The 142,911-nt window shown below is 45.5% G+C and overlaps 1 protein-coding gene and 4 long non-coding RNA genes across 10 annotated transcripts; 3 read left to right on the top strand and 2 right to left on the bottom strand.

The window, feature by feature from the left end:
- The first annotated feature begins 42,790 nt into the window (after positions 1 to 42,790).
- On the top strand, positions 42,791 to 68,943 carry LOC132655839 (uncharacterized). Of its 3 annotated transcripts, none has more exons than XR_009593723.1 (3): positions 42,791 to 42,917; positions 53,820 to 55,722; positions 67,698 to 68,943. It is a non-coding gene; the product is annotated as an uncharacterized LOC132655839 (long non-coding RNA). The 3 variants fall into 3 exon arrangements; XR_009593722.1 differs by lacking the exon at positions 67,698 to 68,943 and adding an exon at positions 67,181 to 67,293; XR_009593724.1 differs by lacking the exon at positions 67,698 to 68,943 and adding an exon at positions 57,451 to 57,779.
- A 2,917-nt stretch (positions 68,944 to 71,860) lies between these two features.
- Positions 71,861 to 75,068, bottom strand: LOC110564276 (uncharacterized). The gene is made up of 3 exons (XR_009593721.1): positions 74,661 to 75,068; positions 74,325 to 74,426; positions 71,861 to 73,064 (listed from the first exon to the last, which is right to left on the bottom strand). It is a non-coding gene; the product is annotated as an uncharacterized LOC110564276 (long non-coding RNA).
- A 115-nt stretch (positions 75,069 to 75,183) lies between these two features.
- LOC132655838 (uncharacterized) lies at positions 75,184 to 94,170 on the top strand. Its single transcript, XR_009593720.1, has 3 exons — positions 75,184 to 75,536; positions 87,366 to 87,409; positions 94,087 to 94,170. It is a non-coding gene; the product is annotated as an uncharacterized LOC132655838 (long non-coding RNA).
- LOC132655837 (uncharacterized) lies at positions 89,312 to 97,636 on the bottom strand. 3 transcript variants are annotated; one of them, XR_009593719.1, is made up of 5 exons: positions 97,511 to 97,636; positions 96,268 to 96,389; positions 94,376 to 94,401; positions 93,619 to 93,808; positions 89,312 to 93,312 (listed from the first exon to the last, which is right to left on the bottom strand). It is a non-coding gene; the product is annotated as an uncharacterized LOC132655837 (long non-coding RNA). The 3 variants fall into 3 exon arrangements; XR_009593717.1 differs by having other exon boundaries at positions 93,777 to 93,808; XR_009593718.1 differs by lacking the exon at positions 93,619 to 93,808.
- Positions 97,637 to 98,426: 790 nt separating this feature from the next.
- On the top strand, positions 98,427 to 140,393 carry Atp6v1c1 (ATPase H+ transporting V1 subunit C1). Of its 2 annotated transcripts, XM_021661651.2 has the most exons (13): positions 98,427 to 98,621; positions 115,717 to 115,879; positions 116,993 to 117,060; positions 119,836 to 119,921; positions 120,980 to 121,074; positions 121,944 to 122,035; positions 123,759 to 123,857; positions 125,173 to 125,241; positions 133,893 to 133,985; positions 134,097 to 134,190; positions 135,727 to 135,824; positions 137,897 to 138,023; positions 139,524 to 140,393. In XM_021661651.2, exons 2-13 carry the CDS (start codon positions 115,748 to 115,750, stop codon positions 139,617 to 139,619), a joined length of 1,149 nt encoding a protein of 382 aa, XP_021517326.1. In that variant the 5' UTR covers positions 98,427 to 98,621; positions 115,717 to 115,747; the 3' UTR covers positions 139,620 to 140,393. The 2 variants fall into 2 exon arrangements, with proteins under 2 accessions (XP_021517326.1, XP_060245557.1); XM_060389574.1 differs by lacking the exons at positions 98,427 to 98,621; positions 115,717 to 115,879; positions 116,993 to 117,060 and adding an exon at positions 119,221 to 119,244.
- Positions 140,394 to 142,911: the final 2,518 nt, after the last annotated feature.

Genomic DNA, 142,911 nt, shown 5'->3' with positions numbered 1-142,911 from the left:
GTCTATACCTGGTCCTTGGACAGTGCTTCAGTCTCCACAAGCCCCTCTGGGCCATGGTTAGTTGGCTTTATTGATCTTCTTGTGGAAATCCTGGCACTTCCAGATCCTTTTCTATCCTTCCTCCCACTTTTCCACAAGACTCCCTATGTTTTGCTCCATGTTTGGCTGTGAGTTTCTGCTTCTGTTCCCATCCGCTGCTGGGTGGAGCCTCTCAGAAGGCAGCTATGCTAGTCCTGTCTGGAGCACAGCAGCACACTGTTAACAGTGTCAGGGACTGGCTGTCTCCCATGGGGCAGGTCTCAGGTCGGGCCAAGCACTGGTTAGACATTCCCTAATTTCTGTTCTGTCTTTATAATCTCCATTCTATCTATTCCTGCACATCTTGTAGGCAGGGTAAATTATGAGTCTGAAGTTTTTGTGGGTGGGTTGTTGTTCCTCTCCTTCCACTAGGAGTCCTGTCTAGTTAGAGGGTGTCTAATTAGCCTCTTGCTAATTTTTTTGAGGGTGTCAGATTCCCTGGAACTGAAATTTCTGCAGTTGGGAGATAGAAGCTGGTGGTTCAAGAGTTCAAGAGAAGTCAATAGTGAGTTTGAGGGCATCCTGGACTACAAGCTGTCTTAAAACAGACAGGCAAGCCTCCCCCTGGGCACACACCCCAGCAAATATTCCACGTGGCTGGTCTTGAGTGTCCAACTCCTGTAATCGCAGTACTCTGGAGGCTGAGACAAGAGAATCATGAGTTCAAGGGCCTGCACTATCTGATAAGCTCCAGACCAACTAGATGCCTCCATATCAAGACTTAAAAGAGAAAGGGGGATGGGAGGAGAGATTATAGACATGGTGGCACTTAGGAGACAGAGGCGAAAGGACAGGCACAAGTTAAAAAACAGCCTGGTCTTGATAACACGTTCCGGGCCATTTAGGGCTATATAGAAGGACCCTGTCTCAAAAAGCATGTGTGTGCTGGAAAGATGGCTCAGAGGTTAAGAGCACTGGCTGCTCTTTCAAAGGTCCTGAGTTCAATTCCCAGCAACCACATGGTTGCTCACAGCCTTCTATAATGAGATCTGGTGCCCTCTACTGGCATATAGGCATACATACAGGCAGAACACTGTATACATAATAAATAAATAAATTTGAAAGAAAGAAAAGAGATTCTACATGTGCTTCTATTAGGCTTTATTTGCCTGTATTTCTCAGACAATTAGGAATAGTGCCATCTCAAGATCCAGCTATACCACTCCTAGACATATATCCAAAATATGTTCAAGTATACAACATGGACATTTGCTCAACCATGTTTGTAGCAGCTTTATTTGTAATAGCCAGAATCTGGAAACAACCTGGATGTCTCTCAATCGAGAAATGGATACAGAAATTGTGGTACATTTACAAAATGGAATACTACTCAGCAATTAAAAATAAGGACATCATGAAATTTGCAGGCAAATGGTAGGAACTAGAAAAGATCATCCCGAGTGAGGTATCCCAGAAGCAGAAAGACACACATGGTAAATACTCACTTATAAGTTGATATTAGGCATATAATATAGGATAATCATACTAAAATCTGTACAGCTAAAGAAGCTAAGCAAGAAGGAGGACCCTGAGTAAGATGTTCAATTGTCACTCAAAGGCAAACAGGATGGACATCGGAAGAGGGAGAAAACAGGGAACAGGGCAGGATCCTACCACAGAGGGCCTCTGAAAAACTCTACCCAGCAGGTATCAAAGCAGATGCTGAGACTCATAACCAAACTTTGTGCAGAGAGCAGGAAATCTTATGAAAGAAGGGGGAGTTAGAAAGACCTGGAGGGGACAGGAGCTCCACAATGAGAACAACAGAACCAAAAAATCTGGGCAAAAGGATCTTTTCTGAGACCCCAACCAAGGACCATTCATGGAGATAACCTTGAACTCGTGCACAGATGTAGCCCATGGCAGCTCACTCTCCAAATGGGTTCCCTAGTAATGGGAACAGGGACTGTCTCTGACATGAACTCAGTGGCTAGCTCTTTGATCACCTCCCCCTGGGGGAGGGGTGCAGCCTTACCAGGCCACAGAGGAGGACAATGCAGCCAGTCCTGATGAGACCTGATAGACTAGGGTCAGAGGGAAGGGGAGGCGGTTCTCCCCTATCAGTGGACTTGGGAAAGGGCATGGAAAGAGATGAGGGAGTATGGTTGGGATTGGGAGGGCATGAGGGAGGGGGCTACGGTGGGGATACAAAATAAATAAACTAATTAATAAAAAATTAATTAAAAAAAGAAGAGAGAGCACAAACCATGTGAGTAAAAGGAATTTTCATTGTCCTAGTTCAGTTGTCTGGGAGGCTTACTGCCTCCTTCTGCTAAACTAGGCCTAGTCCTGGAATCTTCTAGTTTCCATCTGATCTTATTAAGGCCTAGAGTGTTTTCAGCCTCTCAGACTTACTGCTGAATAAATCTGACTGAGCTTAGGGCTGGCTGGCAACTCTGCTGCTCTGGCTCAACTCCTCTCTCAGCTGACTTTCAGTCTCACTTTCTCTTGGCCTCTGATTGCTCTGCTTGGCCTCAAGCAGACTGCTCCAATCTTCTAGCTCCTTCTCATTCTCTCATTTGGTCTTCACCTGGGCTCTCTCTTTCTGCAACCTGTCTCTGGTGCAGTCCAGATAAAACTGCCTTCTGTGTGTCTGTCTCTCTCCCCTTTCATTGCCTCTTAAGTAGCTTCCCTTTCCTTTCTCTTCTCCTGAGAGTTGAGCATATCCTATTTTGCCAAGTCTTTCTGATTCTTCATGTTTTCTGCCACTCAGTTGAATATCACTTCAAACATGGGTGCTTCCTTCTACAAAATAACTTTACCTTCATTGTTTGGGATTAAAGGCGTGTGCCACCACAGCGGGACCTAAACTTTCTTTACCTGAAACTTGCTCTCTGCCAGGCTGGCCTTGAACTCAGATCTGCTTCTTCTTACTTCTGACACTCAGGTGCTGTAACTTGGTACCTGCCAACTATAATAGAATTTAGTACCTGAACAAAGAAGATTCTGAAAAGCCAGCAAGTAGAAGATGGCTGTACAGAAAACAGACTTAGAACTACAAATTGGTATCACTCCATTTATCGGTGGACATTCACCAGTTTTACTTCCATGGAAATAGCTAACCCTGGGTAATGAGCACTCACTCTGTGCTACAGAACCATCTAGCCATTTATAGTCCTTACCCACAACAGGAAGATGTTATTATCATGCAGCTTTAATTTTCTACATTTCATAATAAAACTGAAACATGTAGAGGTTCAGCACTTGCTTTACTTATTTTTTTATTTTTCTCTATTTTATGTATATGAGTGTTTTGCTTGCATGTAATACTGTCCACCATATTTGTGCCTAGTACCCAGAGACGCTAGACGCGGGCATGGGATCCTTCAGGACTGGAGTTACAGAAGGTTGCGAGCCTCCATTTGAGTGCCAGGATTCAAAGGCAGGCAGGCACACAAGGCAAGTGCTGCACCAGAGTTAGCTCAGATCCATAAGCCTCGTGTGTGCGCTTAGGTGCATACACAGCTTCGTTTATACCTCTTCCAGCGAAGGATTGTTGTTTTGATTTTTGTTTTTGTATTTTTTAAAAGATGTTTGGATTAAATTAAAATTTCATGATTTTGTTATTGTGAGACAAGTTCTCACTGTGAAGCCCAGGCCTAGAACTTACTACGTAGCCCTCAAGTTGGCCTCAAATTTGCAATCTTCCTGCCTTCATGAAAGAAGGGATTGTGCAACTATATCCAGCCTAGCAAAATGATTTGCTATTATTGTCTATCGATGGGAACTGAGTGAAGTTTTTCTTCATCTTTTATGTGTTGCGTTTTGGCTTTTCAGCTCCCAATCTTACTTTATTTTTTTAAATATTGTGTATCCATGCCACATTTGTTTTTAAGATTTATTTTTAATCATGTGAGTGCGTGTGTGCATGTGCATGGTGTGTACAGAAGAGTGTGTGTGTGTGTGTGTGTGTGTGTGTGTACACAGCTGTCTAAGGGGCCAGAGACTGGTTCCCCTGGAGCTGAAGCTCCAGCTCTAAGCCAGTTGATACAGGTGCTGGGAATCCAACCCAGGTTTTTAACAAGAACAAGCACTCTTAAACACTGAACAGTCTTTCCAGTTACACACTTTCTTTTTAATTTCTTTTAAATTTTATTTTATGAATGTATGTCTGTATGTCACATGAATAACTGGTGCCCGTGGAAGCTGTAAGAAGACATCAGATCCCCTAGGACTGAAGTTACAGATAGTTACGAGCTGTGATGTGGGTCCTGAGGATCCAGCAGCCAGTAGTCTTAACCATCCCTCCAGAACTCCCCTTTTGTGAACTGTCAAAATCCGCACACTTTATGACTCTTAATATATATGATGCAATCATTAGTTTAATAATTTTCTCTGGCACCAGAGGCAATTGTAAGGTTAGATCTGTGTTAACTCCCTGCATATGAAAACCCAGTCTTTGATTAGCAAGTGAGGAAGTTAGGATAACCTTTAAGAATACACTGAAAGAAAGTAGCTGGCAGTGGTGGTGCACGCCTCTGATCCCACACTTGGAAGGCAGAGGCAGGAGGATCTTTATGAGTTTGAGGCCACTCTGGTCTACAGAGCAAGTTCCAGGACAGCCAGAGCTCCACAGAGAAACCCTGTCTTGAAAAACCAGAAGAATATGCTGAGAGAGGCAGGCACGATGATGTATGCATGCAATCCTAGTACTTGAGATGCAGAGGCAGGAGAGTCAGAAATTCAAAGTCATCTTAGCTGCACAGAGGGTTTGAAGCTAGCCTGAACTACAGGAAACCCTGTCTCAAAACTCCAGGATCAGCACAATAGGTCAGTGCAGTGGGTAAAACACTTGCCAAGTAAGCCTGCCTATCTGAGTCTATGCCCTGGTGCCCATGGTGGGAGAAGAGAACTGAGTTCTAAAAGCCTGATCTCTACATTTGAACCAAGGCTTATGTGTGCCTGTGTCACACACACACACACACACACACACACACACACACACACACACACGGTTAAAAAACAAGCCAAGCATGATGATGCCTGTCACCCAGCAACCAGGAGGCAGAAGCAGGAGGGTAACAAATTTAAGGCCAGCACAGTCTACATGCAAGTCCAGGCCAGCGCTGGCCATACAGTGAGGCCCTGTCCATACAGTGAGGCCCTGTCTCATCCCCTAGCCCATTCCAAATGGAAGGACTGAAACATTTAAGCTCTGTATACATCAAACATCATGGGGGCTGGAGAGACGGCTCAGTGGTTAAGAGCGTTAGTTCTTGGAGAAACCTGAGTTGGAATCCCAGCACCCACCTGGCAGCTCACAATCATCTATAACTCAGTTCCAGGGGGATTCCAGTGTCGTCTTCTAACCTTCATGGGCGTTAAGCATGGCTGTGCACCCACAGCTACGCCTGCAGGCAAAACACACATAAAATAAAATAAATCCAAATTTTTTCAAAGTTATGGAATAGTCACAGTTTGATGGTTTTCGTTGATTCCATTGATTCTCAAGTGCTCAGTTTTAACGTTGGCTTGACAGGAGAGCATCAGAATGGAGATGGTCCCTCATGGCGCGTGTGTGTGCCATGCCTTTCCCCTCTCATCCTTTGTCGGAGCACCGGAGATGCTTCATCCAGCCAGTTTATATCCTAGCCTTCAGTGGAGCCTTCCTGGCCTGGCACTCTGAGCAGTGCCGCATACCACAGTAATGAGGAAAGTGTTTGGAAGAGGCGGAGCCGCCGGTGCAGGACAGCCACTGGACGGCTTGTAGCTGGGGCTGTTAAAGCTGTATTTTCTGACGGGAATGGCCAGTAAGCCAGTGGGTGTGAGCAGAGAGCACTTATAAGGGAGGCTGCTTTTCGTCGTGTGTACAACAATGCTGAGGGTTTTTAAATAACTCTGCCACTGAATCCGACAATCACCCTATCAGATCAGTACAGATATCCTGGCAGCATAACATCCTACGCGTCACTCTCAGGAGACAAAGGCCTCCTCCCCCTATTTAGAACCTGGGTCCTCCTTGACAAGTACAGAAAGCTGCTAAACCACGTTGTTTTTAGCTAGTCATCACTGAACCCCTCGTGTGGGCTGCTCCCCTCAGACTCCACCGTTTGTTTGCTCCAGGTAGCCAATACTCTTCCAGGAATCGGGGAAGGGGAGACACTGGGTGAGACACTGGGTGTGGCCGTGTGGGTGGGGTGCGGAGAGTAACAGAGATGATCCAGGAAGCCGTCATGGCAGTTAGGGGACCAGCACGGACTACGTGATTTCTCCAGAGAACGGCTGGCTACAAAGCAAGCATTGGACTAGGCCGATGGTGGAGACCGGGGTCTGCCATGTCAGGAGTACTGATTGGACCTGCAACCAGGGAATCTGAAAGAGGTGGGGTGTGAAGTCCATAGTAATCACCATCTCAGCGGGCCGGTGGCACCCTGTAAACCCAGCACCCGGGAGGCAGAGGCATAGCATTCCGCAGCTCTCTACAGTTCCCCCTTTTTGTTTTAGACGCATCAGGCAAGAGTAGAGGTCTGATCTCTGATATTAGAAATAAATTGGGACTTTGTACCGATGTTCATTTAGGTGTCATCCACCCAAAGAGCATCAGACCCGTCTGATACCTTTTTCTCAGAGGCGGGACCTGGGGCATCAACCCGCATGCAATCAGACATGCTCTTCTCTGGGTCGAAAGCGGCTGACCCTGAGTGCAGTGCTTAGCCTCACATCCTGAGCGTATCATTTTAGCTTTTTATGGTATCCAACCATGCTTGGTGAGAATGTCCTGCTTCAATGGCTGTAAAGGCCTGAATGATCATGGCTGCATCACACTGTTGTGAGACTCTAATCTTGCATATATACCACAGGCAAACCAAGGAGACCAACACCAGAAGGCCTGCTAACGCTCCCATGCCCGCCCATTCCTTCAGATGATTCATGGCTGCAGCAATCCATGTTGATACTCTTTTAAAGGACAAGTTTTGGTTGTTGTTGACTTTTTTTTTTTCCAAGACAGGGTTTCTCTGTGTAGCCTTGGCTGTCCTGGACTCACTTTGTAGACCAGACTGGCCTCGATCTCACAGAGTTCCATTTGCCTCTGCCTCCCTCAGCCTCATGTACTCTACACACACACACACACACACACACACACACACACACACACACACAGAGTCTGCCAGGTTCTTCAGTTGTGAGGCTACTTTGAGAGCATCTCTTGGGTAGATTGCTGTTAGCGGAAGAGGATTGTAACATAATGGGGCTAGAAAAGCAGACACTTTAGGAACTGAATCACTAGGACCAATTCAAAGTCATAGGTAACCATGGAAGGGCACGGTTGAACACCCAGGAGAGATCAAAAAGGATACAGGCATAGAATCCAAGCCACGGATCCCAGAGGCTGAGGGACAAACAGAAATGTGCAGGGGGAGTGGTGGCCATGGTGTGAGAGGGAGCCGACAGGCCGAGGTAAGGACGGAGGTGCTGAGGTGTGGTCCTTGCTGAGGTGTGGTCCTTGCGGAGGACCAGGAGGCCTGGCTTTGCACACCCTTGCCAGGTTCTAGTGAGCAGCTGGGAAAGAAAGTGAGGAAGCATGAGCAGCCGAGGAGGAAGTTTGGGGTAAAAGCAAAGAATGCAGGAGCTGCAGGGGAGGAAGGGTGGAGGACCTGGCTTGCTTTAGGCTGGTGTGGCATTATTGTAGTCTGAAGGGAAGGAAGGAGCCAGGCCAGAGGAAACTATCAAAAACAGAGGAGGGAGGAGCTGGTTGGCTGAGCCAGGACTGCCAGGCTGCCTGAATGACACAAGCTTTCTGGGGAGCCCCTCGGGGTGGCTCCTGAGATCCCACAGCAGCTTCCTGGAACTCGGCCTGCTTCTTTCCAAATGAGACAGTGCTGCCACTGCAAGGCTTGGGCTCCCGAGAGGGTGAGAGGTGCTGGGGCAGGACCACCCACCCCAGCTTCCCTGTCCTGAGAGAAAAACCTGGAGTCTTGCTCCACAAGCGGGTGTCTTGGTGCGATGTAAGAACCCCGCTGCAGCTTTGGGCCCCTGGCTTCTTGCGAAGCTCTCCAGTGGCTTGTGTATTTGAATTTTTTATGTTTTAGACAAGGTCTCGTTATGTAGCCCTGGCTGACCTGGACACCATGGAGAGCAGCTGGTTAGAACTCAGGCATGCCCATCTAGTGCTGCCATCCGAGTGCTAAGGTTAGAGGGATGTGCCACCCTCTCACTCGTTAGTTTGGAGACCCATTCTCCTGTAGCTGAGGCTGGCTCTGACGTCCTGACCCTCCTGCTAGAGCCTTAGGTGTGTGCTTTCACGCCCAGCATCCCAGCAGTCTTCTGCCCAGGGCTTTCCATTTGCTAGAGGCCACACAGCCTTCACACACAGCCTTGCTTGTTGCCCCAGATCCCTTGCTGAATTTACATGTGTCCCTTCCCCTACATCACTCACCTCCAGCATGGATATCCTGGCTTCATTCCCCACCCCTGTCCCCTGGTGCACATTCTACCTAGGCTTGCACATCTCGTCACACCATTATTTATGTATTTATTTATTTATTTAATCTATTAATAACACAGGAATGGGTTTCTTTATGACATTTTCATACATGTATATAATGCATTTTGGTTATGTTCACCTCTGCTACCCTCTCTTGTTCCTCCTCCCCCAACTTCCACTGATCCCAGACCCCCTTCCTCTTTCCATTAAGTAAAAGTGCTTAGTCCTGATATGACTTGATGTGCCGGGGATGGTTGATTGGGGTGAGGGGGGAAGGGTTTCTCTTTTTTAGGGAGAAAGGGAAAGGGGAAGGGGAGAGAAGAGGAAAGAGGAGATTAGAAGGAGTCCTTTTACTTTTGTGTGTGTGTTTGTGTGTGTGTGTACTTGTCTGAGAGTATTGTGTATATGAGTGTCTGAGTGTGTGTGAGAGAGAGACTGTGTATGAGTGTGCCTGAAAGTATGTGTGCACGTGAGAGTGTGTCTGAGAATATGTGTACATGTGAGAGCGTGTGTGAGTATGAGAGGAAGTGTGTGTTTGTGAGTGTGTAAGTGTGCCTACCGAGGTTATTTACAGAATGTAGGCGAAGGGCTATTTACAGGAGTGTGGGCAACTTACCAATGGCTACACCACTGAAGAAAATGTCTTTCTCTCTCCAAACAGCCACTAACTAGCTATATATTCTCAGAGAAGAGAAGGCCCTCGTTCTTACCGCCTTCATGACAAGATGTTGACAAACCCAGTCCTGGGCAGTCCTGAGAGTCTGAGTGAGAGAGGCAGAAGGTGTTCTGCAACACTCCTCCCCTTCTGCTCTCTCTCTCAATCTCTGTGTGTGTGTTCCTCCCTCCCTTCCTCTCTCCTTCTCCCCAGTCACCCCACCTTTTCCTTAGACAAAGTCTCCCTGTGTAGAATTCACTATGTGGATCAGGCTGATTTTTAACTCACAGAGATCTACCTGCTTCTGCCTCCTGAGTGCTGGGGTTAAAGGTGTGTGCCACCACCTGGCCCTTCCTCTGCTCCGAGACTTGTCTAGTCCCTCTTCTGCAAGATGCTCCCTGAGTCTTGGAAGGAGAATGTAGATAGTCCTAGAGCTAGAGACAGGGTCTCTGTATGTGGCCAGGCTTGCTTGAGTTAGGGAGCTCCCCCTCAGCACCCAAGTCCTAGGATTATAATGCTGTGCCACCACGCCCTTATCTCACCAGTGACTTCAAGCTCTGATCTTTGTCCTGTTCCAGAGCTCTACAGTAAGACTGTGATTTGGTGTTTATTTGGTCTGGATATCTTGCTGTTTACTCAAAGTTTTGTCCAAATAAAACATATTCTCCTCATCAACTTGTCCTGCCTTCATTTTCCACTCTAAGAAAATCCTTTTTTTTTTTTTTTTCTCTTGTGATTGCTCAACTACTCCACGCTGTCCTGGCTTCTCCTCTCCCATGTGTCCTGCAAATGCAATCCACCAGCAAGTCCATCCTCCTGACTTCCTCCTCGGCCGACTGAAACCTGTCACTACATCTTTCTCATCTCCTGCATACTCCTCAAAGCGGGACTTGAAAGAAAAGCAGTGACACACCCAGAAGCTTGTCAGCAACACCAAATCTGGGGTGGGAAACTGAGCAGGAACGGTTCTGCCGCGCATTCTGACACAGTAGAGTTTGACCAGTGCTGCTATGCCCCAGACCAGCATGGACCCTGATCCAAGCAGCTGCAGCAGCCCCCAGCTGCTCTCCTCCTTTACTCTCTCCTGACACTCTACCCTGTTCTCTCCTAGCAGCCGTAGAAACTCTTTACACCGTTATCAGGAGGGCTAGGGTGTGGCTCAGGCAGAACGCTTGCTTTCGGCCTTGAGTCCTCAGCTCTCCACAAACCTTGCAACTCAGTGAGTTCTAGCTTGGCCGACTGGTGTGAGGGCCCTGGCCCCACCCCCATCTTGAAAAGCCAAGAGAAAACAAAAGTTATTTTTCACCTTCCAAATTGGCAAAGACTAATAGCTGCTGCTATTGTTGGTAGACACAGGAACGCTGGTGGGAGGGAAAGCATTTTGGCAATGGCCAACAAAGCCACAGAGGAACATACCATTAGCTCAGCCAGTTTTTCTAGGAAATTGCGTTACATCGCGCGAGGCATGGCATCTGTGGTATCTTCACTGCTAGGAGTATGGAAATATTGGAGACAACAGAAAAGTCCCTGAAGCTGACCTGGTGGACAGATGGCACATGACAGAGACAGGACATTCGTTAACGACTTAACACACTGCTCAGCTAGATTAACAGGGAAAGGCAGGAGAAGGGCTGTCTGAGCAGAGGACTAAGGCAGAGAAGGTGGTGGGAAAGACCTCTCTGCACAGATAGGCTGATTTTGTTCTTTAAAATTGCTGAAAATACAGGAGATTTTGATATTATATACTTTGAGGGGGGTAGGTTTTTTCAAAAACATTCGTGTGTGTGTGTGTGTGTGTGTGTGTGTGCGTGTGTGTGTGTTGTGTGGTATGCACACATGCTTTGGAGCACGCACATGTGGAAGTCAGAGGACAACTTCCAGAAGGTAGTTTTCTTCTACCATTTGGACCCCAGGCATTGAACTCAGGCTTGGTGGTGAGCACCATTCTGCTAGGCCATCCACCAGCCCCTCCCCCACCCCACCCCACTGCCTTTTACCATGGCCTGTCACGTATCCCAGGCTGGCCTTAAACTCTGTTGCCAAAAATTACCTTCCTGTTTTTACCTCTGGGTTACGTGCTGGGGCTGCATGCATGTATCACTTCATTGAGCTTCATACTATTCTGCTGTTTGTGGTGTGTGGGCATGTTCATGTGTGTGAATGTGTGTGCATGTGGATGGACAGAGGTCAGCATTGATTGTTGTTTCCCAGCAGCTGTCCACATGTTTTCTGAGATAGACCTGGGGCTCACAGGTTTACCTAGGCTGGCTGAGCTCAGGGTGTCGTCTTTATGTCTCTTCTGGGATTATAAAGAAGTGCACCCTGGGATTTTAACATGACTGGTGGTTTGAATGAAAATGCTCTCCCCCCCCACCCCCAAAGTTCGTGTGCTTGAAGACTTGGTCCTCAGTTGGTAGAACTGTTTGGGAAGGATTAGAAGGTGTGGCCTTGGAGGAGGTGGTCAGCAGGCACTCCTGCCATTTCCCAGGTGCTTCTCTCTGTGCCCTGCTCTCTAATCAAGGGTGAGTACCCGCTGTTCCTGTCACCAGGCCTTCGCACTGTTATCCTAGATCTAACCCTCTGAAACTGGAAGCCCAGTTACATGTCATCTTTTATAGGTTGCCTTGACCCTGGTGTCACCTCACAGCAGAGTGAGGCAGGCTGAGGCAGCATGGGTGCTGGTGTTCCAACCTGAGCACGCGTGTTTACACAGCATGCATGTCACCGGCGAGTCATCATCACAGCACCGCATGCTCTCTTCTGCTGTCTCCCTGTGGAGCCCTGGCTGTGCTGGACTCACTTCGTAGGCCTGCCTGACCTCAACCTCACACCACTGCTCCCCATCTTCCTCACAAGGTAAGTTTCTGATCTTTTCTTTTTGAGGCCTGATCCTGCTGTGAGGCCTACCTCACACTCCTCAGTGATGAACTTACAAGCAGGTACCACCATGCTTAGCTTTTCCAGAGTCTTCAAGAAAAGAACTCTGGGGAAGGGGGTGCTGGAGAGAGGACAGAGCAGTTCAGAACGGCTGCTGCTCTTCCCCGGGACCCAAGCTTGGTTCTGAGGACGGATGTCAGGTGGGTCATGGCCACCTGAACCTCCAGCTTCAGGTCTCCACAGGCCCAGACACATGCAATACCTCCTTGCTACACACAACTAAAAATAACAAAACACATCTTTAAGCAAAGTAAGGGAAATGTGGGGTGTCTAGCTCACAGAGTACCCACCTAGCATGAAGAACCCTGGTTCAGTCCCCAACAACAGGTAAAACTGAGTGTGGTCGCTGGTGGGTGTGGTGGTGCACCCCTTTAGTCCCAGCACTTGGGAGGCAGAGGCAGGCGAGTTCTGCGGGTTTGAGATCATACCGGGATGGCAGGGTTGCACAGAGTGACCCTGTTTCAAACAATAACGAAAACAAAACGACAACCACAAAACCCCAACCAAACTGGAAAACCTGAGTGTAGTGGCTCAAGTCTCTAGTCCCATCACCTGGAGGGTGGAGGCAGAGTGATCAAGAGTTCAAGGTTACCCTTGACTGCACAGTGAGTCTGATTCCAACCTGAGATAAAATGAACAACCACAAGAACCCAACAATTTTTTTGTTCTTGTGTTTTTTTTTTAATTTCAAGCATATTACTATTTTTTTGTTTTTAGCATATTAATACAGAGTACTGGTAGATATGTTTAGCACGTATCCGAGAGTTTAATCATAAATACGTAGAAGGCGGTTTGACAGTGTAGCCATAAAAATAGCAGCAGACTCCTTGAGTGCCTGTGACTCCCGCTACGGGATGTCGACCAGGTTTATAGTGCCAAGAATGTGGTAAGAGGTGTAGTGGACATGTTTTTTCAGTCTGGGCTTCCTATTTGTGCAAATTCATGTGTATGCAGGTTTACACGTGTGCACGTGCGCAGGTGAAGAGCATTTACACATGTGCATGCACACGGGGAAGAAGGGCGGCTTTGGTATCGTTACTCAGGTAACATCCACCTGAGTTTTTGAGAGACAGTGTCTCACTTTCATGTGAAATTCACCCGTTTGTCTAGACTGGCCAATAAAGTCAGGGCAGGCCTTGCAAGCGTGCACCACTGCCCGCGCTTCCTTCCACGGGTTCGGAGAGATCAGCTCTTACTGGGGGAGCAGCCTGAATTTTCTTTACATGTCTCCTGTGTCCAGGGGAGCAATCTTGTGAGGAAACGTCAGCAAAACTTTGAGAAAAGTGAATCTGGCCTTTGGACATGTACTGCTTTTCAGCGTGCGCGTGCGCGCGCGCGCGCGCGCGCGCGCGCGCGTGTGTGTGTGTGTGTGTGTGTGTGTGTGTGTGTGTGCATGTGCACACACTCGAGTGTGTGTTGGGGTTTTGAGGATACAGGCATGTACCCATGTAGGTGCACACGTTCATGAATTGCTTTCTGCCTTACCGTCTCTCACAAACTGGAGGATTGAGAGCTTGTCATTTCTGCTGGACTGGCTGGCCAGTGAGCGGCCAGGACCTACCAGTCTTTGTGTCCTGGTGCAGTTGCTCATAGATATGCCTGGCTTCATGTGGGCGCTGGAAACCCTCCTGCCTATTCCCGTGGAGGGCTGGGAGTTACCGTAGCTTACCCCCATGTTTGGCTTCTTCTGGTTTATTTCTAATCCTCTGGTTCCTGGAAGTCTGGTCTCTGGCTTGCATCCTTCTTCCTAAGACCCAGGGGATATAAGTGAGTACTGTCATCACCAACTGATTAGTATCATAAACACATGCTCCTAAATATGAGTCTGGCACTGTTTCAAGAGCTAGAAAGTCAAGGAGGAATAAGAAATGATACCAATCTGAAAGGTCTCTTAGTCATTTCGGGGAGAGAGAATTATAGTCTAAGGCACAATTATAGTACAAGGTACCTCTGGGGAGGCTCAGGCAGTTGGGTCACAAGTTTGGAGCCAGCCTGGAGTCCCAAAATAAAAAGTCAAACACAAGTTGGGGATCAGTAGTAGGGAATTTGTCTAACATGCATGAGACCCTGGGTTTGATTTTCACATACACATGCGCGCGCACACACACATACACACACCAATGTGGGACATAGGTAAGAGTTCATAGAACCAAGAAATGTCCATTAAACAAGTTTCAGAAGAAGGAGGTTATGGAGGGATTCCTGAGAGGAGTCTCACAGCATAAATAGATGTCATCAAGGGAAGGGATTCAGGCTTAGCCTTCTGTGATGACAAAATTCCACAGTCCTGGTGTGAGCTCATCCAGGGGTGAGTGTTCCTGCCTGTGTGAGCATGTGAGTACCCATGTGTGTTCGTGAACTTTGATGCCAGATGTACTCAGCAGCAAGAGGCAGCAGAAGGAAGGAGGAAGCTGGTGACCTAGAATGTCAAGTACTGCAGATGGGCAGAGACCCAGGGCTGGACACATCCACTCACCACTCACAAAGCAGCTTCTCAAAAGTGGCTGGGCCTGAGCCAGGCTCTGATGCACCCAGGAAGGAGAGGGAGGTGGGAATGTGAGCCTAACATTTACTGTCTGTTCTGCATGACAAGGATCTCCGGATTACTCCAAAAGGAGCTGAAGTTATGGTCCCAGCCTTCCACGACAGATAAAATAGGCACAGAAATGTCAAGTCACTTGGCAAATGTCACACAGACCTGAATTGGAAGCAAAAGTTTCCCAAATTCAAACCACTGAGCACTAAGAGAATGAGATTTCAAAAATGTGGCCTTTGCTAGAAAGTGACAGAAAGTCACCGGAGGTTAGGGCACATTTGTAGGCGCCCAGGGGCACAGGGTAATGACAACACCACATTCAGGAGGGTGAGGCTGGGCGCTTTGTCAATAAGACCTGTGAGTCAGGCAGCACCCAGGGAAAGAAGCCAGGTGAAGCAGCCTTAAGAAAAGCCACTATGTGGCAGATAGGTGGCCATGACAGGACAGGAAGTGGACAGCAGACCTCAGAGACAACAAAAACCAGATGTATCATCAGAACCCTCTAGAGAAATGGAACCAAGATGGTGTGTGTGAGAGAGAGAGAAAGAGAGAGAGACCTATTGGTTCTTATAAGGCACAAACTCATGATGATTACAGTCCATGGCTGGTCCAAGATCAGCAGCAGGCATGTAGGACCCAGGAGAGGACAGAGTGTAGTTCAAGTCCAAATACATGCTACACAGGAAGAAGTGCTGTTTCAGTTTGAGTCTAAAGGCAAGAAGAAATCTGAAATCCGACTAAGCAGATGAAGCTGTAGGCTTAGATTTTTCAAACACCTACTTTAAGTTAAGTACTTTAAGGTACTTAAACTCCTCTACCTCTCTTTCAACCCCCCAACTTTAGGTAGGAGATAAATAGGAAAAGGGACTGTAGACCTCTTTTATCTACTTCCTGATGATAAGGGTCAAAGGGTTTTTTTGGGGATTACCAAACTCAGTCGTCAGGATACCAGTAGTCCAGTCAAACAGCAAAGCAACAACCACAACCGCAGCAGCAGCGGCACCACTCAGAAAAGCAGCAAGACTCTGCTCAAATGGCACAAGTCTGCCAAAGCAGCAAAAAAGCATGAAAAGATCTCTGCAGCATTTCTCTCTTTGAAAACCAACAAAGCGTTTTGAACACTTGCAAAGCTTAGAGATGCAGAAAACGTTGTCTCACTGTCTGTGGGCTTGTATTTATCCTTTCTCAGAGTCCACACAAGGATGTTTTCCTTGTCACAAACCACGGTAGAGAGGCAGGGTGAAATGTGACTAGAAATAAAGATATTTGGTAAACAGAAGGCTTGGAGGGCAAGAGAGCTCTGACAATGGATCTAACAAGCAACAAGGCCTTAGACCTACTTCAGCTGACTATCCAAGAGCAGGCGCTGAGCTACAGCCGGCAAATTATTTACAACTTTTATTAGCCAGGAAAGGCGCCTGTTTTCTGACTGACACTGAATGACTCTGAGTCTTGCCAACCGTATCCATCACCATCAGGTACCTGGATACATGTGCTCAGCCCTGCTGAATGCCTGACCCCCGGACCTCCCTCCCCGCAGTGCACCAGTGCGGCTGAGTGACTGTTCTCTGTCTCATCGTGTCAAAGCCAGAATTTTAATTAATTTATTTATTTCCTTACTTGCTTATCTTCAGACAGGGTCTCATTATGTAACCCTGATTAGCTTGACATCTCTATATAGACCAGGCTGAACTTGAACTTGCAGGGATCCTCCTGTCTTTGCCTTCTGGTGTTGGAACTACAAGCGTGTGCCACCACTCTGAGCTAAAGACAGAGTTAGACCCACCCTTTCTCAGAGCCTGAGACCCACAGCTTCCCCTGTGGGAGCACACATGAGGCCAGTGCTTCTGTCACATTTCTTCTCAGAGGGTATTTCAAGAGAAATTTCACACAAAGGCTTGGTGAGACTATAAGAAAATGGACAGGGACTCATGGCTCAGTGGATGAAGGCTATCCAGTCGAACACTGTTCAAGAGTAGAGCTGTGTGAGAGGAATTCTGAGTGCTTGTGATTAAAAACAAGAGTCACGTGACCTCCATTTCTTTAAAACCTTGGAATTGTTCTTGGGATGTGTTTTCATGCCCCTCCAGGTGTAGCGGACAGGAGTGAGTCTGCTTCAGCTGTTGTTATTCCTGAGCTTCTAAGGTAAACATGTTTGCCACTGTGGCTTGTCCTTGTGATTGAACACCTTCCTCAGGTGACTTCTCAACCCTCAGAGTATAAACTGCCTGATGCTCTGCATGAAGCTGGCCATTGTGTGAGACTTTATTCTGCCTTATTTTTAGGCCCCACTCTTTTCGGTTCACACTGCCAATTAGAGGGGTAAACACTACATAAGCATGGAGACCTGAGCTCCATCCAGGAACCCACACTCAGTAACAAACAAATACAGTTTCTTTAAGGGGGGTGATGTAAAGGGGAGGGGACAGGCTCTCACACGGAGTCATGGCTGGACTGGAATTCATTATGTAGACCAGGCTACACTCAAACTCACAGAGGTCCACCTGCCTCTGCCTCTCAAGTGCTGGAATTAAGCTGTGTGCCACTGTCTGGCATAAATCTTTTTTTAAAAGAGCCGTAAAGATGAGTGTGGTGGTGCATACCTATAATTCTAGTATGTAGAAAGACGAGGCAGAAGGATCTCACGCTTAAAGCCAGCCTGGGCTCCACAGTGTCTCAAAAAAAAGGATTGTTTTAAAACTGGTTTTGGTTTAAAATACATATGACATCCACATTTGTTTTAAATAAAAAGAGAAAAAGAACCCCAAAACCCTTTTTCTTTTGTTACTTGTTTCTTTGTTGTTTTGATACAGGGTTTCTCTGTGTAGCCTTGGCTGTCCTGGACTCACTTTGTAGACCAGGCTGGTCTCAAACTCACAAAGATCTGCCTGCCTCTGCCTCCGGAGTCCTGGGATTAAAGGAGTGCGTGCACCACCACCATCTGGCCTGAAAAACTTCTGAAAAGAGAAAGGAAGTACTGCCTGTGTTATTAGCACCCATATTATTTGTTATATTGTTATATTGCTCTGTAGTGATATACAGGCTTTCTGTAAGCATGTTACTGTGGCCTAAAGGAGAGTAACCTCCACAGGCTCATGCATTTGAATACTTGGTCTCCAGGTGGTGGAGCTGTTTGGGAAGGATTAGAAGTACGGCCTAGTTGGAGGAGTCGTGTCACTAGCGGTGGGCTTTGAAGTTTCAAAACACAAGTGCAATTCTGTGTTCTGCTCTCTCTGGTGGTTGTATATCAAGATGTGAGCTCTCGGTTGTTACTTTGTGCCACCATCATGGACTCTGGTCCTCTGAAACATAATCCAAAATAAACGTTTTCCTCGTAAATTACCTTGGTCATGGTGTTTATCACAGCAATGAAAAAGTAAGAGTGGATATGTGTGTGTGCGTGTGCACATTTGTGTAGATATATTTTGTCACATGAAGTGAATTACAGAATACATCTGCCTATACCAAAATAAAATTTCTGGTTCAGCAAGATGGCTCAGTTGGCAGAGGCACTTCCTGCCATGCCTACCACCTGAGTCCCATCCCCAGAACCTACATGGTGGGAGGGGAGAGCTGAGAACTGAGTCCACAAGTTGTCTTGACACCATTGTAGCATGCGCCAATCTCCACACAAGAATACATACAGCTAGCCATACTTTTGGATATGTTATCTGGGTTCCCATATTTACCACCCTTCTCCACCCTAACACCTTCCATCCCCCCAACACTGGGTAGGTGAGAAAGAAAATTAGAGGAGAAAGGGGGCATAGATCTCTTTGGACTACTTCCTGCTGATTAAGGATGTTGAGTTTCTTGGGGCAAGTCCAGTCTTCATCATCAGAATACCAGCAACCAGCAACCAGCAAGCCAGAGATCCAGTGATCCAGCAAACCAGTAAGCCAGCAATCTAGGAGTCTAACAATCCAGCAAGCCAGGATTCCAGCAATCTGGCAATCCAGGAATCCAGGAACCCAGGAATCCAGTAATAGCAAAAGGAAAAGCAGCAGCAGCAGCATGGGCCAGCAGCAACAGGCCCTCTCCCGGCTCTCTCAAGAGTCACCAGAATTCCAGTGTAAACTCTCTGCCTCTGACAAAAATCACACTCCTTCTAGAGCATGGAACAAATCATAGTTAGTGGCTCTGGACAACCTGACACAGCCCCATACCCCACGCCTGAGAGTAAAACAAAAACATTCACATAGCATAATTGTGGTGGGGTTTTTTGTTTGTTTTTTGTTTTTAAAGAAACTAAAAGTCTCACCACACACACAAAATAAATAAATTTTTAAAATAAAATAAATAATAAATAGGACTTCAGTACAATTGGGGTGTGGAGGTACATGTCAACGCTTGGGAAGTGAAGGTTAAAGGTCAGGAGTTCAAGGCTAATGTGACACCATCTCACTGCAAAATAAAGAACGAAACAAATAAAATCCTAGGCTGGGAATGTAGCTCAGTGGAAAAGCACTTGTTTAGCACATGTGAGTCCTTGGGTTTAATCCTTTCCACTGCAAAAATCAAAGAGTAATTAAAACATACCTTATTTCTCCAGCCGGGTTGCGGCTCCATGATTAAAAGCACCTTGCAGAGGACTGAGTTCAGTTTCCAAACCCCGTAAGGTCTGGCAGTTCGCAGCCACCAGCAACTCCCGCTCCAGGGAAGCTAGCCCAAATGGGTGTTTGTGTTCATGTGCACATACCCCCTACACACAGCTGGCTAAACACGTCTTCAAAAATCTAAATAATATAAAGATATTACCTACAATATAGAATATTAATATTACATATATATATATAATTTCAACACCTTTTTTTTTTCCAAGTCAGAGTTTCTTTGTTTTAGCCCTGGAACTCCCTCTGTAGACCAGGCTGGCCTCAAACTCACAGAGATTCACCTGCCTCTGCCTCCCAAGTGCTAGGATAAAAGGCGGTGCCCCCACTGCTCGGCTATTTCAACAACATTTTGGTAAATATCAGAACACAATGTCCTGATGATCAGTGTGTCACTTTGTTGTTGTTGGGCAGAATCTCATGTCGCTTAGGCCGGCCTCAACCTTCGACAGTCCTCCTGTGTTCACCGCTGCAGAGCTGGGATTACTGGCCTGAGCCACCACACGCAGCAGCTGATAACTGCCAGGAAGAAGTCTGCTCCCAGGGCTTTTGGAACGTGACTGGGTTGACTTAACTTCCACATAGATCACAGGCTGGTACAAACAGAATGAGCCTTCAAAAGGCACAGAGCTAGGCTGAAAACCGCCCTGCTTTTATTAGCCCAGTGGCTCTGAGCAGCTTCCTCACCCTCTCTGTATGTTTCTTGAACTAAATAGAGAGAAATAATAATAAGTGGCCGAGGAGGAGCACTTACGACCGTGCTGCTTCTTGGTCCTATTCCGCGTACATGTGTTTCTAGCTCCCGAATCCGTGCTCCAAAAACACCAAGCTGCTGAGTGATGCAAGGTGAGTTTGATTCGGCTCAGACACACAGAACCCAAGCTGGGCTAATTCCGGCAAGGGAAGCCCCGGGTCTGGCTTTTTGAGTTGAAAGGTCAGCACACTCAGGAGCTGCAGCCCTAGAACAATGACACAGGAGGCTGGAAGTTGGAGGAAGAGACCAGGTAGTCAGAACCGTGAGCCTGGCCTCGCTCCCTCTGACAATGACCCTTTGTACCAGCGGAGCTGGGTGAGGTGCACAGCTGGAACTTGGTCAGCAGAGAGCCAGGCTCAGAGGAGGAGAGAAGGGAAGGGCGAGGGGAGCGTGGCAGAGCCTGTGCAGAGACTTGGTCTCCCGCTCTGAGAACGTGGCCTCTAGAGAGGTGAGACAGACGGCTAGTAAACATACCGTGTAGGAATGGGCGAAATGCTGGTTTCAGCGCTCCTGAAACCCAGCAGCTGGATTCAGTGGACTTGTGATCTCAGAGCTCCCAGGATGAGACGGGAGCAGAGACAGAATTTCCAGAGGCTCTTCTTCGCTGCACAACACTGACTCAAACAAGATGGAAGTTGGAGACAGACACCCAGACACCTGCAATTGTTCTCTGATCTCCACGTGCACACCTGATCGAGTGTACACACACACACACACACACACACACACACACACAATTTCTTTAAACAAACAAGTGAAAAGGGAAACATCAGATGTAAACAAATGCTACAAAGTTCTCCCCCCCCCCAGTTGTTTGTACTGACTTGAGGTGAGGAATGTGAAAGGGCCTTGATTCCAGGCTAAGAGAACAATCCTTTGGGACCAAAGTGAATGTGTGTGCATGTCCAAAGTCAGCAAAAATATCAAAGGATGGGAACATGAGCACGGAAGAGTGGCATGGGCTGCCTTCAAAGTTAGGTGGGAGGGGCCACGAGGTGGCTCCGGGTGCAAAGGTGCTGCCACCAAGCCTCATGATCCGAGCTCACTTCCTGATCTACACAACAGAGAGAACTGGCTCCCACAGCTGTCCTCTGAGTTCTACAAACAAGCAAGTAAGTGTGTGTGTGTCTGTGTGTGTGTGAGTGAAGATGCCTCCAGAGTCTAGAACAGTCTGACGGCTCCCCTGGGAAGGAAGTTCCAGTCCTCTGCAAGAACAGAGTACTCAGCCTCTGAGCCAGCTCTCCCGCAAAAGGAAAAGAAAAAGAAAAGGAAGGAAAAACCATGAAGGGAAAAATTCCCCTTTCAGTCCCCATGGTGTGGCTCTGTCTGACCTGGAATTTTGAATCATGAGGGTGTGCCCCAGAGAAGAAGCATCATTTAAAAGTGATTCCTGTGCAGCAGTGGAGTCTGGATTACTGCCAGATGAATGTTTCTAAGCAGCAGAGTCCACATACAGTGACCGACATCTGCTGACACCTGGCTGCCCATGTCTCCTCGGAGATGGTAAAAGGGCAGAATCCACAGCAAGCCATTTTGGAGTTGGCTGCTGAAGCCCCCCACCATTCAGAGAAGTGGAAGCCGGGGCTCCTTAGATGCTGCTCCTTCACCAGCCCAGGCTCTCTCTCCCCTGCTGTTGGCAGAACAGTTTGCTGTGGAGTGAACGTGCTCCCCTCTCCAGGTCCTCTCTCTGGAGATGAAAATGCAGTGGAGCCCCCACAATGAGGTTGGGGTCCTTGTGTGCTTCCAGCCTTCCTTTCCTCCAGCCATGTGAAGACACAGCAAGGAACTGCTATCTGGGCTTAGGGGGGTAGCTCAGTGATAGAATGCTTACCTAACAGCTGTGAGCCTGGGTACCCAGCATGCATGGACACACACATGCTCAAGTGCACACACTCATATGCACACCGAATTTGTAAATGATATATGTCAGTAATCACAGCACATATGAGGTAAAGGTAGGAGGATCAACAGTTCAAGGCTAGTCTCAGCTGCATGGGGCCCTGACTAATAACAATAAATAACAAAAGAAAGAGAAAGTCACCACCTGGAAACCGGAAGGGGGACTGAGCAGGCATAGGATCTGCAGACAGGGGGATCCTGACCACCTAGACTCCAGACCATTAAGAAAGGAATGTCTTGGGCTGGAAAAAAAAATTGGCTCAACAGTTAAAAGCACTTGCTGCTCTTCCAGAGGACTCTAGTACAGTTCCCTGAACCCACGTTTGGCTGCTCAAAACTGCCTGTAACTCTAGCTCTAGGGTATCGGACACCCGTAGGCTCCATAGTCACCTGTACTGATGCGTACACACATCAGCACAATCTGTGCATGACAGGTTGACAGATACACATATACATGATTTAAAAGAAAAAATAAAGCCAAAATAAAAGTTATACTCAAAAAACATAGAAAGAAAAATAGAAGGAAGGATAGAAAGGAAGAAAGAGAGAATAAGAGAGAGGAGAGAGGGAGAGAGGGGGAATGTCTTGATCTAAGGAGGATTGGTTAGTGGTAGAGTGTGGCTTAGCAGACATAGACCACAGATTTGATCCCTAACACACACTCACAGAGGAGGAGGCAGGGGAGGAGAAAAGAGAAGAAAAAGAAAGCCATCTCTTTTGACAGCAACCTGAACAAACTGAGCACAGTGTGAAAGCGGAGACAGCAGCATGCTTGGTAAAGCTCCTGAAATAGAGCACTCAGTTACGAGCTAGCAGGTAGTTAAATGTGTGCATGCCTTGAGAGTATGTATGAGCCACGAACTATGCACAGAAATTTTACAGGTTGTATTTATTCAGAACTTTGTATGTGCAAAGTACTGCGCTGAAATCTATTTTGGATATGTATTGATTCTAAGTATTTTTTTTTTCTTGTTTTACCCTTTGGCTTTTTGGTCTCTTGTAGCCCAGGCTGGACTTGAGCTTGCTATGTAGCCAAGGATGGCCTTGAATTCCTTCCTAATTCTCCTGCCTGCATCTCCCAGGTGCTGGAATAACAAGAGTATTCCACCATGCCTGGCTAATAATTTATATATTCCGGGGTCAGCGAGTCACTGCACTGCTCAAGCTGGCTGCTAACTCATGAGCTTCCTGCTTCAGCCTACTGAACTTCTGGGATTACAGGTAAATTGTTCCTGCCATCACAATGAAATACAATTTCATGAACAGTCTCATAAAAATTTGGATAAAGACTAATTTAATTAAAAGGATATATATATATATATATATATTTTTTTTTTTTACCAATGCTACTTCTTACTGGCTTTTGTTTGATTTTGTTTTGCTTTGAGATAGCACTCTAACTCTTTATGCAGCAGAGGTATGCACCGTTCTTCTCAGTTTATGTGGTGCCGGGGGTTAAGCATGGGGCTTGTGGATGATGGGCAAGACCTCTGCCAAATGAGCTACAGCCTTAGCTCCTACTTTCTTTTCTTTCTTTTTTTTAGATTTATTTATTTATTTTGAGTGCTCTATCTGCGTGTACACCTGCATGATGTCAGAAGAGGGCAGCAGATCATATTGTGAGCCCCCATGTGGATGCTGGGAATTGAACTCAGGACCTCTGGAAGAACAGCCTATGCTCTTAACTGCTGAGCCATCTCTCCAGCCCCGCTCCTACTTTCTTAAGTCTGAGAATGCACCATGATGACTTGGAATCCATGATAACGTTAGGGGAAGCTACATGACCAGGCATGAAGGATCTCTCTCTCTGGTTTTTAGAAACAGGTCCCATGCAGGCCAGCAGAGCCACAAGCTCACTATGTAGCCACTATGTCGCTGAGAATGACAGTCAACTCCTGATTGGCCTGTCTCTGCCTCCCAAGTGCCAGGACCACTGGCTTGCATTACCGCGCTCAGTTTATGAGGGGCTCCCGGTGCTGTCTGCCTTTGCTTCATTTAGCTGTTCTTCTGTGGTGTGCCGTGCCTGGTATGCACCTATGGTTATGCCACTGCACATACGTGAGTGAGGGGTGTCTGCGGAGGCTGACGCTGTGTGGGTGTCTGCGGAGGCTGACGCTGTGTGGGTGTCTGCGGAGGCTGACGCTGTGTGGGTGTCTGCGGAGGCTGACGCTGTGTGGGTGTCTGCGGAGGCTGACGCTGTGTGGGTGTCTGCGGAGGCTGACGCTGTGTGGGTGTCTGCGGAGGCTGATGCTGTGTGAGTGTCTGCGGAGGCTGACGCTGTGTGGGTGTCTGCGGAGGCTGATGCTGTGTGGGGTGTCTGTCTGCGGAGGCTGACGCTGTTTGGGGTGTTTGTGGAGGCTGACGCTGTGTGGGTGTCTGTCTGCTGACGCTGTGTGGGTGACTGTGGAGGCTGACGCTGTGTGGGTGTCTGTCTGCTGACGCTGTGTGGGGTGTCTGTCTGCGGAGGCTGACGCTGTTTGGGGTGTTTGTCTGTGGAGGCTGACGCTGTGTGGGGTGTCTGTCTGCGGAGGCTGACGCTGTGTGGAGTGTCTTTCTGTGGAGGCTGTGTGGGTGTCTGTGGAGGCTGACGCTGTGTGGGGTGTCTGTCTGTGGAGGCTGACCCTGGGTGACTTACTGAACTGCTTTCCATCTTACTGCTTGGTTTTCCTGGTTTGGGTCTCACTGTGTAGTCCTGGCTGGCCTGGAACTTGATATGTAAACCAGACTGACCTGAAACTAATCTGCTCTTGCTTGTGGGGACTAAAGGCGTCCACCACTACACATGGCCTTCCATCTTTGAGACCTTTCAAGAGACAAGGTATCTCACTGATCCTAGGAACAAGCTCCTGCCCCTGCCCGCCCCACCACGGGATCATATGTGCGCCTCTCCCACATTCTTACATAGGTCTGGGTAATAGATTTTGCCCTTATGCTCATGCAGCAAGCACTTTACTGACTGAGCCATTTCATCTGTCATCTCATCCCTGAGAGACAGAGGTAGTAGGATCAAGTTCAAACTTAGCTACACAGTGGATCTGAGGCCGACCTGTCCTGTATGAGACAGTTCAAACAACAACTAAGAAAACAGCAGCAGCAGGAGCAGCAACAACAAGCCAGGACCTTCCTCCTGGGAAGGGTATACAGCTCTGTGCAGAGTGGGCTCTTAATATGCAGGAGGTCCTGGGTTTCTTCCTAACACACACACACACAGAGGCCTAGTGTGACCCTACTGGGAACAGTTGAAATCAGGAACCTTTGATCCTGGGCTACAGTGCCTGGGCTACATTTGGGTACATAACCCAGGCTGGACCAAGCAATTTTCCCCTGGGGGGCTTTCTACCCAAGAAGAGGGTAGGAGACAGGAATCAGCCACAAGTAAAGAGGGCCTTTCAGTCTGCATGAGGAGTTGCTTAGGCTGGGAGCACAGGGGGTTCAAAGGTCGTCTCCCGCAGCAGGGAGGAAGGAACCCATAGGTGATGATGTCAGCACAAGGATGGCAAGGAGTTGGAAGGTCCTGAGGGACTATGGCCAGGAACTAAAGTCTCAGGATTCTTGTCTCTGACTCCCAAGGCTCAGCTGTCAGAGTCATCCCTGACTGTGGGGCCAGTCAAATCTCTCTCTTTTGCCTTTAAACTAGTTTAAGTTGTTTCTATCACTTCCTAGTCAAAGGAACGTCAGGTTACTTTATGGAATTCACTGGATGCAAAGGTTGATCTGATCTCGAACCTTGTGAGTGTGAGGTTTGGAGGAAGACTTCCTCCCCAAAGCAATACAGCACAGGGCTGAAGACGACAAATTCAAGAGCATGGGCTTTGCCATTCTGGGGCCTAGGGGCTGCTTTCTTCCTGGGGGCATCCAGGCACCACTGTACACGGATGCTGGGCTTGAAGGGATGACGCTTAGCTGAGCGGGTGGGTGAGCTGAGTGTTGATTTGGAGGTGAGTGGAGGCAGGCAGCCCTCTCTAAGACTGTTTTCAGGAAAACAGCTCTTCTTCATTTGGGGAGAGAAGGTCTATCTAAACCTCGGGGAAGTGGGTCTATAAACCAGCGTGAACCTACATCATTGGCTGGGGCTGAAGGGCTGGGAATGCTTCCTTTGCATGGAGAGGAATCTCAGGTGCTAGCTGGACATGTCCTGAAACCTGGCTACCAGGTCATGTGACCACCTCAAGTGTGACAGAGGTGGGGGTCCCACAGCGATGTTCCCCAGGGCATGCAGGCCCAGGACCGGGAGGAGCGACCCTTACTCAAGATGAGATTTTTGAGGTTTGGACATGTCTTGACCCCACTCTTGGCTCTGGCCAGTTTTCCCAGTCCCACTGCTCACTGCCCCCACAGGGTTCACATCTGCCTTCAATCATTAACTGACTGAGTGCTCTAGGGAAAGATTTAAACGGTTTGTGCCTTAAATCTTGTCTAAACAATTGGTTAAATATTGAAAGTTCTGTGTGCATTGGATGGGGTTGTATATCTTTCCATTTTTTATGTGTGTACGTGCATGTGTGTGCATGTGCAGATGTGTGCACTTACACGTGGGGACCCGAACCTGACATTGAGAATCACCTTGGGGTTTTCTTCCACTCTACTCACTGAGGCAGTTTCTCAATCAAATCTAGAGCTACCTTCCTAGCCAGCTTGTACTTTCTGAGGCTGGAATTAAGGGTGGGCCTTCCTGCATTTATGGAAGATTCTGGGGGACCAGTCCTCATGTTTGCTGAGCCATCTCCCCAGCTAGGGGAAATACTCTGTTTAAGGTCACAGGACAGCATCTGACAGACAGAACCAGCAGAGTCTTCTCCTGTCACAGATGCTCCCCAACGCATTCTCACCCGGTTCATTCAATCCAAACTTCACATTTCTTTTCTCCTTGTATTTAGATTGCTCAATAAACTTCTTTTTTTTTTTTTTTACATCCCACCTCCTTTCTGTACTTCTTGTCCATAGTTCCATCCTGATTATTGTTCTTTGTGGATTTCTCTTCACAGACTTTCTATTTCCATCACCAATGCTTGCCTCTCTTCCTTATGAAATGCTCTTTATTCTGCCCACACTGAAACTTTCCTACTATACAGAGCAATTTTCTGTGTGTGTGTGTGTGTGTGTGTGTGTGTGTGTGTGTGACTCTTCTCTCCTTCATAGACACAGGTTATTTATCAGCTGAGGACGAAACCCTTCCTGCTTGGGTCAGGGCATGCTGCAAACTGCCTGTAATTGCAAGTCCCTGTAATAATGCTTTTTTTGGCCAAGACACAAACCGCACTCGAGAAGGTCTTCCTGAGTGCTGAAGGTCAGGCAGCCAAACCTTCCTCAAGCTTTTAGAGGAGTGGAATTCTGGGAACAAGATTGCTTCTCCAGGAGCAACTGTCAGCGGTAGGTGAGTATTGGGGGTACCTGGGTGCTAGTCTTGACTCTGGTACCCACAAGTCACCTTACCTCCCCCCACCTCAACTGACTCTTCACCTATAGCATAGGTTTATAGTAGAATTGCCTTGATCTTGTAGGAAATGTTTGTTTTAGTATGTATTTACTTTACCGTGTATTTTTATCTTTATGTGTGTATACTCATGATTGTGTGTGCGTGTGTGCGCGCACATGGGTGTGTAGGTCATAGGACAACTCCAAAGAGTCAGTTCTCTCCATCTCTTCAGGAAAGGACTTCAGGTTTTTGGTTTAACAGCAAGCACCGTTAAGGAGCCATCTCACCATCCTCCACTGTGTGAAAAGTTAAAATAAAACAATTTGCAAACTGGGCATGGTGGCACGTGCCTATGATGCCAGCAATGTGAAGATAGGGATGGGATGATAAGGGATTAAAGTCAGCCTTGGCTACATAAGGAGCTTGAGGCCAGCCTGAACTACATGAGAACTTGTGTCAAAACAGAAACAGACCACAAAACAAACAAGAAACGATTCGGTAGCTTGTAAGTTGTGAAGTGCTGTGTAATGGGAGCTGTTTCTGAGCTAGTTTCTATGGGAACCTGGTGACAGATACAGGACAGGAGAGCATTCTCTCTCATTTGCTTTGCATGTGGCCTGTGCAGTCACTCTAATGTAAGGTACTTTGTAAAGAGATACAGGAACATCTTTTAAAAGGCAGACGAATTTGGGGCAGTGGTGGCACAGTTTTCTAATCCCAGTGGGAGGCAGAGGCAGGCGGATCTTTGTGAGTTCGGGGCCAGCCTGTCTACAGAGTGAGTTCCAGGACAGCCAGGACTACACAGAGAAATCTTGTCTTGAAAACCCAAAAAGAAGAAGGAGAAGAAGAAAGGGGAGGGGAGAAGGTCTGACATATCCTTTTTTAAAGTTCCAAAAAAGGACACATTTAGGACTCTCGCTAGAAGTTTCAGAATTAAGTTAAAATGACCCAGGTGGCCTTGGGCTGGTCCTCCCCTTATTTCACCTGTACTACCATCATTCGTGGATCCTTTGTCCCCAACCAGCCAGGTTTAGCAGGGTCAGAGGGCCTGTCAGCCCTGCACTCTTTTCTGCAGGCCCTTGCCATAGAGGCTACATTTTCCTTGACTGCAGAGCGGGCTAGATAAGTCCATAGCACATGTCTCAACAGAGCCGGAGAGGGATCCAGGGGTGAGTAACACTTCCCCGCCAGCGGAGATGTCACAAGGAAGCTAATTTTAGAGCTGAGTACTGAAGGCAGAGTGATGTTGCCAGAAAGTAATGGGTGCTGAGGAACCCCGCTCTCTGTCCCCCAGACTGGGAACAGCCTGTGCCTTTGACAAAGACATGAATGAGCTTGCTGTGTTCAGCAAAAGGCACAAAGAGATCCTAGCTGGAGCTAGGGCTGCATTGGTGGGAGGGGCCTGGCAGCGCTGGCCCTCAGGGAAAGTGGGAGAAGAGTAGGCTGGGGTTCTGGCCTCGGGGCCTGGTGCTCCCCACAAGCCGCCCACAGCGGTGAAGAAGCATTATTGTTCTATCACAGTGGCGTGAGACTGTTAGATGTTCTGCAGCCCATGTTGTTGGGAGCTGAGTGACTTTCAAGCCACACTTCTTAAAGGCAGACGTGGAAGCTGGTCTCCGGGATACCAGCACTAGGGAGGCTGAAACGGGAAGACCGCGAGCCTGAGGCCAGTGTGGCTTCCAGGCTGCCGTCCTCCGCGTTAGCAGCCCAGTGCGCTTAGAGCCGGCTTAGATCGGGATTTACAGCTGTTTTCAGTTTTCTAGGTGTACTAGTGATAAATCGGCGCCGGCTGCTCAGCGTCCCCAGGCCTCAGTTTTCACACTGGTCAAGGGCCTTCATTGTATAGGCTCCCATGTCTCCAAATCAAGGCTCCTTCCCAGGAAACCTATCTCAGTGGCAAAACAAGAAACTCCTAGCTGCCCCTGCCCAACACGCGGGAGCCCTGTCAGCTCCCAGAATCCACCTTTCTCTCTAACTTCCGCTTTGTCTCTCTCTCCACTGTGGGGCTGCTTAGACGACTCCTGCTGGGCTCCTCCTCTTGTCATACCCTGCGTGAACCCGGCGAGCAAGTGCTTATTAAATCTCACATCCCGCCCCAGCTGAAGACCCGAGGTATTCCAGTCGCTTGCGGTGAGCTCCAAAATCAACCTCAGCCCGCAAGTCTCTGCTTGAGAATTGTCTTTATTTCCAGGCCCCACCAGCACCTGCCGTCCCTCCTCGTGTGTCGATGCCTAGCTCTGCTGTCCCCTTTGCACTCCCTCTGCCTTGGATTTCCCCTCACCTGCCTTTTATGTGCCTGGGACCGTCTTGGCCGAAAGCCTCTCTTTAGGCGGCCTGGCCTGCCCTCCTGCCTGGAGTAGCTTTCTACATTATTCCCTAGGACAATGCCTCTTTCTTCAGGGACTGACCACAGCTCCTCATTGTTTATTTATTTACATGCTGTCTTGGATCAGGCTCTCTAGGCAACGATCCTGAGACGAAGAGACAAGTACACAAAGTATTGAGAAAATGTTCCCAAAGGGCAGCTGGTGGGGAGCAGGCCAGGAATGGGAGAGCAGTGAGGCAGGGTGTCAGTCCAGCCTTTGCTGCAGTCCTCGGAGAAGCCCTGCCTCGGACTTTATTGCCGCTTCAATCCGACTCGCCGACCGAGGAACGGTAGGGTGGGATGACCCCCAAGCATTTCCATCTTCCTCCAGCTGTCTGAGAACAGGCTTCTGGAGAGTTTCTTCTGAGGCAGTGCACCTCCGCAGCACAATGACCACAAATATTAAAGCTGAGATGGCACCAGCAGTCACACTTCTTTATTTTTTCAAAGTTTTGAAATTAAAATATAATTATATCTCCCCTTTCTTTCCTCCTTTCCATCCCTTCCATACCTCCCCTCTCAAATTCATGCCCCCTCTTTTTTTTTGTTATTGCTACACACACACACACACACACACACACACACACACCTTACTCAGTCCATTTAGTATTGCTTGTTTGTATATAATTTCAGGGCTGACCAATCGGTATTGGATAGCCAACTGAGGGCTCATCCTTCTCTTAGAATTTCTTAGTTGACTGTACTTCTTTGTTTAGGGGATGCTGTCCCATGAAATTTCCCCCTTCCACGTTAGCATTGGAGGAGACAGTACTCCCTTTCAGGTTAGGCCCAAATCATACCCAAACACCTGTTTTCACAGGGAAATTATTAGGCAGGGGAAAAAAAGTTAAAGTGGCTGTTTTCTGACTCAGGCAGAAATACAGCAGCAAATGGCCTTGCAGGTGTAATTTTTAAGAAGCGGAAAATGGGCGGGGGAGTGGTGGCACACACCTTTAATCCCAGCACTCAGGAGGCAGAGGCAGGTGTTTGTAGCAGAGGGGGACAAAGGACTTCCTCTGGATGGAGAGGAGACAGATGTGGCACATAGGCAAATGGAGGTTTATAAAGGTACAAGGGGAAACCCCGTGTTAGGATGAGGTGTTTGATTTTAATTGGGCATGTCGATTAGGTGAGCCAAAGGGAGCTTTTATTGCTGGATTTCAATACTTTGACGGCTGGACCTTGGTAGTCAGTCTCGGGAGGAGGAAGTGGCCAAATAAGGGACTAGGCCTTGGGGGTTAGTTTGAGAAAGGCAGTCTAAGGCGGAGGGAGTGGGGAGAAGGGGAAGGCCTGTCAGAGCCAGTTTGCCAGGCACACACTGGCTAGAGCCCCTTCAAGCATGTCTGTTGGTGTTATACTTGTTTTGTCTTGTTCGGGAAGTCCTGTCATTGAGGTATCATGGGGATCTCATAGAAAAAGCTTGGTTATTTTATTTATACATGTGTGTGCCGGTCTGCATATACACACATGCGCAGGTGTGTGCACGTGGGGAGCAGAGGAAGGGCTTCGGTGTCTTCTTCGACCACTTTCTGCCTGTTGCTCTGGCTGGAGGTCTCTCCCAGAACTAGAGCTCCTGTTTGCTGGCTGGGCTGGAAACCAGCAAGCCCACAGTCTTCCTGCCGGCCCCCCTTGGAGCTGGGGTTACAGGCATTCAAGGGATGATTCAACTCCAGTTCTGATTTTGCAGCAAGCACTCTTAACTGCTCAGCCACCTCCAGTCCCACGTGCTTCTCATCTTAAAGCAACAACCACCCTTTGGGTGCTGGTGTGTAGCTCAGCAACACAGTAGGAAGTTCTCTGTTGGTCTCTAGCCCCAAACTAGAAAAGAAGCAGATGTGGTGAGCAGCTCTGCGCACCCCTCCTTGTCCTGTACTCGACCTGTGCCCCTCTTCTAGGGGACAGTTCTTGAGTTACAACCTTTATAATAAGTGAATAAGTGTCAATAAATTGTCTTTCCAAACTTTATGAGGAAAACTTCTCTTTTTTTTGGGGGGGGGAGCTAGGGGCAGTGAGACGGGGTTTCTCTGTGTGGCCCTGGCTGTCCTGGAACTTGCTCTGTAGACCAGGCTAGCCTCAGACTCAGACATCTGCTGGTATTAAAGGCATGTGTCCCCATGCCTGGCCTTCGTCCTTGCTGCTGTTAGACGAAGCCCTGGTTGTGCTAGCTTCTCTAGCTCTGACCTGATTTCCCTGGTGCTGACTTCGGAGGTCCCACAGCTGAGCAGGACACGATCACTTTCCCACTGACTCTGCAGCAGGTGGCTCCTCTGCTTGTGCGGGCTATGAAAACAGCTGCTCTGGTTATTTTACATGCTCTTAGAGACCTCCCTGGCTGCTTTGCAGACTTCCAGTGGGCCAGTGGAAAGGAATGAAATTGCTTGGCATCTCTGCTTCTTCTTAGGCCTATCTCCTTTGTTGCCATAACCTGTGGGGCAGCTCCTACTCAGGTCTGCGTGTAGTCGTGTTAAACATGTCAACAATGTCTCCTCAGAACCACAACAGGGTTAGTTTGACCTAAACTTGCCTGGCTTCACTCCTCCCCTGCCAAGGCTAAAGATATCATCAGCTGGGACTGGAGACATAGCTCAGCACTTAAGATCACTGTCAGTTCCTCCAAAGGACTGGGGTTAAATTTCCAGCACCTACATCCTACCTGCTGGCTCACAATTGTTTGTAACTACTGTCTTTGTATACAGACATACATGCAGAAAAAAACGCCCATACATTTAAATAAATACTTTTTGCTCTTCTTGTTTTGAGACAGGGTTTCTCTGTATAATCTTGGCTGTCCTGGAACTCACTCTGTAGACCAGGCTGTCCTTGAACACAGAGATCTGCCTACCTCTGCCTCCTGAGTGCTGGCACAGCCTTTCACAAGTTAGCTGGGTGGGATCTTTCCCCAAGGGCACCATTCTCTTCATCCCATTCTTCCTATCTCTTTCAGCACAAACCTGGGCTCAAACATCAAATTTCTTATTCTTTTTATCCCCAAACTGTATGTTTTGTGTTTCTTTTTTTCCAGAAAAAAGTTATTCGTTTTTAAAAATTTATTTTGTATTCACTTTACATACTGGTTGTAACCTTATCTCTCTTCCCCTCCCAGCCCCGCCTCTGACCCCTTGCCTATTCCTCAGAAAAGGGGAGCATGGTCCTTGGTTGATGCTTCAGTCTCAGCAAACCCCTCTGGGCCCTGGTTAGTTGGCTCTATTAATCTTCTTATTGAGCTCCTGTTACATCCAGGTCCTTTTCTCTTTCCTCCCACTTTTCTACAAGACTCTCTACCCATCACCCAATGTTTGGCTGTGAGTTTCGGCATCTGTTTTAAGGTGCTCTCAGAGAACAACTCTAACAGGCTTCTGTCTGTAAGCTTGTCAGGGTTGGCACTCTCCCATAGAGCAGTCTTTAGTTGGAGCAGGCATTGGTTGGGCATCTCTATCTGCACTATCTTTAGGCAGGGTAAATTTGCATTTCTCTTTGCCCCATCCTGTAGGCTGAGATTTTCACCAAGCCTGCTTTATTTAGGCTTCTTCAATGCTTCTACCTCTTTTCTACACACTTCTTTGTGCTTTGACACTTGACTTTGACAAGAGAAAAGTTCCAGAGAACTACTCAGGGCAATCCACCTGGGTCTTGTAGCTTTTGCTGACTTGTCCCAATCTTCTGATTCATATTGCTGCCTGGTGTTGACCTTTGGGCTGGACTGCTGGTATCTGGACAAGGAAGAGTGGACTCATCCTGAAGAACTACTTCTAAAAAGGTCTACAACCCTCTTTAGCTAATAACCTTTTTTCTCCCCTACCTCTGGTGAGTCAGTGGAAGGGAAGTAGAAGCTTTGAAGAATCCTAAATAAAGCAGGTGTGGTGAAAAATCTAAGCCTACACCATTTGTTTATTTCTTTTTGCCCCATTTATTTATCTTCATTGTGGACCCACATAAGTGTAATCACTAATAACCACTCGGCAGACTCATTGTTAGGCCGTCTTGAAATCTCCTCTGCCAATACCATTAGTCCAAAACTACTCAATTTTGTCTCAAGCAAATTTTTAGGAAAAGGAAAGAAAGCAGCCATATTCTTTGCTAAAACAGAATGGTGTCTAGCCCAGTTGCTAATATTGTTCCTCTCTGTAACCTCTTGAGCTGGGCCTCCATAGTCCATGATCTTCTCATGGCTATTATCTTCCAAGCTCCTATCAGGAGCTTGCTTATAGCATTTAACTTGCTTTTGTAGTGCAAAGCCCTAAACTCTTCCATGTTCTTTCAAAAAAACATTATGGTCAGGCTTGTCACAGCAATGCCTGACTCTTGGTACCAACTTCTGTCCTAGTTACTTTGTTATTGCAGTGCTAAGTTACCATGGCCAAGGCAACTTAGAGAAGAAGGCTTGTTAGGGCTTGCAGTCCCCACAGACTACTCAAATGGAGGAGCCATCGGAGCCATTTTCCTTCAACCACACCATTCTAGCAGCAGATTAGAGGAGCGAAGGTCACAGGAGCCCCCGTCTGAGAGCTGGTTGAAGTACAAGTGACCCAGAGTTTTAACTGGTATCCAGTGTGGGTGAAAAATATGCAAATACTTGTTGTTTCTAACACTGCGTGATCACTTTCTATATGCCACCTGCTACAGGAGGATATTCACCCAAACATTTGGGAAACATTGATTGCCAGCTGTGTGGCAGGAACTAGGCAAATTAAATGTTGTTCGTGGGCTATTTACCATGGAGGAGCCTACTTTCTAGCATAGGAACTTACTATGTAGCCCAAACTGGCCTCAAGTTCAGAGCCAAGCTCTTGGCTCAGTCTCCAGAATACTAGGAATATGTGTGTATGCATATGCGCTCATGCGCACACACATGCATAGGGCCTTGATAGATGTCCAGGCTAACCTTAAACTCAGATTTCTTCTGCCTCAGTCTACCAAATGCTGAGATTATGGACCTCATTATGCTTAGTTTCCAAATATACTTTGAATTCATCACAAGTTCCTCAAAGAACAAGAAGCAGTGGCAATTATTTCTGGTTACTCAAGTCAATGGAAGTTTTGTCTGTAAGAATTATTGATTGTAAAATTGACATTGAAGTGCATGGTCATCTTGTCCACATAGCATCAACTCGGGAATCCCCTCAGATACAGGCAAACCAATTGCAAGGAAGAGAAGCAGTACAGTCAGGTTGTATAGGAAGTAACCCTGAGGTGGAGGTTAGCTCACAGTATGTATTTTAAGAAGGGCCCCTGGGGAGTGGAGAGGTGGCTCAGTGGCTAAGAGCACTGGCTGTGCTTCCCAGCACCTACATGTGGCTCACAGCCATCTGTAACTCCAGTTCCAGATTTTGTTAAGTCTCCTTCTCTGGCCTCTGCGGGCATCCGCATGCATGTAGTACACACAGACATGCAGACCAAACAGCCATACATATAAGAGAAAATTAAACTAAATAAAAAGACGTGCTCTTGCGATTCCACTAAGGACGAGAAAAAAATAAGCCAGGTGTCATGATGCAGACCTTTAATCCCACACTCAGGAGGCAGAGTTCTTTGTGTTTGAGGCCATCGGCATTTACAGTCCAGCCAGTGGGGAAAGATGAGAAAGAGAACAAAGAGAAACAAGAAAGAGAGGGTGAAGAGGGAAGAGAGAAGAAACTTGGAGCAGTGCTGGAGGGGTGGAGCCGCCGGGTGCTGGCTGCCTGGCGTGAGCCTGGGCTAAGTCCCAGGCGGCTCTGAGGCTGGCAGCAGCAGAGATGCTTTGGGTTTAGTGTTCCCGGAATTGGCAACTAAAAGCCCAGGATGCCCAGTCAGGCTTGAGCTTTATGTAAACAGTGAGTGACCTGTAACATGTGCCCCATGCTTTACAGCATACTTGTATGTTATCGTTTATCTGAAGCGAATGAACCCAGCACCATGTGTGAAGTCTTGCGACAGCATGTGGGGCCATGTTGGCCAGCATCTAAATTCAGACTTCTCCAGTAGCTGGGCTTGACCTTAGGGGATCAGATTCTTTACCACAGAGGTAATTCTCGTGTGGTCTGACAGCCCGCCAGCAGCCCACTCAGCCGCTCCAAAATGCATCCTTTGGGTTTTGACGGAGAACTGAGGGCATCTCAGGGTACCTGCCACAGAGCCTGACTCTGGATAACATGCTTGCCGTGACATGCTTGAAAAAGATTGCATTTCACAGAATTAGTGAGTGGGCCAAATATCAGCACCAGAAAACACACCTAGAGCGAAGGACCACCGGAAATGTGCCGAGGTCACCGCCCAGTGACAGTCCATTGAGTTGCTGCTGTGGAAACCAAGGCCACGTCACCAACCAGCACACTCTCAACCCTCAGCCACCATGTTTAGTGACGTCCCCCCACTGCTGTGTCAGCCCTTGAAGTCACCGAGGCCTGGCCTGATCAGGTCAGTTTGGATCACGGATACCCTCCAGCTCTGGGGTGGAGCACATATCCTGCTTCCTGCCTAGTCTCTCATACATTGTTGTTTTTTTCTGAAAGATTAAAGGTCTACCTTAGGGCCTGGCATCAGGAGCTGGTGATGTCTCTGAGAGCATGTCTGAATTATAGCCCAGAATAGCCATCTTTGACCAACTCTGGGATGTGTAATCAAGAAGCTGAGCTGAGGCTGTGGCTCCATTGGTAGGGTGCTTGCCTAGCATGAATGAAAACCAGGGTTAGATTCCCTAGGTGTGATGGCACGTGCCTGAAATCCTAACACAAGAGAGGTGGGGATTCAAGGGCAGCCTCTGCACAAGACCACAAAAAGATCGAGGCCATCCTGGGCTACATAAAATTCTGTGTTTAAAAAAAAAAAGTAGCACACAGGGAGACAGAGGCAGGCAGATCTCTGTGAGTTTAAGGATAGCCTGGTGTACAAAGGGAGTCCAGGACAGCCCAGGCTACACAGAAAAGAAATCCTGTACCTGGGAAAGAAAGGAAACAAAAGCTAGCTGGGCTTTGGCCTTTGTGGGCAGTAGAGGTGGATATCTGTGAGTTCAAGGCCATCCTGGTGTCCAGGACAGCCAGGCTACACAGAGAAACCTTGTCTTGAGAAACAAAAGAAAAACAGAGTGAGAGAGAGAGAGAGAGAGGAGAGGGAGGAGAGAGAAAAGCCAGCAGTGAGGTGTGTACACCTAAAACCCCAGTGCTTGAAAGGCAGAGGCAGGAAGAACAGAAGTTCAGCTTCCTCAGAGCTGACTTTGAGGCTGGCCTGGGTTTCATAAGATCCTGTCTCAAAAAACAAGCAAGCAAGCCAACAAACACAAATTTTGCTGTATCCTTTTAATGATTGTTGGAAGCTATTGCTCCTTTGGGTTTTGATTTTGTTTTAAAATGGGATCTTTGGCCTGCTGGGCTCCCTCACTGCTGTCTGTCTCGGCTTCCGCAGGAACTGGGTTTTCAGCTACACATCCGTAACTAGAGATTTACTAGTCTGGGGTCTCAAAGATCTGTAAATATCTATGTTACACTTGTCTCCTTAAGGCGTTTTAGTTTTTAATTTTGTACTATTTCTTCTCACCTCTAGGGGTCAAACACAGGACCATTTGCATGCTAGACAAGCACCCTACCCATAAACTACACCCCTAGACCAAGGACTAGACTCTGTATTTGCTAGCTTTAGTGGCCTTTCTATGGAGTCCAGTCTACCCTTGACCTTGCCATCCCCCTGTGTCAGATACTGTAGTGCTAGGATTACAGTCTGAGTCATGACACCCAACTTGGATTAGTCTTCTTGTGAGCCTGTGTCCTTCCTGAATTAATAAACAGGGTGCTTGATTGATTGATTGCCTTAAAATAGACTGAACAGTTCTTTAAACTTTGGATCTCGGTCTGCCTGTGAGCTGTAAAACTAATCCCAGCATGTTATTTATTACTTCTTTAGTAGAAGAGATACAGTGGAGTAGCCTGCACGCTGCTGTTTTGTAAACCATTTCTTGTTCTCTTTATCTGAGAGCATATGCTGGGCAGAATTACAAAGCCATTTTTTACTGTAGAAGACTGATCCTCTAAAACTGTAATATTTTTCAAAGAAAGAATGATCGTGATCTTGCCTCAGCCCCGTGCCATTATTATCCCTGTGTATAACATTTTTCTTTGTTTTGTTGTTCAAGACAGGGTTTCTCTGTGTAGTCCAAGCTGTCTTGGAGCTCTCTTTGTAGACGAGGCTGGCTTTGAACTCACAAAGATCACCTGCCTCTGTCTCCCCAGTGCTGGGATTAAAGTTGTGTGCCCTACGCCTTTGGCTTCTAACCATTATACCTCTTCCTTCAAGCCTCTGCATGTCTGCTCCCTGTCTGAAGAGATCAGCGTTGGCTTCACAGATGACAGGTTCTTCATCACCCTCTTCATCCTCACTGTGTGCTGAGACACATACTGAGCTATGTTTGTTCTGTTGGGTTCTGTTTGTTTTGCACTGATAGGGACAGACCCCAGGGTCATTGTATACATTCTCAACAAGTCTTTAAAAATAATTTTAATTTTTAAAATTTCCTCTCTGATCTTTTGGATGACCCATTGCTCATTCAAAAGTGGATAGCTTTGGCTGGTCGTGATGCCACACGCCTTTGATCCCAGCACCCTGGAGGCAGAGGCAGGCAGAGCTCTGTGAGTTCAAGACCAGCCGGGTTTAGGTAGCCAGCTCCAGGGTAGCCAGAAATATAAAGGGAGACACTGTCTCAAGAAACAAAAACTAGCAAGGGACAACAACAAACATTTGGCCTTGTTTTGAAACTTCTCTATTCCTCTGTGGTGGGCACCGATTTCTCTTCCTCTGAGTTTCCCAGGTCCTCAGTGACTCTACCACCAACTGAGCCTTCAGGCCTCTTTTGCCCTTCACTGCTTGCTACCTCTCCTATTTGTGGCTATTTTAGCTCTGTCTTCTCCAGCTTTTCTCACGTGCCAGAGCCGTTTTTAGCAGGTATGTTGAGTGCCTGCTTAGTATCATGGGCTTGCTTTCTGTGGCTACAATAAAAACGCCAGAGCAAACTAGCACGAAAGGCTAGTAAACTGGCCCTGTTGTGTGCAGACATGTAGCAAGCATCATGGCAAGGGTATGCTGAAGAAAACTACAAAGTTAAGAACTCAGAGAGAGGAAGGCCAGGGTCACTGTCCCCTTCAGGAGCGCGCCCCTGACGACGTACTTCGGCCAGGCCAGCTACCTCCACGTGGCCATTGTGCTGAGCAGTCAAACAGTAAAGAAGCTTGCTTCTCTGAGCTCCATCGGAACACCCTTGTCTGGAATCTTATTGCTGATTAAGCAATGTTGCGCACACCTTTGATCCCAGCACTTGGAAGGCAGAGGCTGGTGGATCTCTGAGTTTGAGGCCACAGAGTGAGTTCCAGGGCAGCCAGGCCTACACAGAGAAACCCTGCCTCAAACAAACAAAAAAAACCCCAAAGCAACAACAACAAAAAGATATCAAGATGTTCAGCATGGGACTTCTGAAGGAAATCAACAAAAAGGCAAATAAAGCCTTAGTCTTCCCCTACCCCAGGAGAGGGTTTCTCTGTGTAGCCTTGGCTATCCTGGACTGGATTTGTAGAGCTCCTGCCTGCCTCCCTCCCCTCCCCCCCCAAGTGCACCACTGGGACCTGCTTGAGCCTCAGTCTTTTAAAAGAGGATTTGTTTTCCTATATCAAAGACAGGGTAACAATAGTAAAATAGAGTAGCAATTCTGGCTACTAGAATCATCTAAAGAGTTAAAAACAAAACCAAGATTGTGACATTTGGTGTCGGTGGGGGTCCAGAACCAGGAGTTTGGAAGCTGTCCAGAGAGTCAGGTGTGGCGGTGTGCATCTGTGATCCTCAGTTGTGTAAAGAGTTCAAATCTGAGATTCCTCAGACCGTCTCAGAGCAATCAAACCAAACTCCCCAGAAAGAGCTGTAAGGCTAAGAGTGTTTACTAGCATGAGCAAGGTTCTGGGTTCGACTGGCAGCACTAGTTTGATTTTGTAAAGACTAGAGGGCTGTGTGGGATGGCTAGCAAGCACAAACCCACCATCATGTAGGTGGGCGTGGTTGCATAGCTTGGACGTAGAAGATGGAGAATCACAATACCGAGGTAGTCTTCGGCTACATAATGAGTTTGAGGCCAGCTTGGGACACGTGAAACATTGTCTCAAAAAAATGAATAAGGAAGAGCTGTCAAGATGGCTCAGCAGGTAAAGGGCCTGCTGCCAGCCTGTAGACCTGAGTTCAATTCCCAGGACTCTTCTTCCAGATGGAAGAAGAGAACTGACTCTCATTAGTTTCCCTCTGAGCTCCACATGAGTGTGGTGGCATGAACATGCCCACACACATGTACATACACACACATGCACAGTGTAACTAAAATAGTTTTAAAAAAGCAAGTAAAGATTCTAATTGGCAACCAAAGTTGAACACCTGAGGTCACACTTGTATTTACTTCTTTATTTAATAAGATGAGGTCTTAGTATGTAACCTGGCTGGCCTTGAGCTCACAGAGATCTGCCTCCCTTTGCCTTCAGAGTGCTGGCATTAAATTCACCATGCTCACTGCTCATACTTTAAATGTAACCCTGCTTGATATGTGATTTTTGCAAAGTATATAGAATGCTCCAAAATTGCCTACAGGTTGAGACCTAAACCCTGTATATGTGTATGTGTGTGTGTGTGTATATATATATGTATACATGTATGTATGTATATACATGTATAAATGTATATACATGTATATATATACATGTATATATGTACGTGTATATCTACATATATATGTATATACATGGGTTTTTCCCCTTCTGGAGAGTAGATAAAACAACTCTAAATGACTTGATGTTCTTCCAAATCACTGCGTAACGAGTTATCACTGAACAAACTTCTGTAAGCCTCTGCCAATAGTATATTCCTGTATCCTGTTTAGCGAGTAGCCCAAGCCAATTTTCCAGTGTGGGTAAACTCTGGTCTGTGGGAACTGATGATTAAAGTCACCTGGTGGTTCACCAGGGCAAGGCGGGGATGACAAGACTCTGGACTGTTAGAACTGGCAGGAACCTGAAAGTAGCGCTTTCTAGATTTTAGTGTGCACACTCGCTGCCTGGGGAAAGCCAGCAAGAAGCTGACTCAGAGCGGGAGTTTGCTTTGCTGCTCTGGGGCCATGTTTGCCTCGCAAAGCTGTGTGAGAGACATCTGGCTTACGGACACAGGTTCGATTTCTTTAAAGACTTTTTATTGTTAAGTACCTGTCTGTGTGTTGATATGTGGACGTAGGTGCAGATGGTGGCCAAGGCGCCAGAGCTGGAGTTACAGGTCAGGAGCTGCCTGACTGTCTGGTGGGAACTGAACTCAGGTCAAAAGCAGTAAGTGCTTTTAAGGGCTGAACCAGCTCTCCAGCCCAACGTTTGATGTTACAAAAAAAAAAAAAGAAAAAGAAAAAAAAGGCGGGCAACTTGGTTCAGCAGGCAGACACCTGCTGTCAAATGTGGTGGCAGAACGGAACTTGCACACTGACCTCTGACCTCCACATGTATGCACACAATAAAGAAATAAACAAAAACAGAGGGGCTGTAGCGCTGCTCAGCAGGTAAAGTTCCTGCTGCCCAACCGATGTTGATGTCAATCCTTAGGGCCCACAGGATGAGAGAACTGACTGCTGAGAGCACCCACACACAGACAAATAAATAAATGTAATGTTTAATGTAAATTTTTTTTTGTTTAAAATTTCCAAGCCCTAGCCCATATCAAGTGAATTAAAATTCCTTAATTTTGGGGTTGGGGTGCTTAAGATTCAGTGTTTTTTTTGTTTTGTTTTGTTTTTTTGTTTGTTTGTTTGTTTGTTTATTTCTTCAAAATTTCAGACCTCAGTTGCTTTTTTTTTTTTTTTTTTTTGAGACAAGGTTTCTCTGTGTGGCCCTGGCTGTCCTGAAACTCACTGGAACTCGGCAATCCTCTGCTTCTGCCTCCTGAGTGCGGGATTAAAGGCATGGGGTTGAAACCACCGCCGCTTCTTTTCTTTTTCATCCCTTCTTCCCCGCGTAGGATGAACGCCTCATACACACTGTGCACTCTGCCCCGAGTTACACCCCATTTCTACCGAGACTGGGACCCGTCCATCTGCCAAATGCAGTCACTGAGTAGCTGAGGGAGGGAAGGAGCCAGCTAAGCACCCCACATTGTGAAACCAGCACCCGGCTTCTGATTACAAAAACCCTTTTGAAATTCCGCAGACAGGAAGCAGATTCGCGGTTGCCAGGCACCGAGGAAAGGCAGAGGCGAGCAGTCACTGCTCAACGGACAGACAGACACGGGGTTTCTTTGTGGGGCGATGAGAGCATTCTAAAATTAGAGAGCAGAGATGATTCACAACCTGTGAATGCTCTGAATGCAATTTAAGTGCGAGTTGTGCGGCATGTGAATTATATCTCTTTGTTTTGGTTTTGGAGACAGAATCTGACTAGGCAGCCCAGGCTGATCTTGAACTCTTCCTTGCTGGAATGCTGACATTACATGCATGAGTTAACATGCCCAGCCAGTTTTTTTTTGTTGGTGTATTATTGTTTTTTGCCTGTTGCCATAATGGAGATAATGGGCAAGCACTTTACCAATGAGGCACACTCATGGCAAAACTTTGTGGTGTATCACAACACTCAGGAAACTGACGTATGACTGCTTACTGTGAGTCCGAAGCTTAGGCTATGTGGTGAGGCTGTGTGTGTGTATGTGTAAGAGTGAGAATGAGTGAGAGCGTAACTGTGTGTGTATGAGAGAGTCTGTGTATGATGAGTGTGTGACAGCATGTGAGTGAGTGTGTGTGAGGGGTGGGGGGGGCATTCAGAAGCTGGTATGGAGCTGGATGGGAGTCTCCGTCTCTACCGAACACGGCGGTGGCATGGACTCCCGGGCTGTTCAAGCTGGTTGTTCTGTTATGTGCCACCAGAAGGGTGGGGCTGAGCCATCAAATTTCATCCCTGTCAAGTTTTGTGACTCTTGAAGGCAGGTGTGTTACTTTCAGGTGAAAGGCCTGAGAGCAAACGTGAGGAGAGTTAGAGAAGTCTGAGGTAATTTTTCACCTCACAGAAAACAGTGAGAAGCTGAACTTCTCACCTTAGAACCCATTAGGACACCATGTGTACTTTGCTCACGCATGCGCATACACCACAAGATTAAGCAGATCCTAATAGTAATGCAGAATTTGCCACAGCATGTCTGTGGAGGTCGGCCACCACAGGAATCGGCCCTCTCCTTTCGCCACTGGGAGTCCAGGGTTAGAACTCTGGCTAGGAGCTTTGGCGGGTAAGTGTCTGTAACCACTGAGACAACCCACTGGCCTTGGTTTAGTTTTGTGTTTTTTAAGTTTTGTGGGGGTGGGGGTGGGGGAGACAGTCTCTTGTAACCTGAAGTTCCTTTGCTCTTGCCTCCATCTTGAAAGCTCTGGGCTACCTGTGCCCCGTCTGTTTATAACCTACAGATCAATAATGCCATACGGGAAGAGATTTTGAAATCCACAGACTTAACCCTCTTCAGAGCAAAAGTGAAAACGGTAAGGCTAGGATCTCTCCATAGGATCTGATTATGCCTCCTTTTAACTTTTGCCAAAAAGGATTTCAATGAGGCAAGATGGCTTGGGTTCCAGAACATTGCTTCCCAGAAGAGCGTTTTATTCTTCCCAGTTAATTCCGAAAGTGCAGCCACAGCCAATCCGAGAGGCAGCTCCCCAGATGCTGGACTAGTTGTTAATTCACACACCAATTGGAGGCGTTAGCAACTGAGGGTTTCTTTTCACAGGCTCCTCCAGAGACTTTCTCCAGGGAACGCGAGGGGAAAGTAGAGGGCCGTAATTATTCCTTCATTACTTCTTAATGGACGGGTGCTAGGGCAGGCATTCAAACCCGTTTGTTTTCTGGGGAAGGAGCAGAATCCCTTTGAGAAGCATTGGGGTAATTTCCAACTCATCCAGGTCACTGAGGAAATCGTAACATGAGCCATCTAATCCGGTGCGTCCCCTTTGTTTGTTTGGTTCGAGACTTGGGGCTGTGTAGCCCAATTTTACAGAGGCCATTTGTGTGATTGAGGTTTCCTCCTTTTAAATCAAGCTGACACAAAACTATCAGCACAGAGTCAAAGGGATAGCACTCATTATGTGGTTTCGCAGTAAGCACCTTCACCTGCTGATTAATCTTAGTAGTCATATCCTGTATGACTACTAACCCTTCATTTTAACCCTTTATTTTTCAGTATTGGATTGAACCCAGGGCCTACACACATTCGTAGATGCTACACAAGTATGATAGCACTGAGCTACGGCCACATTCCTTTTCCTCTTACTTCTTGACAGGGTCCCATGTAGCCCTGGCAGGCCTTGAACCCCAAATCCTATTGCTTCCACCTCCCAAGTGCTGGGGTTACAGGTGCTCAGCTGTCCCTTACAGCTTTTTAAAGATTTGTTCTACCTTTTAAAATTATGTGTCTCTGTGAGGAAACGTGCACGTGAGAGCAGTTGCCTGAGGAGGACAGAAAAGGGGCATTCTCTGGAGTTACAGCCACGGGCGGTTGTGAGCCTCGTGACATGGGCGCTGGGAACTAAGTTCAGGTTCTCTGCAGGGCTGTGTCTACCCTTAATCGCTGAGCCATCTTTCCAGACACTCCCTTATACCTTATTTAAATTTTTTAAAAATATTGTTTTATGTGCATAGGTGTTTTGCCTGCACATACATCTGTGCATGTGCATGGCTGGTACTTCTGAAGCCAGAAGAGGGTATTGGGTTCCCTGGATCTAGAGTTACAAATGGTTGTGAGCCACCCTGTGTGCTATATCCACTGTGGGTGGTTTTTCTTTTATTTATTTGGTGTGTATGTGTACGCGTACATGTGCATGTGTGTGAGAATGGGCATCATGGCATGTATAGAGGTTAGGGGACAACTTTAGGAAATAGTTCTCTCCTACTGTCTGGGACCCTAGGATGAAACTTAAGTAGGCTGTCAGGTTTGGCGGTAAGTGTCTACACACTGAACCATTTTGCCAGCCCAAACATATCACTGTAAGCCTGAACGTCTCCTCTCCTCCTCTCCATAGGCTCATTTGTAATGAAAAATGCATTTGGCTCAACTTCAAATATCTTTGTAACTCTAAACACATTAGAAGTCCAAATTTTCTTAACAGCAATACCTATAAAAAACCAACGTTCTATCCTTCTAACATTTAATAGTGCAGGGTAGATATTCCTATTCCAGCAAAGAAGAATTGGGGCAGGTTATGGAATGACTGGAACACGGCAAGATCAAAATTCAGCAGGACAGCAGCTCCGCGCTCATCATCTGGGCCTCCTAACGTGTTCGGCTGGGCTTCAGGGAGCCCATGCACTGCCCGCGCCCCAGCGCTGCTGCCTGGAACGCACAGCCTCTCGTTTGGTCCAGCCTCACTCAACACACCTCCCCTGGGCCTGGCGTCTCCAGTTTTGGGGTTCTGACTTCATCGCGGGCTTCGCCACCACTTCTTTACACACTGGCCTCTTAGGGCCTCTTTGCAAGGACTTTGAGCCTCGCCTCACACCATCTGGACTCAGCTGCTCTCCACGAGCTCCTCAATCGTGAATCTGCCGAGTTCTGCAGCCAGCTCAAGGCGTGGTCCGCTCACCTTGGACAACAGCTGCATCCGCCTCTGTGCCTGACTGTCGGTAACTCTCTTAGGCCACTTTTCTTAAGAGGAGGAGGAGGAACCCCCTATCCCCAGCCCCACCCTCACCTGCATTTTCTAGAGTTAACACCTTTGATGGGTGAGGTCTTTCCCCTTTTCTCTTGTCCCAGCTCCCACAGCACTTTTCTTGTGAAGGTGGCACAGAGGCAATTTCTAGTCCACCATCTCACCCAGAACTCAGGGCTCAGTCATTCGAAAAGTTACTGCTCTGTATTGTTTCTAATTTGGCTAAAACCCATTTGCTTCCTAAGTAACAAGTGATGACAAGCTGGGATGTGGGCCTATGGTTAACAGACTCAGACAAAATTCTAATCATCATCAGTAGCTTATCTGATACCTGCTCAAGGATGCAATGATACAGAAATATTGGGGTATGTTTCAGAAGAAGGTCTTTGCAGGGGGAGGAGGAGACTAGGGACCAAGAAACTTGACAGGCACCAAAGCTACTGTTTGAGGGGTTCTGGTATTGTCCCTTGAAGAGTAAAATTCATGGATCACAGAGAGTGAGTTTTAGAGAAACATTTCTTATAGATTCATGGATTTGAGTTGAGCCAGCATAGAGATGAACCTCATGACAGGAAGGGAGCTTCAGAGAAAGCAAGGTAGCCCAGAGTACTAGAAGTGGATCTGGACACTGGACAGCATCCCAAAGAAGAGAAGGAAAAGATAAGACTTATTCCTTTTTATAAGGACTAAGACAGGCAGAGAGACCCAGCAAAACCCCATGCAGGCGGTCCCTACTGCACTAGGGGTGGCCGTTCTGGGAAGAAAAGGAATATTATCTGTTCAAGGGGGAATTGTTCCTCCAATCTCTAGCACTGTTAGAGGCCCAGGGTGGCTCTGCCTTCCTCAAGTGTGGTCCAGGCTGTTGATCTGCTAAACTGGAAGGTTAGTTTCCATCTAAACCTGAGATTTCATTATCTGTCCAGAAGAAAGTCTTTTTCCCTTGTTGGGGTTTACTGCTCCTGTGACAGCAAAAGAGGATGAGAATGTGGTCTCCGAATGGAGGAAGCCTGATTTCAGTCCCAGCTGTTGTTCTCCAGCAGAGATTTGCTGCATCCTCCATATGGAACAGTTCTCATTCTTACCTGACACTGAGGCTGGGGTCCTCGTTTCACTAATTGTTAACTATTATAATTGTGGAAAGCTATTATTTGGGCTTTATGACAAATAAAGAACTCACTAAGAATATCCATTGTTTATCTGACATTCTTGTTTACATGAGTATCCTATTTGCATTTGTTTGCTCAATTTGGCAAATTTGTTAACATAAGAATCATTGATGTTAATTAGTTTATCAGACTATAGGACACACACTGAATCTTGTCAAGTTGTCCTTTAATTTGCTCTATTGCCCCAGGAAGCTTTGAGCTTGAAATCTCCCTGCCTCCTACCACCTGGCAGCCTAGACCACCAGGCCAGACCCAACTTTCAGATGTTGATGCTGGAGTCTTGGGTAGAAAGGCAGTAGTAGTTGCAGTTGAATGGAGGGAGTTACTAATGTCCTGCGTATCTATCAGGTGTTCCAAACAGACAGATGCCAGGCAGGAAGCAGCCCTGTGTGGGAGCAGTGAGTACGCTTCCTAGCCTTCTACCCCAGCGTAGGGAGAGAGAGATGGGTGCAGGCCCTTCCTGCTCTCCTGCTGCCCCATCTGCTGGTGGTAAAACAGTTAAAGGTGCTGGGCTACATTAGTCCCAGCTTTGGCAACACTTGGTTCTGATGCTCAGAATGGAAAGAAAAGGAGAGCAATCGGGGGAGAGGAGAGTGAGTGAGTATTGGCCTTAGACTGCCTTGCACTTACTCTCCTCCAAATGTGGGTGTGGACACAGTCTAGAACCACCTCAGAAGACAGTCTCAGTGTGGGGTTGTCTAGTTCAGGCTGGCGTAGGAGATTGTCTTGGTTATGTTAATCGATGCAGAAAGACCCAACCTAAAAATTGGTGGTACCATTCCCTGGGTTTGAGTCCTGAACTTAAAAAATAAAAATAAAAGAGAGAGAGGGGGAGGGAGGGAATTAGCTGAGCCTAAGTTGGAATGTGCTTCATTTCTCTCTCTGCCCTTGAGTGGGGAGGTAACTAGCTGCCTCAGGTTTCTGCCTTGACTTCCCCACAATCTAGAACTGTAAACTAAATGACGCCCTTTTTCTCGCTCTCTCTGTTTTTGAGCAGGGTGGGGGAGTGTTTCAGGACAGGGTTTCTCTGTGTAGCCCTGGCTGTCCCAGGGCTCACTCACAGCAGGTGACATAGCCACAGCAGCTGCTGTTGTGGCCATCTTGTGGGCTTCTTGTCACCCAGGCGGCCCTGTGGCCAGAGCATCCTCCAGGGAAGTAAGAAGCATGAGGAAACACAGCATCTCCAGGATGGATGTTGCTCTTGACCTCCATACTTTCCTCTGTGGAAATCCGGCTTAGCAAGGGGAAAGGCAGTAAGCAGGGAGCGGGCATCTGCAGCTGTGGAGACCAGGGTCCCGTGGTGACTGGAGTTAGCTCTTCCATAACAGAAAAGCAAACAGAAAACAGATCTGTGTGCTTAATGGGACCAATGTGACACTCAGGAAGGGGCAATAAGAATTAACAATCAGACAGGCAGAGGCAGAGAAAGTCTCTTTTGTGGATGAACAGGGACTTGCAGAAGAGTTTACATCATTAAAATGTACAGACACACATTTATGATGGCTAAAGCGATGCAGCAAATTGTATGGTTTCTATTTAGCCACATTAAAAAGTGATTATTATTTTTATCGTTTCCTTTCATTCTTTTCTAAAGGCCTAAGTTAAAGCACCCCCTGAGGTGGGATATGCACAAGATGGACTGAAATGTCTTATGTCTCAATGAGACCAAACATTAGCTTAGACTTCAGTGGAAGATTATTGCAATGTGTGGCTCAGTGCTATGCCTTGTCTCTGGTTACTTCCCCTCACTCTCACTCGAGTTATTCCCCTGAAGCATGAATGCTTTAGAACACTATCTACTGCACAAGAGATAGAATTGCAAAAACCCACCATCTTCTGCAATCTCTTCCCCAACTGTGTTGCAAATACTTTCACAATTCCTGACTCCTGTCACAAGCTCCACCCCTTCTTTGTCTTTCTCGCACTGAGCCTATTTCTACCCCTGTGTCTCCCAGTCCCTGTCTCACACTTGTAGGCCAACAGCCAACCTGTCTCTAGACACTCCAACCATCTGTGCCTTTGTGCAGTGTCTGTCACCTGTCTTCCCTCTGGTGATGTGGTGACGTTGCTTTACTAGCTCGTGCCCAGCTGGTCCTTGTGCTCAGGGCATCCTGTCGGTTGCCTGGAATCTGCCACAAGACAAGTGTTTCCATCAAAGATATTGGCAAATGTATGCAGTGTTGTCACTGCTAACTTTTGTCTTTGGGTATTGGACTCCAGAGCCTGTGCGTGCATGCGAGGCAGGTGCTCTGCCGCAGCGCTTCACCCCATCTCCCACGCTTTGCTGGAATATTTCTGTTTATCCTGAAAGCTTGCATGTTTGGTTTCTGACACTTTCTTGGGTTCCCACAGAAGAAAATGGAGACGTACTTAACTTCTTTGTTAAGCTTGGGGGCTGGGGACTGCACAAACATAGTTCCCCTGCCTCTCTCAAAGGCTTTGCATCCTGTTGTCAGTGTTTGTTTGGCTGTCTCCCTGGTAGCTGCTACGGGGAGACTGTGATCTGTGCTGGTCTGCAAACCCTCCAGGCTTTTGAAATAACGTATATAGTGAGTTCTTTGTGAAGGCCTTACTGGTTAGTTAGGTAGAAACCATGAGAGACTGCATTGCTTTCCCTGAGAGGGCTACCCACACCGTAAGTAATGCTGAGGGTTTTCTCAAGAGCTCCTGACCTGCAAGCTGAAACACAAAATCTACAGGACAAATCTGGATAAGGGCATTAACATGTATTTTTTCTGGGGTGCAAGAAGTGATGTGTGAAGTTGGAAAGTTTGGGGGTCAGGTGAGGAAAGCATTAAAGTTCTATAACATTTATTTACTTATTAGTATATGTGCATGTGTGCTTGCATCTGTGTGCTTGTGCATGTGTGTGTGTGAATCCATTGTCTCCTTCCACCCCATGAATTCTAGGGGATCAAATTCAGCTCAAGCTTGGAAGCAAGTGTCCTTACCTGCTGAGCAATCTTGCGATCCGAGGAAAGCATTTTTATTTGGATTTATTTATTTATTTTAGAGACAGCAGAGTCCACCTAGGCTACCAGACTGGCCTTTAGCTCCCAGAGACTGCCCTTCCTCTCTCTGCCTTCTGAGTCTGGCGTTTTAAAGCTGTGTGCCACCACGCAGGGCGAAGGAAAGCATTCTTGATCAGGCATTCTCCATGACGCTGCGGTTAAGCTCAGACCTGTTGGGAAGACACGCTATTCATTCTGTTTGGTTTTGCTAATTTTGGCAGTGACATAGAGGACAGCTCGTGGGGCTCCAGCGGCAGGATTGGTTAGCTCGAGGCACGTGTATGGAGGCTACTCCACAAAGCAAGGGGTGAATCAGGTAGTCTGGCTGAAAGTCCTTCAGGTTCTTCTGTTTGTATGGGTTTTTTTGAGACAGGCCTCAAGAGGTCTGGGCTGACTTCACTGTGTAGGAGGATGACAAACGTGGATTTGGGGAACTGACCTGGGGTTCTCTGCAAGAGCTGTATGGGCCCTTAACTGCTGAGCCATCTCACCAGTTCCTTTTTTTTTTTTTTTTTCACTTAAAAAAATATTATCAGTTTGTCTGTTTTGAGACAGAATCTCACTATGCATCTCTGCCTGATCTGTAACTCTGTAGACCAAATTGGCCTTAAACTCACAGAGATCCACCTGCTCCTGCCTTTTGAGTGCTGGATTAAAGCTCACCACCACCCAGGCTTTTCCTTCAGTCTTCTGTTCTGTTTTGTTTTTTTGACACAAAGTTTCTCTGTGTAGCCCTGGATGTCTGGCCTGGAACTACCTCTGCCTCCCTAAGAGCTGGGATTATAGGTGTGAGCCACCACGCCTGGCTCTGAACGTTTGTTACTGTCCCCACCCCCCATTTTATGGTCATTGTTATTTGTTTTCCTGGTTTAGGGTTTTTGTTTTTTGCTTTTGTTTTGAGACAAGATCTCTCTAACTTTGTAGCCCTGGCTAGGCAGGTACTTTATAAGTAGACCTGGCTTAACTCCCAGAGGTCAAGTGGGGCACAGTGACCCACACCTGTAATCACAGCATTCTGTGAGGCAGGGGCAGGAAGATCTCTGTGAGTTCGAGGCCAGCCTGGTCTACAAAGTGAGTCCAGGACAACCAAAGCTACACAGAGAAACTTGTCTCAAAAAACCAAAATGTTGTAGTAAATAAAAAAAGAAATGAGTGTTGGTCTATATAATGTTTATTATTAGTCCTAAAATTATTGTGGTGGTGTTTTTAACCTGTGATCACAAATAATAAGACACAGATACCTGTTATGATGTAATTGACTTATTTACCTTAGGCCAGGCAGATATTTTCCTTACATTGGCTCAATAACCTCACCATCCATCTCCTAGCCCCCGTCCAATGTCATCCACTTCAATCCTCCTCATCTGGTCTATTTTCCATCCATAATCCCATGGTAGTTATATTCTTCATGGGCCTTTTCACACCATTATTGGAGTCCTTCCTCCCTGCCCATGTGGTTTCTTCTCCAGGATAACCCATCATGCATCCTCCTTCCCCCTCTCTTCCTGTCCCTCTAATGCCTGGGAACCTCAGCCACGCCTACCCCATTCTGCCCTGCTCAGATATAGGCCATTTAATCAACCAACCAGGTATGTCTTAGGCAGGTTTACAAAACAAGGATAGGTGTAACCAGATATTGAGGGCCAGTAACATGCACCAGACCAACTTCCAACACCAAAACAACCAACAAACAAAACCTCCCAGAGGTCTGCAGGCCTCTGTCTTCCGAGTGCCCCTCACCACACCTCCACTCTTTAATGTCTAAAGCTCTTTGGGGTGCCTAGGGCCACCTGCTACTCTGACTGTGCCCTGGGGAACTCAGCCTGTTGTTTGTGCTACTGATGTCTCATTCCATACTTCCTTGGCTTGAGGCCGTTGGAGAACTCATCAGTTTCACAGTTTTAGACTCACATTTCATGTTTTGGTCCGTGAAGAGGGTTGTCCTCTCCTGCCCACAGAGACGCTTGTAAAGGACTCATCCACCCTCTCATCTCTGGAGGAGAGGCAGGCAGTAAACAGTAATTTAACCCCATTTAAGTGGATGAGAGAAAACAGTTCCCTGAATGGTTTCTCCCACGGAATTTATTCATGTGAATATGGAGTGTAAATACACTCTGTGTTACTGGCTTATACAGAACAACAGCCAAGCACTTCTGCTGTCTCCTTGGACAATTGCCAATTGCCGCAAAGCCATTTTGCTGAAGTAATAGTTGTTTTTTTGAAAATACTTTAAATTTAAATTTTAAATAAAGTAAATAAAAATTTACTTTATGTGTGTGTGCCATGTATGTACAAGAGTTGCAGAGGTCAGAAGAAGGCATCACATCCCCTGGAACCGGGGTCGGACTGGAGTCAGACTGTTGTGTACCATCTGGGAACTGAACCTTGGGCCCTGGGCAAGAACAACAGTTGTTCTTAACTGCTGAGCCAACTCGCCAGGCCCCCAACAATGGTCATTTTTTTGTTTTGTTTTGTTGTTTTTTTTTTTTTTTGGAGACAAGGTTTCTCTGTGTTTCCTGAAACTCACTCTGTAGACCAGGCTGTCCTTAAACTCAGAGATCCACCTGCCTCTGCCTCCCAAGTGCTCTACCACACCAGGCTGCAATGGTCATTCTTTTTTTTTTGTTTGTTTGTTTTGTTTTGTTTTTGAGATTTGTCTATTTTATGTATATGAGTGCTCTATCTGCATGTACACCTGCATGCCAGAAGAGGGCATCAGGTCCCAGTGTAGACAGCTGTGAGCCACCATGTGGTTGTCGGGAATTGAACTCAGGACCTCTGGTAGAGCAAACGGTGCTCTTAACTTCTGAACCATCTCTCCAGCCCCACAAGGGTCATTGTTTATCAGCCTTCCCTAAGGGCAGAATGCCGCAGCAGTAGTACAGAAAAGAGAGCACTTGGGCTGCAGAGGACTGGTTTCGGAGGTGATGAAACACAGCAGGGAGGGAGGGCATCAGCTGCCCTGTGGGAAGCGAAAAACCGGGGTGACTATTGAGGGCAGCACTTTCTGTGTACTCGGCAATGGAAGTTTGGGGACATGAACACCCATGTTGGGTTAGACATGCCAGGCCCTGAGAGGACCAGAGAAGAAGCCACTTTGCTTTCTTTGATGAGTATCCCTTAGAACACTCATTAACATCAGAATGACCAGGGTTCAGGGTCTGTGGAAACGCCAACCTGTGTGACTTGTTCTTGTTTTAATTCAAGTTTTGTTTTGTTATTTTGGATTTTGGTGGTTTTTTTGTTTTTTGTTTTTTTTTGTTTTTTGTTTTTTTTTGTGGTTGGTTTTGTTGTTGTTTATTTTTATCTTTTATTTTTTGTTTTTTCCAGATAGGGTTTCTCTGTGTGATAGCCTAATGGCCTTGACTGTCCTGGACTTGCTTTGTAGACCAAGCTGGTCTCAAACTCAAAGAGTTCTACCTGCCTCTGCCTCCCAAGTGCTGGGACTACAGGTGTGTACCACCATTTCCGGCTAATTTAAGTATATGGAGTTTCATGTAGTCAAGGCTGGTCTTGAACTCCTGATCCTCGTACCTCAGACTCCCAAGAACTGAGATTACAGGTATGTGATTATAGCATGGCATTTGAAAAATTAAATTTAACTGGGCACAGTGGTGCACACCTATGATCCCAGCACTTGGCGGGCAGAGGTAGGTGAAGCTCTGTGAGTTCAATGCCAGCCTGGTCTACAAAGTGAGTCCAGGACAGCCAGGGCTATACGGAGAAACCCTATGTTGAAAAACCAACAGATAGATAGATAGATAGATAGACAGACAGACAGACAGACAGACAGATAGATAGATAGATAGATAAAGTAATGAAGTAAATTTAGATTCATGTGGTATGGAGGTTCACATTGGTAATTCCCAACACTTCAGAGAATTTTCTGGAACTCATTTCCAGCCTGGGTTACCATAGGAGAGATCTCATCTTTAAAAAGAGAATTTTTTAAAATTACTTTTTTAGCTGGGCAGGTAGTATCTGTAGTCACACTTATGTCGGAGTCAGGATTGTATTGTCTAAGTCCAAGAGTTCAAGGCCAGGATAAGCAATATAGTAAGATCCCCAAGTTCAAACCCAAAAGCCAAACAAGCCAGGCCCTGTGGCACAGACCCCAGAGCTTGGGTTTTGACCACTGAGGCATGCTGCTTCCTGCCATACCTCCTGCCATGACGGATCCTCCTTCTCTCTCTCTCTGTTTTTTTGTTTTGTTTTTACAAGTTGCCTTGGTCATGGTATCTTATCACAGCAATATAAAAGCAACTGTCTTTCCTCCGGCATGCCACTGACATTCCTGTTGCCTTCACCACCCCACCAGGTATTTGTAAGAACAAGCCGAACCGAACTCTGCCTCCTGCCGGGTGTCCCTGCTGCTGAGATCCACATCCTTGCCTTGGGATGGAAGAAGGAAAAGTTGATGAATTCCCGCTTTGTGGCTGCGTGGTGACCGCGAACAGCTCTCTTCTCTTTAACCACGCCCCACAGCTCCGCTCATGGTGTTCAAAGGACAGGCTCTCTCTTTAGCATTCTGTTGTGAATCTGTGCCATCTCTTCTTTATCCGCTTATCACTCATGGACACTTAGCTGATTCTACACTTTCTTTACTATTGTGAATTGTTCTTCAGGGAACATGGGGGTTCAGATGATGTAGTGACCGTATTTTTAAATTTGGGGTGGGGGGGCTTCACGACGTTTCCCATAAAAGCCGAACCAGTTTGCCTCCCACCTGTGGTGTGCATGTTCCTTTCCTCCATCACTTCTAATATTTAGTCTTTCTGGTAACAGCTAGCATCACAGGACTAAGGTGATGTCTCACAGTGGTTTGGATTTGCATTTCTTGTTTCGGTTTGCTTGTTTGTTTTTTCAGGACAGGGTCTTTCTCTGTAGTCTTGGCTGCCCTGGACTGGATTTGTAGACAGGGCTGGCCTCGAACTCACAGAGACCCACCTGCTTCTGGCTCCCTGGGTGGTGGGATTACAGGTGGGTGCCATTGCATGACTGGAGACGGACTATCATGTAGCCCAAACTTGCTATGTAGCCCAGGATGATTCTGGACTTCTGAGTGCTGGGACAGGCATGTGTTACTACACCTGGTTTTATATAGAGCTGGGGACTGAACCAGGGCTTCATGGATGCTAGGTAAGTACTCTACCAGCTGAGCAACACTGCCAATCCAATTAAAAGCATCTAAGAAATGATGCTTTTAAGTTTAATTGATGATTATTGTGAATTGTGAAAAAAAATATTTTTAGGGCTGGAGAGATGGTTCAGTGGTTAAGAACATGGCTGCTCCTCCAGAGATCCTGAGTTCAATTCCCAGCAACCACAAGGTGGCTCACAACATCTACCTTGGGGTCTGATGCCCTCTACTGGCATGCAGGTGTACATGCAAATAGAGCACTCATACACAAAAAGATTTATTTATTATTTACACAATATTCTGCCTGAATGTATATCTGCACGCCAGAAGAGGGCACCAGCTCTCATTACAGATGCTTGTGAGCTACCATGTGGTTGCTGGAATTGAACTCAGCACCTTTGGAAGGACAGCTAGTGCTCTTAACCTCTGAGCCATCTCTCCAACCCCAAGTAAAATCTTTAAAACATTTTTATTTTTAAACAAGATCTAACTTTGTGTTTTATTTGTTTTTCAGGTGTGTACAGATACCCAGGGAGGCCAGAAGAGGGTGTCAGATCCCCTGGAGCTGGAGTTACAGGGGGTTGTGAGCCTTCCAACAGGGGTGCTGGGAACTGAACTTCCGGCCTCTGGAGGAGCAGCAAATGCTGCACCATTGCTCTAGAGCCTTTATTTTTTTTGAGACAGGGTCCTGTTATAGCCCAGGCTGCTTTCTGACTCAATAAGTAGCTGAGGATGATCTTGAACTCCTGATTCTCCTGTCTCCACCTCCTAAGTGTTGGAATTACAAGCATGTTCCACTGTACCAGGCTTGATTAACATTTACTGAAAAAGAAGCGGAGTTAATTCACGCTTTCTGTGCCTTCCCACTATACCCTAAGTTCATGAGTCCTATTAAACAGGTGGCTGAACTTTGTCTGTGTGCTCATAGGAAGACCAAGAGTATTCTACAACGGGAGGAGAAAATTACAGACAGCACAAACACTAGGAGGGGTTTGCTGAACAGAAGAGTAACAAATGATCTGAAGCACCGAGAATTCTGCGTAAGGATATCTGAGGATTTTATCATTCCACAATAGGGCAGGTAGGTTTTCGATTTTTAAAGTTTATTTTATGTATTCGAGTGTTTTGCCTGCGTGTATATGTGTGTACCACGTGTGTGCTTTGTACCCTTGGTGGTCAGAAAAATGAGTCAGCTCTTCTGGAACTGAAAGTATGGGGAGTTGTGCTCCTCTGTGAGAGCAACAAGTGCTCTGAGCCAGTGCTCCAAAAATAGAAACCCTGCCTGCTTTTCTTTTGTTGTTGTGTTTTGTTTTTTTATGTATACTGCTTCCAGTGTTGTTTCCTGGCCCTGGCTAAACCCTGTTTTAGGTCCTGCCTAAAACATAAGAAGCACAGAGTGAATACTTTTTAAAATGAATATAAGTACAGTAAATTAATAAGTGGCCTTTTCCCCCCTGGATTACTGTTTTGTTTGTTTGTTTGTTTTGGTCTTTTTTTTTTTTTTTTGGTCTTTTGGTCTTTTACTTTTTATCCATTCTTTGTGAATTTCATATCATCCACCCAATCCCACTCATCTCCTCATTCTTCCATATCCTCCCTCTGCCCTTGCAACCTCCCTCACAAAAGAAAACAAACAAATCTTGCCATGGAAGCGCCTGTGTCACAGTATGTCACAGAGTATATCTTGCAGTTATTCATTGCACTGAGTCATTAGTCCGGTTCGAGGCCTCTGGCTTCTGGAGGACTATCCCTTTCAGCAGTTCATAAGTGTGGTAGACTGTTGGGGTGGGCCAACCCAAAGCCCTCCATCTTTGCCTGAGAGGTATCTGAACTGCTCAGCCCACCAGCTCTCCAGCGCAGCCCAGGCAAGACGATGAAGGGCCCACTGTACCACACACTGCACTGGCAGGGGGCAAGGACAGCTCTCTGAGTTCTCAGCATTGGGGCTGGCTCACCTGTGCTTGCGGCTCACCTGTGCCCCTATCAACACAGCCAGCTTTCTTGAATGCTGCAGCCAGAGAGGGGCTGGGCCAACCCTGCATAGCCCTCAGACATGAACATGGCCCCAGGCATGGCTCAGACCAGGGACATCTGCATGTCCTTGGGTGGTAGCGGATATGGCCCCAGTGGCAGCATGAGCAGGCCCTCACCATGGCCTCAGGGGCTATCTCCAGCTACTCACACTTTGTTGCCACCCTCGAGTCTCCAGTTCCCCCTCTTCATTGTGCACACACCATCCTGCTTCTCTTTCTCTTCCCTCTCTCTACCACTTGCTCATCTTAGTGGCACCCAAGGCCTCTGGGTGTCTGGGGTCATCTCAAGAGTGCTATGTCCCATCTGCTTCAAGTGGTGCCAGGCAGGGGTTGTCCCCAGCTTGCTCTTCCTGCCCAGGATGCGTGGCACCCCAAGAGATGATGTCTGCATAGAGTTCACCATCTGTTTGTCTGTCTCTCACGAAGCTAGGGCTGGAATCCAGAGCCTCATACATACGACCAAATGCTGTTTCAGAGACCTACAACTAACTGTAGCTAGTGATTCCATTTTATTATGTACACGTATAAAAAGAAAAGCCAAGGAGCTCCTCCAGACACTCAGAACAAGAAACAACTTTAACAGCTACAGAGAGAGGACAGGTGGGGGTGGGGTGGAGGTAGGGAGGTAGGGGAGCAGTGGGGTTGGGAGAGAGGGAGAAGATGGGGGGGCACGGCCTACTTCTAAGAGGGAGTCTTAGCAAGGCTTCTTTGTGTTTGTTCGCTCTTTTTTTTTAAGCTTTGTTTTTAAAAGTTATTAAATGTTTGTGTATTTGTAGGTGTGTACACATGAGTGCAGGGGCCTGAGGAGGCCAAAAGATGGCACTGGATCCCCCGGAGCTAAAGCCACAGGAAGTTGTGAGCCCGCCTGACATGGGTGTTAGGAAACAAGCTCGGGTCTTATAGAAGGGCTAGAAGTGCCCTTAACCACTGAGCCATCTCTCCAGCCCTGAATTTCTTCTTTCCAACCTCCTCGCCTTCTTTTCTACTAAGACTTATTGTGTTGTTTTCTTATTTGTTTTGCTTTGGAGGCTTTAAGAAATAATTTTTCTTAAAACTTTTTTAAAGCAAGGCTTGTTTTTGGTGGGGTCTGACGAGTGTTGGACAATCCTAGGGCATATAATCTGTGGGCATAGTATCCATGTTTGTTTAGTAGAGTGGATTCATATGTGCTCTTCTTATTTACAGATTGAATTTAGTGTCTCTCACTACATAGCCCAGACTGGCTCACACTCAAAATTCCCCAAGTGCTTGGACTGTAGTCATGTGCCACTGAGTCTCACAGGAACACATAGTCCCATCTATAAAAACTTTTTTTTTTCTTTTTAAATTTGAAATACTGAGGATTGAATACAGAGCATTGCTCATGAAGGGCCTGTGCTCTGTGGCTGAGTAGTCTCCAGCCTTCTCTTGCCTTACTTTAAAAAGTCCTTTTCTTTTGAGACAGGGTATCACTGAGCTGTCATTGAGGAGGGTCTTGAATTTTGACCCACTTGCTTCAGTTTCTCCGGTAGCTGAGAATGCAGGCCTGTGCCGCAGACCTGGCTAAAATCGTGAGGCTGTCTCAGTTGTGAGACTGATGCACGTGCATCGCTGGTCTTGGCTCTCTTGTGCTCTCCTGGTGTGATAGTCACATGACTCAGTGTGGACGTTGCACCCAGGTCTCGGCTGCTGTGAGCCACAGCTCAGTGTCTTAGCAGAGCTAACTTGGGGCCCCACAGGGGTGCTCTGGAGGACCAGGCTTTCAGAGTTAATTCTGTATTTGCTCTGTGTTTAGAAGTCAGTACAACTAACAGGATCTGTGAGGAAACCTCAAGATAATCAGTTCCTTTTTCTTGGTGTCAAAAGTGGTTTTCTAATGGCACATTGGAGTTAGAAGAAAAAAAAAAAAAACCCAAACTTAAACAGTGTTTCTAGTCAGACATATTGTAAAATACAATCTCTGGCTGAGAGATGACTCGTTGGTTAAGAGCACTTCCTGTTTTTCCACAGGAAGTTATTCCAGGTTTGGTTGCTAGCACACAAGTCAGACCCTGTAACACCAGCCCCAGGGGTTCTAGTGCCTTCTCAGGCACTGCTCTCACGAGCACAAACCCACATACAGACATACATGTTACAATTAAATCTTCAATGCATCTCTTTCTGTATATACATGCATGGTGTCAGCTTTTCATCACTGTAGCAAAACACCTGGGAAAATTAGCTTGGACAAGAAAAGCTTGAGGGGCGTGGTAGCACAGGCCTTTAATCCCAGCACCCTGGCGGCAGAGGCAGGCAGATCTGTGAGGTTTCAAGCCAGCCTGGGAGCATTCCAGGACAGCCAGGGCTACATAGAAACCCTGTTTCAAAGAGAGGAGTGGGAGCCAAAAAAAAAAAAAAAAAAAAAAAGCTTTACTTGGGTTCACTGTTTCCTAGATTTCAGTTCATAGTCAATTGGCTCTGTTGCTTTGGGCCAACAGTAGGTGCACATCTTGAAAAACAGAATGTGAAGAGGGGGCCAGGATCCCCTAATCCCCTTCAAGGAATGCCCCCAATGACCTAAAAACTTCCCATTAGGCCTCAATTCTCAAAGGTTCCACCATTTTCCAATGTTACCATCCTGGGACCAAGGTTTGAGCATATATGTTTTAGGGAGATGTTCAGTGTCCAAACTGCAACATCTTACATCTTCATATAACAATACAGTCATCTACATCCTTAAATAGGTCTTTCTCTCTCTCTCTCTCTCTCTATATATATATAGAAATATATATATATATAGAAATGCTTCACACACCTCCCCTGAGCATTTGCTCAAAGGTTACTGTAACCACATCTTCAGTGACTCTACTTACTTGATTTTTCACTAGTCTTACCTTCAGTGGTTTAATCTGATCCAAACCCATATAGGAGTCTGATCTCAAAAACACTGTGTACTGATAATTTCCAGGTTTACCTGGTGCAGGAAACTTCAGTTTTACCTAAGAAGATAAAAATCAACCCTTAAAAGCCTGGATTATATACATATATATATATATATATATATATATATATATATAGAGAGAGAGAGAGAGAGAGAGAGAGAGAGATCTGTATTCATATCTCTGTCTCAACATGTAACTATATTGGCATATATGTATTACCAGCCAGGTGCAGTGGCACACATCTTTAATCCCAGCTCTGAGAGGCAGAGGCAAGGGTATTTCTGTGAGTTCAAGGCCAGGTTGGTCTACAAAGTGAGTCCAGGATAGCCAAGGCTACATGAGAAACTTTGTCTCAAAAGACAAAACAAAACAACTGTGTCAGTATCTTGTTAGTATCTTGTTTGTTCTTCTTTGTCTTCTTCTTCATCTCCATTGGTTTGTGGTTGCTTTTAGTTTTGTGAGATGGGGCTCACAATGTAATCCTGACTGGCCTGGAACTCAGTATGTAGACCAGGCTGGCTTTTAACTGTCAGGGATCCACCTGCCTGCTCTCCTGAGTGTGGAATTAAAGGTGTTTCTAGCCTATTTTTGTTTTGGTTTCCAAAACAGGTTCTTGTGTAGCTAGGCTAGCCTCTATTCAGTATGTGGTTCAGGCCGGCCTTGAATTCCTGATCACCTGAGTGCTGGGATTACAAACATGTCTCCTTCTTTTATTTTTCCTGAGAAATATTTTTGTCCTAAGTCATCTAGGAAGTGCTGACTAATCCTTTCTGCAGGGTTACTCTACAACGGTCCATTTGCAGGGCCGGGATGCTGGTGGGATGGAGTTAATTATTGTCAACCTGACATGACAACTAACGTGCCTGTGAGGGTTATACTGCTCTCAGTAATGAATATGAGACGACTCACCCACAGTGGGTAGCGCCATTCCCCGCTGGGATTCCTAGACTGGGGAAGTGAAGTTTTGAGCTGAGCTTGGCCATTTATCAGCTTCTGCTTCCAGGGTGTAGATTCAGTGTTGTGTCCAAAGGACCAATTACCCAGACTCTCAAATTCTGTCCAAATATCCAGAAATGAGTTCAACCCGGACAACAAGAGGATTCTGGCAGTTAAATAAAAGCCAGCATTCCTCAGGAACTTGTGAATCTGGCTCCCACCTGCCAAAAGGAGTCATTTCCCTTACCTCTGGCAGAAGGGACATATGGCTGTCGGGAGCACCAAACAGCATACTGTTAGGCCCAGCAAGAGCCTAAATATAAGAAGGTATGAAGAGAACTCAGGAACTAATCATCCATGCAAAAACGCAAGAGGTTCCTCTTGACCATTGCGCAATGGGGTCACCCCTGCTGGTCAGCTAGGAGTGGCACCGGGAGACAAAGAGTTTAGGTTTTTAAAAGACACAAGGCGGGAATCTCCTGGGGTTGCTTTCTTGGCGATTTAGGATTGGATGAGGTGTTTAACTTTTAAAATAATTGGCCAGTTCTGGTCACCCTTAGGTCCAGTCAGACCTGTCGTAAATATCTGATCGTCAAGTCAGTTTGGAATTTCCTCCCATCCACAGTTAAATGTGGGAGGGTGATTAACTCATCCCATGTCTGTTCTGAGGAGTGGGGGTTACAGGCTTTGGATCAAAGGTCAGGAGAAGGATTGGGGCCATTTGGCCCAGTTTTCAAACAAAGCCCATCTCACCCGCACCAGCCAGTGATTTTCTCTCCATTTAGTAGAGATCTCTGCTTGTTCTCTTCCTTATCTCTGCCCTCACAGATGGCTAATGTCAGGAACTTTTACATTCCTCCGTTCTCTGGAGAAGCACTAAGAGGCGTTAATTAACATGGGCCTAAAACTTGCAAATATAAGTTATAAGGCAATTAAAAGAAACATAGGTTACAAAGTTAGTCTGATTCTTTCACATACCAAAGCACACACTGCCTCCAGCTCCCTCAGTGTCCACAGTGTGTGTTACACACTTCAAAGTCCATACTAGCATCCTAGCCCTTCCTAGCCTCTTCCCCTCTGCTAAACTCCCTCCAGCTCACAGGCTTCCATACGTCTTACAGCCTGGCTTTTCTCACTCTTCTCTCTTACTATTTTCTCACTCTTCTCTCCTGCTATTCTCTATTCTCCATCTCTAGCTATCTCCTGTCTCCTCTATCCTCTCCCATGCTGCCACTTCCATACCCCTGGCCAAGTCTAGTCTACTTTCTGTCTGTGGTTTGGACTCTTCCAGATGCCTCTGGCTATTCTCTCTCTCATATCTACAATAAACACTTTGTTGGTTTGTTTGGTTTTGTTTTTTGTTTTTTTTCTAGACAGGTTTCTCTGTGTGGCCTGGGCTGTCCTGCACTCACTTTGTAGACCAGGCTGGCCTTAAACTCACAGAGATCCACCTGCCTCTGCCTCTCTGAGTGTTGGGATTACAGGCGTGCCCCACCACGCCCAGCTACAAGAAAATCTTAACCATATCATGGAAGTTTCTTTTCCGCACCCTCCTCACATAGAGATGTGACCAGCTACTTCAAACTCTCTTCCCCCAGACTCCCCAACTTTGATGGACTACCCTTGAACTGTGAACCATAATTAACCTTTTCTCCTGAAAATCAGTTTTGCCACAGTATTTTATCACAATAACAGAAAAGTAACTAAGACGTCATCATTCCAAAGTTTTCCTTCCTACACTGATGCAAAAATATTGCCATCTTGTGGAAGCCATTAAATTCTCTGGGTTTAGTGTCTGCAGCTACACAATGAATGTGGTTCCCCTCTTGACCACGCTCTCTCTCCTCTTCCTTGCCAACTTCCCACTAGGATCTGTCACAGTTAAAACGTTGAACACTGGCAGTCTTCTTGCCTTCAGCATCTCGTGGGCAGGACTATAGATGCTACCAGCGCCTAAGTCCCTTTCTCTTGGTGCCATCACTCAGAATTCCCCTAAGTGAGCCTGCCCCTCTCCCTCTCTCCCTGTGTGCCTGGTGTGGGGGACACCAATCCCCAATCAGGCCTGGATGCGCAATTCTCCAGATGCGCTAGATGCTCCAAGCAGTCACTCTCAGGAAGAGACTGTTTTCTTCCTGAACCTGAAAGGCTGTGAAGTTAGCAGTGTTGCAGTTGGTTAATTTCCGCAGGGGAGAATTGTCAGATAGGAGCTGATGTAGACATTGTAGAGCTGAGGCCGGAGGAACACCTCAGGCTCCCAGGCAGGACTTGAGTGCCTTCCACTCTCCAGTTCCTGGAACATTCCTCCTGATTGGACAGGAAGACCTCTACCCTTCCTATTTGATTTTCATTTTTAGATTTTTTTCATGTATGTGTTTTGTCTGCATGGTCACCATGCATGTGCCTAGTACCTAAGAAGTCAGAAGAAAATGCTGTATCCTCTGAAACTAGAGTAACAAATGGTTATGAACCATCATGTGGGTGCTGAGAACCAAATCAGGGCCTCTGCAAAAGCAACAAATGTTGTTGTTGTTTTGTTTGTTTGTCTGAGAGGACCTGACTAACTCCATTTTGAGACTGGGCCCAAAGCCGGGCCAAAGTTCTTGCCAAATTTCCCTCTTTCCTGCTTGACAAGTTCGTGGAAAAAAAAAAAAAAAAAAACCTCAGGAGATGGGCAGCCAGTCAGCAACTGCCCTGACATCTGGCCCGGTGAATGTTCTTTCCCTAAGGTTGGAACCAGTCCGGAACGTACAAGTATCCCTTAGCATGAATCCAGCCAATCCTAGTAAGGATTACCTACCCTGCCTGGAAATCTCCTAGCTAGCTTTAAAAGGAGCCTGTAGGCCCCTCTCGGGCGCCATTTTGTACGAATAGTAAACCCCCAGAAGCTGGCTGTCTCCGCAGAATAAACGCGCTTTGTGTTTACAGGTATTCCTTCAGCGATTCTCAGACCCTTATAGTTTCGTTATTGTTTTTGTTTGCTTTGTGATGATATTGACAAAGCAACTTTCATATCCTGAAAGAAAAAGACTAGTGGTTTCCATTCTTTTATAGACAGTCTACCTGAGCTGCTTCAGAAATTTTGAATTTCTTATTGGGCATAGTGACAGACACCTGTAGCCCTAGATATTTGGGAAGCTGATGCAGGAGGATCACAGATTTGAGGCCTGCCTGAATTACATATAGACTTTAAGTACAGCCTGGGCAACTTTCAAGATCCTGTCTCAAAAATAAAGGACCAGGAAGGTGATTCTGAGAGTAAAGACGCTATCTAAATAAGCCTAAGGGCCCAACCCTAGTCCAATCCTGAGAGCCCAGATGAAAAAATAAAATAAATAAAGCAGGATGCATTGGCTCACATCTGTAATCCTGGTGTTGGGGTAGGGAGAAGACAGTGGGTTCCTGAAGGTCCCCTACCAAGTCAGCCAGTCAGTCTGAATTGATGAGACCCAGGATTAGTGAGATGCCCTGTCCCCCAAAACAAGGTGGGGAGTGACCAAAAAAGACACCCAGCAACCTCCACACCTGTGTACACACATGCTTCAATTTAGACCCGGGACAAACAGCCAAGGTACCTATTTAACATTCCAAAGTGGAACCTGGCCTGCAGATTCTCCCAGCATCCCTCAGTTCTCACCTGAACTTGCCAGCCCAGGAGCTGGACTTCCTCTCCCCTAGACTCTGCACTATATAATCCAGATATTTTGGTTCTCTTCCTCTCTCTCTTCACACGCGCTTTCTCTCTCTGCCCACCCCAGCCTCCCACTTTTCTGTCTCCCTCTGCATGGTGACTTCCCTGGCCCCATTCTCTGGGACTGGTAAACCTTCCCGAGAGCTGCCCCCAACAAACCTGCCTTTATACTTTAATTTCATCTGAATTGGCTCCTTTCGTCAGCGGAGAATACCTATCAATACAAATAAATACATTTATGTTGTTTGAAGACAGCACATTTTCAGTCCTTTACTGCAGCCGTCCCGGGAAACTGACAGAGTCAAAAGAGTTCACTGCCCCCTCATGAGCTGGGAAAGGCCGCTGTTTAGGTACACCAGTGAGCGAAGGCGGACGAGAGCGCTTTAACTGAAACCAACCTGGAGTCATTCGTTCCCTAGTCTCCTCACATGTTTTCTTATTTACACAACGTCTCACAAGGTAATTCAGGCTGGCCCTGACAGCGCCAAGGTCCCTCTTTCGAGTATGCCATCATGATTTGTCAGTCAGATGGCAAATTCTTCAAGGACATGGCTGTGTGTTCTTTTGCTAACTGTGCATTTTAAGAACTTGAATTTTAAGGTGGCTACTGATTGTCTGCATTATTATAATTAAGAAGTCGTTTTGTGTAGAATTTGTACAGCTTAAACTTTAGTAACCTTAAGTCTACCCCCTTTCTAGATAAGACTGATTCTCTATTGTAGTTTCTGTTGTTTGTTTGAGACAGGGTCTAACTATGGAGTCCTGGCTGGCCTGGAACTCACAGTGTAAATAAACCAGACTAACCTTGAACTCACAGAGATCCACCTGCCTCTGCCTGCCAAGCGCTAGGACTAAAGGCGTGCACCACCACACCAGGCTTGATGTGGTTGTTTTCAGGCAAGGTCTCGGGTAGCCCAGGCTGATCTTGTGTTCACCTCCAATGTCCTGGGACTCAGGCATTTTGACTGGTTTGTTACTACATTCAGTTTCTCTACCGAGTTTTAGGGGGAACATTATCCTAAACCCCGGGGTCTGAGCTAAAGCAGGAAAGTTGCCAGCTTGGGCTGCATAGCAAGCTTAAGACTCGCTTGGATTGCAGGTGAGACCCTGACTTTAAGACAAAGAACTGTTAGTTCAAAATATGTAAGGCAGGGAGGCACAGCCAAGGCTCTCTGCTCTCACTAACTCTGTGGTCCTGGGTGACCTCACCACCCTTGTCTCCTTCTTTTTGTGTGTTGTGGAATTGGATATTAGACTCTTGAGAACTTCTCTACCCCAGCTAATTCCCAGAGACCTTTGAGATTAAGAAGAGCTTGAAGGCACCATAACTGGGCAGATATCAACCCTTTAAGCTATTTTGCTATTTTCCAGCTACCCCCTGTTACTTGCCATAATTGCTCCTGCCTGGGCTGCTTCTGTTCCATCAGGCCAGCCCTCACAGTCACGTGCTCATGTCCATACTGTTCATGGAGACTTCCTTCCCCCCAGTTTCTCCTCCTGCTTTTCGTCCTGCCTTGTCCCGATCTGACCCCAAGCCTGGGAACATAATCCCCCCCAACTTGTTTCTGCCCCGCTATAGGCTGCAGGTACTTCTATTAACCAACCAACTTTAAATCGGGGAGCGAAGTTTATACCTCATCATTTGGTGTAGGTGAGAATGCACGTGCCTGAGCAGCAACCAAATCTAGCACCAGACCAACCTCCTCCACTGTGTAAACAGGAATTATAATAGTACTATTAATTGGTTCAGGCTGCTATAGGAAAACACAATGAACTGGAGGCTAGGAGTGTCAGATCAAGGCGCTGGCTGATTCAGTGCCTAATGAGGGCTTTCTGGTTTACAGATGGTTGCTGTCTTGCTATGGTTGCTTTCTAACAAGTTTTGTTTTTGTTTTTGTTTTTGTTTTTGTTTTAATGTGTATAGGGGTATGTGTGCCATGGCCTGCATGTAGCAGTCAGAGGACAGCCTTGTGGAGTTGGATCTCTTTCCTACTTATATGTGGGTTCTGGGAATTGAACTCAAGTCATCATGCTCAAATGGAGAGTGCATTTTTTTTCTCTCTCTCTCTCTCTGGGCTCTCTTGCCAGCCCCTGGGGATTCCTTCAAAACAGTATTAGTGTGGTTCTTTTCTTTTTTTTTAACTTACATTAATTACACTTTATTCACTTTGTATCCCCCCATAAACCCCTCCCTTCTCCCCTCCTAATCCCACCTTCCTTCCTCCTTCTTCACGAATGCCCCTCCCTAAGTCCACTGATAGGGGAGGTCCCCCACTCCTTCCTTCTGATCTTAGTCTATCAGATCACATCAGGAGTGGCTGCATTGTCATCTTCTGTGGCCTGGTAAGGCTGCTCCCCCCTCAGGGGGAGATGATCAAAGAGCAGGCCAATCAGTTTATGTCAGAGGCAGTCCCTCTTTACATTACTATGTAACCCACTTGGACACTGAACTGCCATGGGCTACATCTGCGCAGGGGTTCTAGGTTATCTCCATGTCTGGTACTTGGTTGGAGTGTGAGTCTCTGGAAAGACCCCTGTGTTCAAATTTTCTGGTTTTGTTGCTCTCCTTGTGGAGTTCCTGTCCTCTCCAGATCTTACTATTTCCCATTTCTTTCATAAGATTCCATGTACTCTGCCCAACAGTTGGCCATAAGTCTCAGCATCTGCTTTGATAGTCTGCAGGGCAGAGCCTTTCAGAGGCCCTTTGTGGCAGGTTCCTAACTTGTTTCCTGTTTTCTTCTTCTGATGTCCATCCTCTTTGCCTTTAGGGATGGGGATTGAGCATTTTAGTCAGGGTCCTCCCTCTTGATTAGTTTCTTTAGATGCACAGATTTTAGTAGGTTTATCCTATATTACATGTCTATATGAGTGAGTATATACCATGTGTGTCTTTCTGCTTCTGGGACAGCTCATTCAGGATGATCCTTTACAGTTCCCATCATTTGCCTGCAAATTTCATGATTTCCTTATTTTTCCTTGCAGAGTAATACTCCATTGTGTAGATGTACCACAATTTCTGCATCCATTCTTCAGTTGAGGGGCATCTGGGCTGTTTCCACCTTCTGGCTATTACAAATAAAGCTGCTACAAACAAGGTTGAGCAAATGTCTTTATTGTGTACTTGAGCCTCTTTTGGATATATGCCTAGGAGTGGTATGGCTGGATCTTGAGGAAGTGCTATTCCTAGTTGTCTGAGGAAGTGCCAAATTGATTTCCAGAGTGGTTGTACAAGTTTACATTCCCACCAGCAGTAGAGGAGGTTTCTCCTTTCTCCACAGCCTCTCCAGCATGTGTTGTCCCTTGAGTTTTTCATCTTGGCCATTCTGATGGGTGTGAGGTGAAATCTCACGGTCGTTTTGATTTGCATTTCCCTAATGGCTAATGACGTTGAGCATTTCTTTAAGTGTTTCTCTGCCATTCGATATTCCTCTATCGAGAATTCTCTGTTTAGCTCTGTTCCACATTTTTTAATTGGATTACTTGGTTTGTTGCTTTTCAGCTTCTTTAGTCCAAAAATTCTACCAGGGAACTCCTACAGCTGATAAACACCTTCAGCAAAGTGGCCGGATACAAAATTAACTCAAAAAATCAGTAGCCCTCCTGTATACAAAATACAAAAGGGCTGAGAAAGAAATTAGGGAAACAGCGCCCTTCACAATAGCCACAAAAGACATAAATTACCTTGGTGTAACCCTAACCAAGCAAGTCAAAGACTTGTATGAAAAAAATTTCAAGTCTCTGAAGAAAGAATTAGAAGAAGATATCAGAAGATCGAAAGATCTCCCATTCTCATGGCTTGGCAGGATTAACATAGTAAAAATGGCCATCTTACCAAAGCAATCTACAGATTCAATGCAATTCCCATCAAATTACCAACACAATTCTTTACAGACATGGAAAGAAAAATTCTCAACTTCATATGGAATAACAAGAAATCCAGAATTGCTAAAACAATCCTCTACAATAAAAGATCTTCTGGAGGGATCTCCATTCCTGATCTTAAGTTGTACTATAGAGCAACAGTTTTAAAAACTGCATGGTACTGGCATAAAAACAGAATGGTGGATCAATGGAACCAAACAGAGGACCCAGAAATAAACCCACACACTTATGGACACCTGATCTTTGACAAAGAAGCCAAAACCATACAATGGAAAAAAGATAGCATCTTCAACAAATGGTGCTGGCCTAACTGGATGTCTACATGTAGAAAAATGCAAATAGATCCATACTTATCACCCTGCACAAAACTAAAGTCAAAGTGGATCAAGGACCTTAACATAAAACCAAATACCCTAAATCAATTGGAAAAAAAAGTGGGGAACAGCCTAGAACTCATTAGCACAGGAGACAACTTTTCCTGAACAGAACACCAACAGCACAGGCTCTAAGAGCAACAATCAATAAATGGGACCTCATGAAACTGAAAAGTTTCTGTAAAGCAAAGGACCCCGTAATCAAAACAAAACAACTGCCTTGTTTTGAAGATTGAGAAAGAATCTTCACCAACCCTTCATCTGACAGAGGACTCATATCCAGTATATATATAAAGAACTCAAGAAGCTGAAAAGCAGCAAACCAAGTAATCCAATTAAAAAACGGGGAACAGAGTATTAGTGCTGTTCTTAAGGGACTCACGGTCAGTCACGGTTACATGGGTAGTTAGACAAGTCAGGATGAAAATGTAGATGCCAAAGCAGCCATGTTAGCAAACACATGTGATCCCAGCACTTGTGAGGTGGAGGCAAGAGATCAAGACTTCTCTCACACAGCAGGAAGGCCAGCCTGGTCTGTGTGAGACTGTCTCAAACAACAGGAGAAAATGCCTTGACTGTTTGCTCGAAGCCTGAATGAGGCTCTCTCTCTGAGTCATTTGGTAATGTGTGTTTTGAGCTGGGGTCCTAGGCCAGAGCTTTGAAGGCCCTTTGAAGATGCACCATGGTGGCTCACATCCCTTGCTCTGACGTGCATTTTGTAGACCTGTCCATAAGAAATGCTAACAGGAGTCCTTTCAGCAACAACAGCAAAAGGACTCTCGACAGTGGCTTGAAGCCCCAGAAACAAATAAACTGCATTGGAAATGTGACCACACACTTCAGTCCAAAGCCAACACTGCTGTGTGCTTAGGCAGTGACGGCTCTTCCCCAGTAGTCACCATGCAGATGCATAAACAATAATTACAGACCTATGATAATAAGCATGTAATGCTTAAGATATAATTTGTGAGGACAACAACATAAAGAGGATGAGGCTGTACAGGAGCTGAGTTTTTAATCTAGTGGTAGAGTTAAAGTGATATAAATTCAAAACAGATTGCTCTATGTTTCTTTTTAAAAATTGAACGAGGGTTGGAGAGCTGTCTCCTTGGTTAAGAGAACGTGCTGTCTTGGGGAGGATCTGTTTGTTTCCCAGCGTCCACATGGTGGCTCACAAGGATCCATAACTCCACTTCCATGAATGTTTTCCTTCTTCTGACCTCTTCTGCCATCACACACATGTGGTGCGCAAACATGTATGCAGCCAAAACACTCATATGAATGAAATAAAAATGAGAACAATGGTATTGTTTCAATGAAAGTGGCCCCCACAGGCTCACAGGGAGGGGCACTATTGGGAAGAGTGGGCTTATTGCAGTAGGTGTAGCCTTGTTGGAGGAAGTGTCTCACTGGGGGAGGGGGGTGGGCTTTGAGGTTTCGGAGGCTCAAGCTAAGCCTTGTGGCTAAATGTCTCTTGCTGCTGCCTGCAGATCCAGATGTAGAACCCTCAGCTACCTCTCTAGCCCCGTGTCTGCCTGCTTTCTGCCCATGCTTCCCATCATGATGATAATCGACTAAACCTCTGAACTGTAAGCCAGCCCTAGTTTAGTTCTTTCCTATATAAGAGTAGCTGTGGTCATGGCATCTCTTCACAGCAACAGAAACAAATAACTAAAGCAAACTACTTAAACACTAAATAAAGGGAGGGGGAAGGAGGAGGAAGAGTGGGACTGAGAGGCAAGGAGAGATGGGTCTACAACCAGGATATAAAATGACAAAACCTGCCCCTAGAGGCATTGAAAAAAACAAAACAAAACACATTAAATAAAAATCAAACAAAAAGAAACCACAGAGGAACAAGGGAGTTCATTTCTAGCCCTCTCTCCAGGATCACCCTTCAGTCATGTTATTCACAAGATCTGGTGAAATCAAGATGTGGCTTTTGGACTTGCTTCTCAAGCAATTGGGTGTATAATACAGGAGCCAGATCCTGTTTCGTTCTTTGCCTTTTCAGACTTTCCTACTCACTTGTGTGTTTTTCCAGGACAGACCTTGTATCAGAAACCAAAAACTGAGATGGGGAGGTGGCTTGGTTCATAAAGTGCTATATAACCATGACGACCTGAGTTCAGATCCTCCAGAACCCACCTGAAAATGGATGGGATGGTGGTGCCTGTAAGCTCAGCATCGGAGGTGGAAACAGGAGGCTCCCCAGGACTTACTTGCTGGCCAGATAGTCCAGTAGAATTGGTGAGCTCCAGGGTCAATGAGAGACCCTGCCTCAAAAGATTAAGGTGGGGCTGACAGATATTCTCAACTGTTAAGATCACGTGCTGTTACTCCAGAGGACCAAAGTTTGGTTCCTAGCATCCACATGAGGTGCCTCATAAGTACTTGTAACTCTAGCTCCAGGAAATCTGAGCACAGACAGATGGACACACACACACACTCACACATGATAGATAGCTAGCTAGCTAGCTAGCTAGCTAGATAGATAGATAGATAGGTATTTCCTAGATAGAAAGGAGGAAGGGGAAATAACTGGGGGAAAAGACAAAGGGCCAACATGACAGCTCAGTGAGTAAAGGAGCCTGCTGCCATGCCCAAGGCCCTGAGCTCAATCCCGAGGCTCTAGATGGTAGAAGGAGAGAACTCCTCAGGATTCCTCTGACCTCCACACATGCATCACGGAGAACACACACACACACACACACACACACACACACACACACACAAAACAAGCAAATAAAATGTAGTTTGTACACAAAATAAGCACATAAAATGTAGTTTTAAAAAAAATTAGGGATCTGGGGGAGAAAATGGAGCTACAGATAAGAATGTGCAAGGCAGTCAAGTGAGGTGGTGCACACCCTTAATTCCCGTGCTTGAGAGGCAGAGGCAGGTGGGCCTCTGTGAGTCTGAGGCCAGCTGGTCTACAGAGTAAGCTCCAAGACAGCCAGGGCTATAGAGAGAGCCTGCCTCAAGAAACAGCAAACAAGGACGTGTAAGGCTATGGCAGAGGACCTGAGGTAGGTTCCCAGCAGCCATGTCAGTAGCTAACAACCACGTGTAACCTGAGCTCCAGGAGAATCCGATGCCTCTGGCCTCCACAAGCACCCACTGCACTCACGTACACGACCCTACACATGTAATTGAAAACAATCAAAATAAACTTTTGAGGCCTAAAGATACAGCTCAGCAATAAGATGCATAAGGCCCTAAGTTTGCCCTTGCAGAGAACCCAGGTTTGGATCTACGGCCTCCATTAATTGAGTTTCAGGGCATGTGATGCCCTGTTCTGGGCTCTGTGGACACCAGGTGTGAACATGATGGACATATAGTCAAGTAGGCACACACATACATACACATAAATATAATTTTAAAAATAAGGTGGAGTGCCGGAAGGTGGTGGTGCATGCCTTTAATCCCAGCACTTGGGAGGCAGAGGACAGGAGGATCTCTGAGTTCAAGGCCAGCCTCAGCTACAGAATGAATTTCAGGTTAGCCAGGGCTACACAGATAAACCCTGTCTCGAAAAACAAAACAAAAAATTAAAGGTGGAGGGAGAGTGATTGAGGAGGACGACATCCAGTGTTGACTCTAGAGTCTACATGAACATATGTGCTCCTGCATTCCATGTGCACACATACAGGAGCGTTTACACACAGGCAGAAAGAGAAGGAGGAGAGTGAGCGCAAACACAGGTAGTGAGCTGTCATGTTCAGGGAGACAGAAACTGTGTGTGAGGGGCTTGGAGTGGGGACGTCTTAGCAGGCAGCTGGTGGTTTCTGAGTGGTAAAGTTTTGTTTCATTGTCTGCACTGGTCTCTGGTTTGCTTGTGTAGAAACACAAAACACTGGATCTTTCTTGGTGATGGTCTTCTGTATTGACTGTGCTGTGCTGCAGTGAAATACCTAAAAAGTAAACCCAAGGGTGTGAAGATTCATCATTGCTCACAGCTTCAGAGGTCTCAGGCCATGGTTGCTTGGCTGCACTGTTTCTGATCCCTTTCTGAGTCAGAATGTCATAGTGGAGCAGGACTGGCTGTCCAGATGAAGGAAAGAGAGAGGGATAAGAAATGGCCAAGGGATTCAATATATCCTTCATAGCTCCAGCACCAGTTCCTACTTCCTCTAAGCAGGCCCTACCTTCTGCCATTCCATCACTTCCCAATAGCCGGGGACCAAGCCTTCAGCACATGATTTAGTCAGACTTTTAATGTCCAGTCTGTAATGCTGAAACAACAAACAGTAAGCAAGGCCCCAAAAGCAGAAATACAGCAACTGTCTCCTCTTTGCTCAGCCTCTAACTTAGGCCAAAGCTCACTGAAGAGCTGTGAGGTGTCACCTCACAGAGTGAGACCTTCTGCTGTGCTGTTGATGGCTCTGGAGTTGCATTTCAGACGGCAGAGAAGAGGCTGTGATGGTGACATGGAGATGGTGATCGTGGCTGTCACAGTTGATATGAGATCCTCAACAGCTGAGCCAGCTAAAACCAGACAAGTCCTGAGCCAGGCATGGTGGAGCAATCCTGTGGCTGCAGCGCTCAGGAGACTGAAGAACGAGGATTCTGAGTTCCACAAGTTCAGAAATCAGCCACCCTGATGTCTCCTGTGGTCCCCAAAAAATGACAACCCAATAAACTGAGACACAGATTCTGCCAGATTCACCCTTGGGGGAACCAATGAATGATTGGGCTTCGTTACAGAGCATAGATGAGGTGAGCACCCCTCCCCTGACCGTCTTTATCTGAAAATCCTTGCCTAGCAGGGATGAGGCCTTAGCTCATCATTCTCAGCCTGTGGGTCTCAAACTCCACAGGGGTTGCATATCAGATATTTACACCATGATTCATAACAGGAGCAAAATTACAGTTATGAAGCAGCAACAAAATAATCTTATGGTTGAAGGTCACCACAACAAGAGGAACTGTCTCCGCATTGGGAGGGTAGAGAGCCATTGCCTTAGAGAGCCTGGCCCTAGTCTCTGTTGCTCTATCCCTTCTCAGAAACCGTGGGCAAATGGGTCAGGTGATTGAGAACAGCTACACAATCAGGGCCGTCTCCTACTCTGCCTGTAGGAGGGTGTAAACCGACAGCAAGCTCAGCCGGGATAACATTTTGCAAGGGAGCACAGCTGAATGTCCTAAGATGGCAGTTGATCAGCTTGGATAGTTACTCATGACACCTACATGGTTACACAGTAAGTTCCTGGAAAGCCTGAGCTACACAGCGAGGTGCTGTCTGGACAAGGCTGCCACTGCTGGGTTGGCGAGACGGCTCAGCAGCCATCAGCTTGTCCCTCCTGGAGACCCAGGGTCTATTCCTGGCGCCCACATGGCAGTTCCCAAAGGTTTGCAACTCCAGTCCTGGAGGATCTGATGCCCTCTTCTGGTCTCTTCAGGTACTGCATGCATGTAATGTCCAGACATACATGCAGGCAAAACACTCATGAACATAAAATAAAATCTCAAAAAAAAAAATCTTTAAAAACTACTACTATACAAAGTAAATAACCTGTGATTAATATAAAAAATAAAAATTAAAAAAAACTACTACTACGGGGCTGGAGAGATGGCTCAGAGGTTGAGAGCACTGGCTGCTCTTCCAGAGGTCCTAAGTTCAATTCCCAGCAACCACATGGTGGCTCACAACCACCTATAATGAGATCTGATGTGCAGGTGTACATGCAGACAGACATTGTATATGTAATAAATAAATCTTTAAAAAACTACTACTACTATTACTAATAATAATGATAGAAATCAAATGAACCAAAAGGGAATTGTCTTACTTATGGTTTCTATTTCTGTGAAGAGACACCATAACCATGGACTCTATAAAGGAAAACATCTAATGGGGGCTGGCTTACAGTTCAGAGGTTTAATCCATTATTGTCATGGTGGGAAGCATGACAGTGTCCAGGCAGACGTGGTGCTGGAGACGTAGCTGAGAGTTAGTTCTACACCTGGATCTGAAGGCAGCAGGAAGAGTGGCGCTGGGTCTGGCTTGAGCATTTGAAACCCCAAAGCCCACCCTTTCCCTCCCCTTCCAGTGACACACTTTCTCCAACAAGGTCACCCCTCCCAACAGTGCCACTCCGTCAGCCTCCGGGGGCCACTTTCCTTCAAACCACCCCAGAACGTCAAAATGTATGTCCTTTTGTTTGAAGCAGGGCCTTACCGGATCATGGTGTGCTTGTACTTACCCCAAACGCTGGCAGAAGAGATAGAACAAAGGATGCCATTCCATAGGCCCGACACGCTTTTCTGCTACTGTACGTTGTATTAGTCATTTTCCTCTTTGCTGTGACAGACTTCCTGAAAAAAGCCAACATAAGAACAAAGGGCTTGTGTTGACTCACAGCTTAAGGGGACACAGTCCACGGTGGAGGGGGCATGGTTGCAGGAGCATCCCTAGCTGCAGCCACAGCAGGAAGCAGAGAGTGATGGACACTGCTTAGCCCGCTTCCTTCTCTTTTTCCTTTTTCCTCAGTCCGAGGCCTCAGATCACTGTATGATGCCCTCTAGTCCAGAGTGGGTGTTCCTTCCTCGGTGAGACCTGTTGGAAACACCAGGGGTATGCTGTCCTATGAGGCTGAAAATCCAGTGAAGCTGAAGATGAAAATTAACCGCGGCACAGAGTAGGGGCTGGGTTAATAGTTAACTTTTGTCCAGGTTATATGAGGTAACAGTGGAACTGTCAAAGTTCTTATTCTCCACTGGCTTGTCATCAAGAAACAGAACAACAGCATACGGTCACATTAAACCTTCTGCAGATACAGATGTCCTCTGTCCCAGGCACAGTGGTGCGCACCTGTAATCCCAGCACTCAGGGAGGCAAGACATGCAGATCTCTGTGAGTTCAAGGCCAGCCTGGTCTACAAAGTGAGTCCAGGACAGCCAAGGCTACACAGAGAAACCCTGTCTGGAAAAACCAAAAAGAGCTGTCCTCTGGGAGTGCACACAAGGCTCACCATTGGCTGACTTCACCTCTGTGCCATTAGCTGGATGTAAGCATCAGCGGTTCTATCTGGGAGTCTGAAGCCAAATTATTACATGCTATAAGGCTGCCAAGTATGCAGGTAAAGACTGGCATTCTTGCAAATTGCTCTTGGCTTGTTAGACTTGAAAAAAACATTTCCATGACTGTGTGATTAAAGCAAGCTGTATTTAGAAGTGCACAAGGAACTGGCCAGCTGACTGCCTCCCTAAGATGGTCTTCCAAAGAGCAGCACTGGCTTTTGAGGTTCTTGTATGGGGAAGGGTTGGGGCTGATGGAAAACAGCTGTTGAGATAATTGGCTCTTAGCACCCTGCTAAGAGAAAAGTGGGGACTCAGACCCTAAGGCTGCCTGTGGGGTAGGTAAGTGTGAGAATGTATCTTGTGGAAGAGGAGCCATCACAGGTGTTCAGGCAAACAGGTAAGTATACATTATGTAGTTACAAGGTCAGCAGAGGTTGAAAAACATGGTTTTTCAGGGTACATCAGATTTAGGAAACAGAAACGTATTCCTGTAAAGTATAGAGACTTAATAACAGTGTATAAGAATGTGGCTCCTGTTTTGTTTTCATGTGTTCTTCTGCATAGTTTCCTTATATAGTCAGCAGACCTGGGCATCTGTTAGATTAAATAAAGAATACAAAACAAATGGTTCTTTCAGGGCAGTGATGGCCCACGCCTTTAATCCTAGCACTTGGGAGGCAAAGGTGAGCAGATCTCGGTAAATTCAAAGCCAGCCTGATCTACAGAGTAAGTTGCAGGACAGCCAGGGCTACACTAAGAAACCTTGTCTTAAAGGAAAAAAGAAAAAAAAAAAAGAATAAATGGATCTCTAGAAGTTTAACTTTACAACAATCTAAAATCCGAAAGCCTGATAATGGTCACAAGGCAGACCAAAGGATCTCTAGTCATGTAAGAATTTTGGTTAACACTGGAAATCCAAACTTTGGCTTAATCTCCCATAGAAGCTCATAATTCTGTCGTAGCAGGAGAGGAAAATTAGCAGGGGCTACATGACCGGGAGAAAGGGTTGTTGTTTTGTGATCACTGAAAACCGCTTACATCCAAAATGGCGTCTGCTTCTGGGAAGAGCCCTGCCACTTACTGTGATGTCCCCGACTAGAACGGAGCTCATAGAGCTAGGAGGAACTCTTAAGCTGAAGGACATGGATCTGAGACTTAAGGGCCTGGCAGTTTGCTGAAGTGTGAGTGATGAGAACTTGGAACAGTTCTTTCAGTCAGGCTCAGGGTTGGTCTTTCTTTGGTATTGTTCCCCAAAGACTCAGTCTTCTGGGTTCAACCAATCAATGGAACACAGAAAGCACCTTTCATTATGGAGACATGCTTTGGCAGAATAAACCAAGGGCTGGCCTTACTGGCTCGTAGCAGAGAGCAGACGTGTGAGAGCGATGAGGTTCTGTCACGAGGAGTACCGGCTTGTGTGCCAAGCTTACGATTTCTAGACGTGGGTAAATCCAACTGCCAATAAAGCCATTGGTAAAACTTCTGGCCAGAGAAATCTAATGGATTTCAGTAGTTTCAGCCAGTTTTAGAATATCATATGTGTATTCCCCATTCCTAGAGACAAGGAAGAAAAAGACAAGGATGGATTTCCCCAGCCTATAGTCCTATGCAAAGATGAAGACTGCCTTTATGTGCTATTGGCTTCTGTTTCTGTTACCATAATGCCATCAGCACAGCTGGCGCCTTAGGAAGATCAGAATCTGGAATGTTAAATCTTTGGAGACATCCACAAGGTATCTATCAGCATTTCATCTCTTAGGGTTAAAGGATTTCTCTCTAATCTTGGCCCGGACTTTACCACAGATCGGCCTTTTCCAAAGTTCAGTGACTTGCTCCATAAGTCTTTAGCTTACTGTGTGCTCCCATTGCAGGGGTGAGGGAGCTCTGAATGCAGCTGCCAAGGCTTCTGGGCCTCATAGCAGCCCTTTTCTTTTCTTCAGAGACTGAAGAGTAACAGACATGGGATCTTATTTCCCCAACAGCCTTTTCTTCAAAGTCTCAAATGTTTGGTACATTATGCCTGCTAGTCCACCATTCCTAAGCACACCTTTCCAGGGCCCCCAGCTTACCCACTGAGCTGCCACCTTTGCTAATAGTTCTACTGGCCACCAGTGAGTGGGGTCTAATGAGTAGCCTGACAGGATGTGATCCAATTTCCAAACCTCCCAGCACCCTCGGTGGGAGATCACAGTCTCTAGAAATTTGGAACGCAGCATAGTAACTACTTCTCAGCACCTCCAATAGGATGTGAGAAGAAGCAAGACGTCCCTAAGGAAGAAGGTCATTATGGTGTCAATACAACAAAACGTTTGGCAACCTTGCAGGAAGGTCCTGAGTTAGCACTGCTTGTCAGTTTGCCTTAATCAAATGGCAGCTCCTGTGAGTGTGTGTGAGTGTATGTGTGTGTGTGTGTGTGTGTGTGTGTGTATGTGTATGTGTTCCCGCTCTCATAGTCTTTTACTGACCTGGAAGGATGTAACCTCAGAGGAAGCCACTGACCTTGGATGAGCTGACAAGTGAAGCTTGTTTGCTCCACAGATCTCTCCATCTGGCCAGCCTTTCCTTGAGTAGACTGGATGACATTCCTGTTCTATCATATCTTTAAAGTCACATTCCTCAGTCCCAGCTCTGCTTCAGCTAGGCAGACTGACACAAGTTCATTTTAGAGGCAGAGCAGTTGTAGACAGCATGAACTGCAGTGTAAGTTAACAGCATTCATCTCATTTTGAAATTTTTTTTTAAAAAGGGGGAGTCATTTAATCATCCGTATTTGGAACAAAGACCTCCCCCCTTGCTGTTTCTTTGTTACAACATGGATATTCACAAAGAATAGTGACATGTATTTTCTTTTTTTAAATCTCCTAATAGAAAATTGTGAACCATTTCTGCTTTCCATTCATCCCGGAAATGCAGGGTCACCTAGCCAGCTGGCTTACTAACACACAGCTAACTTGTACAAACTGAAGCTCATCTCACATGATTGTCATGGGTTTTCTCTGAAGAGCTGAGTCACATACACAAAAGCGGACTCCCTTAGAAGGAAGTCTGTGACACAGTAAGGAATGAGAGGAAGCCTCGTGGCTACAAACCTTGAAGGAAGGATGGGCGCTTAGAAATTGGTCTCCATTCAAATTCCTTAGGTACAGAAATAATAGCATGGTTTTTGTTAGGACCAATGAAATGATGATGCCCACAGATTTTATATAAAGTGGTTTATTGGATGGAGATGAGAGAGAGAAGGAGAGAGCGAGACATGATAGTGGGAAGGGAGGGGGCATCCCGACAGTGAAAGGAGAGAGAGCAGGAGAGGGAGAGAGTAAGAGGGCAAGAGGGCAAGAGAGCAGAAAAAGCAGCAGGTTGATCCTTTTAAGGAGCAACTTAACCATGCCTGCCATGGCGGGCGGGCAACACGTAATGACATCATAGGTTGCTAGGCAACCCAAAAGCAGGCTGCCTAAATACTAACAGTCCTCCCTTTTTCTATAATTAAAAAAATGAGGAGCTTGGGCTGCTTTTCATATTAGACAGGTTAAAGTATATAAACGTAGGTTCATTGGAAGCAGCTCTCAGTTGTCATGCAAGGAGGTGAGAGCGCGCGCGCGCGCGAGAGAGAGAGAGAGAGAGAGAGAGAGAGAGAGAAAGAGAGAGAGAGAGAGAAAGAGAGAGAGAGAGAAAGAGAGAGAGAGAGAGAGTAATAATAGCAACAAAATGTCCAGATTACATGGTGAGGAGGAGGGGAAGCCCCTGCCCTGCAAAGTTCAGGGGAGAGGGTTGCCTGCAGAGAGCTGCCAGCCACACAAGGCAGCAGGTAGGGACTGAGAAATTCTGGGAGATACTTCCTGCTGACCCTGGGGACGCTGTAGGGAGGTCAGAAGGCTGAAATGCTGGCTAAGTCCAGGAAGAACAGGCTGTTTTGATGCTGTCCAGGGTCTGTGAGAACATCCATGGCTGGGAGGGAAGGTGCAGGTCCAGCTTGACGGAAGTCTGTGAGGTCAGACTGGAACACTGTGGCAGCTGCTTTGGCACTGTTGTGGATATAGGAAACATCTGGGTCTGGCAGGACACTGGAACATATTTATCGGCAGAATACAAACTAAAGTAGTTTATGGAGAAAATTTCTTTAGGTGTACATTTAAAACTTTTGGAAGATTGAACAGAGGTGGAAGATTTGGATCAGAGACTTGAACATGGGAACCTCCATTTAGTTGAGGAAACCTCCATTTACCCAATCACTGGCAGTAATTAAAAAGGTTTTGCTTTGGATCTGTCATCTAAGGAAATTGAGGCCAAGTTTGGTTGCAGAGGTGTGTAAGATTAGAGGCCCTTAAAGCAGGCACTAGGTGTAGAAATCTGAAATTCTCCAGAAGACAGCCCAGAGGAGAATCTGGAGGAATGGATGAATGAACTATTCCCAGTGGGCAGGTGGGAGTCAGTGACCTGTCAGGGCATCCCAAGAGCAAGGTTTGACTCAGTAGATTGGTACAATCTGTTCCAACAGCTCATCAGCATTGGCCAGAGACCAAGGGCCCAGTTGCCGGTAGTAGACACGGTTTACCCAGCACTAGGATTTTCATACACAAGTGAGAGGGAAAGGGAGAGAAATCATGGCAGCAGAGGGAGAATCTTACCCAAAGGAGAAGAAGGTCCTAGATGAAGCGTTTGGATGTAGGTTGGCGAGAGCAGTAGGAAGCGTTGGAGCCAACCAGAAGTGAAGATACCAATTGGCTGCTGTTGGGTGTATGAATGTAGCAATTGGTAGCCAGGAATTGATACCAACCAGAAGTGAAGATCACCGATCAGCTGGTGTTGGATGTAGGAATGTAGCAATCAAGTAGCCAGGAAAGGGATTTCCCAAAACCAGGGGAAGGGGAGGAATCCCACCCTCTGAGATAGACAATAAATAGGTACAGTACTTATCTGGAGCCTAGTTGACCTGAGAGGTGGATTCAGGTGGATTTCCTGCAGCTTACAAGAATTACTTTTAAGTTTCACAAAGGAGATAAAACTTTAGACATGTTAGCATCACAACTGTAATCTGCACTGAAACATACATTGTAGAGAAGGCAGTAGACATACACATTTGTGTTAACAGCATGAACATTCTTTAAGGTGAGCTCTGAAAAGGCAGAAACCTTTTGTGAAGTAGAAGGGACAAAAGATATTTAGCTTTAGCATGATGACATATTATGGAGATTTAAAGGAGAGTCAAAATCTTGATCTTGGAACCATGTTAGTGAGTGGTGTAGTGGAATGTTTTTGTATTAGAGTTAGATTAATAAATCAGAGCTTTATCGATAAAGGGCAAAGCTCTGGACAGTCAATAAATATAACAGTAGCATAGCAACAGGAGGAAATATTAAGCATTTTTACCTATTTAGGATACCTTAAATCACCTTAGACTTTGTAACCTTTATAACTTGCATTTACCAACCTTAAAACACTTTCTTAGACCCTCAAACAACATTTTTCTTAGGCCTTTGTATCTAGTTATTTACCATGAGTCATAGGTGAGACTGCTATGAACATTTATTGTCCTTTAACTAAAGGGATGGTAAAAGGTTATACCTGAGTCTGGCAACAAGCCATATTGTGTCTAGGCCTGACAACAGCAACTCTAGGACTCAGGCCTGGGCTCCTGCATATAAAGAGAACTGAGAAGGCATCTGAAGTCTCCCAAGGCAGAAGTCTGTGGGGCCTGAGTGTGAGGCCAAAACAGACCTGCAATGTTACCTTGGCCTGGGTGAGGGTGGTGGAGGTCACTGAATCTAGGAGCCATTCATTTGTCCTCCACCAGGCCAAGGAGCTCGAAGGCTGAAGTGTCTGTGGCTCTTGTGCTGGTTGAGCCTCCATGGCTGGGCACAGAGGACAAGTCTGCATGGGAGCAATTTGACTTCCAAAAGCCAGTCTGCCAGCAGGCAGTGTGTGGCTTTTGAGGCAGCCGTGGGACCACTGACCCCTTCAGCTGCATTTGAAATAGCTATCTGGCAGAGTTGACTTTAGGCTATACCCTGGCAGGATGGGCCACTGCAGACCTCTTGTTTTCTATGTGGGAATGTCAACAGCCTCAGAGCAGCAGCCAAGGTCTGGAGCATAGTTTTTGCTGTAGATGAGCCTGTCAGGAAGACTCCTCTCTTATTATTTTACCAACTCCTGTATGGTGACTCAGGGACCCTCCTCAGCTGTTTACTTAAATAAACAGTTGAGGCCATGTCTGCATCTGTAGGACTATAAATATATTTTTGAACATGTTAAAGTAGGACTTGATCATCTATGAGATGACTATTAACTTGCATTTGTTAACCATTAAATACTAGGACTTTAGGTTTTGTCCCTGTTAAGTTGGAGCCTTAAAACTCATAAATATAGTCCCTTAAAGTGAGAGCATAACAGTTTTCTGTATGAATTAGTATATGAAAAGCTCATAGCTTATAAAAGTCTAAGGCTATATTATACATTAATAATATTACCATTTTTAGAAAACAAGACCAAGCATATTTTAACCTTTTTATTGTGAGGATACAGCACAATGATCAAGTTTTAATATAAATAAATAAATGCCTCTAAAATTAATAGATCTTAATTTAGCATATTGGTACTCATACATAGTAATCCCTGAGTTATGAATTTTAAAACCAATAATATAGTAGAACAGTATAAAGCAATTTTAAAATTACATTTGAATTTATTATAGCAAACCTATTAGCCAGAAAACCTAGTGATAAATCTGGATCATAGGCAGCTTATGGCAGGAGAAATAGCATTTTTTATTAATTCAGGAATTGATAAAGACATAGACAGTTAGACAGACATTTTAAACTAGCTTAATTTGAATAGACCTTTATAACTTTGAAATTTTAGCATTATGTAAAACTTATTTTGAACCAGGGTTGAATCATATGTATCTTGTAAAATGTAACTTTGAATTTTTATAAAAATCCATACCAATTTAAAATGAGGCTTGTTGCTGTCCTGGTGTAAAAGGAGATAAAATAAACAGAGAATTAATTATTATTAAAATTGTTCATACCATGTAGTCACCTTAAGGTTTACAGTTTAATTTTAAGATTTTTTTTTTGACAGTATAAAAAGAAACCAGAGAGTATATTTAGTGAGGTATCAGGCAAAGAGAAACCGACAAGACTTTGAGAAAAGGGAAATAGGGAATTGTTTTTTTACTTTATGGATCACTCTTACTGTTACTGGATATTATTGGGTATTATTGGGTATTATTGGATATTAGACATTTGAGTAGGGCAAATATAGGTGTAGAAGCCAGAGGTTTCCCTAAGAGGAGAGAATATGAGGAAGCCGTTCCTGCCAATGAGAAAGGGGAAATGGAAATGGACCATGCAGCTAGTGGTTCACCAACCAAATAGCACGGCAGGTCATAGGCTTAATCCAGCTAAGCCTGAGAACCTCAGTGCCTGGTGCCAGAGCTTCATCAAAAGTAAGGACGAGTTCTCATAGAGGGAATCTCATCCACAGGAAAAGATAGGGGTAGATAGGCAGCTTTAGAATGGAGGTAGGAAGGGTACTGTAGTGGCCTTATAGGGTCTACAAGAGACTGTAGTTTTGCAGCTCTGAAAACAGTAGAACAGAAACAAAGTAGTAAAAGCAGCTGGCAGTGGGGAAAACCACAGTGTTTGTTGTTTTTGTTGTTGTTGTTTATAACCAAGGTGGCTGCCAATCATGTGACTGTCCTTGATTGCCCTAAGTTAAGATGGCAGTGAAACCATGTGCTTGCCCTTAGTGGAGATAGCAGTAAAAACCATGGCTTTACCCTCTCTATCCCAAAATCAATATGGCAGATAGACATGTGAGGTGTGTGGCCATAGCTGCATAGCCAGACCAGGTCCTAGCTGGTGGGATGGCTGTCCCGGCCAGTTTAAAACTCTCTGCATGCAGGTAGCACGTCTGATCAGAAGTCTTTACAACTGAAAACCCTCCTCTGCAAGCCTGCCCCTCCAAGCATATGTTCAGTGGGAGATTTAAAACTTCACCTGTTGGGGGCCCGAGGCAGCAGCACAATCTAAAGCCATCTGTGTGTGCAGGGTCCCCAGCAATTGCTTACCTAACAGCAATAGTTTAGGAGCGGGCTGTGTCTGTGTCTGAAGTAGCAGTTTCAGTGTCTGGCATGAGCGTTTTAGTTTCACCAAGCTGATTTTAGCGCAGGATGAGTGTCTACCTTGTCCCTGGTGCTCAGAGAAAATGGCAGGATGCCAAGTCTGAGTGGCCTTGAGCAGAGGGACACACGTGCATGGTAAGGGCAGAGCAGTTGAGAGAAAGTGTACATTTTAAGGTATATGTTTGAGTGGTGGTTAGGGATAGGTAGAGCAGTAGAAAACTCTGTTGCAGGCATCATGGTCTGAGTAAGGATTCCTGGTGTGACCAGACCAGGTGCTACCAGGAGAGCCCTTCCCGGCCAATGCACCAATGTTAGGACCAATGACATGATGCACACAGATTTTATATGAAAGAGGTTTATTGGATGGAGATGAAGAGAGAGAGAGAGAAGGCGAGAGGGAGACATGATAGGGGGAGTGGAGGGAGGTGCCCCAACAGAGAAAGGGGAGAGAGCAGGAGAGTGAGATTAAGAGGGCAAGAGGGCAACAAAGTGGCGGGTTGAATCTTTTAAGAAGCCACTTAACCATGCCTACTTACTGGGACACCTGGCTGTCGACACATGATGACATCATTGGTTGCTAGGCAACCCAGAAGCAGGCTGCCCAAGTACTAACAGTTTCAGTCACCAGCTGTGTACTTAGGGCCTGACGTGTTGCCTCCATGTTTCCACAGGTCCCAAAGAATCAATGAAGGCCATAGGAACTGGATCTCACACAAACGCGCACATGCACGCGCGCGCGCGCGCACACACACACACACACACACACACAGACATGAACATGCACACGCACATGCTCACCCACGCATGCACGCACACACTCACGCACACCCCAGAGGGAGCCAGACCTCTGGACTGCTACTGTGGCAGTCCTTCCTGCAGCTGCTCACTCTGAGAACATGATGTTTAGAATTCTTAGGGACACAAAACCAAGCAGAGCAGCAGCACCTCTGCTTCCATGCTTGGTGCCACTTCAATTGCAGATTACCACAGCAGATGCTGGGTGGGCTCAAGACCTGGGTGTGCCTTCCTCCATACTCCACCTACTCTATTGATCTGTGGTGGTTTGAAGGAAAATTCCCTCTTCATAGACTCACAGGGAGTCGCATTATCTGAAAGGATTAGGGGGTGTGGCCTTCTTGGAGGAAGTGTCAGAAGTGAGGGTGCAGGGCAGGCCCAGTGGCTCTCTCTTCCTGCCACCTTTAGACCTGAATGTAGCATGCTCAGCTACCTCTCCAGCACCATGTCTGCCTGTGTGCGATCATGTTGCCCACCATGATAGCAATGGACTAAACCTCTGAAACTGTAAACAAGCCCCAACTATAAGAGTTACAAACCCCTTTATATAAGAGTGGCCATGGTCACAGTGTCTCCTCACAGCGATAGAACACTGACTGAACTGCTTTGCCTGTGTGTGTGGGTGAGTGTGCGTGTCTGGGGAATTGTCTGGTCCTCCCCTTTTCAACAATCTTATCAGTAACTGACAGAGCTAGCCGTGGAAGCACACACCATAGTCCTAGCATTTGAGAGGTGGGAAGAGGAGGATCAGGAGTTTAAAGTGATCCTTAACTACTCAGTGAGTTTAAAACCAGCCCAGCCTACGTGAGATCCTGTCACAGATATAGAGATGCAACTAGTCCCATTTCTTATCCTCCTAGCGGACAACTCTGAAGTAAGACCTACTGTGTTCCCAAGTCAACTTTTCAGTATCATCTCTCACTTTATCTGGTCCTTTTCCTGTACCTTTTACTTCCTCTGACTTCTACTTGCGCAGTCCCCTTTCCTGACTAAACAAATGAATAATGCAAAGCAAAGCAAAAACCTCCAAGAAAAGAAGCTTACAACCACTTTAGCCCCTGCCCTTCAGGCAAAGTGCAAGATGGCTGCCTGAAATCTAGGGCTGTTTGTGGGTGAGGGATGTTCGGTTGGCAGAGCAGCTGCCTGGTGTGCGCTGCCCTAGGTTTCTGTCAACTGTATGGTGGTGCCATTCATAACAACCTGGGAGGTGGACGAGGAGAAGAGTTCAAGATGGGGCTGGAGAGATGGCTCCATGGTTAAGAGCACTGCCTGCTTTTCCAGAGGACTGGAGTTCAAATCCTAGCACCCACAGGGCAGCTCACCACTGTCTTTAGTGACATCTTCACAAAGGCATACACGCAATACACATGGAGTAAAAAGAAATGAAATTTTCTTTCAAAAGTTGAGGGTCCTCCTCAAGCAGCGTGAGGCCAGACTGGGAGGCACGAGGTCCGTTATCTAGGAAACCAACAAGCAGCTTGTTTGGGCCAGGTGGACCTGCACCGGCTAGCTACAATACAATGCTTATACTTAACGCAACAGTAAGAATCCTTGCCTGGAGCCCAGAGACCTTAATGTTAGAATGTCTGAGAACATGGATGGCGGGGGAGGTAATATCTTTATTCTCACTATTATTGAATTGTGTTCATTCATTCAAGGCAAAGTGGGAATATACAGCCTATGCTGGCCGTGACAATGTGATCCTTGAGAATGTGGCCTTGAAAACGCATCTACTTCCTAAGTGCTGGGGTTACAGGTGTCTGTCACTATGACAGCAGGGAAATCAGGGTCCCTCCTGGAATTCTTAGTCTCATTAATAGAAGAAGTTGGGGAGGGGCTATGGCTAGAAAGATGGCTCAGTGGCTTAACAACTTGCTGCTTTGTCAGATGACCTAGGGCAACACTCAAGGCAGGCAGCTCAAAACTGACACACACACACACACACACACACACACACACACACACATTAAAAAAAGAAGAAAGAATCTAACAATAGATTCAAACTGGGAATGGTAGCTCACACCTTTAACCCCAGAACTCAGGAGCCAGAGGCAGGCAGGTCTCTGTGTTGTAGACTATCCTGGTCTACTTAGTGAGTTACAAGTCAGCCAGGGCTACATACTGAGACCCATCTCAAGGAGACACACACACACAGACAGAAACACAGACGCAGAGAGATAAGAGAGACAGTGAGGGACAGAATAGAGCAGCAGAAAAAGCCATGCTGGTTGACTTAAGCAATATACAAATCAGCCAATCCACAGACAAACAGCCAGATGGCAAGGGGGGAGCTTTGGAAAATGTGGAAAAAACACAAAAAGCAAGGAAAAACACACTTACACTCTGGCCAGCATCTGAAAACAAACAAACAAACAAAAACAGAGGAGAGGAGAAAGGAAAAGTTAGCCCCTCCAGTGTTCAGTGACTGACACAATCTCACTGTAGTTCTACAGACTGTGCTGGGGGTGGGGGCGGGGTTCTGGGAAGAAAAGTGCACTTATCTCATTAACAGGCTAATTATTCTCCTGTTTCTTCATTTTGGTCCCTTGGTTACATGATTGACTAAGCCAACCAGATTAACTCTTTATTTTGTTTTGTTTTCTGCGAGTGTTTCTCTGTGTAACCTTGGCTTTTCTGGAACTTGTTCGATAGATGCAGCTGGCCTCAAATTCACAGAGATCCACCTGTAATTGCCTCCCAAATGCTAGGATTAAAGGCATGTGCCACCAACAGCTGAAATATATTTGTATGGGACCCCACATACCCTAAGGACAGTTTTGGGCAAATTGAATTTTTTTCTGTTTTTTATTTCTCCCTTTTTTCAGAGACAGTGTTTTTCTGTGTAGCTTTGGCTTTGTAAACCAGGCTGGCCTTGAACTCCTGCCTCTGCCTTCCTGAGTGCGGGATTACAAGCATGTGCCACCATACCCAGCTTCTTGTATTTTGTTTTGTTTTGCTTTGTTTCCAGATCAACTCTTGGGGGAGGACACAATGGCATATTTACACCCAGAGGTAGGTCCCATTTATTTGGCTAGAAGACAACAGCTTTTCCTTATTGAGCTTTCAATGCTACTATAGCAACTGTGCCTAGCATGTAACTGAAATTTTAATTATGACTATGGCCAACAAAATTGACTAGTACTTAGGACTTTGAAGCCAGACATGGTGATGCATGCCTGTAATCTTAGCACACAGGTAGGAGGGGTAGAAAGATTCAGACCTATTCAAGGTCTTCCGTGTCTACACAAGACAGAACAAACCTTCCTGAGACTTGGCCATCAGTGGAAATCATGGGTGTTTTCATATTACTGTTGCAATGAATATTTCAGAATATTTACAATCAATATAGTTGGAAACTAAGAAAGTCAGAGGTAGGTGAGATAGCACACACAATCAGAGAGAGGGGAAGAAGAATGAGAAATTCAGGTTATCTTCTTATCTGTAAGGGGGCACAGCAATGACTGCCAATGAAACTGCCAGTGACCACTCCACAATGTGGTTAAGGTTTTTACTGTAGATATCAGAGTCCAGAACAGACAGAGAAAGATGCAGACTGAATACAACCAGCACGTGCCAGGGATGTGGTAAGAGAAGGGAGAATAAGCAGAGACAGAAGACAGGGAGATAGTAAAAACAGCAGGGTAGGGAGGGAAACCTTCCGTTATAAAGAGAACAGACAATATCCAGTATCCAGGAGGAGGGAAGCCTAGAGAGTGAAAAGCCAGTGTTAGGAGGCAGTTTCCTGGGTCCCGCCATCTCAGGAACAAGTTCCATCTTGCTGGCAGGGTCAAAACTGAGTTCATATCCCAGGCCTTGGAACCCAACTCCTCTCCTGCTTCTTGAGGAGTTTCCATGTTTGTCTGCTGTTGGGCCAGATATTATTTATTATTTACCCTATAATTGTTGCAGCGATATTATTTGAGCTGCTATCTCAAATAAGTCACAGACACCTGTTAGATTTTATAATTGTCGTATTACCTTGGGCCAGGCAGATATTTCTACCTACACTGTATCAATAACCTCACCATCCATCTCCCAGCCCCATCCAATGCCATCTGCCTTAACCAATTTTATCTGGGCTACCTTTCATCCATAATCTTATGAATACATGCTTTTATTCTTTACCTGGGCCTTTCCACACCATTATTGGAGTCTTTCCTCTCAGCCCACATGGTTCCTTCTCCACTCTAACTCACTGTGGTGACCTCCTTCCTCCTCTCTTCCCATCCATTCCCCATGATTCTGTTGTCCTCCGAAGCCCAGGAACCTTAGCCATGCCTACCCCATTCTACCCTGCCCAGGTATAGGCTGTTTAATCATCCAATCAGGTAGGTCTACACAACAAGGACAGGTATATCCACGCAGCAACATTCAAGGATCAGACCATCCCACAACAATCTGCTAACCAGTCAAGGATGTAAAGAAGGAAGTTGCCATTATCCATTATACAAACTAAGGCACACAAGTTGTGAATGTGTTGCCTGTCTTGACTTAAAGCTTGCCCACTCCTTTGTTTCCCTATCACTCTAAATTCCAGGCAAAGACCAAGAGAGGACTGCAAAGAGCTGAGTCAAGGGTCCTGAAACAGGTGACCTGGAAAGACCCAGTTACCACTTGCTTAGCCCTTTGTGTCAAAATTCGATTGGTCAATGCAACACCCCACCCTGTTTCCCCTCGCTTGCTCATGGTTTAAAACTGCTGTGGTACAATCTCCCTTCGAGGATGTGGTTCCGATCCTGAACTGGCTGCCTCCCTGCATGCGCAGAATAAAGCTTGGAAGTGAGTTTTCTTGGCTTCCACCCTGAACCCGACACTAGCATATTAGCATGGAGCTCTGAGATGTATAACGGGCACTTGTGAAACTGATGTGGGAATCCACCAGAGAAGACTGCTTGGACATGGGTTCAAGCCAACAGAAAGTCTTTATTAGCCAGCGGTCAACTACACTTGGTGTTCGGAATCCTGGTGTAGCACTGAGCCTCAGGATGAGATTTTAAACACAAGAAAATCATGTCCTGGGTTGACATAGTTCAGTTAACAAGAATAGTTAGCCAGAAGTAGAACTACAGAAGCCAAAAAGTAAGTTAGTACATTTAGACACTTTCCCAGAACTATGGCCTTTGATGGCGGGCAGGTCTTTGTTTTAGTGTTGGCACGTGGAGGTCTCTACGTGCTGAGTTCGATGGCCTGAACGGCACTTCCATCATGGATTCAGTTGTGCTAAGATCTGGGGCCTACTAGGGTCTGTGGCCCTGCTACACTGAGGGAGCCTGGAGACCAGCATGGGCTTTGATATGCCACCACAGGTAGCCATATTTTCCTTCTGCCAGAAGTAAGGGAAATGGTTCCTTTGGCAGGTGGGAACCAGTTTCACGAGTTCCTGAAGAATGCTGGCTTTTCTCTAACTGCCAGACTGGTATAATCCAGATTAAGCTCATTTCTGTTTACTTGGACTGTTGGGCTTTCAGACCTGGGACAAGCAACTGAGGTGCTTTTTTCCCAGCATCCTGCATTCCTATTACAGGATGTGGCTGGCATATCTCTACCCTGAACTTTCCAGACTAGGGGTAGGGGGCTTCCCCTTCCCAAGGGGCTCTCACTATATAATCCAGACTTTTTGGTTCCCTTCTCTTTCTGTATCTCTTTTCCTCTCTCTCCTCTTTTTTTCTCTCCCCTCTATGAATGCTTCAAGAGCTGCTCCCAATAGCCTTGCATTTAAATACTTTACCTGAAAAAGAAACAGAAAAGGAAAGAGAAGAAAAAGGCAGAGGACCACTACCAAAACCACAAAGGAACAAACACAGCTCCCTTCCAGGCCATACCTAAGTGCCTTTTTGCTTGTCTGTGGTAGGCTCTCACACAAGCTGGCCTTTAACCCTGTCAGTCTTTCTGCTTCAGGCTCCTAAGTGTTGAGAGTCCATGGGTGCCATCTCCACGTCCCGAGACCGAGTGTAGGAATCCGTGTTTGTAAGCAGCATTGCAGTGATTGGGGTAAAGCTTAAGGAGGGCTCTTGTCTAGAGAGATTATGGAGAGATTATGGAGTATGCTAGCATGTACTGGCTTCCTTAGACAGAATCCTGAATCCTTTTCAGTCATCATCCAGCCCAGGGCAGAGTTTTTATAATGATTAATATGCCCTGCAACAGATTTGATATGATGGAGATTTATTGTGAGAGAGGGGGAGGGAGAGAGAGGAGAGCACCCATGACACAGAAAGAGACAGAGAGAGGGAGAGAGAGGGAGAGAAACCAAGAAGAAAACAAGTTTGAGCGGGTTTTTTAAATCTGGCGTGCATAGCACACAGCTGGCAGTGCACCTGGAGTTGGCAGGTGATGATGTCAGAGGTTGCGAGGCTAGTGGATGCCTGTATGCTAACAAGATTCACCTTCCATATTCAGAATTTCAATTTCTTTTCTTCAGGTAAAGTGTGGCTCATGTTTTTCAAAGCTCCATGTTTGGGGCTTTCCTTGGACTGACTGAATCTTTTAAAGCAGGTTCTGAAAGGATTGGAATTCCCCAGGATTCCCAAGACCAAATTCTCAGCACAAATAGATTTATAAGAGGCAAAGACAGGAGACAAGAGGATGTGGGAGAAGGGGTAGCGAACAGGCAGAGAGGGAAAGGGTGTTTGTCTACTGGGGAAAAAGAATTGGCTAGGGAGGAGACAGACATGGCCCATAGGAAAATAGCAGTTTATAAAGGTACAAGAAAAAAACGCATGTTAAGATGAGGTGTTCAATTTTAATTGGGCATGTTAATTAGGTGAGCCAAAGGGGGCTTTTGATGGCTGGACTCTAATACTTTGATAGCTGGACCTTGGTAGTCAGTCTCAGGAGGAGAAAGTGGCCAAATAAGGGAACAGGTTTAGGAATGTAATCTAATGGTTTTTAGAAAGGCAGAGGGAATGAGGGAGAAAGGCAAGGCCCGCCAGAGCCATGTTTTCCAGGCCTGGGCTGGCCAGAGTCCTCCTTTAGGTTCTAAATAGCTCTTGTTCTAGTTATACTTTATTAACTGACACTTATTGTGTAACTCATATAACCTAGTGTAGTTGGAGTTTTTCTTTTCTTTTTTTATATGCTCTACAGAGTAAATCCTCTACACAGTTCAAAGAGAGACTTAAATTGCTGATTTTCCAGCACAGGATTCTGAAAGGATTGTCACAGGTTTAGCAGGAAAGCCACATAAAAGACTTTCCTATGTAATAACCCACTCTTCAATTCAGTCTCCAGAAACGTGAGCTCTGTGGAGGGAGCATGTGGGGTGTGTGGGAGTACCTCTTTGTTCCTTTGTTGTTGGTTTGAGGCAGAGTCTTAAAACATACTAACACTAGTTTTGGACACTTGCTTCAGCATCAGACATTACAGTTGTACGCAACTCTTTCTTTTTTCCTCAAAAAGAACTAGACTATTGGCCGCACAGCTGTAGACTGCTACAGCCCAGGATGGCAGAGTGAAACCTGCAGTTATCTTTACAGGAACTGCCACTTGGAGAAGAAGCCCCGCACACTAAGACAGAGCTGCCTTTCATGCCCTACCCCCACCCCTGATACACAGCTTTGCATTATCGATCACCTTGGAAAGAACTTGTATTTTCCAAGTGCTATCTGAGTTCCACATTTGGTGCCCAGAACAGGGAAGTGAAGGGATGTATATGAGACTTGTAAAGAACAAGTCTTTCACCAGATGATAGGCGTCACTTGGAATGAAAACTTTTTTATTTGCCTAAGGCTCAGAAAGTCAAGCCAAGAGATTCAGGGAGGAACTGGTTGGCTTTGTCTTTCTCCAAACCACTTCCTCACTCTTCTTCTCTCTTAGGTGAGAGAAGTCATAGCAATCTTGACTATTAACAAAATGTCATTGTGGTATTTCAATGGCATGATTCATGGCATTGTAGTTAGTTTTTATTGGGCATTCTCTAGATACTGCCTATCAGTATGTATATAAAAATGATGCCACATGCATATAATATGATATGAAAGAGTTTATTTGGGAGAAGGGAAGTGGAAAAGAGTTAGGGCCTAAGTGAGCCATGAGAGCAGAGAGACAGAGAGAGAGAAAGAGAGAAAGATGGGGAGAGGGGGCACCCCAACAGAGAAATAAAAACAGAGAGAGCAAGAGACAGACAGTGTCGAGTTGGTCTGTTTATAGATCATACAGGGATGAACCGGGCCATCTGCCAGGTGTATCTGCCACACACCTGGCAGGTGACACATGATGACATCATAGGTTGCTAGGCAACCCAGAAGCAGGCTGCCTATATGCTAACATTCTTCCCTTTTCTATAACTAAAAAAATGAGAACATTGGACTGCTTCTCATGTAAGTTAAAGTATATAAATGTAGGTTCATTGGAAGCAGCTCTTGGTTTCCATGCAAGGGAGTAAGAGAGAAAGAAAAAAAAAAGTAAGAGCAACAAAATGTCCAGATTATATGGTGAAAAGGAAAGGAAGCCCTTGCCCTGGAAAATTCAGGGTAGAGGGTGGGGTTTGCCAGCCATCTCCAGCAGCAGATAGGGACTGAGGAATGCTGGGAGAGCCTGGAACTGTTTGTTGTGGGCAGAAGCACATTACTTCAGCCTTTTGTTGATAATAAATGGACAATCTTTTCTGACTACCTCCTGCTGACACTGGGGTGGTGACAGGGAGGTCAAAAGGTTGAAATGTTGGCCAAGTCCAGGAGGAGCAGGCTGTTTTGATGCTGTCCAGGGTCTGTGAGAACATCTGTGGCTGGGAGGGAAAGCGTAGGTCCAGCTTGATGAAATCTGCAAGGTTAAACTAGAGTATTTGTAGGCAGTTGCTTTGGCGCTGTCGTGGATGTAGAAAACACCTTGGTCTGGCAGGATACTGGCGATTGTAAGGGCAGACACAAAGTTATGTGGTTAAGAAGAAAATTCCTTTAGGCGCACATTTGAAGCTTCTGGGGGAGCAAGAGAAAGGGAAGGCCTGAAGCCAAAGCGAAAAACTAGAACACAGGGACCCTCCATTCACACACTCACACAAGTATAAAGGACTTCACACCCATGCCCCACATTCCTCCTGCTCAGCTCCAGAGTATAATAAAAACATGCTTCTCCTATGCTTCCCTTTATTACCACCCAGCCTGACAAACTACGGGCAACAATCCCCAGGGTCTTAAATCCAGTCTCCTATGGAAAACTGAGGTTACCCACATTTCTCAATATGGTGGACAAAAATATCTTTGTAACTGTAAACACATACTCACATTCTATATGGGCCCAAACGAGAGAAAACTCAAAAAGATTGATTCACCATATGCTTTCCACCTTTGCCATCATGGGCATTCCTCAACAAATAGACTGATAATGCCCCTGCATTTACTGGCTCCCATTTCAAAACCTTTTGCTCACAATGGGAAATTACCATCACACAGGGATTCCCCACAATCTTCAGGGCTGAGGAATAATAGAAAAAACACATTGAACCCTAAAGCTCAACTTCTATAACAAAAAAACATATGCCTACCCCCCAACATACAATTAATGATGGCTCTGACTACCATATATTTAACATTTACATGAGCTCCAAACACCCTCCTATCTCCCTCCATTGGCATACACCAGGATTAACCCCTCCTGTCCTAGTACAATTGGAAGGTCCCTTAGATGGAATTGGGAAGGGACCAGACCCCCTCTTTACCACCAGAAGGTGTTTTGTTTGTGTTTTTCCACAGGACCAGTCTAGGCCTATTTGGGTCCCTGCTAGAAATGTCTGACACCACCTCCCAACTGAAAAGATGCCCCACCTCTTGCTGGTAAGTCAGAGAAGACAAAGGAGGCAAGGAGATGTCCCTTCAATAGAACAACAAGATCTCTTGGAAGGGCATTTATGATCTGGTAGCTGCCGCCTAGGCCATATGCCCTCCACAGGCTTCCCTTTCCTATATTCGTATAGCCATTTTCGTAATTCTTCATCCCAACCCTGCCACTGCCCAGCCTCTCCCTAGCCCTCCTAACACTCACCGCTGGAGGTTCTGTCCTAGGGAGACCTACAACAGAATAAAAAAGTTATAGGAACCCAAGACTTCCCACTTGAAGGATGTCAGACCAGGAATGAGATCCCCCTACACCCAATTCCATTTCCACTGTCCCCAGCCCTTTCCTCTGCTTTCCTTACGGCAACACAGGTGCCTGCCTCCAGGAGGCCTCCATAAATGGCTGCAGATATTGGAGATGCCAAACTGAATCCGCCAGGCGTGGTGGCACCATGCTTGCCAACATTAACACTTAGTTTTAGCTTTCTATCACTCATCACTTGGACGAACATTGGAGAATAGGAGTCGTGGGTAAGCTCTACCCTAATGGCTATGCCATCTACTCTGTAGCCAATCTACATGTCTCTCACTAGCTTGTCCCTGCCTCCGAATCAGTCTTTACTCACATTAACATCCTTCAAGCTCAGAAGGAGCTCCAACCCATCCTTTCCTGGCTATAGTAGATCCAATCTGCAGCTGACCTCCCTCCCCTTACCACCCACTCTAAGTTGCTCAGTGATTTTTCTGCACATCCCTCTAGCCCTTTAAGTAGTTGTTTTTGAAGAAGGACCCCTCCCCGCCCCATCAGCAATACTCTCCTCAGGTTCTCTCCTGCCCAGTGAATTTATGAAGTGATCAGTATCAGCTCAGACCACTCCAAGACCAAGTTCTCAGCACAAAGGAGATTTATGTATGCAGGAACAAAGGGCAGAGAATAAGAAACAAAGACATTAGATGGAGGATGAGGCAGAAAGGAGAGGAAACAAGGAAGAGGGCAAGGAAGGGGTCTTTGTCCCAGAGTGTGTGTGTGTGTGTGTGGGGGGGGGAACAGAGGATTGCCTCTGGATGGAGAGGAAACAGACATGGCCCTTAGGAAAATGGCAGTTTATGACAGTACAGGGGAAATCCCCGTGTTAAAATGAGGTGTTTGATTTTAATTGGGCATGTTAATTAGGTGAGTCAAAGGGGGCTTTTGATTGCTGGAATCTAATACTTTGATAGCTGGACCTTGGTAGTCAGTCTCAGGAGGAGGAAGTGATCAAATAAGGGAATAGACCTTGGTGGCTAGCTTTAGGAATGTACTCTAATGGTTCTTAGCAAGGCAGAGGGAACAGGGGGTAGGGCAGCTCACGAGAGCTGTGCCACCATACTCAGGCTGGCTAGGGTCCCTTCAATTTGTATTTCCATAAATTGGGATTCTCAATGAACACCTGCTTTCTCTACCCCTACCCTGCCTGCCATTCTAAGTATGTTCAAGATCCTTCAAACTCCATTTTTCATATATTGCTGGATGTTATACTGTCATAAAATCCCTTGCCAGATAATTTAGTCCATTACTTTTGAGCTTAACTTTATATTTTAAAACTTAAAATGCCAGGTCACAGCCAGTATGCAGCCAAGTTCTTTTCCAGAATCCGATACAAAGGACCTAGTCTAGTTCCCAATTAATCCTTGTTCCCTCTGAAACCTAGAGAGTCAGGACTTCATTTACATGTCTGTGGGCATTCTGGTCTTCTGGACCCCTTCATTAAACTCTACTTACAGCATTCTAGAGCTGCTCTAGCCCACACTTCCAAACTCTCCCACATTGCTCCTGCAAAGTAGTTTCAAAGGCTTAAGAAACATATATTCAGGTTTATTAGAATGAAGGTCCCATTCCTTGCTAACAATTTTGTGTATTATTTGCTCTTCTTGTTGTTGCCACAAAATACTGACAAAAGCAAATTAAGGAAGGAACCTATTGTTGTTTGAGAGAGATATCTGCCCAGCCTTAGGCATTTGAATACTTGGTCCCTGGTTCGTAGGACTGTTTGGAAAAGCTTAGGAGGTGTGGCGTTGCTAGAGGAAGTGCTACTGAACTTTGAGAGTTCAAAGACTCACCATTTCCAGTTTGCTCTCTGCTTCTTGCTTGTGGTTTGATTTGTGAGCTCTCAGCTGTTCCAGCTGCTATGCCTGACTGCGGCCACACTTTCCTGCTGTGATGGCAATGGACTCTTTATTTTCTGGAATGTAAGCCCAAATAAATATTTTCTGCTATAAGTTGCTTTGGTCATGGCATTTTATAGAAAAGTAATGAATACAGAAAGGTTTAGCTCTCAGTTTCTAGTAGGGTGCTAAGAGTAACTCTAGCTCTGAAGGCAGGGGTCTCAGAGAGCTGGTCACATTGTATTGATAGTCAGGAAGCTGAGAGAGATGGATGTTGGTGGTTAGCTTTCTCCTCAGGTATTATTTATTTAACATTTGTTACATGTGTTCATTTGTGGGTGCTACAATGTGCATGTGGAGATGGAGACCATCTTGAGTAACTGATCCTCCGTTGGTGCTCTGTGGTCCTATGGCTACAACTCAGGCCATCAGATTTGGTGACAAGTACCTCTACCTACTGAGCCTTCTCTCTCTAGCCCTTATTTATTATTTTTTAAGATTTATTTTAGTTGTAATTATGTGTATGAGTGTATTTGTCTTTCTGAGAGTGCACATGATTACAGGTTCTAGAGGAGGCCAGATGAAGCCATCAGATCCCCTGCAGCTAGCTGGAGTCACAGGCACTCCACGTGGCTGCTGGTAATGGGCATTCTTAATGTTGGAGCCATCTCTCCACCCTTGGGAAAAAAATTTTTCTGTGTTGGCTCCCAGCCCAAAAGATGGTGATATTCATACTCAGGGTGAGTGTTTTAAGTTAAACCTGTCTGGAAACTCTCTCAAAAACATACCTAGAGGCTTGTCTCCTTGGTAATTTTTCTTCCTCTTCTTCTTCCTATTATTAATTTATTCATTCACTTTACATCCCAAACATAGCTCCCTCCCTCCTCTCCTCCCGGTCCCACCCTCTTTCCCTCTTCCCTGAATCCCACCTCTCCTCCCCATCAGAAAAGGGGAGCCTCCCCACCACCTATCCATCCCAGCATGTCAAGAAGTAGCAGGTGGCCTGATACATATACTATGGTGGCCTGACAAGGCAGCCCCTTTGGGGGAAAAGTGATTGAAAGGCATGCAAGAGAATCCTTGTCAGAGTCAGCATCCTTACACATGAAGGCCAACCTGTCCGTGAACATATGTGTAGGGGCCCTAGATCTAGCCCATACATAATCTTCAGTTGGTGCTTCAGTCTCCAAAAGCCCACCTGGGCCCAGGTTAGTTGGCTCTGTCTGTCTTCTTCTGGAGCTCCTGTTTCCTCTGGGTCCTCCTATTTTTGTTTCTATCACTTGCCAAGAAGCCTCTCAGAGGACAGCTATGCTAGGCTCCCATCTGCAAACATAGCAGAATGTCGTTAAGAGTGCCATCTCCTAGGTAACTCTAAAGCCAGTCAAACTGACAATGAAAAGCTATTATTCCACACACTAGTGAAGGCAGCTAGGACTTAGCACAGGAGTGCCATTCCTTAGTGCAAACAGCTCCAGGACCTCTGGCCCTTCAATTTGCACAGTTGTAAATCTTAACACGATTAATATAGAAATTCCCACAATCCCCGAGATGGCGAAATTCTGAGATATGTACCACCTAACTTCCCAACCAATGAGATATGCATGCTTTGAGAGAGCAGCTTGATATTTAGTACTCTGCAACCCAAGGCTGATGGTTTCCCTGTCCATGCCTGGGTCCTGAAACCTTCCTTACTTCCTGTGTCCATTTTGGTACCCTTAAACCAGACATGAAGTTCCTTGCAAGGTGTCACTCTACTAGCTAATCCTAAAAAACAGTGTTAATCTGTACAGTCCTCAATAACTAAACCTGAACTCTTTACGGAACAAAGTGGTACCAGATTGAATGAAAAGTGTGAATCTGCTGAAGTGAACTATTAGAAAGATTTCCCCGAAAACTGGACCGTCAAAACTTGCAGTGCAAAAGTTGTTGCCAGAGGTTGGAGGAGTCTGAATCGCGGAAACCTGCGGGCAACTTTAGGCGAGCTGGACGTTCCCGGGTGCTGGCAAGGCGGTGCAGGTGCACCAGGAGCGGCCGGCCCCGCCCCCCCGGAAGTCCGCTCTGCGCGCTCTCAGCCCCGCCCTCTCCGGAGGCCCGCCACGTCGCGCAGGCGCAGCAGCGTGCGCCGCGGTCAGCTGACTGCTCGGGTTGGCACGTGACTTGTTGTGGGCGCAGGGGTCGAGGAAGCCGAGAGGCCGGAGCTTAGGTCCGGGAGGGATGGAGCGCTGAGCGGTTAACGTCTGTCAGGCTTCCTGCCTCCGCACCTGCCGCCGCCGCCGCCGCCGCCGCTGCCTCCTGAGACACCTTCCCGGGTCAGTTGGCGACAGCCCGGGAGCTGGCCCTGCAGTGGCCGCCGGGGAAGGATGGGGGCGGGCGCGGGCCCCTGGACTGTGGCGTCGGAGCTGCAGCCGGCCTGGGCGCCGGTTCTCCGCATCTCGGGGCCTAGGGTTGGTGTGTTTGGAAGAAGGAAGGGAAAGGGCCCCTGGCGGGGAACTCAGTGGCAGGAGGAAGAGGTTCGAATTCTTCTTGTTGGGTGGGAGTCCCAGCGAGTCCTGGTCACTTGTGAGAGGGTGGAAAGTGATCGAATGGTTCAGATGAGGATCTGGGCTGGCGTGTGTGCAGTCTCCACTGGGTGTTCCCGACTGCACGTGAGTAGAGGGAACGACAGTTTTCAGGGAAGAGGTGCCTACTTTGCAGGCTGGGGTCAGTCATAGAGGATACAAGGTCATTGTAGGCAGTGGACAGGACAGGAACACACGCAGCTAAAACCATTTCACTAGAATGTCTAAGCAAAAACCCGTGGCGGGGGGGGGGAGGGCTTGCGGACAGAGTCTCCTATAAGGCAAATTGAATCACCTATGAGGCATAAAGGGAAGCTAGTATTATTTGTAGAGGAAGAAATGTAATGTGTCAAGGGAAAATTGTCTGCTCAGTAATAATTAATGCTACCCTGGGAGTGGAGTGGAGTGGTGGGGTGTGAATAGTCCAGCCCTAGAAGGTCACATTAATGGTGGGAAAATAAGTCACAGGGGAAAGATGAACTAGTAAAAAACAGAAAGCGGAGGAAATGCCTTGGAGGAAAGAAAACTTGAATTTGGGTTTTGGCAAGTCAGTGGGATTGGAGAGAACCGAGAAGAACTTTATTTTCAGTGAAAGCCCTGGTATTTGAAGGCCTCACGAGACATGTTTCAGGGGTGCCAAAGGCCAGGTTTGTAGTAGGCTGCATTGTGGAAAAAGTGTGAAGTAGTTTTGAGGTCTGGTGATACCTGCTGATAGAGCACGCTCCACACCAGATACTGTGGGGACACTAAGGCCTTGGAAGCAGGCAGGGTCTCTGCTCTCACAGAGCTTACTACAGATATGGAGGAGATAGGTCCAAGTGGCATGTTATAGCACACACATGTAATCCTAGAGCTTGAGAGGCAAAGCCAGCCAGAGCTAAATAGTGAGACCGTGTCTGAAAAACTGGAAATGTTATACATATGGGGTAAACGTGGTTGAAGGAGTAAGAGAGTAGTGCGGAGACATCCCCAGGAATGTGACCTTTGTGGAAGAGTCTGAGGCTCTGCCGAGGGCATGAGCACCTAAGGTCTGAAAAGAGGATCCTGTGAAAAGGGAACAACAGCCTCGGAAAGAACATTCCAAGCTGAGGGAACAGAGGAGGAATACACATTTCCAGAAATTGCAGGGGCCTGGCATGAGAAAGGTGTGGCAGCTGGGAGTGGACAGACAGGCAGAGATGAATGCATGTGGGGAGAGCTGGGGTGAGACTGAAGGGCGGGAAGAAGAGCCAGAGAAGATTATAGACCGTGGCCTTAGAAGTAGCTCTGCGAAGATGTGGAAGGTGATAAGTCACTGAGACTAGCTCAGGGGGACAGACATCCTGCAGTCCACTGAAGGATTGGGGTTGTCCTCTGTCCACAGTGAGGAATCCAGGGGGAATACTCAACTGTTCAGCATTAGAAGGATTAAGGCATTGGGGAAGGGAAAGGAAGATTGCATTGCACCTGCCCCCCCCCAAGGTAGTTATTCCAGTGCTGTGTGTAGACCTGAAGTACACAATGCTGGATCATTCTGAAGGTGGTTGGGGGAGACTCTTGCCAAAATCGTAGTCTTTTCCATTTATCCTTTGTAATGTCATCTGTTGTCTGCTTTCGTGTTTATTTTGTTCTCCTGGCTCTTTGAAGGACAGTAGTTGAAAATGCTGTTCATTATGTAGATAGTAACCCATTTAGATGCATGGCACTATAAGCAGAGAAGCCAAACTTCTCTGTTTTTTGACTTCGATGGCATTCTTGCTGATTACCTATGTAGTCTCCACAGTCACATGTAGAGGGAAGAGAAAGTTCTTTGAGGAGCACAGTGTTTTTGAATCAAATCTTTTGGTAAAACTCAGCTAGTTAGGACAGCTTCAAGGGCTCCTGCACTTGCAGCTTGTGCTTTAGAAACTGCTTCTGAGCCTGGCATGGTGGCATGCCTTTGATCCCAGCGCTTGGGAGGCAGAGGCAGGTGGATCTCTGAATTTGAGGCCAGCCTGATTTGTAGAGTAAGTTCCAAGGACAGCCAGGGTGGTTACACAGAAAAACACTGTCTGGAAAAAAAAAGAAAAAGAAACTGCTTCTATAAGCTGGGCATGGTACGCACTTGTAATTCTAGCACTGGGGAGTCGGAGGCAGGAGGACTGCCGCAAGTTTTGAGCCAGCCTGGCATATATATTGAGTTGCTGGCCAGCCAGGGCTGTATAGCAAGATGCTGTCTGGAAAAACCCAGAACTGCTTTTCTGTAAGTGTGGCTTGGGCTTCTGTCTACTGTCTAGCTGGAGGAGTAGGGAGCAGCAAGGGGAGCTGGTGTTCAAGGTGTTAATCACAGTTCTTTGGCAATAAGTGAGTCTCAGTTGTGCTGGAGTTGGAGCCTCAGGTTTTCAGCTCAGAGCTACAGGATCCTTTTCCCTTTACTTTGCAGATACTGGATCATATCTCAAGAAATAGTACTCTGCATCCTGAATGGTGAGAGCAAGGGGGCTACTCTAATTCCACATTCACAACAGAGCAGGATTTTATTTTATTTTATTGAGACAGTCTCACTTTGATTCCCTGGCTGTCCTGGAACTCACTGTATAGACCAGGCTGACCTTGAACTCATAGAGATCTGCCTCTGCTTCCTGAGTGCTAGTATTAAAAGAATCATCGTTGTGTGTTTATTTATTTGTTATTTATTTTTTTGTTTTTCAAGATGGGGTTTCTTGTGTAGAACAGGCTGCCCTCAAACTCAGAAGTCTGCCTGCCTCTGCACCTTGAGTGCTGACATACGTGTGTGTGTATATATAAATATACACACATGTGTATACACACATGTATGCACACATATATATATTTTTTGAGACAACAGAAGTTTCTTTTTGTAGTCTTGGCTAACCTGGAACTCACTCTGTAGACCAGGCTAGCTCACACTGCCCAGCATGTTTATAGAACTTAGCATTCTCATTTATGTTGGGTTGTTTTTGTTTTTTTTTTTAACCTTAAACTTAAGGGCTTCAGAAATTCTGTGGTTGTTGCCATAACTTGTAGAATAAAGACCATTGGTCGAGAGCAAGACTAACATGCCACAGCAAGCCTTTACAAAGGGCCTCTGCAGTCCACCAGTTCCTTGGTTGGCAGTAAGTCTTCCTTTGACACATCTAGCCCCGGTTGGCCTGGAACTACTCATTCTTCTGTTCCACCTCCCAAATGCTGGGGCACAGGTGTGTAATTCCTGTCCCCTTCCTTTGTACTTGATTAGTAATAGCAACAGTTTTGACTAAGTACCTTTTGTAGTGTGTCCTTGAGCAGATAGTAATCTATCTGAAGGTGCATTGTTTTCACTGTTTGGATATAGAACTATATTTCATTTTAGCTACAAATTAATTTGCATTTGACTCCATTTCATTGTTGTTTTTTTTTTCCCCCCTGTTGAGACAAGGTCTCAGGTTGTCCTAAAAACCATTCTATAGACCAGACTGCCTTCAAACTCTCAGAAATCTGCCTGCTTCTGCCTCTGAGACCTGGGATCAAAGGTGTGCGTTGCTATGCCTTGCTGTCATCGATGTTTTTAACACAGCATTAGTGTGGTGTTCTTGGAAAGAGCTCAGGCATTAAACCAAGGTGAGCTGAAATTTTCCTTTTGTGTTGAGGTAAGGCCACATATATCCCAGGGTAGCCTCGGGTCCTTCCTGATCCTCCTGCCTCTGCCTCCCGAGTGAGTATCGGTATCTCAGACATGCATCAGTGGGCTCCTGTTACCTGTGATCTGGATAATGAAACAGCATGCTGCAGTGAGAAGTGTGCTTCAATCAATATACTTGTGCAAATGTGCTATACATTTACTAAGTTCAAAGAATTGAGAGGTACTTCTGTTATAGCAGGATTAAAGAGGCTTGTTAGCTATAGATCTAAAGTGAGGAACGTGATGTGCATTGGAAAATAGAATATTGGGCGGATGTAATACTGGCTTTCTATAGAAAAAATCTGATGCCAGTTGTGATATATTCCATTAATCTCAGCACTTGAGAAGCAAAAGCATGAGAATCTGTGAATTCAGTGTCAGTGAGAGCTGCCATGTGGGCAGAGGCAGGCGTTTCCTAAGCATTCAAAGCAGACTGAATGAAGAGGAGGTTATTTATAAGCTAACCCAGCTAACTGGTGTAATAACTTTTTAAAGCAGGTATTTTTATTTTGTGTATGAATGTTTCATCTGAATGTATGTTATATATGCCACATTTGCCTGGTGCCTGTGGAAGTCAGAAAAAGCCACTGGGTACCCTGGAACTGGAGTTACTGGTGAGCTCTGAGCCACCATGTGAGTGTTGGGAACTGAACCTGGTTCTTCAAGAGCAGCAAGCAAGAAACCACTGATCTTTCTGATCCAGCCCCGGCCTGTTAACTTCACCTTTAGCTTGTACTAGTTAGTGCTTCTGAACCATAATGCTAGTGGCATTTTAGACAGGATTGGCCCATGTTTAGAGTCATCCACCAAATTCTGATTAATAATCCTTACATTGGGACAACTCCAGGCAGTCCTATGCATTCCTCAGGGAGAAAGATCATTGTCATCACATACTTGGACAGGTATTCAGTGTTGCAGATAGAGAAAATAAGAGGAATATTCTGTAAATTCAGTTTTTGTTTTAATGGTTCTGATAAGTGAAGAAACTGCATTTTAATGTTTCTGATTGTATGAAAAACTTGAATGGGGTTCATCAGTCTGGTCAGTGTAGTTACTAGCTATGATTTTGGACATACTTGTATCTTCATTTACTGTTCTCTGCTCTGCATGGAGCAGTGATAACATGCTCCAAAGGAATTTAGCACCAAATTGTTTAGCATATTGGAGTGTTTTTTATTACTCATGATTCAATATGTGTTGTCTTTGAAGCAGTTAAAAAGCTCAGATGATCTGGGGGAACCAACATTTTAAGGGTGGGGTGGAGGATGTGAGGAATTGAGTCAGTCTGTGCGTAGCTGACTGGCGTGTGCGGGTTAGCCGCATCTTGGCCCTGATCCTAAGCCTTTAGCTTGAATTGCAGACCTGGATATGTTGTATCGGAGGCCTCACCTTACAGCACAGTGTATTGTGGAATAGTCAGGACTATGAATGACCAGCCCAAAGAGAAGGCGAGGAATGACCTGGAGGGTGGCAGTGTGGCTAGGCTCGGGGTCATGTGATACGGTTCATGTGGAGGTCAGAAGATGACCTTGAGGAGTTGCTTCTGTCCTTCCTGTGGTGTCTGCTGCTGCGCTGTGTGCACCAGGTGGCTGACTTGTATCTCTGCCTCTCACCTCGACGTAGGCATGCTGGGATTACAGGTGCGTGCCACCCAAACCATCTTTTTACTTAGGTTCTGAGGCTAGAACTTGGATCACCAGGCTGTACAAGAAGAGCTCTTTCCCACTGGGCCATCTCCTTGGTCATGTCATTTTTGTTTTATTTTTTAAAAAGATTTATTTATACATTTATGTATTTATTTATACATTTATTTTTTTAAAGATTTACTTATATTTTGTTTGCATGTATACCTAAGACAGAAGAGGGTGTCAGATCGTCTTATAGATGGTCATGAGCTACCACATGGGTATTGGGAATTGAACTCAGGACTTCTGAAAGAGCAGCTAGTACTCTTAACTGCTGAGCCATCTCTTCAGCCCGTCATTTTTGTTTTATAAACTAGAGTTTCACACTAGCTCAAGCTGGTTTGGTACTCCTTATAAAGTCCAAGCTAGACTCAAATTCTATCTGTCTCCTAGATGCTGAGATTCCAAAGGCATGCCATTTTCCCAGGCTGAGAGAGTTCTAGTTTATGACTTTTTTTTAAACATTTTTATTTTATCTACGTTGATGTTTGACTGCATGTATATCTATATGAGGTTGTCAGATCTCCTGGAGCAGGAGTTACATGGGCTGCCATGTGGGTGCTGGGAATTGAACCCGTGTCCTCTGGAAGAACAGTCAGTTCTCTTAACCTCTGAGCCATCTCTCCACCCTCATAGTTTATGACTTTCAGTGATAGACATACTGCAGATGTTGGCCAGTGTGCCAATTCAAGTATAATAGCTTTGCCAGAAATTACTAGGTACTTTCCATTATTATAGTTTGTAAAATGATGTACTGTTATTCTTGAATGAGTCTTATGTAGCCTAGGCTGGCCTCACCTAGAACTGTAAATCAAGGATGACCTTGAACTTTGGATTCTCTATCTCCCAAGTGCTAGGAATAAGGTATGTGCCACCACACAGAGTTTGTGTGGTGTTGGCAATAGACCTCAAGGCTTCAGGCTTGCTAGGCAAGCACCATGCCAAGCAAGCTACCTTCCTCAGCTCCAAGGAATGGGTTTTGAGTCCACTACAAGAGTACACTGTAGTCGCTAGAATACCATTTGCTGTGCTGGGCCTAAGCTGCATCAGAGTCTTCCTGCTTGCTTGATGGGTACCTGCATGAAAGCAGGGCTCGTCTTAGAAATCTATTTCTTGACAACTGGGATGAAAAGATAGCCATTTATAAACAAAACTGATTAAAGATTCTTTTCTTTCATACTTAAATGTCCTGAAGACACTTAGTCTTTAATAAATATTGTTTCACTTAAAATTTAAATTTGAGGGGCTGGAGAGAATGTCTCAGAGGTTAAGAACACTGGCTGTTCTGCCAAAAGTCTTGAGTTCAATTCCCAGCAACCACATGGTGGCTCATAACCATCTATAGTAAGATCTGGTGCCTTTTTCTGGTGCACAGGCACACATGGAGGCAGAATGCTGCATAAATAAATATTAAAAAAAATAAAATTTAAACTTGAAAAAAATGAAGATGTGTTTATTGATGATATGTGGTCTGACAATTCTAAGATCTCATATGAATCCTGGAAATAGTGAAACTAAAGCTCTCCCTTTAGTTGCTAGACACAATTGTTTTTGTTGGTTTTGGTTTTGGTTTTTGGTTTTCCGAGACAGTGTTTCTCTGTGTAGCCTGGGCTGTTCTGGACTTGATTTGTAGACAGGCTGACTTGAACTCACAGCAGTCCGACTGCCTCTTCCTCCAGAGTGCTGGGATTAGTTTTTTGCTAGAAACAATTAAACCAGCTAGGAATAAGCCCCTTCCACAACCACAAATAAGACCCTTCTGCTCTGAAGGGTAAAATTTGTACGTTCAAAAAGGAAACATTTATTTGTATGGTCTTAATGATGGTGTGGGGGTAGGATTGACAACTTTAAAACAAGTGATTTGTGAAAATGTCTGGTCTTGATCACCTCTGTGAAAGGTGGAAGTGCTTTTTGGAGGGCTATTACATGGTCACCTGCAGCATACCATTTCCTGTGCCTGTTGTAATAAGCAGCTTTAGTTAGCTTGGCTTTCCTTGGTGTCCAAAGGACTTGATTCGGTGTCTTCGCTCTTCCCTGGTGGATGCCAAAGTCAAAGATGACTCAGTGCCTTCTGTCAGATTGCTGAGTGTCTCATGTAGCTACTACATACATGCCCCGTGCACTTTAAACCATCCACCTGATGCAGTCAACTGCTGTTGTAAGGAGCTGTTCTGTTTTAGCCAACAGTGATCAGGAAAGAGGCTATACATATTTATCACTGGTACCCATGTCCTCACAATATTTTCTTGACTTTTTTTCATTTCTTTTTTTTTTAAATTAATTCAGTTTATATCTCAGTCATAGGCCTTTTCTCCTCGTCTCCTATTCTCTTCCTCCCTCCTGAATCCCTTCTCCCCTCTTCTGAAGAATAAGGGAGCCCCCCCCAGACACCCCAGTTCATCTATTCACATGAGGACTGAGTTCATCTTCTTCCCCTCTGGCCTGGTAGGAGAGTCCCATCAGAAGGAAATGATCAAAAAAGCAGGCAACGTAGTCTGTGTCAGAGATATCCCCCACTCCCCTGACTAGTGGGCCGACATGAAGCCTAAGATGCCAACTGGACTTATCTTCTTGGGTTGTTGCATTACAGTATGTCTATCCTGTGCTACATGACTAAAATTTGCTATAAGTGAGAATATACCGTGTGTGTCTTTCTGCTTCTGGGATAGCTCACTCAGGATGATCTTTTCCAGTTCCATCCATTTGCCTGCACATTTCATGATGTCCTTGTTTTTAATGGCTGAGTAGTATACCACTTAACTTAGTGTGTATGTCTGTGTATGCATGTGCCACAGTGCTTCTGTGTAGATCATCATATAACTTGTAAGCGTGGGGCTCAGTCCTCTCCCCGATATGGGCCCTGGGAATTGGCTAAGTCATCAGGCTTGGTGGCAAGTGCCTCTGCTCACTGAGGTGTCGCACTGGCCCTCCAGGTAGCAGTCCTTGGATGTGGAAGGCCAACTGGAATTTAAAGGGCCAAAAAGGAAGTCACTTTGCATCTAGACCATCCTGCAGCCCTAATTCGTGTGGAATTTAAATTACTCTTAGAAGTGTTTCAGATGTAGAGTGTACTTCCTGTCTATCTTTAATACTTCCTTTTGAGACAAGATTGTACTATGCCTCGTTCAGGCAGACCTGGACCTCAAGATTGTCATTTCGGCTAGCCTCAAGCTTGCTGCGTCAGTTTTCCAAGTTATGAGGTTATTGGTGTGTGCACCACAGCTGGACTATAGTACTGGTCTCTTGAAAGCATTAAAATCAGTACAGGGTTGGGGTACTTACTGGAGCACCATCCTGTTTTCTGTGGTTGCCCCTCTTTGGGGTTTGTCTTATACCCTCCATTCACAGAAGCAATGCCAGCGGATCTGTGCAGGCCCAGTACCCCCACCTTTTGTGGTACTGTGTAAGTTGCCAAATTGCTGTTTTTATTTTATATTGAAATCATTGTGGTAGGAGAATAATTCTAGCCTTCAGGTTACCATAGATAAGAGGTGTAGTAATTAGACAGGCTTGGTGGCACACTCCTGTAATCCCAGCATTCAGGGAGGCAGAGGCAGGCAGATCTCTGTTTGAGGCCAACCTGGTCTTCAAAGCCAGGACAGCTAGGACTGTTATATAGAGAAACCCTGGCTCGAAGAACCAAAAAAAGGGGGGGGGGGGAGGGGAGAGGTAGTAATTAAGTAATAACAGAGCTTTGGACCTGGGCTTTCTCTCTTTATTTGTGCTTTGAGCTGTTGGGCTGCTAATGTATTGTGCTGAGGTTGTTTTCTTGTCTTGGCCCTGCATGGCCCTGCCCCTCATACCGTATCTCTTTACCTACGCACACTTGCCTGAGTATTGCCTACTTTCTTACAGAGATTGTGGCCATCACTGGAAGTTCCTTGATAACAGGAACTACATTTCATTTGTTTTGCTTCAAAGAGGCAAGCATAATTCTAGGGACTTTAGATGAATAAGATCCTAAATTGAAAACAATTATGAGTTAATTAAAGGACTAGATATAAAATACCTGTCTACCTTAATACAGTTACAACATTTACTTGGGCTCAGTGGACAAGGTTAGAGAGACGTGCTTGGGTGGATGCTGGTGCGCTTGGTAGGTAGATGTCTTGGTTGAGAAAATGGCTTGGATGGTTGTGATAGTCAGAGAACAGTTTGTGCACAAGAAAAGGAAAAGCTTTAGCCAGGCTGTGATGGCACATGCCTTTAATCCCAGCACTCAGGAAGTAGAGGCAGGTGGACCTCCAAGTGCAAGGCCAGGAGTTAGGGACAGTTGTGAACTTCCATGTGGGTGCTGGAAATTGAAACCTGGGGCCTCTGGAAGAGCAGCCAGTGCCCTTAACCACTGATGTTTTCTCATTTGAGTTTTCCTCTTCCTAAATGACCCTAGCTTCTGTCAGGCTGACAACAAGCTGACCAGTATTGTAGCCCAGGCTGGCCTTGAACTTTTGAAATTATAGGCATGTGCCACCACACCTGGCTTTAGGTACTATAATCCATGATGACAAGTTGTCTTAGTTTCATTAGCTCCTTTGAGTGAATTTATATTTTGCCAATCAAGACAGCTTGCCAGTAATGTATGAATTTTATCTGTAATAAAAATGAACACTTCTTCCATTATACCAAAATAAATTATTTTCATTGGTGTGTATTGCTTCTTTTTTCTGCCTATACTTATGAAATTTCTGGTGTTCATTGTCTTTTATCCTGTTTTTTTGTTTTTTTTTTTTTTACTGTAAATTAAATGCAAAACACAAGACTGAGAGGGAGGCTGGAGGATGTGGCTGAATTTACACACAGAAATAAATATCTACTGGATAACATACCAAAGGTTGTGACTAATGTGTACAGCAAAACTAGAGACTTCAGCTTCTGGCTAAAATTGGGCTTGCTTTCCCTCACAAACAACTACAAGTCTGGTCAAGCTAGGTGGAAAACCGCTTTTACTTTTTTTTTTTTTTTGAAGACAGGGTTTCTCTGTGTAGCCTTGGTTGTCCTGGACTCCCTTTGTAGGCCAGGCTGGCCTGGAATTCACAGATATCCACCTGCCTCTGCCTCCCCGAGTGCTGGTTACAGGAGTGCACCGCTCTGCCCAGCAAGAAACTGCTTCTAGACAGTGGATAAGGCTGTGCAGGATCCTAGAGAGAGACAGCTAGCTCTGCAGGCCTCCAGCTTTCTCCTCTGCAGATACATTACTGTAGTCAGTTGCTCTTGCTGACTTGGGCTGGGGAAGGCTTATCTAGTTCAAATCTTCAGGTAAATGGACAGAGAAATGGTCAGCAGCCTTTGTAGGGTTGATAGGAGATTAAGCAAAGACTGCATAGACAGCTGTAAATTGAAAAACTGCCAGCACAGTAATACCTCCCTGCCCACCCCTTTTTCTCCCTGTGTTTTCTTAAATCCATACCTAAGGGATTTCCAGGCGAGTGGTCTGTCCCTGTGCTGCATTCTTGTTCCAGAAAAATGTCAGCAGACAAATGCCTTTCAGAACAAAGCACAGCATTGTCTTTTAAAAAAAATTAGGCTGGACTTGGTGGTACGTACCTTTAATTTTAGCAGTTGGGAAGCAGAGGCAGGCTGTTTGTTCTCTGAGTTTTGAGGCCAGTTTGGTTTACCATAACAAGCTCCAGGCCAGCCAGGGTTATGTAGTAAGATCCTATTCCAAACATCTTTTTTAAAAAATTATATAAGGTGTGTGTGTGCGCATGTGTGTATGGCTTGTATGTGCATGAACATGTGTGAAAATCAGAGCAGCTTGCAGGAGACAACCCTCCTACCATGTGGAACTTGGTCATCAAGATTTGGTGTTATGTGCCTTCACCCACTGAGCCATCTGTTCGGTCCTCCAACATTCTCAAAAGGAAGATACAATCCAATAATAATGTAGCATGATAAATTATAAATATGATCAGTGATTTAATGGAAAGTATCATAATGAGCAAGTAAATGGAACATTTTAAAAGGTGGAATTTAAAGCTGGGAAGTGTATCTGAACTAAAAAGGTTTTTTTTGTGTGTTTGTTTGTTTTTTTCTTTTTTGGTTTTTCAAGACATGCTCTCTCTGTGGAATAGCCCTGCTGTCCTGGACTCTATTTGTAGACTGTGCTGGCCTCAGATTCACTGCCCGCCTTGCCTCCTTTGCTGATATTACAGGCGTCGTGTAATCTACAGAGATTTAACACAACCATATGCTTTGGGCTGTTCTGTTTTTGTTTTTTTCTTAGACCAGGCTGACCTCCTGAAGACCCGCCTGCCTCTGCTTCCTGAGCTCTGTCCTCCTGAAATGGTAATAGATGAGAAGATTGGCTGATGAGGCTGGAACAGTGGTTGCTTTTGCAGGGAAATGCTGGATTCACGTCACAGCCTTAACATGGACTTCACGTAGCCAGCCACAGCTCTAGTTCAGGGCATTCAGAGTCCTGTGCTGACATTTGAGGGCACCGTGAGTGTGAGCATGCACATGCACAAGTGTGCACACATACTTGTGTCTGTTCACACACGTCGTTAAGAAAGTAAAGCAGTAAAGTAGAATGTGCGAGCAAGACTAATGTGCGAAGAGAAAATAGCTGAGAACAGTGTGCAGAGTTGAGAGGCCTGTGGGTCAGGTCAGGTGTTCTAATGGGATTTTGTCTCAGAGGAAAGGGAACAGACAAAAATACAGAGAGTAGTAGCTGAAGAATTTCCAGATTAGGTGAAAACTGCATATAGGGTCAAGAAGTGAAATTCCAAACAGGGTGATATTTGAGTTGTGGCAGGCAAGTGTTTATGTGGCACAGAAGAAAAAATAAGGTTTTTTTAAAAAAGTCAATAAATTGGACATTGGCACAATTGAACAGGTCTTTTCAAAGTCACCGTAGAGAAAAGAGATTAGTGGTTGGCAGGATGGCTTAGTAGGTAGAGGTGGCTGCCACCAAGCCGGACAGCCCAAGTGCAATCTCCAGCATCGTCCACATGTGGAGATCACTGAACCCACAGGGCCTGGGACCTCCAGATGCACATGTGTGCACACATCCACACAAAATAAACATTTAAATAAAAGAACAAAGTAAGTGGCTTGTGTGTGTAATCTTAGTACTTGAAAAGGAGAGCAGTTCAAGGCCAGCCTGGGCCACATGAAACCTCATGTCCACACCACGTCCCTCATGGAAACAAAAAGTCCTAGACTTCAGAAAATCAATGTGTGTGTGTGTGTGTGTGTGTGTGTGTGAGAGAGAGAGAGAGAGAGAGAGAGATACACATGACACATGACCTACTGAGGAAGAGTGACTATTTGTCAGAGAGAAAGAAATAAGAAGAGACAGGACTTTTTATTGTAGAATCTAGATTTAACTTACATACATTCATATATGTGTGATCTGAGCCCAAGGAGGGACGTTGAGTGGAGGAGGGAGACCAGGGATTCAGGGAGAGAGAGGAGAGCGGATGGCAGTGGAGGAGGATGGAGTATGAGCAGGGTACAACCATACCAATGAAAACGTCATAATGACTTCCACTATTAGTTTAAAGAAGACAGCCAGGTATAGGGGCACACACTTATAATCCCAGCACTTGGGAGGCAGAAGCCAGTAGTTCTCTGTGAGTTCAAGGCCAGCATGATCTACAAAGAAAGAGTTCCAGGTCAACTAGAGCTACATAGACCTTGTCTCAAAACAACCAAACAAAACTCCAACCAACCAACCAAAAAAAGACATATGTGTATAATATGGGTATAATACATATGTGCTATTGCTTGGATTATTGGTTGGTTGGTTGGTTGGTTGGTTTTTCAAGATGGGTTTCTCTGTGTAGCCTTGTCTGTCCTGGCAGACCAGGCTGGCCTGTATTCATCCACCTGCCTCAGCCTCCTGAGTGCTGGGGTTAAAGGTCTATGTCACCACTGCCCAGCTGGATGATTTATTTTTCTGGTACTAGGAGTCAGGCCAAGGGCTTCATGACCTAGGGGTAGGCAAGAGCTCTGCCATTGAGCTGCATCCCCAGCCCAGTAATTTGGAATTGAATCCCTCCCACTTCGCTAATGGGAAGTCTTTAAGTTATTGGTGTTCTGCCGTGGAGACCTGTGGGACTCCTGTCCATCCTCTTTCTCTGCTGTGTTCATTTACTGTGATGTGCTATCTTGCCACCTGATGGATGCCATCAATTGATCCTTTATGTCAAGTTGTAGTGGTACAGAGCTAAAAGCTGATTGTGTATCGGATTTTATCAATATACCAAACTCTGGAATTCGGTAATAAGTCAGTTTTTTTTTTTTTTTTTTTCCAAATGGGTACACAGGAACTGGGGAGATAGTGAAATGTTACAATGTTTGCTGTGCAAGCATGAGGACCTAACTTCAATCCCTAGGACTTATTTAGGGGGGAAAAAAAGAAGCCAAATGTATTTGTTGGTGCTTGTAATCCCAGTGTTTGCAAAGCTGAAACAGGTACATCCAGCCAGCCTAACCTACATGGTCAGCTCTAGGCTAGGGAGAGACCCTGTCTCAAAAAAGGAGGGTGGTTGATGTCAGTTGAGGAACAGCACCTGGGGCTGCCCTCTGGCCCCTATATACCGGCACACACACAAATGTGTGAACAGATAGTTTAAAAAGAAACTGTAGAAGAGGGCACAGGCGTGCAGGTAACAAGATAGTGAATTTCACTAGCCTTCTTGGACACAGGTTGTGGGAATGCAGGATACATCTCTGCAGCTGCTGAGAGGCTAAAGGTGAGGCGGAGAACATTGATGTTAGTGAGCAGGAGGGACGACTGGAGCTTGAGTGCTTAATAATTGGGAACACAAGATGTTTTCTCTTTGCTGGAAAACAATTTGGCAGCTGCTGTGAGGTCAAATGTACTATAGTTAGTTGCTTAGAAGGTACACTAATATAACTCTGTCCCAAGAAATACGTGTCACAAAAATCTTTGTTCATAAAAGCCAGCAAATCTAATGTCTATCTGTAGGTAAAAGCATAGTGGGGTCATGCAGTGGCCTACCAAGCAATACAGGAATGAATGTTGAGCATCCGGAGCCAGGGAAGCCAGACACCGAAGAGAACAGTACCTCTGCTTCCATCAACACAGAAGCTGGGATTCTAGACCACGCAGAGCCTATCATTAGGACAGAAGCAGAGCGGCACGGGCCAGGGCTGATAGCCAGGGCTGACAGTGGAGTTGATTGCTAGGGCTAGGTTTTTGGAGACAGTTCTGAATGCTGAGGTTCCAAGAATGTGTCAGTATGCCTGATTGTTTTTGAGTTTTGAGGCAGGGTCTTGCTGTGTAACTCAGTCAGCCATGAACTCCTGGTAATCCTGTTTCAGCCTCTTCCGTGAGTTACCCCTCCTGAATTAAAAAGACTTATTATTTTATTTTATTTTATTTATTTATTTTGTGTGTGTGTGTGTGTGTGTGTGTTTTGAGACAGGCTCTCATTGTAGTCCTGGTTGGACTGGAACTTACAGAGAGTTCTTCTTGCCTCTTCCTTGTTAGGGGGTTAAACGCATGAGACACTACAAATGTTCTTAATTCTGATTTTTGCAGTGGTTCAACAGGTCCTTATGTTGCTCAGGAACTAATTGAAGTTTTAAGATGGGTGTATTTCATCAAGTATTTCAGATTATATTTCAAGAAAGGAAAGTGAAAGTAGATAACTAACTATAATTTAGTTTACCTGTTTGTTTAATCTTCAGAGTTTGTTTATTTGTTTTTGTTTTTTCAAGATCAGGTTTCTCTGTGTAGCCCTGGATGTCCTAGATTTACTTTGTAGACAAAGCTGGCCTGGAACTCACACTTGCCTCTTAATCCTTAGGGTTACTCATTCACCAGTATTCAAGAAATATGGACCGAGAAGATGTTCAGTGGGTGAAAGCTCTGGCTGCACAAGTCCTATGACCCCCAAAACCATGTGCAGTAGTGCACTCCTGTGGTGAGAGTACAGTGTAGCAGAGACAGAAACCCTGCCTCTCCCAATAAAGTAGGAGAGAAGCCGCTCCCAAGATTAGTTCTGTGACCTCCACACGTACAGTGGCGCATGCACGCACATACCAACATTCTTTTCTAGCACAGCACAGAGAGTCCTTAAGAGAATGTGCCCTTCAGAGTTTAATACTAGACTTGGATTCCAGTTGTTGTGCCCTCAGGTAAATGACAAAGCTGTGAGTTTCTCATAGGGTTACTGTGAGACTGGAACATGACAGTTTGCAGACGCGCGTGTGTGTGTGTGTGTGTGTGTGCAGACAGGAAGTACCAAATGCAAAGGCCACTTTGTCCTTTCTTTCTCATCTCCCAAAAGGGTGCCAGTTAAAAGCAAGAGAGTGTTCTAGATTTTCGCAGATACTGCTCCACCATGTTTAGATTAGTTTGTGGCATTATTTCCTTTTATCCTGATAAAAGCTGAGTGGAGTAGAGAGGCAGGTATTTATAGATGAGAAAATAGGGTTTTCTTTCCTGTTTCTGGGGGTCTTTTGGGCATTTGTGGGCTGAGAAAGGTACTTTAGAATGGTGAGACAGAGACAGACATCTACTGGCTCGCACTGCTACAGAGATGCTAAGCTCAGGGACTTGACACTACTGTCCGGAAGAATTAGAATGATTGGTTTCCTTACCTGCCATTTGGGGAAAGAGCAAGTGAAAAAGTACACCCAAATACACTTTACCAGATCTGTTGGTATAAACATGTAACAAAACCATCAAGTTCCCTAAAACTGTGATCACCTAGGAAATTGGCATTAAAGATAGTTTAGACTGGTCTAGAGTACAGGCCTGTAATCCTGTCTGGTTAGGAATGCCAAGGCAGGAGGATTTTGAAAGTTCAAGGCCTGCCTGGGCTATACAGGCAATTTAGTGAGACCCTGTTTCAGGTCTCAGTCATAGAGTGTTTACCTAACATGCCAGAGGCGCTGGGTTTAGTCTCCATACTGCTAAAAACAAAACAAAACAACCAGAGGCGTAATGATGCAGGTAGATTCTCTGATACACTGCTGATTGTACAGTCCGGATAGTCTCCTGATTGGTATCTGGGGTGAGATAGCTCTATTTAGTAACTGTAATATTAGGTGGAGGAAACCAGATACGGGAAAATAGCCAGTGCCACATAGCCAGGGCAGCAGTGAAGAGCCTAGCAGCTGCTGGGGCTGCTGGTGACTCAGTGCATCCAGCCTGCCTGTGTAGCTGAAAATCTTGTTTTCTTCATTGCAGTGAAAGCAAAAAAGAGGCCTGGCATGTTCCTGTAATTGCAGATATTTGGGAAGTCAAAGTGGGAAGATTGCTTGAGCCTAAAAGTTTGAGGCCAGCTTGTGCAAAATAATGAGATTGGAGATTAAAACAGAGGGGAGGAAGAGAGGGACCAGGGTCCCAAATTCCCCTTCAAGAGCATATTCCCAATGACTGAAATCCCTCTCGCCCCTCCCCTTCCCCCACTCCTGTTTTGTAGTCTCCTAGTAGTATACCACTGCTTTTTAACACCAGGGCCTCTGGGGCCTTCTATAGCCTAACTGTTGTGAGGTTGTCCTTCAGGACATTAAATGCTGCTACTCTCTTCTAACACCACAGCTTCTCTTTGATTACCAAAGAGGGAACAAACATGACTGAGTTCTGGCTCATATCTGCTCCTGGGGAGAAAACCTGTCAGCAAACATGGGAGAAACTACATGCAGCAACTTCCAAGAACAATAATCTTGCAGTCTCTTCGAAGTTCAACATTCCTGACCTGAAGGTGAGGCTGCACTGTGCGGAAGACTGAGATGTTGGGCATCTGTCTTTGTTTTGGCAGAAGTGAGTTTCGAGGTTCTTTGAGAAAAGTCACTCCCTTCTAGCTGTTGATACAGTTTAGTGTAGATCTTAGTCTTTGAATGTCATAAGGAAACCACTATGTCACATCTTGTTCTTGTTAGTCTTCTGTTTTTCTAAATTATAAGGAAGCCTAGGTATTGCATCACAAGTAGGATTTTTCAGAAGAGAAAAATCTTAGTATATACTTTAAAATATCACAGTAATACTTCTGTAATTAAGTTTATATTCTCTTAACACAGTATCTGCCTAGGCATTATTTAGTCCAGCTAATATATTTAACACCTTCTAAAGACTGGCAATCTAGCACTTACAATACAAAACAGGCTGCCAGGATCATAATGAATGTTTGTGAAGACAGCATTTTACTTCTAAAACATGATCTTTGCCACACAGTTACGCATACAGATTCAACAACAGGCCCTGTGTTGGACATTCACAGATCCATTGTAGGGCCCTTGTTGTAAAGCAGGACTAAGTTATCCATTGTCCCTGGGCTTATTTAAAGCAAGCACAGGCCTGCGCACTAAGTGCCAAGTTTTCATGTCCTAGGTGGTGCTTTTTGACTTAGAGAATTAACTCATACATACAAATGTACTTAAAAGTTCCATAAACTTCTTTTTTGCTATATTTTAGGAAATAAGTGGAGAATATGAGATTTGTGTGGAGCTGGGAGGGGTCGTGCAAGCCTGTAGTTCCAGCACTCAGTCAGCAGAGGCAGGAGGATCAGGAGGTCAAGGCCAGCCTTGGCCACATGTTAAGTTTGAGACTGGCCCAGGCTAGGTGGAACTCTCTCAAAAACAAAACAAAACAAAAACAGCCTGTCCCTTCATAAAAGGAATTTTAAAAAGGGGTCGGAACTAGGGAGTCAGATATGGTGAGCTTGTAAATCCAGTGCTGCAGAGACAGAGAGAGGAAAATTGGGAGTCCAGGGTTCATCTGGGTCACAGTAAGACTGTGTCACAACAAAACATGATCCCTTTTCAGTGAAAAAATGAAAGCGGCAAAAGCTGAATACTAAGCTGAATTTCCCTTCTAGGTTGGCACATTGGATGTCTTGGTTGGCTTGTCCGATGAACTGGCTAAACTGGATGCGTTTGTGGAAGGGTAATGTACCTGCATGTGTGCGCCTGCACAAAGTGAGACGCCGTTGTCAGTGTCAGGCTGCCTGGAGAGTGTCTTTACAGACACTCTCTGTTCCATGCACACTCTACACTGTTCCGATGATTTTAGGCGATGACTAGTTTTCTTTGTATATCAATGTCTTGTGTATATTTGTATGTGTGCACATGTGCATCTCTGTGTACATGGGTGTGAGCATTTTCATGTAGGGGCACATGCGTGTGCAGGTACACATGGATGTCAGGAACCATCTACCTTAGGTTTTTTTTTTTTCTTGATACAGGGTCTCTCATTGGAACCTGTAGGGCCTGCAGATTCAGCTGGACCACTGAGCATCAAGTCTTAGGGATCCTCCTGTCTGCTTCCCTAATACTGGGATTGCAAGCATGTACCACCATGCCCAGCTCAGTTCTTCTTATTAGCAAATAATACTCTCTTACATCACTGTTATCAGATACTCTTTATGTATCATGTTTTATTAATCCATCATCTGGAGAATACTTACTTTACTCCCTTTTTCAGCTTATGTATTTTTGTGTGCTGTGTTTCTGTTTCTCTTGAATGTATGTACCTGGGAATGGAATCACTGGGTTCTTTTGGTTCTTCTCTGAAGAATTGTTTTCAAAGTGGCGGAACCAGTTCATATTTGCGTTGTCAGCTTTTATTGGGTTTGATTTTTTGTTTTTTTGAGATTGAGTTTCTCTGTGTGGCCTTGGTTGACCTGGACTTGCTTTGCAGACCAGGCTGGCCTTTGAACTCATAGAGTTCAAACTCTGCCTCCCCAAGTGCTGAGATTACAGGTATATGCTACCACACTTGTTTTTATTTTTTGAGACAGGCTTTCTTTTCTTTTCCTTTTCCTTTTTTTACAGTTGTGTCTATAAATGTTTGTGCAAATTCACTTTTTAAAAAAATTAATTTTATTATTTTTTTACAGTTTATTCATTTTGTATCCCGATTGTAACCCCTTCTTCATTTCCTCCCAGTCTCAACTCTCTTTGTCTTCTCTCCATCCCTCTCCCCAATACACTGATGGAGGAGGTCCTCCTCCCCTACTCTCTGATCCTAGCCTATCAAGTCTCATCAGGACTGTCTGGATCCTCTTCCTCTGTGGCCTGGTAAGGCTACCCTGCCAGGGGGAAGTGATCAAAGGAACAGGACAGGGAGCCTACCACAGACATCCTCTGAAAGGCTCCACCCAGCAGGGGATTGAAGCAGATGCAGAGACTCCCAGCCAAATGTTGGGCAGAGTGCAGAGTCTTATGGAAGAAGGAAAGGATAAAAGGACATGGAGGGGACATGAGCTCCATAAGGAGACCAACAGAGCTAAAAAATCTGGGCCCAGAGGATCCTGCACCAACCAAGGGTTATGCATGGAGACAGGTTTTTACACTGCAGCACAGGCTGTGCTGTTACATGCCATGTAGCCCTGACTGGCCCATAGCTTAGAGCAGTTCTGCTTCAGTCTCCCCAGTGCTGGGATTACAGGGTTGATCGTGTTGAAGCAGTTTAATTTTGCTGCATTTGTGTTAGGACCTACCATTAACTGGTAGTTTATTGTAATACTCCTGATGGGTACAAAGCATTATCTATCTCATTCTGTTTTTTTGTTGTTGTTGTTGTTGGGGTTTTTTTTTTTGTTTGTTTGTTTTTGAGACAGGGTCTCACTTTGTAGCCCTGGATGGCCTAGAACTTGCTCTGTAGATCAGTTTGGCCTCGAATTCATAGAGATCTGCCTGCTTTTGCCTCCCAGGTGCTGAGACTAAAGGCCCACCATGGCTAGCCACATTCTGATTTTCATTCACATTACTTTAATGGTGTATTCTGTTCGTTTATTTGTAAAGATGTATTTTTGTCTATATATATATATCTATTACCAGTGTATATATGTGCAGTGTGAGTACAGGTGCTATGGAGGCCAGAAAAGGGCTTTAGATCCCCTGAAGTGGAGTTACAGTTGGTTCTGAACCACCAGAGTTGGCTGTTGGAAAGTGAACTTGGGTTCTCTGAAAGTATGTTTTTTTATAACTTCTAAACCATCTATCTCTGGAGCCCACCCCTCACCCCCTTTGGAGACAATTCCGCATGATCCTACTGCCTTGTTGCTGGGATTACAGTTGAACACCACCATACCCAGTTTGAGAAATTATTTTGACATAAGCACATGAGGTAAGGAGGTCAATAGTCCCAATATTGTATTGGTTTTCTGTAGTATTGAAGGCAAGAAAAGGCCTCTTGTAGCCAACAGTTGCACATAGCGAAGAGGCGAATGACTGGAGGTAATGGTTGACCGAGCGAAGAGGTGAATGACTGGAGACAGTGCTATATACCTGTTTTCCCAGTTTCTGAGGGCCTAAAGCCTAAGGATTACCTGTTCACGCCAGCCTGGGCTAGATCATAGACCCTGTTGGGAAAAGCCTCAAATGAGGCTGAATGAAAAAGCAAGGAGGACAGAAGGTAGCAAGTTACTTTTAGGAGTGTAATTTTATATGCAGCAGAGGATGATCTTGAAGTTCTAGTCCTCTTGCCTCACCTGGGGTTGTAGGCATGTGCCACCATGACCAGTTTTCATGACTTCCTTTATAGACTGAGAAACACACTGCATGCAGTGTCTATAAAACCCTACAGTAAACCATTTGGCTTTTCGTTAAGTGTTTAATGTAAGGATTCATTATATAGAATGTCCTTGTGTCACAGTCTATATAGCATAGATTTTTTTTCTAAAAATGATTTTTTTTTTTTTTTTTTTTATCTTCCCAGCGTGGTCAAGAAAGTGGCTCAGTACATGGCTGATGTGCTGGAGGACAGCAAAGATAAAGTTCAGGAGAACTTGCTGGCCAGTGGAGGTGAGCTGATTGTTTATAATTCCTAATCATTAGTGTATAACTGAGTGCTTAGAAACATCAGAAATCCCGACGAGCATGCTGCTTTAACAGCATGCTCTGGGAACACCACTGATGATGTCACTCGCTGCGCCTGCCCCTGGAACAGTTCCAAGCTACTCTTAGGCGGTACGTGTGCAGTGTAAGGTGTTTGCTTTGCTCATTTGGGAGTTGCTTGCTGACTTAGAGCAGAACAGCTCAACTTTATTGCAGTTACATGCCTCCTCTTTTCCACTTAATAGTACCCAGGAAGTGATTGATTTTATTACAGGGTAATGCCTCTTTGCCATCAAATTTTAATACGGCTTTTCTTAGTAACCGGAAAATAGATCACTAATGTAAGTGTCTGCAGCTATAAGTTAGTATTTATATTCAGCCTGCTTTGTATAATGGTAGCTTTATAAGAATACTTTTATCTCATTATTGTTGATTTTAATATATTTATTTTTGAGACAGGGTCTGGAACACACTAAGTAAGCTGGACTTAAACTCAGAGAGGCTCTCCTGCCTCTAACCTGGAATTAAAAGTGTGCACCACCATACCCAAGAATTAAAAAGAATTCTGGTTTTCTGTTGCTGGGCAGATGGCTCAGTAGCTCTACACTGCTCTTGGAGAGGACCTGAATTCAGTTCAGCTTCAGGGAAAATTTTTTTGGCCTCTGTAGGCACTTATACTCTTATTTACATACCTGCCCCCACCTCATATACATGATGAAAAAGTAAAATAAGTCTTAAATTCAGTGTACTTCTAGTCTCATTCACAGTAACTTAATCAGGACCCTTCAGAAATCATATCTTTGCCTATATTAAGAAACAAGCAAACAGCCAGGTGTAGTAGCACATTCCCAGTATTCAGGGGGTAGAGGCCAATGGATCTCTTAAGTTCAAGGTCAGTCTTGTCTACAAAGCAAGTTCTAGGATAGACAGGGGCTACACAGAGAAACCCTGTGTTGAAAAACCAAAACAAACAAACAAAAACCCTACTACTTCTCTTTAGTAATTAATGTATTGCCTTATTTCAGTTGACTTGGTTACTTACATAACAAGGTTCCAGTGGGATATGGCCAAATATCCAATCAAGCAATCTCTGAAAAATATTTCTGAAATAATTGCCAAGGTAAGACAAAAACTGAGGCAAGTTGGACACACTGATTCATACATTTGTTTAAATGCTGTATGTCCTATCTATCTTTCTTTCTTTCTTTCTTTCTTTCTTTCTTTCTTTCTTTCTTTCTTTCTTTCTTTCTTTCTTTCTTTCTTTTTTCTTTCTTTCTTTCTACCTACCTACCTATCTGAGCACCCTGGTAGCCCTGGTTGTCCTGGAATTTACTATGTAGACCAGGCTGTCCTTGAACTCCCAGAGATCCCCCTATCTCTGTGGCCTGAGTGCTGAGATTAAGAGTGTGCACCACCACATCTGGCCTTGAAGCCTTTTTTTTTGATTAATAATCTTCAACCTCTTTTTACTTGGGTTTAAAAAGTAATGTGGCAGTAGCAGTTAACTACATGGACTAAAAGAGTCATAAGGAAATTTGTTAATAAAGGTTTTGTTATGTGTTTTCTTGAGACAGAGTTTCTTTGTATAGCTCTGGCTGTCATAGAACTAGCTCTGTAAACCAGATTAGCCTGGAACTCACTGAGATCCACCTGCCTCTGCTTCCCAAGTGGGATGTAAGGTATGTGCCACTACGGGCAAAGTTTGTTATTTTTTTAAATGCCCTTTTCAAGTTATACTCTTAATGAAATCACTTTTTTTTTTTTTTCCAAGACAGAGTTTCTCTGTATAGCCTTGACTATCCTGGGCTTTGTAGAACAGGCTGGCCTCAACCTCACAGAGATCTGCCTGCCTCAGCCTTTCTGAATGGTAGGATTACAGGCATGTGCCACCAAGCCCAGCAGAAATCACATGTTTTTATACCAGAGAGTATTTAGATTGTACTAGCAGAGGCAGACTTGGGAAAACTTCCTGTTTCTTCTCTCCTAAAGGGAGTCACTCAGATTGATAATGACCTGAAGTCTCGAGCGTCTGCATACAATAACCTGAAAGGGAATCTTCAGAATCTGGAGCGAAAGAACGCGTAAGCTCTCAAGTCTTTGTGTGTGGGAGTGCTCTAGCAGTGTTGTGTGGGACCCTGTTGTGTGCGGTTTCTGTAATCAGAATGTTTGGTGGGAGCTGGATAGATGGCTCAGCAGTTAAGAGTGCTGGCTACTCTTCCAGAGGATCCGAATGGTTCCCAGCACCCACATGGCAACTCACAACTTCATTTCCAGGGTATCTGATACCCTTTTCTAACCTCTGCAGACTCCTGCTAACACACACATGCATACACATAAAAATACTTTCTAATGGCTTTTTTAAAGCTTCATAGAGAAAGTTTTACAGAATTTGAGCAATTCCAGAACAAATCAATGAAGATGATTTATTAAACTTTTTCATAAATTTACTTGTTACCTGAACTCTGGTTTATTTCCTTATCCATTTGACATTTTACTGAAATTTGTAAACTTAATTATTTTAAATCAATTCAGTTATTACATAGCAATCACCTTCCATGCTTAAAAGATTTTTATATAATCTGTTTATGCTGTACTGATTATTTTCTAGTTTCTCTGTTTGCCAGGGTTAGGTTTTTTAAAGCATTGACTTGAAACCTTATTTGGTTGATCTTCTTGTAGTATTACTGTAAGTGTAGTTCTGGGCTGTTTTGTTGTTGAGGGAGGGTATATTTGAGAAAATGGTACATGTGCTTGTATGTGTCCTTGTGGAGGACAGGAAGTCATCGGGTACTCTCTGTTTGCAAGTCTTGGGGGTCATCCTGTCTCCATTAGTCTCTTGGGTTATACATAAACATTGCTTGTTACATGGATGCTGGTATTGGAACCCAGGTCCACATGGTTGTGTGTCCAGATCTCTTAACCACTGAGCTATTCAAAGTTGTATCATCATCCAGGGAAAAAGCTGGATGGAGATGGTCTTTAGTATAAACAAGATAAGGCGTTTTCATTACTGGAAGACCAAATGAAGACTGATTTGACAGTTAATTATTGTGTTAATTAGCCAAGATTGTCTGGTATCACCTAATATTCATGGAAAGAGAGAAACAACAGAGGTTGTGCTTAGATGACATAATCTCATAATTACAATGGAATAGACTCTATCTGATGAGTCGTGCTTTCCCAGTCAAGGTATGTAATTAAGAGAAGAGCTTAGTTACAATAATTAAATAACCACAAAGTTCAATATTACAGACAAATTTTAACAGACATTGACATTTCTTGGGTTTTAGGGGTGGGATACATCTGAGCCAACTGTTGTCTTCTTAAATACATTTTTTTTTTTAAGCCAGATGTGGTGGCACTCTGGGAGACAGAGGCAGGCAGGCATATTGCTGTGAGTTTGAGGCCAGCCTGGTCTACAAAGCAAGTCCAGGACAGCCAGGGCTACACAGAGAAACCCTGTGTCAAAACAACAACAGCAACAACAAAATACATTTTTAAAAATTAAAAAAAAAAAATTTTCCCATGTGTGAGTGTTTTGCCTGTATGTTCGAATGGAGGTCAAGTGCACGCCTGGTGCCTTTGGATGTCAGAAGAGGATGTCGGATCCCTTGTTGCTGAGCTGACATGTGGATGGGAATTGAACCTGGGTCCTCTCTCCAGCCACCAACTGTTAACTCCTTACGGAGCAGAAATGTTACCTAAGACTGATCCTTCTGAGGTGCATTATAGCATGTGATTAGCCTGCCCTTTGATAGAAGCAGCACACACGTATCCACCAGCGATTCTCTTCTTGTCCTCCAGGGGAAGTTTGTTAACTCGGAGCTTGGCGGAAATCGTGAAGAAGGATGACTTTGTTCTTGATTCGGAGTATCTCGTCACCTTACTGGTGGTAGTTCCCAAGTACGTCTGTTAAAAAAGATTTTGTAGTGGCACACACCTTTAATCCCAGCGTTCTGGGAGGCAGAAGCAGGCAGAGCTCTGTGAGTTTGATGCCAGCCTGATCTGAGGTCCAGGCCAGCCAGATAGTAGGACCCTGTCTCAAGATAACAATGGCAACAAAAGTCTGTGTGAGAGACACTCTTAGTGGCCTCAGGCCTTACACAGAAGTCATGCTGTTCACATCTCTGGGGGAATCCAAGCTGAGCTAGGAGGTACTGCTTTTTCAGAGCACTGCATGAAGCCTGCCTTCTCTGTTGTGTATATTTATCTGGTAAGGGGACTGGAGTAGGCGGGAGAGAAATACAAGAGGAACTCCATGTCCCTGATAGCACCCACCTGGAGCATCTCCTGATTGGGGTAGGCTTGGGATTTTTCTGTGCCTGTGAAGAACGGCTTGGCTCGGAAAAGGTTTTGTTTTCTCAGGGCTGTCCTTGAGCTCACAGTCTGGTCTGGCTGACCTGGAGCGTGTGCTGCTCTGCCTTCACTTTCCAAGCACTGGGGTCAGGCTAAGCCTGGTGTGAGAAGAAAGCTGGGCTTCCTGCTTTCCTTACACCACTGTTCCCCAGAACCTTGGAGCACATTATTTATTCAAAAATTCTACTTATCTTTGCTTTTATATCTTACAGGAAAATATCCTTTGCCCACATTTTTCTTACTTAGCTTTATTTAAAATGTATGTTTAGAAAATTTCAGATTTTTGTGCCTTAACACAATCATAAGACTACTGTAGGTCACTTTACACTATGAATTACCTGTGCCTATGAACCCTTACTGTAAATCAGACATCGTCTCTTTACACCCCCAAAGCCAGCGGCCTTTCCAGAAAGCTGTTGCACAGTGTTCTGAGGAAGTATCATTTACTGTCATTGCCTCTTTGCTGCTCCCTGGGGTACACCCTGTTTCCTGGAAATAGAATTTTATTCGGCCCTTCAATGGCCACCAAATGGTAGTGATTTCTCAGGGCCTCGTCTGTTTTTTAAGTGAGGTATGCTGTTTTTCAGCCATGCAGTTTAAAAATAACATAGAGTCTGAATTGTGCTTTGCTGCCTTATCAAACCAGTTATGCCTCTGTCGTAACTGTCAGTGGTAAGGGAGGTGACTGGACTTCCTGCTTTAACTCAGTGTATTTGAGGCAGCTTCTCAGTAGGAGACTGTATATTTTGCTGCATATATATGATGTATCTTATTAGACCCACATTTCCTATCTGTATTTCCTGGACATGGCAGAAGTAGGGCTTGTCTTCCCTTCCCAATGTCTGTTGTGCCTTTTCTGCAGGTTGAACCACAATGACTGGATTAAGCAGTATGAAACGCTCGCAGAAATGGTAGTTCCAAGGTCAAGCAAGTAAGTAGCAATCTTGCAACAGGGCTTTGTTTTCTGAAAGTCTCCTTACAGCTTGTGGGATCAGGAAATGTCTTCATGGTCTGTAGTTCCCTTGCAGTAAATCTGTAATTCTAGAGCCATCATTTTTACTTCATAAATGGTCAACTCTGGTTATCATTTTAGACCTAGAGGGGTCTTGGCATATTGGGTTTGTCTCCTCTTTTTTAATTTTATTTTATTAATTACGCTTTATTCACTTTGTATCCCCCCATAAGCCCCTCCCTCCTCCCTTCCCGTTCCCACCCTCGCTCCCCCTTCTTCACGCATGCCCCTCCCCAAGTCCATTGATAGGGGAGGTCCTCCTCTCCTTCCTTCTGATCTTAGTCTATCAGATCACATCAGGATTGGTTGCATTGTCATCTTCTGTGGCCTGGTAAGACTGCTCCCACCTCAGGGGGAGGTGATCCAAGAGCAGGCCAATCAGATTATGTCAGAAGCAGTCCCTCTTCCCATTACTATGTAACCCACTTGGACACTAAACTGCCATGGGCTACATCTGTGCAGGGTTCTAGGTTATCTCGATGCCTGGTACTTGGTTGGAGTATGAATCTCTGGGAAGACCCCTGTGTTCAAATTTTCTGGTTCTGTTGCTCTCCTTGTGGGGTTCCTGTCCTCTCCAGATCATTTTTGTAGTTGGAGAGGTTTGAGGACAGTGAGATGAAGTTTGCCCAGAGCTACACATGATAATGGCAGAACTAGCACCAGAGCCAGCCATGGGACTTTTTATGCTATACCTTGCTGCCTTCTGAAGCCTTTGTTCACTGTCACTGTATCCCCTCTAGGAACTAACTTCATTTACCTCAAAAAGGAGTCACATAAAAAAAAATCACATCAGGCAGCTAGCTTCTAGAGTACTGTGTTGACCTTCAGATTTCATTGTCATTTGGAGCAGAAATTTCATGAGGCCAGATCTGTACATTCTTTTAAAAAAAACAACAGAATGCTTGCCTTTTAAGTAAGCATTTTTGCCTTATGAGTATAGTATATATTCTCTCTTTGTTACTTACAGCAGTGCTGTGAGGCAGTTTAAGCAGCTAGTTTCCTCCTAGGATAGGAAGCCATGTTTAAGTGGTCTAAGGCACATGACCTTCAGTGTCCAGTGGCAAGGCAGGGCTGATGATGGTCTCGTAGCTTGTAACCCATACCGCCATTTGGTGGCCTGCTATTGCTGCACAAGATGGCCTTGTTAGAGAAGGTATGGAAGATAGTGAGGAACTGAATCTAGTGAGGTCAGGCCAGAAATACTTTCTTTTCCAGCTCATTGCATCATGCAGGGGTTAGCTTAGTATAATGGAAAGTCATGGACCCTGTTGATGGTTCTTCTTCTTCCAACTTTCTGTGTGGCTTGGGTACGTCTTTGAACTTAACTGTATCTCATTTTCTTTTCTCAAATGACAGTTTAAGACTTGATAGAGTATATAAAATAAGGTAGTGCTATTGACATTTGACAAGTGTTGCTCTTCTGAGGAGTAAGCCACAAACCTGAATTCAATGTAATTTTTCCCCCCTGTAAAAAGGAACTTGTATTCACCTGTATCATCAGTTGTTGTCTTCGAGGCTTACTGCCTCCTGCTAACCTAGTCCTAGCCCTGGGCGTTCCCAGCCTCCATACATTCTAACCTGTGCCTGGAGTGTTTTCAGCTCTGGCACTTACTGCTGAATAAACTCACGTTTTCCTGTTCTTACTGAGCTCTGGGCCTCCTGCTTCAACTCAGTTGTTCTGGCTTCAATCTGGCTTTTCTCTCGGCTTCTAAGTTACTCTGCTTCTGTCTCCTGGATTAAAGGCATGTTTGTATTCCAGCTGGATTACACAGACATAGAAGGTCTTTGGATATGATCTCTTGCCAGAGCAGCCATGTTCTAAATTAACATTCCTCTCCATTCCCCCCTCCATTTGAGATAATAACCTTTATGAAAACCAACTCTTCACATGGCAAACTGAAGACAGTGGTTGTGTCTTGACATGCATTCTCATTTGGGCTGTTGATCCTGACCAGTAGTAACTTCTCTCTAGGGCATTTGAGCTCAGAGATCACACAGTATTCAGGACGTGAGGATCAGGACACAGTGTCCCTCTAGTGGTAGACATGCAGAAGTCAGGCTTCAGGGTTGGGTTGGGGTGCTATGTAAGTCAGGTAATAAGCTCTAATTTTGGAAGGACTTTATACCATCTCAGAGAGTTAGAGCTTCTGTTAATCAATTTTATAATTTAAAAGAAGAATAGTAAAATGCAGGCAATACTTGTCCTAATGGCTTTCTGGGTCCCCAGCCCCACCTCACAGTGGAAAGTACATTTGGCATCACTAACTAAGAAACAAGACTGTTTCAGTGTCCATGGAGAACATAGACCTAGCTCAGTAGCTCAGGTAGCACCAGGAGAAGTCTATAGTTCATATGAGCTATGCCTTCGGGGCACTGCTCTGTCACTCACTGTTCACGAAAGAGCTGTGTGGCTGGGTAAAGATTTTTGCTTGGCTTATAGCTGACATTCTCTCTCTCACTCTCTGTGTGTGTGTGTGTGTGTGTGTGTGTGTGTGTGTGGTTTTGAGGGTCAAACTCAAAACCTGGCACATGCTAGGCAAGTAATCTATTCTGAGCTTCATCCCAGTTTGGTAACTAACATTTTAATTACCTTGAGGCAGTAACTGTTTCATGTTCTTTACTCAAATTAAGTCAATTAAATATAGATAATAATGGGGCTAGAAGGATGGCTCAGCAGTTAAGAGCATTGGATACTCTTACAGAGGATCGAGGTTTGCTCCCCAGCCCTACATGGTGGCTCACCGTCATCTGTAACTCTAATTACTGGGGCTCTGACTCTCTCTCTTTTGACCTCCAGTGGCACCACACACACACCTGGTGTATACACACACATGCAGGCAAACACCAGGACTCAAAAAATAAATACTAAAAAATACGGATAGTATCACTTGATCATCTGTCCTTTTTTCCTTCCTTTTTATTTTATTGAGACAAATCTCATGTCGCCCCGGCTGGTCCTGAACTCTTAACTTGCCTGCCTGTACTTCCTAAGAGCTGGAATTATAGGCCTATTCCACCAAGGTTGACATATTTGTTGACGTTTTAAATGTCTTTTGCTTTGCCTTTGTTCAAGGTTTTATTAAATTTCATTGTTGTTGTTTTTAATTTCTAAAAGCTTAAAGAGATTAACAGGAAACAACTCATGTGTCCTGTTTACAGCATCTGCAGTGACCCAGTTGTGGCAATGAACTGAGCTCTGTTAGAGGGCATCAGTGGGAGCTTGTGCAGTTTAGACAGAGGCTGGATCATCTCTGCTCCACTTCCTTCTGTGGGCAGTGTTGCTCACACTTGGAGCCTCTGGCACATTGTAGGCAGGCCTCACTTTGGGCCAGTTGATCCTTTAAAAACAAAAAAAGTTTGCTGTATCAATGATGAGTCGTGGGAGTAATAAGTGAAAGATGGATTTTGAAATAGAAGAAACAACTTTTAAAATACCATCCTCAGAAAGTACTACAATGAGCTGGGCACAGTGGTGCATGCCTTTAATCTCAGCACTTAGGGAGGTGGAGGCAGGCCGATCGCCGTAGCTCGAGGGCAGCCTGGTCTATGAAAGTGAGTCTAAGACAGCCAAGGCTACACAGAGAAACCTTGTCTTGAAAAACCAAAAACCAAACCAAAACAAAAATAACAAAAAAGAAAGTGCCATAATAAAACATACTACTGTGTGCTGATTTTTAAAATAAAAATGTCACCCTCAAACCTGAATGTGGGAATGTTTTTGTTTGTTTGTTTGTTTTGAGACAGGGTCCCACTGTATAGTTTGGGATGGCCTTTACCACTAAATCATCCTGCTGTTGCCTCCTGAATGACGGGGTTATAGGTGTGCCACCACTCCCAGCTTCCTTTTATGCAAAAGGGCTTTCAATTTGATGTGTGTACAGGCACACAAGGGGCATGTGTGTACAGGCCAGAGGACAGCTTGGGTAGTGGAAGGTTAGCTCCCACCTTCCTCCATGTCAATTCCAGGCTGTCAGGCTTGGCAGGAGGTGCTTTGACCTGCTTCCTCTTACTTATTGTCTCACCTTCCTGTTCAGTACGCAGGGCCTCGCTCATTGCAAGATACTCTATATTAAAGTTTTTAAACATCAGATAATTTGAAGTCCAGCTGAATACTAGGGTGAATATAGATGTATATAAAGCTAGGGTTAGGAAAGAGGTTTGTGCTGTTTCCAATCTTTATTGGCGCACGCTCAGGAGACTTGGTACTTTTCTCCTTGCATTTTCACCACTTTTCCTTTTCTTTCTCCAGTGTTTGTTTTTGTTTGAGATAAGGTCTCACTATGTCACTTCAGCTGGTCTGGAGCTGTCTATAAAAACTAGGCTGTCCTTAAATTTAAAGGCTTGCCTGCCTCTGCCTCCTGAGTGCGGGGATTAAAGGTGTGCCACCATGCACCACTCCTCTTGCTTCTTAAAATGCCTAAGTGGAAGCCTGGGGTTTTTCCCAGTGGTGAAGCTCTTGCCTAACATGTGTGAGGCTCTGGGCTCAGTTACCTGCACCAGACATTTGTAAAAGTCAGATTGGGCCAGCTCACTGGGTAACCTTGAATGGTCTTCATCCTTGGGAGTTTCAGGGGGTTTGTTTAGGGTGCTGGAAGTGCTGGGGTGGACATAACACACTGTGCTGCACACTGTGCAGACTTCTCTTGTGTTCTGGATTAGGGTTGCCAGGGTATGCTATGTAAAGCATGGGGAGGAACCGGATAGATTGGCAGGGGAGCAGAGAATGTGGCTGTCCCAAGCCTTGGAGAGGTGAAGAATCAGCAACAGCAGGAAGAGCCTGGAGGCCCCAGAAAGCTCTTCTTCCTACAGGGGTTACTGAAAATGTCCTGAGGCTTCTAGCAGACATGAGCAATGAGCTGACTTCCAGTTCTTTCTAGGCCTTATGACACCTGTATTGTAGAAGGGCTAACAGTTGCTTCATCTTTTTGTATCCAGTAGCTGTTATGCCCATTGGGTTAAACTAAGCCTCCCGGTAGCCATGCTTCTGGCTGTGTTCAAGTCTGGAAGAGATCTTCCTACTCAGGAAGAGATCCTGCTTGGACTGTCAGAGTGGCTCTGCTGGTGAAGGTGCTTTTCACTAAGCCTGATGACCTGAAAGTCATCAGGACCTACATGGTAGAAAGAGTTGTTCTTTGACCTCCAGGAAAACACCTTGTTCACATATCTACACACACACAATTTTAAAATGAGGCATGATTTTTTTCCTTTTTGTTTGAGACAGGGTCTCACTCTGTAGTCTTAGCAGGCCTGGAACTCAATGGAGACTCAATAGAGAGTGTTTGAATTAAAGGATGCCTTTTTTTTTTTTTTTAACTGTTTGCTCTCCTGTGGTTTTTGCTTTCTTTCTTTCCCATGGTTTCAGACATCACTAAAGAAGATGGTTGGTTGCACTATATTTGAAATCTGATAGTTGCCTCACCTCTCTCAGAGGCTCATGGTTTGACACCTTTGCTTAGTTTCTTCAGGTTTTTTTTTTTTTTTTTTTTTTTTTTTTTTTTTGCTTCACACACAGGATCTAAAAAGGCTGTACCTCTGGAGTCTCTTTATGAAGCTGGCTTCATGCTTTGGCTCTCTAATAACCTGCTTTTGGACTACATTTTCATCTCCAGGCCAGCCCTTTGTTTGCACATGTTGATTTCCTCCGGTAGAGCTGCCTCTCCTGCTGAGCCTGTACTGCAGTCCCAACTTCAGCCATTCTCTCTCCAGCTCTCAAACCATGGTCCAAATTAACTTAGTGTGTTGGCTTCTGGGCCTGAATTGCCTGAGTGAGCTGCGGAGCCTGTGGTAGACTGCAGACACGCAGACTATGGGGCGGTCTGTGGCAGCTGGAGTAAGAATGCCCCAGCAGGCTCATGTATTTGAGTGTCACTGTTACAGAGGGGTTAGGGGGTGTGGCCTTGTTGGAGGAAATGTGTCCCTGGGGTGACATGCCAGGGCTGGTCTTTCTTTGCTTACCTACTAATCCCTCTGGCCTTCCCACATAGTGTTCCTGGGACACAGCATGATTTGCACAGTATCGCCTCAGCTCTTTGTCCTTGAAGTATAAGGTAGCACAGTGTCTGCCGAGTGGTCCAGACCAGAGCATGGTAGTCAGTCACCTGGGACCCCTTTCCTCCAATCTGATTTTCTGTTTTGTGTGTATTCTGTTTTTGCTTGTTTGTTTTTGAACCATGTGCTCTTTCTGGTTGTAAATAATAATAATGAAGGTGTCAGATGGAGTTTATATGGTTTATTCTGCTTAACCCTCCACCTCTCACCTGCTGCTGCCGCCGCAGCTTAGAGCCCTGTTGTATCTGGCCGTGGCCCTGTTGGCTGGTGTCGGTTGCTGTTGTTTGGTCTCTGTTAGCCTGCCCACATGCTGCTGCCGTTTTACCTCGCCGTATGTCAGTCTGCGAGTCCTGCTTCAAGCCCTGCTTCTGTTCCTGATTTCAGTGGCGTCCTCTCATTACCCGTTAACACCTCCACCCTCACCTCCACCGCTGCACTGCTGCCACACACACGATACCTCCTGGGGTTTTTGCTGTGAGACAGGTCTCGTGGGGCCCAGTCTGCCTTGGGCCTCGTGATCCTCCCAAGGCGCTGAAATCGCAGGTGTGGACCACTGCCTGTGTTTGGGTTATTTTGAGAAAGGTTCTCTCTCTGCAGCCCAGCCTAGCTTAGAGTTCACTGTATAGCTCAGGCTGGTCTTGAACTCCTGGTGATCTTCCTGTCTCAGTTTCCCAGGTGTTGGAACTATAGGTGTGATTCATCACATCCAGGTTTATTTGTTTTCAGCTAATTTTCTTAATTAAAAAATAGATTATTTTATATTACGTGTGAGTGTTTTGCCTGAGCGTGTGTACCATGTGCATGCCTGGTGCCCAGGGAGGCCACAGCAGGCATCAGTTCCCCTGAAACTGTAGTTATGAATGTTTGTGCACACCACTTGTATGCTGGGAACCTACCTGGAATCCCCTGCCAGAGCAATCAGTGCTCTTAACTGCTGAGCCATCTCTCTAACTCCCGTTAAAATCTTTTTGTGGATCACTGTCCATTTGACTTTGAAAGGTACTGGGAACTCTTGTTGAATGAGGTGTGAACTAGGTGATCCTTTAATAGGGCAGAGTATAAAAGGAGGCCTAAGTGGCTGAGTTCCTCTGCATTTCACTGATGACAGGGATGAGGCCCCGAGGCTCTACCTGTTCTGTGTTTTGGAGGTGGCCTCTGGTGGCTGGCTAGCTGGCTGGTCAGGAGTCAGGGCAGAGTCAGTTCTTAAAGCTAGCCTGCAGGTGGGTTCTGTAGTTAGCACCTGAATTTATTTAGCTAATGAGTTCACTAGGCTTCTGGGAAAAATGAAACTTAAAATACTTTGTCCAGTTTTATTTCTTTAAAGGAAGTGTTTAAATTCCTCAAGTACCCCGTCAGTTTCATCAGTTTTGCTGCTTTTACTTTTAGAAGTATACCACCTTATAAATAAAAACTAGGGGGCTGGAGAGATGGCTCAGTGGTTCAGAGAGGACATGAGTTCTGTTCCCAGCACCCACATCGAGTGGCCCACAACTGCCAGTGACTCTAGTTTTGCAGCATCCAGTACCTTCTTCAGGCATGTGCAAGTGCTCCTGTGTGCAGCTCCCCACCCCCCAATTAGAGTAGTCTTAAAAAAAACTAAACAAGAAAAAACACAAAAGCAAAGGACACAAAGCAGCTTCAGAAAGGTAGATGTTTGTTACCTTGGTGTGTGGGGTTTTGTGGTTGTGGACCTGTGTGAGCCAGCTGGGACACACGTGAAGATGGGGGAGATTTTGTGTGTGTATCACTTATACTTCATAAGTGGTGAAACCACACATTACACATTAGAAGCTCCCCATTACATGAATGTAGAAGAGTCCCACTTCTCAGTAACCTTCCCCCACCTCAGGATCTTGGCTGTTGAAGATGTTTTGATGAGCTTTGCAGACCTTGTACATGGGATTCTCCTCATAAAGGGTTTGTAGGCATTGCTAAATGCCTGTTGTCTGAGCCACACAGTTTATCCTTCTGAATAGCTGCCTACTCCTCAAAGCATTACAAATTTCTGTGACAGAATTTCCGAGCAGTTGTGTCTGGAAAGATCTCTGCAGTGATGTCCATGGGGCTGTGGCAGGGTGTCGTGAGCTCACTGATACCACAAGAAGGATCCCGAGACACACAGTGTCTTCATTTAGAGCTGTTGAGGCTGCTGCTTGAGAAATTCTGAATTGGGGGTCTGATGGGAAAAGGGATGTGAGTTGAGCTGATAGCAGTACAGAGCAGCTGAGCAGATCCTGGTGGGCTGGAAAGAGGGAGAGTAGTCAGTGAGACAAAACATAGTCTGACTAACCAGCCTGATGCTAGAAATGGAACAGCATGCTTCAGAGCGTGGCTTCCCTTCATGAACAGACCATTTTGTTAGCTAGTAACAAAGACATCCAATCTGAGACCATCATGAGTAGCCGGTGTCTTCCCTGATGGAGGCTGTGTGGGTGAAGTGAGGACAGACTTCATGTACCTTCCCATTCTGTTTGTGAATTCCACAGTAAATATAGAACTTAAAATGACTTTTCTCCCTTTAGTGTTCTTTCAGAGGACCAAGACAGTTATCTTTGTAACGTCACCTTGTTTAGAAAAGCAGTTGATGATTTCAGACACAAAGCCAGAGAAAAAAAGTAAGTCTGTCTGTTTCATATATATATAGATATAGATGTATGTACATAATTTAAGTTTGTTGGATTGGCTGTATGTGGTGTCGACACACTTGTGTTTTCTCCAACACTTAGGTTCATAGTTCGTGACTTCCAGTATAATGAGGAGGAGATGAAAGCAGATAAAGAAGAAATGAACAGGCTTTCCACTGACAAGAAGAAGCAGTTTGTATGTGTTGTTCCGTAGCATTGTTCAGCAGAAGATGACGTACTGTTGCCTATTGTGACTTGGAAAAAGGCAAACGTTCTCTGGTTTTCCCTTTTAAGATCATTGATTTTAGTTGCTTTGCTACTCTGCGTTTTTGAGACAGGGCTTCATGTCAGTCCAGGCGGACTTCACTGGATGGCCAGGGCTGTCTTAAGCTTTCAGAGATTGTCTTGCCTGAGCTTCATGGTGTTGGGATTATAGGCAGTGAGCAAGCACCAGACCCCACTGTGAGCGCTCCCTGCAGCATGGGATTATGAGCGCCATGCCTGGCCTTTTCCTTTTCTTTTTCTACATGGGTTCAGGGATCTGACCTCAGGTCCTTCTTTGTGCACAGCATCTGTTCTTACTCCTGCTCTCTTTTTGCAATCTTTTCATTGGATTTTTTGGAGCTTATTTTGATTTTGAGTCTTTGGAAAATGAAAAAATACATTTTGGAGATACGGACAACCTGGGAGTCTCCAAGAGGAACATGAAAATGCACTTTATAATTTTGCGCTAGAAAACTGGAAGTGTTGAGGCTGAAGATACAGCTCAGTAGAGTGCTTTCCTAGCATGCTCTAAGCCACAGGCCACGGACAAAAGCTGGTGTGCTGGCACTGCCTGTAATTCCAGCACTGGAGGAAGAGGCAGAGGGTTAGGGAACTCTAGGTCATCCTTGGCTACATGAGAACTTGTCTCAAAAAAAAATTAAAATACATGTTTACATGTATATGTAGTGACTCCCAGAAGCCTAGGGTTGTGTGAAGGAGGTGCCTCCAAGTCCACCCCAAGTCTGAGCCAGGCTTTCTCTGGACACTAGGGAGCAGTGGCACAGCCATGCACAGCTCCTTACCACCTCACTAACCTGCTCCGCTCTCTAGGAAGCACGTGTCAGATGCTGTTGGCCATAGCAGTCAATGAGCAAACATTTTAATCAGAGCTGTACACTTTACTGTATCCTCTTTGCCTGGAATAATTGCTTGGTATGTCCAAATGATACTAAGTCATGTGTTAGTTGAATCAATATGACGCCTTTGTTGGTAGACAGGAAGAAGTGTTGCTTGACATCTTTGAAGAAGTTTTTAATTGTGCTAAACATTTAAGTTCAACAAGAACTTGCATTGTTGTAGACTCAGGAAAGTGTAAAACATGAGCAGGCACGCAAAACAACGTCCTTGTTACAGGAGAGACCAGTAGGAGCTAGGGATGGGGACGGGCTGTGTTCCCGAGAGCACAGAGGGGAGCAGTTGTAGGTGGTGTCTTGTTGTATGACCAAGCGTTCGTGTGACAGCTTTCAAGCCCAGTTTGAAGTGCTTTTGTGAACACGTGTGCCTTTAGCTGCTGATTAGCCCAGTTCACTGTAGAGTCTGCTGAGGCTACTGAGTAGCATAAGAACATGAAGTAAGGTAATGGGTGTCCTTTCATAATATGCCTAGTCACTTCATTAAACATATTTGACTTGTCTGATTGCCATTTGCAAACCAAATTTGTGGTAATTTTGTGTTTTTCTTTTTAAAGGGACCACTTGTGCGGTGGCTTAAAGTAAATTTCAGCGAGGCGTTTATTGCATGGATTCATATAAAAGCATTAAGGGTTTTTGTCGAATCTGTTTTAAGGTAAGAAAGTTAGTTGAGAACGTTGGATGTGCAGAGTTCTGTATACCTCTTTTTTTTTCTTTCTTTTTTTTTTTTTTTTTTTTTTTACATAATCCAGCCATATGAAGGTAATTTGGAGCAGCCAAAGAGCTAGTTATGAGGGAGTGACTGTCAGGATCACAGGATCACACAGCTTGTCAAGTGCGTATTTAACTTGTCCTTTAACACCAGGTTCAGGAAAAAAGACCCACACTGCTATGCTCTGTCTCTCATGGATAGTCCTGTACTGTTTAATGATGAGTAGGTCTGAGCAGTTAGTGATTTTATTGTGGGCTACACAGAATGTGCTGTGTGATTGTATCTAGTTGGTATGTGTGTCATACCAACACGGCCCAACAGGACTGCGTGTTTTGTTTGACACACACTTTTCCTGGCTGACCTTGAACTCAGTTTTAGCATAGGCTGGCTCAAACTTTGATCTTCCTGCCTCAGGTTCCTGAGTTCCACTGTAGCAGGTATGTGCCATCATGCTTGCTCCACATGGTCTTTAGATAGAGTCTAGAGATGCTGTGTAACACAGCACAACTTTATAGTAAGATCTTTAAAACTTGTAATTAGAAAGGCCTGAACTCTAATGATACAAAGTGCAGTCTAGTAAACACTGAACCAGTAAATACTGAACCAGTATTCATCATTTATCACAATGATCATGTGATCATTGCTGCAATTAATTATAGGTCATACATTTATAAGACTGGAGGTGCAGGCTTGTTTATTCCAACACTCTCATAAACCTCACGACTGCAAAACTGATGGACAGAACTAGGCAAAAGAAACTTAGCTCCATAACTAGGAGTGCACCACCGCTTAAAAAAAAAACAGTGATTTTGGTATTTTGCCTGCATGTATGTCTGTGTACCACAGTGCCTGTTAAGTCCAAAAGAGGGCGTCAGGTCCTCTGGAACTGGAGTCACAGGTAGTTGGTAGCTGCCATGTAGCTGGGAATTGAACCCAGGCCCTCTGACAGAGCAGCCAGGGCTTTTAAACCCTGAGATATCTCTCTAGCTCCATGGAACCATCCATCAACATTGTGTGTGTGTGTGTGTGTGTGTGTGTGTGTGTTTTGTTTGTTTGTTGAGAGACAAGGTTCTCTTTATAGCCTTCACTGTCTTGGCTCACTTTGTAGACCAGGCTGGCCTCGAACTCACAGAGATGTGTCTGCCCCTGCCTCCCTGAGTGTCGGGATTACAGGCGTGCGCCACTGCACCCGGCCCGTCATCATTTTGTGGTTCTTGCTTCACTATCCGTATGTGGCATATGATTTGTAGCTAAGTGCGGGAAGAATTGTAAGATGTTAGCTAAGTTGTGTGCGGTGGTGCACACCTTTAATTCTAGCAGGCAGAAAGTATAGGTAGGCAGCACTCTGGGTTCAAGGGCAGCCTGGTTTAAACATCAGTGAACCTGTCTTTGAAAAAAAGTGTAATGGTTGTTTAAAATGAAGCTTTTTCAGATATTTTGCACATAGTTTGACATACAATAAGGATTTCAGACAGCTAAAGTATCAGTTGTCTTGTGACTCTCTACACATGCTGTTAGAAACCATTTAAGGACTTGACTGTAGCCATGCTTCTCATTTAAATTCTTAAGATGTTTAAAGTAGAAATGGAAAAGCTTAGTTTTAAATTATAAATGTATCCTCTAGTCCTGTGTTATTTTTATGTAGTGGGCATATTCAGAGATTACTATAAAATTGAATATTAATCAATGCCCAGTGATTGACTTGTGTGTTTTCCCACTACAACCCTGACTGGCCTCAGACTTACACAGCCCTTTGCCTTAGTTTCCCCAGTGCTGGTGTCACCAGCATGAGCTGCCGGTACCTGAAAGGCTCAATTCTTCTTACTAGCAGATTTCTAGTGGGCTCAGAGGTTTGCGTTTGCACACTAGTGTAAATGTCTGTGGCTGGTGGCAGTCTTGTAAAAGGAGTATCTGACAGGATACACTCTGCCCGTGAAGAGAAGTGGGAGGATGTTTGCTCTAAAAGGAAAGTGTCTGTCTATGCTGTGTGCACACGGTCTCTGCTGCTTTTCAAGGTACGGCTTGCCGGTGAACTTCCAAGCAATGCTCCTTCAGCCTAATAAGAAAACAATGAAGAAGCTTCGAGAAGTGCTACACGAGCTGTACAAACATCTGGACAGCAGTGCGGCTGCTATCATTGACGTGAGTCACGTGACTTAGAGGGCTTGGGAGGGGGAGAGCATTGCAGAGTGAGTCTTCCCAGGACAGCAAGTAAGTGCTCGGCACCGGTTGCCTTGTTCCTCTGAGCATCTCCCTCCCTTAAGTCAACTTCTGTGTGTGTGCTAGCTGCAGCTATTCCTGCTATTTCTAGACTCATCGTGATCTTGCCATGTATCAGACGTCTACCGTTGCAGAAGTTCACAAACATCCAATGCTCCTAGTAGTTCTTAAAAACTATAAATTGCAGACAAGAAGAAAATACGAAATTATTTTAATTTTGTTTGGTAGAAATAATAGAGTCAGTAGATTAGCAATTAGCACATTCGTCTGTGTGTGTGTGTGTGTGTGTGTGTAACTTTTCTTTCCACCTTGTGGGCCCCATGTTTAAGCTTAGGTTATTAGGAGACTTGGCAGCCAGAACCTTTATCCATTGAGCCATCTCTTCGATCTTTTTGGCTCAGAAGAGCACTTTGAAGGGAATTGTCATTTCTCTAAAGTGGTTTTAAAATGTTATGTTTATGGTGTTGTACCTGTGTGCTTGTCTGTGCACCAGTGAGTGCCTAACACCCAGGGAGGCCAGAAGAGGGAGGAAGGCTCCCTAGAGCTGCAGTTACAGCCATATGGGTACTGAGAACTGGACTTGGGTCCTGTGGAGAAAGACCCAGCCTCTCCATGCTGAGTCACCGCCGCTCTGAAATAGCTTTCAAAAAGAGGACAAGAAGCAGTTGGTGTGGTTTGTTGTTGCTGCTGTTTATTTTACAGTTTAAATTGCACAGATCTTGCTGGTTTCCTCTTTAGTTTAAGACAGTACTATCTCATATATCAGAATAACAAAAAATTAGTTTTCTTGATAAGAGAAAGTATAGGAAATGACTTTTTATCTTTTCACAAGATCATGGAGAAAATAAGAATCCTTAGTCGGGCTGGAGAGATGGCTCCAGGCTTAAGACCACTGGCTGTTCTCCCAAGGGTCCTGAGTTCAATTCCCAGCCACCACATGGTGGCTTACAACCATCTATAATGAGATCTGGTGCCCTCTTCTGGTGTGCAGGCACACATGCAGGCAGGATACTGTGTAAATAATAAACAAGTAAATCTTTTTAAAAATTAAAAAAAAAAAATCCTAAGTGTTTGGTACAGACTTCGCTCCCTGGAAATTTTTATGAGGTGCAAATACACCTGGAATCTTTAAAAGCACTCTTGGTTTATTTAGATACTACATTTGGTAAGACTTTCCCCCTAAACCCAAGATTTAAAAGGTTTCCGTTTGCAGTTCTACACAATAAAGCATGGGCAACTCATGGTTCAGTCAAGTAGGCGTCCGGGTCATGGCTTAGCCTGTCCTTTCTGCTCAATGTGTTCCTCAGTGACTCAGCAGGCTCCACTCTGCCAGGACTTAGCGCAAAGTGAATACTTAGCTCAGACTAGGTGTTCATAAAAGGTCCTGGGAGTCCCTAACTGGTGTTTGTGGTTTCTCCGTAGGCTCCTATGGATATTCCTGGCCTAAACCTGAGTCAGCAAGAATACTACCCCTATGTGTATTACAAGATTGATTGCAACTTGCTGGAATTCAAGTAAAAATGAGCTCCCAATCAATCCTGTCCTGTGTTGGTCTGTGCTCACAGAATTAACTCTCATGACTCTCACGCCCTTTGCTTGCTCCTTACCCTTTTGCCTCGGTGGATTTTCTCATGTGGTCCATATCTCAACATTTGCTTTTTAAAGGAAAAACAAATATATATATATATTGTTTCTTTATATTGATCAGGTCTGTAAATGTGTACTGAAAAAAAAATCAGAATTTATTTATAAATAGAGTAGTTTATTTAAAGAGGGATTTTCCTCCTTGATATGGTATGCATAATTCTGTGTGTTACTGTTGTGCACAGCCTGTTTACAGGGACTGTTGTAAACATGCCTTTTGTTCACTGTGTTTAGTAGACATCACTGTTGAGTAGCTACCAGGTCACGGTGTAGCGCAATGTGACAACATTCGGGTGTGCACTTTCGGAATGTCCCAACACTATCTTGTCAGCACTGTTGACACCACAGGACAGAATAAAAGAACCTGTGCACGCTGTGCTGTGTGTGTGACTTAAGAGGATTTCTCCGCAGTGTGGGCTCGATGGAGGTACAGTCTAACTCGCTGGGCTGCTTGCAGGGTTTCACTCCTGCCGAGGTGTGGACGTTTGTGTCTGACTTGCGTATGATTTAATTGTGCCAAATTTGGGTCAGAGCACAAATCTGAAGGTTATTTTTCCAACACATGGCAATATTTATATTTGGACACTGGATGCATAGTTCTCCTAAATAAGAAGTGGGGCCAGTTTTGAATAAAGTGTAGCAAAACCATGCAGTGTTAGTCATTTGTTTTGTCTAAGTCTTTATTTCCACTTTGACTTTGCCGAGCTGACATGGTCTGAAAATAAGCATTTCTGGCTTTACAGTCCCTGAAATGAACACCGTGGCTTAAAGTCTGGAAAGAATTCTGAGAGTGCAGGTTTGCGGTGATACTGTCCTCACTGCACTCAGCTTCGCAGGCAGGAGAACTGTTCTGTACCCGTTCACCCCTTTTAGAAAATCCACATTCAAGATCTTTGTCATTTGAGATTTTGTATTTTTGTTTCATAAGTAATTACTTCAAACATACAACTATCTACAGATACCCCACCCCTCTAATTCTCACCTCAGAGGAAGTTTGGGGCCATTTTCATGTCCAGCATTTATTTCCCCCACTTCCCTCCCTCTTCCTCTTCCGCCTTCCTTCCCTTCCCCTAAACTTAGAGCTTGCTTGAAGAAAGCAAGGATTATATTTCACATGCCTGTCAATTGCTTATTTGGATTAATGGTTTATCTGAGATCCACATGGCTGAGACTTGAGCTCTTCACTCGCCTGATCATGCTGTCACAGAAGTTAGTGGTGGGTTTCAGCCTTGACACACGCTTGCATAGGTCTCTGCACTTTGAATAGTAAGAGATTCTACAAGTGTATATATTAAGTTTTGACACATGTGCCACATTATTGGTCAGAACCCTAAATTCCAGATATGTGTGATTGGTGTTGGCACAGTCTCCCTGTGCAGCTCTGGTGGCCTGGAACTTGCTATGTAGACCAGGCTGGCCTTGAATAGAGACCTGCCTTCCCCTGCTGAGGTTGAAAGTGTGTAAAGCACCCGGAATACAGTTTTCTTTCTGTTTCCTGTAGACTAGAGGACGCTGAAAACCTTTCACTTTGAGAACTTCTTGGGCTTTTCTTACTTTCTTTTGCAAGTGTTCTTTGAACTTTGCTTATCTCAGGGGTGTGGTTAATCTCTATGGTAGGAAATGTGTTGAGACACTAGTGACCAGTAGGCCACATGATGGCTGTAAGGTGTTTGGGCTGTGATTCTGGTGTGAGTGGGTAGGGACCATGTTCCGGTGTGAATTAGTGGGTGTGGAGTTCTGACACTTCACTCTTCCTTTCAGTACAGTGCTGCAGAGGGCCGAGACCCAACCAATGCTGTTGATGAGCTCTGAGGCCCAGGCCATCCCCACTAGAGACAGTAAAGGCTGTGGTGATGAGTAACTGCTCAGTAGTGCAGAGGGTTGCTGGGAGAGCTTAGCACATGCTTGTGCCTACGGCTGGGAGCTGCCTCACTGGTTAATATGGGAACTTCAGGGTACACACTGTTGGGGAGTCTGAAGGTTAGAAATGCTGACAAGTAGAGTCAGAGTTTGTGTCTGAGCACAGTGGTAAAGCAGCTTCCGAGTCGTCGTGTTCCGTCCGTGTTGGAGTGTTTATATTGTTGGTGGCAGCTACACTGTGGAAGAGGACTGGTCCTGTCCACCTGCCCTCCTGAGGGTTGTCCTGGGTCTCCTGTGTAAAGCCTAGTGATTGTAAGATGTCATGCACTGTGGAGACCGTTCTTCTCCGATGCCTCGGCCTTTCTTTGTCTGTGGTGACGGGAGGACTGGTCACCTGTTCATGGTGTAGGGACGCAGAGTCAGAGAAGAGCCACAAATATGTATGCATGTATGTGAGCTGGGGATAGAACCCAGAGCTGACACATGCTAGGCAGTCATTCCACCCAGTCATTCCCAGCCCTGACAAGCTGGGCTCACAAACTTTGAGTCAGAGTCATATTTGAACCTAGTAACATTTTTGACTGCTGGGGTCTTCCGGCCAGAGCACATCCCTCATTCTTTGTCCAGTATAGACAGTGAGTTTGGAGGGTACAGTGGTGCTGAATGGTGTTGGCATTTGGCAGGAGCCCAGCGCAGGCCTCAGATGGTGGGTGGTGCTGTGTTTAGCTGGTGCACGCTTAACTGTAGTCACCTGTATCTTAAGGCTCAGGACACTGGTTGCCTCTGCAAGCCTGCTGAAGCTGCCCTAGCCCTCTGGACCAGATCCTGAGTAGATTTTGCAGCAAGCACCCATCAAGTAATGTCTTCAGAGCAGTCCTTTCTACAGATCCACAGAGGAGTGTGTGTCTGCCTGCGCTCGTGTCTAAATGAAACAAACTGATGTAAATATGAAAGGTATTACAGACTGCTTATAGTGAAAACCTTTGCTGCCTTTAGAAAAATAGATGGTTATTGTTTCAGTAAAAGAAGAAATCATTTCTCAGTTTCTTGGTTAAAATCAAATGTAGTAAATTATTGAAAGATAGTTTGTTGTGAGAAGTCTTTAACCGTATTGTGTTCTGGAGATAAGCACTCAATTAAAATTTAATCACTGCCAGGTGTGATGGTGTGTGCCTGTAATCCTGTCGCCCAGGAAGCAGGTGGATCTCTGACTAGGCTAGTCTGGTCTACATAGTGAAATACAGGACAGCCAGGGCTATGTAGAGGGAAGACCTTGTCTCAAAAAAGAAAACAACAATAAAAACTG

The sequence above is a fragment of the Meriones unguiculatus genome, chromosome 8, assembly GCF_030254825.1.
Source record: "Meriones unguiculatus strain TT.TT164.6M chromosome 8, Bangor_MerUng_6.1, whole genome shotgun sequence".
NCBI classification, from domain to species: domain Eukaryota; kingdom Metazoa; phylum Chordata; class Mammalia; order Rodentia; family Muridae; genus Meriones; species Meriones unguiculatus.
Note: the sequence above shows the minus strand (reverse complement) of the source record. Positions and strands in the feature narration are given on the sequence as shown.

Excerpts from the sequence above, each read along its gene's own strand:
- Atp6v1c1 (XM_021661651.2), top strand. The coding sequence starts at position 115,748 with ATGACTGAGTTCTGGCTCATATCTGCTCCTGGGGAGAAAACCTGTCAG. Across the intron at positions 121,075-121,943 it reads TTTCTGAAATAATTGCCAAG|GGAGTCACTCAGATTGATAA; the intron begins GTAAGACAAAAA and ends TCTCTCCTAAAG. Across the intron at positions 122,036-123,758 it reads AATCTGGAGCGAAAGAACGC|GGGAAGTTTGTTAACTCGGA; the intron begins GTAAGCTCTCAA and ends CTTGTCCTCCAG.